This window comes from Heteronotia binoei, chromosome 21, assembly GCF_032191835.1.
Source record: "Heteronotia binoei isolate CCM8104 ecotype False Entrance Well chromosome 21, APGP_CSIRO_Hbin_v1, whole genome shotgun sequence".
NCBI lineage: Eukaryota > Metazoa > Chordata > Lepidosauria > Squamata > Gekkonidae > Heteronotia > Heteronotia binoei.
In genome coordinates this window covers 139,142,577-139,286,755 of record NC_083243.1, presented here as the reverse complement: position 1 = coordinate 139,286,755, position 144,179 = coordinate 139,142,577, and the positions used below count along the sequence as shown (strand labels likewise).

The 144,179-nt window shown below is 43.4% G+C and overlaps 1 protein-coding gene across 8 annotated transcripts; it reads left to right on the top strand.

Moving 5' to 3' along the window:
• Positions 1-24,564: 24,564 nt before the first annotated feature.
• Positions 24,565-143,912, top strand: FAR1 (fatty acyl-CoA reductase 1). Of its 8 annotated transcripts, none has more exons than XM_060263142.1 (12): positions 24,565-24,714; positions 76,266-76,460; positions 80,760-80,935; positions 88,504-88,683; positions 90,309-90,486; positions 91,637-91,681; positions 91,777-91,904; positions 95,185-95,252; positions 100,444-100,615; positions 118,245-118,374; positions 133,530-133,657; positions 141,180-143,912. In XM_060263142.1, exons 2-12 carry the CDS (start codon positions 76,269-76,271, stop codon positions 141,340-141,342), a joined length of 1,560 nt encoding a protein of 519 aa, XP_060119125.1. In that variant the 5' UTR covers positions 24,565-24,714; positions 76,266-76,268; the 3' UTR covers positions 141,343-143,912. The 8 variants fall into 8 exon arrangements, with proteins under 8 accessions (XP_060119125.1, XP_060119128.1, XP_060119122.1 ...); XM_060263145.1 differs by lacking the exon at positions 100,444-100,615 and adding an exon at positions 100,905-101,076 and having other exon boundaries at positions 24,578-24,714; positions 91,777-91,895; XM_060263139.1 differs by lacking the exon at positions 100,444-100,615 and adding an exon at positions 100,905-101,076 and having other exon boundaries at positions 24,578-24,714.
• Positions 143,913-144,179: the final 267 nt, after the last annotated feature.

Below are 144,179 nucleotides of genomic sequence, written 5' to 3'. Positions count from 1 at the left end.
CCTACTCACTCAGTTTGTGGAGGTCCTCTTAGTGCTCTTCACAGTCATCCTTGGTTTTCACCATCCTGAATAACTTTGTGTAATCTGCAAACTTGGCCACTCCACTACTCATCCCTAGTTCTAGATTATATTTAAATATGAATAAATTAGATAGTACCTAAGTTGGAGGATGGCCTAGTACAGCTTTTCTTATTGGAAGAGGAAATTAGCTAAGATGTCCCCTTATTCTAAGAGGAAATCAATAGGAAGCAATGGATGAAAGTTCAGCATTGGTTTTTAGCAGCATTTCTACTCAAGTGCTTGAATTAAGGTAAAATTAAGCTATTGTAATCTCAAACCATAGGAAATGGGTGTATGAGGAAGTAAAGACTGAATAGAATAGCTGGAAGAGTAGAAACACAAACACAGAAAAACAGTCACAATAAGCACATATAATGATTTACTGAGGTGCTAAGAGAAGCAAAGAACTGTAAATGCACAAATCTGTAATAAAGTTCTGTGAGTCTGGAACAAACTGTTGTGTTTAAGAATAAGCTCAACATAACTGCTGTAACACAAAATTAGAAGGATGGGATATGTCCCTCATAATGAATAAAGAATTCATATGTATATATTGCCAATTTCCCCTTGGCCAACTGTGAGTGTAGGTGGGTGATCAAGACAGGATGTCCCTCTGTATGTATGGACTTCATGCGTCAGGTACAGTGTTTTTAACTTTTATGAACTAATACATAAGCGATGTGCAAACACCTATGACTATATAACACTATCGTTTACATGCAAATATGCTGAAATTTTGTGCTTGTGTCCATGCACACATATAATAGATTCTGCCCAGAAAGCATTAAGATTTATTTGTTGAATACTTTGACGGATTTGAAGAAGAAGATGATGATACTGGATTTATATCCCGCCCTCCACTCTGAATCTCAGAATGGCTCACAATCTCCTTTATCTTCCTCCCCCACAACAGACACCCTGTGAGGTGGGTGGGGCTGAGAGAGTTCTCACAGCAGCTGCCCTTTCAAGGACAACCTCTGACAGAGCTATGGCTGACCCCAGGCCATTCCAGCAGCTGCAAGTGGAGGAGTGGGGAATCAAACCTGTTTCTCCCAGATAAGAGTCCACACACTTAACCACTATACCAAACTGGCTCTCATTTGACTTAACTCTGGTTTATTTTCCATCATGCTATATTTTTTGGCAAAGGAATTTCTATTTGGCTAGCTCAAAGGCTCTATAATTTGATCCTCTGCCTACAAGAGACATACAGTGCTGAAATTTGGATGGCATCCTAGAGACACTGAAGAACAGGAATGAAATCTGCTGATTTTTTGTTGTCCAGTTAGGCAGTAATAGGGACATAGTCTGGGACAGAAATGCTTTCATACCTCTTCTGACACTGCTATGCAAGTAAAAAATCTAGGAAGTCTTTCTTACAGATTTTAAATTAAGATGAATAGTTGTACCAGCCAGCTAGAGGCATGCACTCTAAACTTACCATGCCTATTATTTCAAAGTAAAAGGCTAGCCTGATTTTGTCTGCTCTCAGAAGCTGAGCAGGGCCAGCCCTGGTCAGTACCTTGGGAGACCACCAAGGAATACCAGCGTTGCTAATCAGAGGCAGGCAAAGGCAAACCACCTGTTAGTCTCTTGCCTTGAGACCCCATTGCCTAAGTTGGATGCTATTTGACAGCAAAAAGAAAAAAGAAAAGAAAAGGTGTGGGGGGGTAAAACTTTATGATGAGAAAGCCCGATCTCTCTCTTTCTGTTTCTTCCCACTTTCCTCTCTGATCCTGAATGTGATACTCCACCTTCAACGGATTCTGTCCTCCATATTCCTACAGTCCCTTGTACCCTTCTAAATTTGCAAAGTTTGCAAAGTTGCTATTTAGGTCAGCAGCACTCCTGTCTAGAAATCCACTTGTCCTGAGCTTAACAAGGATTAAAGGGGCCCTTTTCTGGAATATGGCTGTTTTCTCACTACAGATTCAATCAGATAAGCAGATGAGACCTGCTAATGACAGTCTAACCACAATACTGCACCCAACACAGGTGATAAATATGACCAATACTATAGTACATCTCACAGTTTTTGTTTTTGTTTTTAAATTGAAGCGGCTCATTAAAGTTGTTGCACAGGAGGACTGCCATAACTAAATTTTTATCAACCTCCTCGTTTGTCATTATTCAGATGGCCTTCTAGCCTAGACAATAGACAAAATCAGTTATATGGTGCCCCCTTCTCAATAAGCATACTGTTGCCAAGACCAACATACTCCCATTTTCTTGGCAAGGTTGCCTTTACCAGATCCAATATGGTCTGCCAGAATTTACAGACCACTAGGTAACAAAAGAATTGTGATGGGACTAGCCACTCTGTATGGGACTAGCCACTCTGGATGACTGAATCTGATCTCTCCACATCCTACCCATGATAATGGCTAGTTAAACAATGAAGGAGCTAAAGTATGCAGAACCTTTACAAAAGTCCTGATTGAGTCAATCCATCTCATGCTGCATCTGCCTCCTGTCCTGCTGCCTTACACTTTTCCTAGCATTACTGTCTTTTCTGGTGACTCTTGTCTTCTCATCACCAAAGTATGATAGCATCAATTTAGCTTCTAGCCAGAGTTCAAATTTGATTTTAGCTAGAACTCACTTATTTGTCTTTTTGGTCATCAATGTTATCTGTAAAACTCTCCAACACCACATTTCAAATGAATCAACTTTCTCCCTGGCAGCTTTCCTCATTGAGCATCTTTTCTGCAAATACATAGTAACATGGGATACTATGGTATGAATTACCTTGAACTTAGAACGTACCTCCAGGGTCATCTAGTCCAACCCCCTGCACAATGAAGAAAAGTTATAAATACCTCCCCCCCACCCCCCTAGTGACACCTGCTCAACACCCAGAAGATGGCAAAACAAAACAAAACCCTCCAGAATCCCTGGCCAAACTGGCCTGGAGAAAAATTGCTGACTGACCCCGAAGTGGTGAACAGAATTTCCCTGGGCATGTAAGAAAGGGCCACAAGAACTAAGCACTGATGCAGTCATTCCTGCCCTCCTTCTCATGATCTGCCTAAGTTCACAGAATCAGCATTGTTGTCAGATGGCCATCTAGTCTTCAAAGAAGGAGAGCCCACCACCTCCTGAGAAAATGCTTTGTCAGGAAGTTCTTTTTAATATTTAGTTGAAAACTCTTCTAATTTAATTTCAACTCACTGGTTCTTGTCCAATCTTCTGGGGCAATAGAAAATAGCTCTGCACTATTCTTTATATGACAGCTCTTCAAGTACTTGAAGACTGTGATCATCACTTCACATGATCTGGACACTATACTTCTGTTGATTTAGCCCAAAATCACATTTGCCTTCTCAGCTACCACATCACACAGCTGACTCACATTCAGTGTACAGTCCACTAAGACCCCTAGATCTAGATTGCACATACTACTGCCAAGACAAGTCACCCCCTTCCTATAATCATGCATTTGATTTTTCCCAGGGGTTGTTTTGTAGGAAAATAGGCAGTGGAGCTCATCCAGGGATTGTTATGCAGCTGCACCTACTATCCAATGGACAAGGTGAGAAGAAGGGGGTGGAACTCTCAGAAAGGTTCAGGAGCTGTGCTCCTGTGAGGTCCTGCTGAATCTGAGGCCTGATTTTTCCTACCTTAATACAGAACTTTACATTTATCCCTGTTAAAATTCATTTTTAGCCCAATTTTAAAGTCTGTCAGCATCATCCTGTCTCCTTACTCTGCCTTCTGCTGTATTTGCTACCCCTCACAATATAGTATTATCTGCAAATTTAATGAACATTCCCTCTATTCCTTCATCCAAATCATTTATAGATATTAAACAAAACCGGTCCTAGGACAGATCCTTGAGGCACTTGATCACCAGTGACAGATCCTTACCCTTAAGAATCTTTTCTATTTCCTTCGTGGCTGCCCTTCCCAGTCTCAATCTCCTGATTTCATACGTTCAGTTTCCCTTTGGGTTGATGATGAAGCTGAGAAACAAAAATCTTTAACTATTTCTGTTTGTTAAAGATTTTGTTAATCATCGACCTTCAAGGTGATATGCTGCCTCACTTCCTCCCCCCACTTGATTCTTATCCCCCCCCCCATTCTTTGAAGTATGCATAGCTCCGGGGTGTGTGTTTTATATATATATATATATATATATATAATGTAATTTATAGTACTCCTTTTTCACTTGGACTCAAGGTGGATTACACAGAGTGAGTCAATACAGTCGACAAGATGAGTATTCAATAAACAATACAACAGAATTAGGGTTGTAGAACCAAGCAGGACTCTAAAAACAGAACTGAAGCAAAGCATACATCTTAATGGAACACATTAAATGACAAAAATTACATCGTAGAATGCTAGTTTCTATAAGCTAAACATAGTAGTGTAGACCACAATAATTCAGGGGTTTTTTTGAACCAGAACCCACAGGAACAGAGTTCCTGCTACCTTCCAGAGTGTTCTAGCTGGCTTGCAGAGTATTCCTGCAGGCTTGGAGAGAAGGCAGGCACTTAGGGGACTGTCTCTTGAAGTGCCTGCCCTTTCCAAGCCTTTCTCCAATCGTTTAGCTTGGAGAAAGCAGGCACTTAGCAAACAATTAGAAAGACTACTAAGTGCCTGCCTCCTAGGCTTGCCAGGACCCCAGGACCTAGTTTTGTAGGCTTCTCACCCCCCCCTCCACTAACCAGCTGGCAGGCAGAGGAAAGCCTGAGTTCCAACAGCCACCATGTGCAGTTTTTCCAAGGTGAGGCTAGAAGCAGCTTGGGAACTGCTTCCCTTTTGAGAGGTGTGTGTACACTTTTCAGTGAGGCAGTCTGAGTGGGGGAAGCTTAAAGAATAAAGGCTGCTCCCAGTGCTGTGAATAAGAAAGAAAAACTAGTCCAGTCCCTCAGTTTCCCCCCCACTTTGCATTCCTTTAGAAGTCATTTTCTCAGTTAAAACAGAGAAAAGAGTAAGCTGGAACTTTTTGTTTTCCTGTATTGATGTGGAGAACTTGGTTGAAACGTGATTACATTCAACAACTCTTCTGTGTATGTGCTGTGTTTATTTTGGCTGCTCTGTGTGTGTGTGTGTGTGTGTGTGTCTTAATTCCTTGAGCTATCCTCAGAAGTTTCTTCTGTATTATTTTTTAATATTATTGGTATTATTATTGGGTTCTTTCCACAGACCTTTGTGTCACTCTATTTTAAATGGTTCTTAATACTTGGGGTGATTTCTTTCTGAATTGAACATGGTTATTATTTCCAACTTTGTTATAGTCATTATTCTACATTTCTTCTTTTTGCTTTGGGGCACGGGAAGTTTAACAACTATTTGAATTATTTGTAGTCTGCTTGTGAACGCTCTCTCTCTTTAAATGTTATATTTACATATCTCCTTCAGGTACCCCTTTACTTACTGAGCTTCCTATTGGTATTCAGACTTTGAAAACAGTTTCATACTTTCAAATAGCTGTTTTAGAAATATTAATTTCTCCCCTCAGGTTTCATTTTTTAATATACACTTGTGTTTTCCACCAGCATTAGTAATTTATTATTTCCTTTCCTTTTGTACTCTGAGAAGCATGAGCAGCAAAAGACACTTATTTCATTTTTGTAATGCTAAAAGGACAGAGACAAATTTCACAATTGTTCTTAGGATCCTTATCACTGAGCCAAACAACCAGGTTTTCTGGAGTATTGGAGGGGGGCTTATGATTTTCAATGGAACATGTTTTTTCTTTTTATACTTTTTCTTTATAATTAATTTCCCAACTTTTGAAGGTATATGAAAAACCTTTCTATGGTTTTGTATCTGTCAGCTTCCTTTATTCCTCAGAGCATGTTCAGAAATTTAAACACACAGAGTCCTGAGTTTCCCAGTGTCCTGTTTACTCTGCTTAAAAATTTGGCAACATGGCAACCTCTGGTGATTGTGCTGGAAACTGCTTTAAAGCTAAGGTTCTTGTGGTGTTTATCTGCTGGAGTGACTATAGCAGGGGTGTCAAACTCATGGCCTGAGGGCCAAATCAGGCCCCTGGAGGGTTCCTATCAGGCCCCCAAGCAACTGGCTGTCATCTGCTTCCTTCTGCATCACAGCTTGCAAGGCTTGCTCAATTGCACAGGAGCTACAGAGCAAAACCTCTATTTTCTCCATTGGCTGAGGCTCCTCCCTTGGGGGGGAAGGCAGAGCTTGTTTTTTGAGGCTTTCTCAATCACACAGCAGAGCTACTGAGCCAAGCCTCTCTTCCTTCTATTGGCTGAGGCTCCGCCCCCAGTCTCCTGGGGAAAGAAGGAAAGAGCCAGAGCTTCCCTTGCTCAGTTCCCTGGATCCCATGGGAAAAATACAAAGAAAGCACGTTTAAGACCAATGAGTGCTAACATTTTAAGCATGTTTTAAGTTTTTTTTTTTAATTGTGCTTGTGTCCTTTATAAAGTTTATATCTCTTCTACCTAATTTTATATAGGTATACACATGGCCTGACCAGGGCCAGCGTGTGAGAGTAGGCAAGGTAGGCGACTGCCTAGGGCGCCACTCCACCTGGGAGCTCTATGAAGCACCCCCTTAAGCCCCTACATTCTTTGGAGGCTTCCTTGGAAGCCCCCAAAGAGCTCAGTGCCTTTGCTTTCGCTTCCATCTTCCTGGCTGTTTGTCTCAGCCATCCTTCAGCAGAAGGGCGCCCAGGGCCGCCTGCCCTCCTCTTCCTCTCTCTCTCCCCTGCCGGCTCACCTTCGGCTGCGCTCTCCCGCCTTGCAGTGTGGTCTCCCCCTCAGCATGGTGTAGTGGCGAGAGACAGAGGTCAGGGGCGGCAGAGGGGAAGCCAAGGGAGCTCTCACGTCAGGCGGCTCAGCAAAAGGGACTGCAGGAGGAGGAGGATGGCATCACTCTGAGGCACCCCAGCAGCACAAGGTGAAAAGTTGGTAGGGTCAAGCCTGGCGGCTGCGGCACCTTAGGGGTCCGCCAGGGCCTCTCACCATGCCCTCTTGGGGTGCCGCTGTGGAGGGACTACCCTCCTCCCCCTCCACTGGCCTCAAGGGACTTGACAGTCATTGGGGGGGGGGGTCAAGGAGGGACGTGTCAGCAGAGGCCTTGGGCTCCCCCGGTGGGAGAGAGAGACCCCAATCCCAGTGCTCGTGGCATCTCGAGCTCGCTTGACCACTGCTTCTAATTTGGCCTCTGCAAAACCGGGGCAGGAAGCTCGCTGACTTTGGTGAGCTGGAAGGGAGGTGGATCATCAATCAAAGTCTCTCTCTCTCAAAAAAAAAAGCTTTTGCACTTGGGCGCAAAAAATAAAAAAATTAAAATTGCACTGCGCAATTTTGCACTTGCAAGCCAGCAAAGCGTGCCTCTTTTCTGGGTCTTTCCTCCCCCCCCCCCGACCTTTTCTCCTCTTCCTAAGTTGTGCTCCAAGCATCTGAACATGGAGATCTTTTTCTTGTCTTCAGAGAGGGCCATGTTTTAGTGGCACCCGGCCACTTCCGAGTTGAAAGCGGCCTTGCAGCTCCTTTGCATGAAGGAGCTGCTCGTCAGCTTTCAATCCAAAAGCGGGGGGGGGGGGCACTGCTAAAACCCAGAGCCACAAAATGATGTCATTGTGCTGTGCTCTCAGAAGCGTGCACATAAAATTCACAAAAATGGGGGGGGGCACAGCTTAGGGGGCTGCCTGGAGTGACAGAACCCCACACATCAGGCCTGGGCCTGACCCGACATGGCCCGGCTCAACAAGGTCTCATTTATGAAGATCCTGTGAATTTAGGGGGAGGTGTTTGTGAGTTTCCTGCATTGTGCAGGGGTTGGACTAGATGACCCTGGAAGTCCCTTACAACTCTATGATACTATGTCAGATCTGACTCTCATAACAAATGAGTTTGACACCCCTGAACTATAGTGTCTTTACTCAAGAACTTTCAGCGTCCGTCACCAGAAACTATGAGATGGGTATGGCTGGTGATGTCAGGAGTTGTGGCTTAATATGCTAAAGAATTCCTGCTGGGCTTTGTCTACAAAAAAAAGCCCTGCAATAATTTATCTAAGTAACTTTGTGAATCATTTAGTACAGTGTGACTCTATTGCCTGCATAAAAATCCATTTTGAATAATTCAATTTTGCATGGTTTGCAGAAAGCCAGAAGAGTGGGAACTTTCCTGACCTCCTTGGGCAGGCCATTCCATGAAGTGGGGACCACAGTGGAGAAGGCAATTGTATTTTGTGCTGAAATGTATTGAAGTACTGCTTGTATTGTTTGCTTGTAACCCTGGTTCTTTTCAGAAACTATCTCTGGTTAGTTCTATTTATGATAGTGTTGTGTATGTGGATTAATGTTGCATATTATTAGTGTTCCTGCCTGGCTCATTGGAGCCTTTGGGACTGAGCTTGGGGACTCAGGAACAATGGGCAGTAGGATCCAAATCTCTGCTGCCCTTCTCCAGTCACGGCCCCCCCTGCTGGTTTGAACGATTCAATGGTGTCCTAGCAAGGGAACCTTGAACTGTATATAGTTGGCCCCGTTGGCTCAGTTGAGCAGTCTTCTAGTTCAGCTGTTACCATGCTGTAACTAATAAAGAGAGCTATGATCACTGCTACCGCATCTCCTCCCTGCATTGAACCCACTATATTATAGATAGCTTCTGTTTTACTTTGTAATTTGAATATAGCAGCAGGGAGTTCCAAAGATTCTTGCAACAAGAGGGAATTGAACACAAGACTACAATCCCTTATTCACCCCAACAGAATGGGAATGCTGAATGTTTAAACAGGACCATTGAAGGAATGGCATGTTCTATGTTGATGCAGTCTGGACTTTCAGAAAGTTTCTGGGCTGATGCAGTCAACACTGCTGTATATCTCCATAACAGAATCCTTTCCAAATATGGTTCAATAAAATGCCTGGACTAAAGCATATAAAGGCCTTTGGATCTAAAGCCTTTGCATATGTACCTAAGGAAAAAAGGGGCAAATTTGACCCAAGGGCAGAACTTGGTATCCTTGTGGGATACACTCTTAGAGGCAAAGGGTATAGAATCCTGAATCCTGAAACTTATGAAGTCAAAGAAACCAATGTGGTACATGTTGATGAAAGCAGCATGTTGTGAATTTCTGAACAAGTTGAGTCCACAGTGACATCTACTCAGGAAACTACTGCAATCTCTTTCTTCAATTTGAACACTTGGAACACTGCAGGGACTACCTGTGACCAGGCAAGTATATCTCCAAAAGAGAGTTCTCACTCAGAAGGGGAACCAGGAGAGCCTACACCAAGTGAGCCAGAATCTACCACTGTGAGACAATCAGCAAGAAGCAACAAAGGAATAATAATAATAATAATAAATTTTATTTCTATCCCGCCCTCCCCACCTTAGCGGGCTCAGGGCGGCTAACAGCATATTACAAAACATACAGTGATATTATAAAAACATTTAAATCCAACAATATAAAACATCAACAATGAAACTACTAACATTAAAAACCAGTTCAATGATATAATTATTCTGCGGTGTGAATCTTCCGACCGCATTGGCGGCTCCTTAATTCTTGATCTTCCTAACAGTCCGGATGTGCCAGTTTAAAAAGGACGGTCTTGCAGGCCCTGCGGAACTGCTCAAGGTTCCGCAGGGCCCGCACCTCCTCGGGGAGTCGGTTCCACAGAGTAGGAGCCGCACTCGAGAATGCCCGTACTCTGGTGCTCTGATGTTTAATCTCCTTCGGCCCGGGGATGGTCATCAGATTTTTCCCGACTGACCTCAGTGCTCTCTGGGGTTCGTATGGGGAAAGACGGTCCCTCAGGTAGGTGGGTCCTCGGCCATATAAGGCTTTAAAGGTAACGACCAACACTTTGTACTGGACTCGGTATATAATCGGCAGCCAGTGCAGTTCACGTAGCCCCGGCTGTATATGCTCCCGTTTTGGAAGTCCCAACAACAGCCTGGCCGCCGCGTTCTGCACTAGCTGCAGCTTCCGAGTCCGGCACAGAGGTAGCCCCAAGTAGAGGGCATTACAGTAGTCTAGTCTTGAGGTGACCGTTGCGTGGATCACCGTTGCGAGGTCCCGGCGCTCGAGGAAAGGGGCCAACTGCCTTGCCCGCTTCAGATGGAAGAATGCTGACTTGGCAGTGGCTGCTATCTGGGCCTCCATTGATAGTGAAGGCTCCAGTAAAACACCTAGGCTCTTTACCTGGCGCGCTGCTTTCAATAGCGCACCGTCGAAGGCCGGGAGAGCTATTTCCCTTCCCAGGGCGCCGCGGCCCACGCACAGGACCTCTGTCTTCGCTGGGTTCAGTTTCAGCCCGCTCAGCCTGAGCCATGTCGCGACAGCCTGTAAAGCCCGGTCGAGATTCCCTGGTGCGGAGTTGGGCCAGCCGTCCATTAGCAGATAGAGCTGGGTGTCGTCTGCATATTGATGGCAACCCAGCCCAAACCGCCGGGCAATCTGGGCGAGGGGGCGCATATAGATGTTGAACAACATCGGGGAGAGAACTGCTCCCTGAGGCACCCCACAATCCAGTGTGCGCCTCCGGGATCGTTCTCCCCCAATAGCCACCCTCTGTCCCCGACCTAGGAGAAAGGAGGAAAGCCATTGCAGGGCCGACCCCTCAACCCCAATGTCGGCGAGGCGGCACCACCGACAGCTAGACCACCAGCTAGACTTGGAAACTGTGCAAGTGTACAACCTGTGAACAGGGTCGGCTCGCCCACTAGGCAAACTAGGCAGGGTGCTGAATTCAGCCTCCCCCTCCACCCTAGGTAAACACCTAGTTTGCCCCCCCGTGCCTTCTCCTCCCTCCCTTCCCCATCCCAGGTCTATTTCAATGTCTGGAAGGGTGATTGAACACCTCCTGGGCTGTCTGAAGGCAGCTCCCCCCACCAATCAGCTGATCAGAGGTGGGGGGGAGCCGTCTTTAGACAGCCCAAGAGGCACTCAATCACCCTTCCGGGCATTGAAATAGACCTGGGGTGGGGAAGGGAGGGAGGAGGAGGCGCGGAGGTGTGGGGCTGAGGGGGAGGCGTGGGGCACACTGTGGGGGGGGGGAGCGGGAGGCCACAAGTCTGCCTAGGGCACCATATGCCCTTGGGCCAGTGCTGCCCATGAGGGAAATGCCAAAGGAACTTGTTATCAAATATACCACTCTCAGAACTCTACTAAATATTGCAGCATCAAAGGAGATACATGTTCAGCACCTTGATACTGGGACAACAGATCTCAATGAGAATTTATCTGAGAAACAAGTGAAAGCATTGAATGAAAAATTAACTGCATTACTGCAAAAGCAAGGGTTTCAACCAGGAAAAATAGAACCCAACCTGCTCAAGAAACTGAAAGATGAACAGTATCAGTATATACTAACATCAATGGATGGACTGCTGTTGTGTTGCCAAAATGAAACTGATGTACAAGAAATTGTTGATGAGCTTAACATAGAAGTGGAAGTGAAACAATTAGGACCTATAAAGTACTACCTTGGAATACAAATTGAAAGAACAAAAGATGGAAGTTTTCTTCTAAGTCAGAAACAAAAGGTCATGGACTTTATTGAACCTGTGGGAATGAAAGATTCAAAACCAGTTAGTATTCCGCTTGAACCAGAGTACCTAAAGAGAACAGATGGAGAAGTACTTCCAAATAATCATGACTACAAACCAGCTATTGGAAAGCTGTTATACCTAAGCAAGATTTGTGGACCTGATACAACTTCAGCATTTGGAATCTTATGCAGAAAGACCAACTCACCAAGTGTTTACGATTGAAGAGCTGTAAAGAGGCTGGCTAGATATCTGAAAGGAACTTTGGACTACAAACTTCTCAGCCTGTGATGAACCAAGACTGATTGGATGCATGGATGCCAGCTTGGATAGAAATGGAACTGATGGCAAATCTACAAGTGGATACCTGTTTTTCTTTGGAAACAGTTTGATTGAATGGACTAGTCAGAAACAGTCTGTCGTAATTCTTTCTGCAGCAGAGGCAGAATGTATATCAGCAGCAAGTGCATCTCAGGAACTAGAATGGATCATTCATCTACTAAAGGACTATGGGATAGATGAACCCAAACCCATAGTACTGTACGAGGACAATCAAGTTTGTATCACTGTCTGCAAAGGTGAGAGCACCAAGAACAGAACTAAGAACATCAGACTCATCATTATATGACACAAATGATAGAAGAAGGACTGACTGAAATTGAATTCTGTCCTACAGAGAAGATGATTGCGGACATACTCACAAAACCACTCACCAAGGAGAAGTTTGAAACTCTTTGTGAAAGACTGAATTTATGTTACTTCAGTGTTTTAACTTGAGAAGGGGTGTTGGGATTAGCAAGTCTGCAACACTTCAGTAATTATAGAGTTAATCTTGTTTTTGCTAATCAACAGGAAGTCACATGTGTTTACTGTAACCTATCTGTTAGCTAGAGAGAAAGCTTGCGGAAGTTTGTAGGTCTTAGGTAAATGACCTGCAATTGAGTGTTGTGACTGGAAATCAATGTATTGCCTATTCTGCATTTTATGGCATCTCTTCCTTCCTTTTTCTAAGTTTGGAGAAGAGAAGCCATTCCTAGTTTTGTTCTCTAGCTGTAAAGATGTAGGAAGTTAGTGTCTCTTATTTTCCTTCCCAGTTTACCCTTCCCTTGTAGTTTTAAGTAAAGCAAGCATATTCTTTTAAACACACACATGTTCTCTGCGTATTTTTGCTGCTCATTTCTAGCTCTGCTAAATAATATTTTTATCTAAGAGTATCCAACAGAAGCTCTGTCTATTTTCATTCCTATCTCAAAGCTCTGGGCATAAAGTATTCATTCCTGGACTTGAGTTCTGTTAACTTGGACAAGGAAGTTTCCATGTGTCACATCAGGTACATTTAGTAAGAATACCAAATGACTGGTTCTTTGCTAGAGATGTCCCTAAATTCCAAACTTCTGTAGCCTACATGACATTACCAAACTGAGCTAGCCCTTTTTTTTGCATTGCAATATGCCATCCTAGAAGAACATAAAAACAATTTGAGAAGGGTTCCTTTTCTTCTTCCTCACACACAGATTTCCATCAGTTCCACTACAGTTCAACTGTTGTTTGCATGTGTGTTTGTGTGTGTCAGAAACAAAGACAGAGGGAGGTCTGTGCAAAATGATGTAGGCGTTTACTTCCCTCAGTTAGTGCTCTCTCTGTTATAGTCTACTTGCATTTTGGTCTGACAGCAGAGTGAGGAAAAGAGAATGCCTTGCAGTCAAACATGGAGGAGATGCAGAAGAAGGGCTGGGTAGTCTGACTGGAAATTACGTACTGGGCAGGGGAGGATAAGACAGAGATTCTCTGTCTTGTATCCCTTATCCAAAGAGATGCCAATCACCATCCTGTGACTGGGAGCAGCTTTCCTGCATTTTACCTCTTCTATTTAATAGTATACCTTTAACACAACACCTTCCTATGAAAGAAGAAACATGCAGTTTAAAAAAAATCTTCCCTGTAACTCATTCAGGCAGGATGTGAAACTTCTCATATTTAAGACAAGATCACATATTCACAGGAATGTGGCTGTTTCATTCCTTATAATTCTAGAACCAACAATTCTGAACACGAACCAGTTCCATCTTTTTTCCAGGCTGTTGAGCAGTCAGAGATACAAAGGAAATAAATTTGTGATTGCAAGCCAAACCAGATTATAGCCTGAAGATAAATTCTAGAAATAGGGTTGCCAAGTCCAGCCCAGGAAATATTTGGGGACTTTGGTGCACAGCTGAGAGACTTTCCCATTCCAAATAAATAATAAAAATACAGTCTGAATACAGACTGAATACAGTCTTCATTTCTGAATAGTCTTCATTTCCTCCTCCTCTTTTTTGCCTTCAAAGGGTTCCCCAGCAGTTGCATATCCACTAAATGAAAGTGAACATACACTCACAAAGCACCCAAAATAAACAGTTTGCAAGACCACACTTTTGTGATCTTGGGAGTTGCTGGGTGTAGCAATCTGCTGTATTTCAACCAACTTATTCAGACTAACACAGGAAAACAAAAGTACTGGGCAAAGCAGTCTGCGGGGCGGGCGGGGGGAGTTTTCCTCCATCCCATAATCAGGCTCAAGTTAACTCTTTACTATCTTTTTTACTATGCAAACAACTTCTGAAGCAATGCAAAACAAACAGAGGAACCGGGCTCGCTCTCTTCCTCTCTCATACACTCACTGGAAAGAAGAAGAAGAAAACTGAGGATTTATACCCCGCCCTTCTCTCTGAATCACAGACTCAGAGTGGCTTACAACCTCCTATATCTTCTCCCCCTACAACAGAAACCCTGTGAGGTAGGTGGGGCTGAGAGGGCTCTCACAGCAGCTGCCCTTTCAAGGGCAACTTCTGTGATAGCTATGGCTAACCCAAGGCCACATGGCTCTGCCTGCTCGCCTCTCCAATGCTTTAGTCTAGCTGAGATTTAAAGGCACACACACACCTTCCAAAACCCAAGCAGTATGCAAGTTGCTAAACCTGCCAACATGGAAAGGCACATCATGGCTGTTGGGGTGGGGCTTCCACCACCAGCCAGCTGGTTGGCAGCCATGGCTTGCATGTCCATTAGGCAGCCTTAGGTGGCTGCCTGGAGCATGGCCTGGGGGGGAGGGTACTGGTTTTGCCCCTCCCTCCCACCCTCACCCTCAGCGAGGGAAATTTACAAGCTTGGCAGCGCAGTTTGCACAGCGTGCCCCACCACCAACTGCTGTAGCTCCGCCTCCTGCTTGTCTGTGCTTGAAACTTGAAGCACAGTTCAGCACGGGAGGCAAAGCCACAGCAGTCGGCAGCAGGGCATGCTGTGCAAACTGCACTGCCGCTGGTCAACCTTGCCCTCACTGGAGGCAAGGGTGGGGGGAGGAGTGCGCCAGGCAGGGGCAGGGCACCACGCATGGGGTGCTGGCACTCTAGTGCTGGTGCTACTGGCAGCTGGGAGAAGCCTGCAAAACTAGGGGATCCCCTGCTGAGACCTGGGGCCTGGCAAGCCTAGAGTATTTTGAGTTTTCCTTTGTCACAAAGAGAGCATTTGGCAACCTTTTGGAATTTCAGCTCATGTCTGAGCTCTCTGAGGTAATCCAGTTAGGTACCACAATCTCTGGAAAGCCCATACTCACTGCTGACAGTTCCATAGATGGAACTCCTAGCACACTCCTTTAAATCACAGGTTATGTGGCTCTGATTTGGATCAGGACTGTGGCATGAGTGAGTGTCAGAGTCATGATTCAAAGCAAGTCTGTGCATCCCTGCATTTTAAAGAACAAAATCCTCTGGAAGCTCCCTGCATAGAACCCTGCCCAATTTGGCCCTTATCAGCAGCATTCCAAGAAAAATGTTAAGACTTCATCAGCAGCTAAGCCTTCTTCCTTCATACATTCCACAAGCAACAGTTTTACTCATCTAGGCAAGAGAAAAGACTGTTTCTTCTTCCTGAAAAATGGAAATTATTCAGTTTTGCAAGAGAATGCAACATTGCTTGTTTTCTCATGGTCCCATGTCAGCAACTGTCAAGAGCTCTAAGAGGAAGGGCAGCGATATAGTGGTATAGACAGTTCCAGGTTCTGTCTTATGTCTGATGAAAAGTGTCCCTGGCCAAGCTAATATGACACTAATCCCATTAGGTTGGATTCTACAAAGCATAAGTTACTCATGGAAACATATCTTTCCTCCATGATGCCAGAAGCTGGGGGACCCGTCCAAATAGATAGGCATAAAAAAGGAGTGGTGGGTTGCATCAAGTAAGGCATAGTCACCCTTAGTTGCATAACCAATGGAATCTCTTGTGCTAATGGTCTTGGTTTGACTGGGGATGCATGATCTTGGTGGGCAATTTCAACAGGCTGGGACAAGTATATGATTGATAGCTATATAACGGAAACACAGATTCAGGAAGTAGGCCTGTATCAAAACCCAGACACTAACTTTGCTCCTGAATTTGCTGAGGCAAAACTATTACTGAATATAACAGTTCCAGAGGTGTAGCTATGTTAGTCTCTTGCAGCAACATTAAACAGAAGTCCAGTGGTACCATAAAATGTAACTAAATGTATTGTGCCATAAGTGTTTGTAAATCAAAGCTCATTTTATTGGATACATGACACATACATTCATGGCAGACACGGCTTTTTTGGTAGGAAAAAACCCTAGCAGGAACTCATTTGCATATTAGGCCACACCCCCTGTAACCAAGCCAGCCAGAACTGCATTACTTCGCGTTCCTGCTCAAAAAACACCTTGATGACAGATATCTTTATACTTTTAGTTCTAAGCAACAGAAAGGTGAGAGTAGGAAAGTGACACACAGAGAGGCCAATTTGAAGCAATAACCAATTAAGAGGAATCAATCCATTCAAAGTGAGTGAGGACCACTCCCAGCTATTTTTGAGCAGAGTAGGATTAACATAACTAAAGAAAAGTGCAGTGTGAAATATGCTATCCAGATCCAGTTAGGGCAGTAAGAGGTTTTATAAAGTTTTAGCTGAACTAATAAACATCTTTAAAGGTCATGCTGAGCTATTGGCACATAGTGGGAAATTCAAATCCTTGTCCAAACCTGACGGAGAGATAGCACTAATGTTCCTGATGACTGTAATAGCAGCAGTCATACCACCAGGGGCTAATTCATCGGCTCAGCCTTCACCTGCCAACATAGAACAAGAGATCTATCTATACAAGAGAATACAAGAGAATTCTCTCTACAAGAGAATAAATGAACACAAATCTAACATATTTGCTGATAACGTATCAAGAATACACTCTGATCTATATGCTGATTGCAACATAGGTCCACTGGAAGAACTGCCTAATATATCACCTGTTTTCTTTTTGGACTACTTTTGCCCACTCTCCATGATGGATGTTGACAAATTTCTGGGATTAGTGAAAGCTGCTACCTGTGCCATGGGCCTTTGCCCATCTTGGCTTCTAAAATCATGTAAACACCATGTCAACAAATTCTTAGTATCTATTATAAACAATCACTAACTCAGGGCACAATCACTGAAAGAGGCAGTTATCTCTCTGCTACTGAAAAAGCCATCCCTACAGAAAAAATATGTAGCTAGTTATTGCCCTGTTTTTAATCTGCCCTTCCTTGGCAAAGCGATTGAGAGAGCAGTAGCAGATCACCTCCAGGTCTTCTTAGACAACTCATCTGCCCTAGACCCTGTTCAGTCCAGGCAATGGGATGGAGACAGCTATGGTGACTTTAGTTGACAACTTCTGTTTAAATGTAGACAAAGGTCTGGCCACCTTGTTGCTCATACTGGATTTATCTGCTGCCTTTGACACAGCAGACCATACCATCTTGTTTGAGATGCCTAAAGGCAGAAGTAGGCATCAGTGGTTGTGCACTGGATTGGTTCAAATGACTCCTCATGGACTGAATCAAAAGAATTGTCATTGGAGACTAATGGGATCTATCCTGGGGGGTCCTATTCCCCATGTTCCTAAATTTCTATGTAAAGCCCTTAGGCCAAATTGTTTTTAGTTTTTTGAGCTGGCTGTTATCCATATGCAGATAATACACAGCTATATATAGCATTATTCTAATCTCCTGGTGATGCAGCAGAGGTCCTAAATTGCTGCTTGGCTGTTGTGGCTAAGAGTAAACAAACTGAAACTAAATCCTGGAAAGCCAGAAGTAATGCTGCTTGGGATGGTGGAAGCCTTTGAAGGACATTAAGTTCCCCGCTTTTGATGGGGTTCATCTGACCATTGCCAACTTAAGCGCCTCAAGGTTATACTAGACCCAACATTATTGCTGAAGAAGCAAGTTAATGCAGTTGCAAAAATGCCTTTCTTCCAGCTCAGCCCAGCTTGAAAACTTGCCTCTTACTTATCTGGCCATCTAGATCCATGCCATGGTGATATCAAGACTAGACTACTGTAATGCACTGTACATTGGTCTCCCCACAAAATCAATTTGGATACTACAAGTGACACAGAATGTCATGGGTCCACTTTATCAGGAGGTAGGTGGAGCTTTACAGTTTTAGAAAGTAAAGTGAAAGGTGCACTGACAGCAACTGGGAAAAAACAAACCACCAGGAGTAGATGGAATATCAAAAGAGCTATTTCAACCCACAGAAATGGAGTTAATCAAAATTTTAACAAGAATATGCCAACAAATATAGAAAATAAAACAATGGTCCACAGACAGGAAACATTAAGTTCAAATTCCCATTCAAAAACAAATGTCCAAGACTACAGCAGCTGTGTTTGCTAAGTGTGTCAGAAGAACCTCAGTCCACAGATCAATGGCAAGCAAGTGAGCAGGCATATGTGTAAAATGGTATATGTGTGCTAGCAGTATGAAGGAAAAAAGCAATGGTCCACAGATTGGAAATGCTCAATTTACATTCCATTTTTTTAAAAAAGGCGACATCCCAAGACTGCATCAACTATCAGACCATCACACTAATTTCTCATGCAAGTAAAGTGATGCTCAAAATCATACAACAAGGACTGTTACCATATATGAAAACAGAAATGCTAGATGTTCAAGCTTGAGTCAGAAAAGGAAGAGACATTAGAGAGCATATTGCAAAATCACACTGGAGAATTTCAGAAGAAAATTAACTTGTGTTTCCTATACTACACAAAGCTTTTGACTGTGTGGATCATGAAACACCATGGTTAGTTTTAAAATAAATGGGTGTGCCACAACATCTTATTGTTTTGATGCACAGCCTGTACTCTTGACAAGAGGCAACTGTTAGATGGACTATGGGAGGGAGGGAGGGATGGTGGCTCAGTGGTAGAGCATCTGCTTGGTAAACAAAAGGTCCCAGGTTCAATCCCCAGCATCTCCAACTAAAAAGGGTCCAAACAAATAGGCATGAAAACCTCAGCTTGAGATCCTGGAGAGCCGCTGCCAGTCTGAGCAGACAATACTGACTTTGATGGACCAAGGGTCTGATTCAGTATAAGGCAGCTTCATATGTTCATATTGGAGGAACAGAATAGTTTCCAATTGGCACAGGTGTCAGACAGGGAAGTATTTTATCTCTCTGCCTGTTCAATCCGCATACAGAATATATCACTGTGGCAGGATTTCTGTTGGGTTGGCTCTTTTTATGAAATTGGCCATAAGAGCTCTTTATGAAATTGGCCACAGGCTCTCCAGCGCCAAGCTATTTAGCACTATTAAGCATTCATATTGCTAACAGCCAACAGCTTGGGCTGAGAATCTAGGTCAGTAAATGTGTGTGAAAGGTAAAGGCTGTCTCAGGACAGGAAAAGCCTTTCTAAATGGGACTTGGGACTTAGATTCTAACCAGGAAAATGTAGACTAATAGGGTGAAGTCCCTGTTAGGACTAAGATTTTTCATTATGCTCTCTGCTTTACCGTAGAACTATGCTTTATGCTTGACTAAATTCTAACTGTGTAACTGTATTCTGAAATGTACTAATGGTATCTAAACTGTTTTGCTTTTCTATCCCTATATTTTAAGCCTTCTGTACGGAGTGGCCAATTGCATAAAGAGGGCCAACTCAACAGAAATCCTGCCACAATCATAAGGAAAGATGGAATAGATTTAGATGAAGGTGGAGTGCAAACTGGCGGAAGGAACATTAACAATTTGAGATATGCAGATGACACATTACTGGCAGTCAATAGTGAACACTTGAAATGACTACTGATGAAGGTTAAAGAAGAAAGTGCCAAAGCAGGATTATGGCATGAACATCAAGAAGACAGAAGTACTGAGACTACTGGGGAACAGCACAACTTTAAGGTTGATGATTAACAAAATCTTTAACAAATGGAAATTGCTAAAGATTTTTTGTTTCTCAGCTTCATCATCAACCCAAAGGGACATTGAACCTAAGAAATCAGAAGGAGATTGAGACTGAGTGGAACAGCTATGAAGGACTAGAAAAGATTCTTAAGGGTAAGGATGTGTCGTTGGTGACCAAGATCAAGTTAATTCATGTCACAGTATTCCTTATTTCTATGTATGGGTGTAAAAGCTTGACAATTAAGAAAACTGCAAGGAAGAAAGTTGATTCATTTGAAATATGGTGTTGGAGGAGAGTTTTTTAGATACCATGAATGACCAAAAAGACAAGTAAGTGGGTTTTAGGTCAAATCAAGTCTGAACTCTGGCTAGAAGCTAAAATGACTAAACTGATGCTGTCACAAGCAGAGGACCAGGGAGAGCCTTCTACTGGCTGCCACTACTCTGGTAAAGGTCCGTCTAGGAGGACCTAGAGCACCCACCTGACCCATCTTCCTTCTCAGTAAGTACCTTTTATCTGTTATTGAAGAGGTCTGCGGACCCAGGCATCATAACAACAATAAGCTATCATTTTTGGTAGTAACATAGCTATCATTTTTGGGTAGTGGACAAACAATTAACATAGGCTTCAGATGGCAGGCTTAAGACCTTAGAGAACTAATGTCAGTCAAACTAGTATTGAGTGTAGATGGACCAGTGTGCATCAGACCAGTGGTTTATCCGGGTCAGTACTGTCTACTCTGGCAGCACCTCTCTGCAGCCTCAGGTGAATGTCATTCACATCACCTACTACCTGATCCTTTTAGCTGGACATGCCATGGATGCAACCTGGGACCTTCTCTATGCAAAGCAGATATTCCACCTAGCCACAGCCACATGGAGCTCCAATAGTCTTCCAATTCAGTCCAAATATGCTTAACTTTAACGCCACCTAAATGTTCTGCCACCTCAGTATCCTCAGATCTACATTATTCTTTATATGTAACAGTGTTAAATTGTCTTTGAGGTTTAGAGGAAAAATTATTCTCTTCATCTGAAAATATTTAGGAAAAAAGAAAACTGGAATATTACAAATGTCAGTAGTCAAAGAACACCATTTTCCTAAGGTCAAGACATGTGGAAACTTAAGAGATGTTAGTGGAAAATGGCAGGACTTTACACTACTAACAGTGGAATCCTAAAGGCTGCCCATACAACCATGACTGGCACTGATGGAACCATGGTGTTGATTGTCTGTTTACTGGAAGGTTTCATTAGTGACTGGGTGGCAAGAAAAAGACTGTGAAGCTGGGTTTCTGAGGCCATAACTGCATCAGCATCTGCAGCAACAGTGCTGTACTGTCTTATACAGCGACTGGCAGGAGCCTAGGCCTATGCATGACATAGCTGAGGACCAGGAAGGGGTGTGGCCAGGGACCAAGGTGCCATATCTATAGCATTCCCCACTTAAAGCCCTGCCAACAGTCACTGGCATCACCATGAAAAGCGCATAGGGAGATGCAAGAGTTAGCGCAGTCACTGGTGTCAGCCACTCGTGGGTGTGCATTCCAGCAGTCTGGTCATGCTGCTGAGGACACCCCTGCTGAGGGTGGAGCTGAGGGGGGGCTGCAGAGGTTGGTCATAATGGGAGGCCTGTAGGTCCCCTAACAGATTCTCACTGTGCACCTGTCCATCCCCAATGTTACTTGCGACAATCACACCACTGAATACCACCTAAGTGGCAAAAGGTGGTCCCCCCTATTTTTCACCAAATATAGGGGGGGAGGAGTGGGCAACCAGGCCATTCCTCCCACATAGAGGGATGGGACCTTCCTCCTTAACCAGTGGGAGTTACCAAGGAGGTGATTCTGTAATCATATATGATGATTCAACCTGCCAGAAAGAACTCCATTTAACCTCCACATGGAAATTCAGTGCAATAAAAGTTCTGACAAGAATGCCTGGCTGGGCAAATTTGCCCTTCTTGGTGGTCACTGGAACCTGAAGGGTCACAGTGGCACCATGCAGAAGGGAGGTTGAAAACTCATGTTTACACATGTTTACATTCATTTTTTGTGACCTGCAGTATCCTTTGTCTGCTTTAATGGCACATTGTTCCATTCCTATTGATCATTAGCATAACAGAACCTTGAAGAATGTATGGAAATAGTCCCAGAGACCCTGGTTCTTGGGAGGGCTTTTAAGAAACTCCTCCATCAATCATTCATCAGCTAGGCAGCTACTCAGCCCGGCTGCAGACACCAAACTAGGAGACCAGCAAATTTGAAACAAAAATAAGCAACTGTTTGCAACTGCAGAACCATGTGTCAGCCTTTGCTTCATGGGACATAGAATGCTCAGGGAGAGGAAACAAGACTGGCCACTCCAGGGAGCCTTAAAGTGTTGGATCCCAAAGCTGCCTGATAAACCCAGATATTTCTGTTTTTCTCTGGGGGCCACATTAGAGCCCTCCAAAGAACTGCCAGATATATTCAATTATGAAGCAATTATCTGGAAATCAACTATCAGATGTTTCCTGATACAGTTCTGGAGTATGATAACCAAACACACATCCTTCACCCAGACAGAGAAGGAGCTGTGGCACAAAACAAAACTTTATTGAACAGCAAATGGGTGAAAGACAGAAGACTCTAGAGTCCACCTTCAAGGGACAGGAAGGTTGGAGCCACAGATGGAACAGCAGGCTGAGAACAACACTCCATTCTAAGAGGTGGGCTGGGACAGCAACTTGAGCAGAGTGTCTGGGGGAAAGTACTGGCCAGTCCCTGAAGAATAGCAAAACACTTAACTGTGCTGTAACTGCAGGCAGTCACAAGTGCATTGCTGGGTACAGCCATAGCCTTTGCACTCCACCAGGGACTTTACTCCCAATGGGGTAGAACTCTGCCACAACCACCTCTCAAAGCACAGGCTAGTGCCATACAAACAGTGCTCACCTGTCCTGTGTTGAACTGCTCAGTCAGTACCTGCTCGTGATCCATCCACTGTAGCAGCTGCTGCATGGGGCTCTGTTTGTGTAAGAGAATGAATTCAAGGACTGTGTGGTAACCTACAATTTAGAATGGAGGCGCTTCAGCACACCCCCAACAATGCACCGGGGGGGGGGTGTTGGGGTGAAGGAATAACCTTACAACCCAGTGCAGAGCTGTAAACTTTGACCTCCCTCTTCCCCAGCAGCTCTCCCCCAATCCTTACCACGCACTGGTCCCCCTTATGTGTACAGGGCCATGGTGACAGGAGGCTGGGACTCATGTTGCTCCTGTACGACCATAATGCTGCTGGGCCTGGGTGTAGGAGTCAGCTTTCCCAGAACACCTCCCAGCCACAAGCAAGGGGAATGGGAGAGCAAGTTTGACAACCAGGGCCCCCAGCCAACCCCTTGGGTCAAGGAGGGGGAGTCCATTAGTGTTCTGAAATGAGAGGTATGCCACAGAGTATTGACTTTGCTCTCCCCTTTGGGTGTTGGTCAAAAGATCTCTCTATGCTTTTCCCACTACCAAAGTACTTCACTGCTCACTCTATGGCCCTATGGCAAGGAGCTTTTAGACAGAGTCCCATGCCATATGACCAACCTAATGAGTTGTAGGGTGTCTTGAGCCTGGCTGGGATTTTTGTAGTGTTGGGGAAAGGACAGCAATTGTGTGCCGGCAAGGGGACCTGGTTGCAGCAGGGGAGGGATTTGATTGGTTGCACTGTAGTTGGCATCCTGAGCTCCTCTGGGTCATATGGGTATGGCTGTGCCAATAGAGGGGGCTTTGGTTTTTTACTTCCATAGATGCTTATGGGCTACATCATGTTTTTGGTGGCGTAATTTTCCATCACTGACAGGTGAATGTTTCTGGGATGAAACATCTTTGGATGCTAACTAACTGCAGATGGATTTAATGGTGTGACCGCCCCCATAGGGTCCAACACCTCTGTTCCACCAATTGGTGGCTGCTACAGTGCTACAATGGTGCCCTAGAGGAGTGAAGTAGCACTTGGGGCCTGCACTGGAGTAATGGAGCCTTACACCAGCATAGCACCAAGGTGCACCAGTTTAACATTTAGTTGGCTTCCCTTTGTGCTTTTGCTCCATCTCCTTTACAACTGCAATGTTAGACAAGAATCCTATGTACAATTGTTTGAGAGCTAAGTGCCACAGAATACAGTGGGATTTACTTCTGTATAAACTCGGGTTACCATATTTTGAAAAACAAAAAAGAGGACTTATCTCCCAACTGACTACATCAAACAAGTGATGATGACTATGACAAATCTCATTTTAAAGACCCCTCCTATTTGAGCTGTGATCATCGCTACTAACTAGGAATGTTCCTAACCTTCCCCCCAAAATGGAACATTTTAATCAGTTTTTTAAAAAGAGAGTCCAAAAGACGATGGACACCAAAAAAAGAGGACATCTGATAATCAAAGTATAAGCACTCATAGGTTTGCACTGTTGGTGTCATGCAGTGATTCCTTACCTTTTGGTATGGTGAACCACAGGCCCAATTTACTTGCTATGGTAATCTAATTTAAAACAGCATGCACAAATCAGTACAACTGCAAATGCCTGGGATCCACCCGTACACCCACTTTTGCATCAGACCTCACAGATTTAGAAACGCTGGCGTAGTGGATAGTAACTGGAGGGTTTTTGAGTACCAGCGACTTGGCGCCGGCTCCAAGGTAATGGCAAGGCCAGAGAGACGCAGCGGAACCAACCGCTTTGGTAGATTTTCCTCCCTCTATTGGTCAACCTCGCGCTGCAGCTGAGAGACAAGCAAGTCCCGCCCCCACGAATGGAACTGCTGTTCAGTGCCTCCGCAGCCTCTAGCCAATCAACAGCGGATAATATGAGGGAGAGTGGCGTCTTTAGGAGCCTATGGCGGCATTGCAGTCATATACCGGGGAGCCGCCAATAGCGCGCTCCTTTCTCATTACCGCTGTTAGCGGCTGTAGCAGGAGACGCTAGTAAGCTGCGAGCGAGCGGTTTTTTCTCGGGTAGCGGCAGCAGAAGAGTAGAGGGAGGATTCTGAGCGGGTGGGGCCAGCCGGCGAAAGTGGTGGTGGTGGTGGTGAGGAAAGTCGGCAGGAGTCGCCCCAGCGGCTACGCAGGGCGCGGGAGGCTCCATCCGTTGCGCGGGCCGGCTGGCCTGAGGTGGGGGCGAAGGCGGTCCGGTGCTGAGGGGCTCTCGGCATTCGCAGAAATACGGTAGACAAAGACATGGGTGGCTGACCGTTGGAAGGAGGATGGGAGGGAGCTTCCTGCTGGGCACGCGAGGTGTTCCATTATAGGATGGGCGGCGGGGGGAAGGGAGATGGAGTTCGAGCGGAGGGAGGCCCCGGAGGAGAAGGGACGGGAGGCCGCTGGTTGGGGGTGAGGGAGGGTTCTGGGGTGGAAGCGACACCTGGACGAAACAAAAAGGGGTTCTTGGCAGGTGAGGCGGGGGATTTTCTCAGTGCGTTGCGTGACCCTTTGTCAGGCGTCTAATGTTATTAATTAGAGACAGCCAGGGACTCAAAGAGCGCTCCTATGGCCCTGAATGATGGGTTCGGCTTGTTCAGTGCTGCTGTTAAATGTCTTCCTTTGATTAGAATAGCGCTCGGTTGGAGACAGAGAGAGAAAATGAGGGCTGAGCTCGCCCGCTGAATTGGGTGCTTGGATTTCGAGAGCAGTGAGGCATGGGGAACGGAACTTGCGGCGTGTGGGAAGGTCGGGCCGTGGGGCCAGAATCTGAGGTGGAGCGTGTGTTTCGGGAAGAGGGCAGAGGCAGTGCATGTGGTTTCTAGCAATGTCATAACTTTGACTTTGCTATGACAATACTGAGGATTTCCCCTCCTTCTTGGGAACAGTAAATAAGGTTCTTCATACATGCTCTCTCAGAAGGGGCCTGGGAGTTTTGCCTCTTGATGCTTCTTTGCCTGTGAATTGTAGGTTAATGACCGTCTAATATAACAGCTGTGGGGGTGTGTGTGTAAAGGGACAGGTTGAGGCTCTTAACTGTTTAGTACTATCTTTTACACAAATCATGAAGTTTCTAGTCAAAACATTTCAGAGGATTTTTAAAAGTGGCTCTCTAATTAGTAGTCATTTCCAGAAGATGAATATGTGCCCTAGTGTGGCTTGCTTGTCTTGTCATGACTTATTAATAGTGACTCCTACGAGAAGCAAACATCTGGTATTCCTGAAAGGTGGCTTTGTGGCACCTGAAAGACTGACGGATTTATTGTGGCATAGGCTTTCTAGGCTAGAGTTCATTAAATCAAGTACAAGAAAGTTCCTTGCCTTAATATTTGTTTGTATCCTGCACATCTTCCATAAAGAGCTTGAATAGGAGATAAGAAAAGTTCCCAGTCCTAGTGCTGATCAGCTGTATATCTGCTTTGCTGCATCATGTGTTTTACAACCATACCCTGGGACTTAGGTGGTACATGTGAAGGTGCACAAAAATTAAACACCATTATGTTCAACAGGAACTTATGCAGAGCCCAGATGTATGCAAACAAGAACAAAGTGACCCGTTCACAGCAATTTTGTTGCAGCCCTCTGTCTTTGCTATGCCTATTCCCCTGTAGTGGGGAGATTCCAGAGTTTGTTTTCCATGGCAGGTGTTGAGCTGATGTGTCTTATCTTGGGGGGGGGGGGGCAGTGTTGTTGCCACACTGTTGTTGTGAATATTCTGTACACTTGGATATGTATCCAGTATTGCATATTGTGCTTCTTGTATGTTCTGTTCATTTAGCACTACTGTTTTTTTCTACGCTCGTATGCATATGGAAGCTCTAACCTGTGAAGTGAAAATAACTCTTTGTGTGTCTGAAAAGAAAGGCTCTTACTCACAGAAATGTATTCCATAATCTGTTAATGTTCAAAATGCGCTGAGATAAGACTTTTTGTGGGTGAGTTTGTTGGAAAGAACTAATGTAGCTAGTCCTCTGAATCTTGTCAGGAAGGGGGCAATACTCTTTCAATATTCATTGCATTTAACAGACATCTAGAAACTTAAAACATGTGAGAAGTGAGGCATATGTTGTAATTCATTATCAATTTATAGTGATTTGGTCATTTTTCAGTAATTTAGCTAGTTTTCAGTTCTAGAAGTTTGTAATTTGTGCCTGCAGACAGGTGCAGCCTGGAAAAACAATTAATACAAAAAGCAATGAAGCTTGAAAATTTGGTTGGATGTTTGCAGTTGGTCAAAATCAAATTCATTAATTATTTAGGCTGTCACTTTTATCTTAGAAGTAGTGATTATAAAGCATTTTGTATGTTGAAAAGACTAATATAGTATTGGTGCATTTCAGTATTCATGAAATCCCACTACAATATTATGTGATTGGATATTATCATTTAAGAAAGGGCAAATTGGAATAAATTCAGCGAACAGTTGTAAGGGAGATACAAAGTGTGAAGGAAAGACTAAAATAGTTGTGTGTATGATTCAAAAGAAAAGGTCTAAAACTTTTATCTTTAGAATTTTCATTATTTAAAAGTATGTTCAAAAGGAAGAACTGTTTCTTGTCCTGTGGTAGTATAGGGAAATGGCAATTTTAATGAAATAGAAAGATGCTGGGAAACAGTGTGAGCAACATGCTGAAAACCCATTGAGCAATGAAGAAATCTACTTAGGGGAAGCTTTGGAAAGAGTATGCTAGACTTGTCTTTTCAGTCTCCTGGTCATTCTTTTGTTAGCTGTTTCATTTTCCTTATAGTTTCAATTGCCATCCCATTACCCTGTTTTCCCAGTTACATTACCTGTGTAGTAATTTCAGAAACTATCTTGTTATACTTTCTGTACAAAAAGGTTCATATGGTTGCAAACAAAGAAATGATAAGTTATTAGAAGTATGGCTTCATGAGTATGTATTGGGCAAAACTATATAAGACTGGGCACTATTTTTATTACCCCCATGGGCAGTATCACTTCAAGCTTTTAATTTACTTTTTATGGAACTTCATATACTGTGGCTATCTAATATATATAACCCCCCAATGTATTGGCACTTTTGGGCTCTCCCATTGACCCGTACCACATCAGCCATTGGTGCATCAACCACCATCAATCACTCAAGAGAACTTGCATGCCATTGGCTGGGTCCACTCCTCTCTCCTGCCCACTGTCAGCCCCAGGACAGACGAGGACTGGGCCACTGAAGAAGCTGCTAGGCAGTAGTTGTTGCTAGGCAGCCAATCTTTGTTCTGTAAGTAAAAGGCAACCAAGCTTGATTCTGTCAGTAAAATGTGTGTATGTGGGCTTTCCTGGCCTCTTTTGGCCTTTGAGGGGAAACTCATTGGGGCCAGTCTTGACTAGGGCTACCAGTTCCAGGTTAGTGGGAAATTCCTGGAGATTTTGTGGTGGAGTCTACAGAAGCCAGAGTTTGAAGAGGGGGGAAGCCTTAGCTGAATATAATGACGCAGAGTCCACACTCCAAAGCAGTCATATTCTCTAGGGGGAGAGAGAGGTCTGTTGTCTGGATTTCAGTTGTGATGCCAGGAGATCTTCAGGCTCCACATGGTGGTTGGCTAACCTAGGCCTAACTGCTTGCTGCTGCTCGGAAGGAGATAGGGTTGCCAACTACAGGTTGGGAAATTCCTGGAAATTTGAGGAGTGAAACCTGGAGAGGGTAAGGTTTGAGGAGGGGTGGGACATCAGACAGGTACAATGCCATAGACTCCACCTTCCAAACCAGCCATTTCCTCCTGGTGAACCCTTGTTGCCAGTCTCTAAGTGAGGGTTGGAGAGCACTCAGAATTACAGTTGCTCCCCAGATGACAGAGATCAGCTCCCCTGGAGAAAATGGCTGCTTTGCAGGGTGGACTCTGTCATTATACCTACTGAGGTTGTTTCCCTCCTGCTTTGGTCCACACTGTGGTTTCAGACCAGTCACAGACTTTCAGCCAAACCTACCTCACAGGATTGTGCAGATCAAAAGGAGAAGAGGAGAATGATGTAAGCTGCTTTGGACTCCACTGTGGAGAAAGACTGTACTTTTCCTAAGTAAAGGCTGCAGGGAGGGGGGAGGAGATGGAAACCTGAAGTTAGAACAGTTGTCTTACAGAAAATGGCCTCCTTGGGTGAGTGGGAAGACACCAGGGTTGAGGGGAGTGAATGCCTTCACTTGGGTGAGTGTGTGGGAAGACAGCAAGGGTTGGGGAGACTCGCTCAGAGCCTTTTTTATTTGTATTTCCCCCCACAATAGGCCTTATTCCTAGTATTTATATAGTTTTAAACTTGGCCTTAAAGTGCAGATCAAAAAATCCTTGTAATGAGACACTCTTGGGACAAGGAGAATGTTTCAGAAAAATCTGTTTTCTGATTCTTGGGGGAGTTGAAAACCCTGGAAAAGTAAAACACAATGCCTTTGCTTGCATAGGTAGTGCTTGTTAGGGCAAAAATATGACTGAGTGGCATTTTGGTCTACCAGAGATAGAGGGGAGAGGAAATAAGGGCTGGAAGAGAGGGGGAAGATTAGAGGCCATTCAGCTCCAAGCTAGCCCCATTTAGTGAAGTCCCTTGGAATTAGCTGGTTGGTGAGAGTTTTAGAACTGGTCTGGGAGCAGAAAGGACATTTGGTGTATTCTTTCACCTCCAAGTCCACTGGAGTGGTGGTGAAGGGGGTCATAGGGAGTGGTTTAAGGCTGGGCAGTATGGAATAAAATCCCCAACAAGAGGGTTGAGGATAGAGCCAAGGGGCAAAAATGAGGGCCAGTGATGTTTTCTTTCTTTCCTACAAGTCCATATGAGTCTTGTACTTTCTTTCTGTATCTGTATAGAATGAAATTAAGTTTTCATAGTTTTCCACAATGTAAGGATAGCGCATGAAGTATTAGGCTTGCCAGTAGTTCTTAGAGAACAACATTGTTGCTGTGTTTGGAAATTATTATTAACATTTTGTCTTGCTGCTGCTCCTCTTTGTATCCCATTTTACCTGTCTATAAACTTCTGGCAAGTAGCATTTGACTTCATTTTTTGTGAACAGAATTGGAAACAATGCAAATATTTAAGATTTGCCTCTAAAAATTGCTTGTAGCTTGTTAATTTGTTGCAAACTGGTGATAATGGTGTTTAACATTCCACCACTATGTCTCTTTTGTGTTGCTTTTCTCTTTGAAGTATATGTATTGTATGCACTGAACGAATGTTGTTAATGCTGGAAGTAGCAGTCCTATCCAAAGTCTGTGGCCATTTTTGCACAGGTTATTTGTCCCAAGTTCACTGCTTTTGGTAAGTTAATTAGATTCTTATTGCTCTCCCACAGCATCATAGTGCATTCATGTACCAGTGGTGGTTTCCTAGCTTTTCTCTGATCTTTTTCAAATCTGCTTTGTTCTGAAGTTTTGAGAAAGGTCACAGTAAAACCTGACTGCTGCGTGGGTGTGGAAATTCAGGTTTTTTGGCCCACATGGCAGCCATTTTCTTGGATCCTGTCTCTGTGGCAGCCATTTCCTCTTCTAGTTATTGGTTTAAAAATATTTTTAAACAATCAGCACTAGAATATTATTGTGCTGGCTTCCAGGCTCCCTAGTATCAGGTGCCAACTTCCCCTTCCAACCATATGGCCCCTCCATTGGAGGGCCCCCAATCCGTCCCCTTTGCTCACTACCACTCTGAACAAGTAGTAGCATTGCTGCTGATCTTTTCACTTTTTCTCTCCCCTTCCCTCATATACCTTGCAGAGCAAAGGGGGTGGGGGGAAAGTCAAGAGGGCTCTGTCTCTCTGAGAGAGGGGCACATAAAAAGGGGGTGGGGGGAGCAGAGCTGCTGTGACTGCCCAGGCAAAGGGAGGTTAGCTTGTGCAACTCAAGCCAGGTTACAGTGCCAAGAGCCTTGGGCTGCCAAACCGGATGGCCCCCAGCCCCTCCAAACAACAAATCCTTCTGTGGGCCCCACCAAACATGAAATCCTGGCTACAGCCCTGGTGGGCTGGGAAGCCCGACTGAGGTTCACCTGCTTAACCAGAGCTAGAGTGTGTTGGTGGCTCTGCACCAGCTGTTGACTGTGAATCCTAACAAGTCTGCAGCTCATTATCCTGCTGGTCAGATTCTGTTGACTCGAGGTTGGTTGCATGGGTCTTTTCTTCTCTTGAAGAGTCTTTGCTATTGCTGAGCCCTAGCTGATTCATGACAGTTATGCTGATACATTGTTGGGGTAACAGTTGTAGCACATTGTCTGAATTCTTAGCTTTAATTAAAAAATACAAAAATCCCTAGTGGCCCAGGGCAAATGGGAGTGACTACTTCTGGAGAATTGGGGCAGGAGAACTCCCAAGAAATCTGCCATGTGAAAGCTCTATTGCTGCTGTTCTTTATTTGCAGCTGCACCAGCAGGGGGAAATGACAAAATCCCATCCCTGTGTAAAAGCCACCATTGGCAGTATATCAAGTACAGTTCCCTGTACAGCTATATAGAATAGTCTTATTCATGTGGTAGAATATTTTAAAGTATACTTTTATGGCAGCTGGAACATCATATTGATAATATGAATGATAAACTTGTTCAGTGCAGGGTTTTCCCCTGTTAGATAATATAATACTTGACCTTTGGAACTTTACATATGATGTATGGAAAGGTAAATAGAATTTCTGCCAATGTGTAATGCTACTATAATTGACTGGTAGCAGTGCCCATACTTGAATATTCTGTATTTCTAACTATTTTCAGGCTTATGGCTTCCTTTTTCCTGCAAGAATGTTGGACCCATTAAGATGGTCCACCCCAGGTACCTGATGAATTCTTATAGATTCTTATTATTGCTTGGGGATCATCCTACCTCAGTTGCTGGCAATTCTGTCAAGGCTGTGACCAGTGTCTGGAATTGGGAGATGGCACAATTGTCCCTAAGCATCTTCTCTCTAGAAAGACTCAAGCAATTTCCTTATTTTACTGGGACTCTGATAGCGATGAAATGGGTGGATCAATGATCAGAGCACGTATGGCAAAGAACTCTGAGACTGATCGAACAGGGTATTGAGCCAATATTGGAGCCTATTTTGTGGTAGTGATGACAGTGAAAAGGCAGTATTTCTCCACCACCATTGTTTGTATTTAATTATCAACTAAGCTGTTTTGTGTGGTTTGGGGATTCTTACATCATAGCCCCAAGAATTTGAACTCTAACAGCATGATGGCCAGCTATGGCCAGCTTACCTTTACTTTGATGACAAAATCACTTAGATCTGCCCAGCGTGAGATTCCAGTATGGATGAATGTCCAGATGATGTATCTTTGGCATCTTTCTGTCTGATTTATATGGATACTTTTCAGCTTGGGGATTCCAAGAATGGGGACAAGATCCTTGGACAGGAGAGAGCTACCATCTGTGAGAGTGGGAATTGTGCCATCTGTGCTCAAGGAGGCAGTGATTAGCCCTGGGTTTTTTTAATACCTCCTTAAGCCCTTGTGTGACAGAAAATTTCTCTGCTTATACTACATACATGGCCATACAATAATTATTCCAGCCAGTCTCCAATAATCTATTCTTGGCCAAGGTGCTAGAACAAGTTGTGGCCTCTCAGCTCTAGGAGTTCTTGAAAGAAACTGATTTTCTGGACCAATTTCAATCTGGTTTCAGGCTAGGGTTTGGATCAGAAACTGCTTTGGTTTGCATTGTTTGATGACCTTTGTGGAGAACTAGACCAGGAGGATTATGACCTTGCTAATTCTTCTGGATTTCTCAATGGTCTTCGATACTCATGACCATATTATCCTCCTAAGCAGCCTCTCAGCTCAGGGATGATTAGAGGGTGTTGTATTACAGTGGTTTGAGCTCTGTCTGGGGGATTGATCTCAGAATATTGGGGGATTCTTGCTCTGCCCCATGACCTGTGGGGTGCCACAGAATTCCATCCATATTATTCCCCCCTGCTATTAAATATCTACATTAAGCCACTGAGAGAGGTCATCAGGAGGTATGGGCTACGATGTCAACAATATGTGAATGATATCCAACTCTACTGTTCTTTTCTATCTAATTCCATGAATTCTCTTAATGTTCTGAACTGGTACTTGGAGTCAGTAATGGGCTGGATGAGGGTGAACTAAAAAGGTAAAGGTAGTTCCCTGTGCAAGCACCAGTTGTTTCCAACTCTGGGTTGACATTGCATCACAATGTTTTCATGGCAGACTTTTTACGGGGTGGTTTGCCATTGCCTTCCCTAGTCATCTACACTTTCCCCCCAGCAAGCTGAGTGCTCATTTTACCGACCTTGGAAGGACGGAAGGCTGAGTCAACCTTGAGCCAGCTACCTGAAACCCAGCTCCCACCGAGATCGAACTCAGGTTGTGAGCAAAGAGTTTGGACTGCAGTACTGCAGCTTTACCACTCTGTGTGATGGGGCTGAGGGTGATCTAGCTGAAACTTAATTGTGACAACGCAGATGTTCTCTGGGTAAGTAGCAAAGCAGACTAGGGACTTCAGATCTCTCTGGTTGTGGGGAGGAGGTAGGGTGGCCATAATATCTGCAGGCCAGCCAGGGACACCTTGAGGGGGGAATGAATGTGTGTGTGTGCGCGCGCGCCGCCGCAAACAGGAAGTGACGTCACTTCCGGTGATGTCATGCCACCGCCAGAAACAGGAAGTGACACTTCCCTCCCCTCTGCCCCGCTTTCTGATGACCCTGAAGGAGGGGGATCCCCCGCCCCCGCCTGGGGATTGGCAACCCTAGGTCTGCTGCAGGATTTGCCTTCCTGTCAGTATTGGCATGAAGTGCCAGTCTGTGGCCCACCCTCTACCCCAAAATATCCCCCCCCCCAATTGTAATTGTCAAGCATTCAACCCCCCCCCCCCCCACAACTTTGTAGACTTCTGTTTGTGTGGGAAGGCCACTTGGCCAGAAAGCAAACCTTGCCCTCCCCATACTCAAGTGTCTGCCTCCTTCTGTCGTCCTCCCTGCCCACAGAAACACCCCACACCCCCCAGAACCCTCTCTTGAGTCAAGGCCCAGTGGTCTGAAGGGGGCTGGATGTGACTCAAAAACAGAGGGGGGCTTTTTGAGGGATTAACTCCAAGCCCCTCCTTCCATCAGCATTACTGCAGCCTGTGATTCCCAATGCCTATGGCACAGAAAAGATTATGAGTGGGGAAATTAGGTATATTCCTTAGTGTGATAGATTAAGATCTGGGAGAGCCAGGTTCAAATCCTCATTCCACCATGGAAACTTGCTGGTTGACCTCACGTCAGTCACTCTCTCAGGCTACCAGACCTCACGGGGCTGTTGTTGTCATGATGATGATATGCAGGAGGGGAGAGTGATAGTACGGGTCACTTCGGGGCCCGAGAAAAGCAGCGTACAAATACACAAACAAACACTGAGTGCCAGGGTGCAGGCCTTAATAGTAATCCTGAGGACTTGCACAGCACTGACAGTGTTTGCAATGTTGTCTCCTTAAAATGCTGACACAGCCCTGTAAAGCTGGCAGGTTTTTATCCTTCCTGTCAGGTTTTTTTTTTTTTGAGCACGAATGCACAGAAACCCGGTTCTGGCGCCAGGTGTGGCCTAATATGGGTGGCCTAATATGCGAATGAGTTCCTTCTGGCCTTTTCCTACAAAGAAGCCCCAATTTCACATGCAGGCGGGAGGGGTGCTTGAGACGGAGAGATACTTGCTGTGGGGTCTCCGGGAGAGCAGCAGCAGGTTCTCCAGCCCCACAAGACCTCCCCCCCCCTCACAGCCCGACTGCTGGGAGGAGGGGGATGACATCACTAGGGCTGGGAGCCAATCCTCATGGGTCTCAGGAGGAGGGGCCTTCTGGCCTTTCGGCTGCCCACCGGCAGGGAGGGGGCGGGGCCAGAGGGGCCTTGGGGGAGAAGGGGGGCCGCCACGCAGAAAAGCCCCGCCTCCTCCCCCCCAGCACCAGCGGAGGCCGCCGGGCCCAGGAGGGAGGCGATGGGCGCTCCAGGCACGGAAGGCGGCGGCGCCGCTGCTGTTGCTGCCGCTCCGGGACAGGTGGGCACCACGGCCTGCCCTCCCTCCCTCAGGGCGGGCCGGTGGCTCGAAGGGCGCTGGAGCGGCAGGGCAGGGAGGTGGCGCCCTGCCATGGCACAGACACCGCCGCCGGGCAGGCTGCAGGCCAAGCGAGCCGGGCTCCAAGCCGCCGTGGTGCTCCTGGGCTTGCTGCACAAGTGCCAGAAGAAGCAAACTCCCGCGAAGAGGAAAAGGCCGGCAGAGGCTGGGGAATGGCACGGGGGGGCTCGCAGGAGGGCTGTGGGGAAAAGGCGGGCTGGGCTGGATGTCGCCGCCCTTTCCCTTCACAGCCACCGGGTGCGCCGGGTTGAAGTGGGACCGAAATGTCTCGGACTTTGTTGCAGAGGAAAAGTCCCCTAGGCCGGTGCCTCCTGGTTCCCCCTGCTTGCAGAGGGCGAGGGCGCCGTGCCACCTGGGCAGCCTCGTCGGGGCAAAGTCCCAGCCTTGCTGCTGCGGGGAGCCTTACCCGCCAAGCAGCCGGCCGCCAGCGCCAGGCCCAGGGCCGCCGTGCCCACCGTCGCATCCCTGGACACCCCGAAGAGGCGCATGGAGTCCTCTGCCCCTCACCCGCAGCCTCCCGCGCTCCAGCCGCCAGCCGCGCCCTCGGAAGCCTCCCTCCGGCAGGTCGTGTGATCGCTGCCCCCTGGCGACGGGCGGGGGGCTGGCAGGGGCGGGGAGGAGCTCCACGGCGGGCGGGGGCGCCTTCCAGGCTAGCCCAGTTTCCCCCTCAGGGCCGCGGGGAGCCGCTTGCGCACCGCTAGCCGGTGGCCGGAGTTGCGCGCTCCTGGAGTTGCGCGGGATTTTGGCGAACCCGGGATTTGCTCCCATGAGGCGGGAATTTGGGGGCAGGGGCGGGACTTTCTCGGGTGGCCGGGACGATCTGGCCACCCTAGGAGGAGGTGTTATGTTCTCCTTGAAAATTCAGGTCTGCAGCTTGGGAGTGCTATTCAACATAGCAGTCACTTTTGAAAACCAGGTGGCTGTAGTGATTCAGAGTGCTTTTGCCTAGCTTTGGCATGTATGTCAACTGTGTCCATTCCTGGGTCACTCACATCTAGCCACAGTGATCCATGCCTTAGTTGCACTGTAATAGTCCAGTCTAGATGTATCTTCCTTGGGGCTCCCCTTGAAGAGTATTCGGAAGCTGCAGCTAGTGCAGAATTCTTCAGCTGGACTGCAGGTCAGAGCCAGCTATCAGGAGCATGTCCTCAATACTACAGAAATTAAAGTGCCTAATTCAGCTTGCTGGTTTTGTTCCACCAATTAAGATGAACGTTTAGTGGGTACACAAGAGAGGACCTTTTCTATGGCAGCCTCACAATTACGGAACAACCTCACTGGGCCTGGTCTCGGCATTGTCAGTCTCTAGGAAGCAATCAAATACAGTTTTATAGGACTGCAGTTTGATTTTGATTTAGCTTTTTATCATTTGCAATCCTCATTGGAGTATTTAAAACTGTAGCTTTTATGGGGTTTAGAATAGCTGTCTTTATTGTGTTTTTACTGTTTTGTTAATATTGTAAGCTGTCTTGAGTTCTGCGACTGAGAAAGATGGCTAATAAAAGTTTTAAATAAAAACTAGTTAATGCAAACTTAGGGCTTCTTTGGGAAACAAATCATAAACCCCTCAAAGTCATATTTTTCTGATGATTACTAATTGCTTCCATATTATGTTTTTAATGCTTGTCTTGAAACGTTAAACAATTCTGAAATTTTTTCCCTCACAATTTTTATTTTCCTGATTTTTTTTCATTGTTTTCACTATGTCTTGCACTCTTTGTTGTCCTGGAAGTAGAAGCTACTACTTATGTTTAATGCCATCAGAGATTGTTCTCTTGAATGTTTTGTCAGTGATGCTATCTAAATTAGAAATCAGTGTTGGAAACTTTACCTGCCTTAGCCTTACAGCTAAGATATGTTGTAGTTTGGAAGTTCAGCTGATTGATCATAATAGCATCTTCTGCTGGGAAGGAATTTATTTGTATTAGTTTCCAGCAATGTAGTGATAATTAACAAGACAGACTGAAGTATCCATGCAGACCTCAGCTACCTGTGAGCAGTGGTACTGCTATTCCTAACGCCAATCCTATATTTGAGAAGGCAGTATTAAGTTTACTATTTCAACAAAGAAAGAGAAGCAGTTTCCCACATTTGCTGTGAAAATACCTCTCAATAAATATTCATTTGTTTCCCAACTTGGTATTCTGTTTCTAGGAATTGAAAATAGGAAGGAGTCAAAATCTTATCTTTACCTCCCAATTTGTTGTTAAACATGGGTAGCATAGTACATATTATCTCTGGGCTGGGTGGTGTTTTCCAATTAATTACACATCACTTTGCAGGTCCTAGTGTGTCTAAGGTAGGGCTTGACAGTTCTTTGCTGTGATTACACACACTAAATAACATACTTTCAATGCACTTTCCAACTTGATTTTGCCAGTTCACACATTAAAATCCAGTTGGAAAGTGCATTGAAACTGGATTGAAAGTGCATTGTTTAGTGTATGTGACTGTAGCCCTGGTGACCATGGTGCATTGAAAATGTGTTATAGTATTTGGGTTTCTGGTGCAGTGGTAGAAGCCACTGTCCTTCCCCACTGACTTTGCAGTGTAAATCCAGGTGTACCAGAAATGACAGGTAGCTGGTGATTCAAAAGGCAAAAGAACTGACTCCTGTGCAAAAAATACCAAAACAAAACAATCAAAAGAAGCTGGCTTGAGAGAGCTTCCAGAGAGATCCCATTGTTTCTGGGCACATTGTAGACTTCTAAGACAGCAGTTAACATGGGCACGTATGATGGCAGGCAGCAAGATTATTATGTGGCTGGGATGAAGAGGAGAAATGGTGGACATATAACACTTGGAAGGCTTGGGAGAGGAAGGAGTTGAAATGAGAGAATATAAAAAGAGGGAGGAAAAGGCACATGAGGAAATGAAAGGATCCTAGCAACATAGAGGCTCTGTGGAAAATTCAGATCCTTCTAATTTATGCATTCTTGGAGATGATCTGGCAGACATTTTCTTTTCATCAGTGAGGAAGAGAGCAGCCACTTTCCTGTCTTGACAGGTGAGGGAAGAGGAGTATCCAACATGATCTGACCTTTTCTGGCAGGCAAGTCTTTAGAGTTAAGCTGGATGATACCTTGATTGAAACAAATACTGTTTATCTTCTTGTCAAGTAAAGGGGAGATACTAGCCTATGGGTCTCAGAACTTTCATACCATGAAGATGAATGCCAGATTTCCTTAAATGGCTTATGTGCTGGGAGGGAACTTGAACCCAGAAGGAATCAGTTCAGAACATTGGCTTTCTGGAGTTCAGAGCCTGAACATAGTTAGACAATGCTACAGTGAAAGAGAAACACTTTTTTTCATTGAGGCAGAACATCAGTGGATCACTGAAACTGAAAGTAGGCAGGCTTGGTCAGAGCAGATTGGACAAAGGGATTATTTGTTGAGCCCAGAGATGTCCCAGGATCTCACATGTCCAACCCCAAGAGGACCTTTTTAAATCTCAGGACAACACAAAGGTGACAGGGTGTTTTTTTCCCTTGCTCTGTCTGTCTCCATGTGGAACAAATGGATACTTCTGTGGTTACATGGCCAACAAGTTTGGTTTACTCCTGCCTTCTGATTTCTTTATTACTTATGGTAATAAATTCAGTCCAGTGAAAGCAGAACTGATAGACATTGCTTTATAGTGGCCCAGAATGGCCTGGTTCCCCAGCCCCATTACTTTTATCGGTTCATTCCCCTCCTATGGGAAATGACAGTAGCGTCCAGTATGCTAACACAAGAACTAATTTCACTTATAGACCTGACATGGTTAATGTTGACCAGGAACTCATTTGCATATTAGGCCACACGCCCTGACAAAATGCCCTAAAAAAAAGCCCCACTGTTAACCACATAGAACAGGGGTGTTGAACTCATTTGTTATGAGGGCCGGATCAGACATAAATGAGATGCTGGGCGATCTTGTGTACCTATTTAAGATTGGGTAGTTGAGATATAAGCTTTATAAAGGACATAGACAAACACAAAGATTTTTTTTAAAAAAAAACTTAAAACATGCTTAAAACATTAGCACTCGTTGGTCTTAAAGGTGCTTTCTTTGTATTTCTCCCATGGGATCCAGGAAACTGGGCAAAGGAAGCTCTGGCTCTTTCCTTCCTTCCCAGGGATTCAGGAGGGGGAAGAGCCTCAGCCAGTAGAAGAAAGAGAGGGTTGGCTCAGTAGCTCTGTTGTGCAATTGAAAGAGCTTGGCAAAGCAAGCTCTCCCTCCCCCCTTCCTTCCCAAGGGAGGAGTCTCAGCCAATGGACAAATAGAGGCTTTGCTCTGTAGCTCCTGTGCAATTGAGCAAGCCTTGCAAAGCAATCTGTGATGTAGAGGGAAGCAAGAGAGAGGGAGAAGAAAGCAGATGACATCCAGTTGCTTGGGGGCCTGATAGGAGCCCTTTGGGGGCCTGATTTGGCCCCTGGGTTGCGTGTTTGATGGAGAAATTGAAGAGCAAGGGGTGCTAGATAAAGTTTTCAGAATAAGTTACCAAAATCATGTTGTTAACCTGCAGGTTGTTCTAGTCCGCTGTTTCCCAATAGCAGGGTCGCGACCCAGCACCAGGCCACGCTGGCCTCATTGCCAGGTTGCGGGGCCTTCTATTGATATTCCCCTGGCCAGCGGAGGTCAGGAGATGCAACCATGGCTGTGCGAGGGCCTCCCAACCTCCCCCAGGCCAGCGGAGGTCAAGGGATGCAGCTGCACCTGTGCCAGGACCTCACGACCTCCACCAGGCTGGCGAAGGTTGAGACACAGCCACGCCTGCGCGGGGACCTCCCAACCTCCCCAAGGCTGGTGGAGGTAAGGGGATGCAGCCACCCCTGTTTGGGGGCCTCTCAATCTCCCCCAGTGGTGGCATTCTGCAACACCCGGGCCAGGCGTGTAGAGCCCTCCTGGCGATGCAGCTGCTGAGCTAGGGCACCCTGAGTCAGGCAGCTGCCTCCCAGAGTGCTTGGCTGCTCAGTGCGGGCTCCATCCCACACCTCTGGAGAAAGTGCTGCTTTCTGGGGAAGCACCCTGCTTACAGGGCGCACACATTCCACTGCACAGCTGTCCTGCCCCCCTCTGATTCTGAAGGGCTTCCTTAGCTGTCTGCCATACTCACTTCGTAACTAGAGAGAAATTAAACTAAAAGTGGTCCGGTGGCTCGTCTTCGGAGCCACACCCCATCCAGACTGCTGCAGGGCTTCCTCCTGGAGCTGCCAAGCCCAGCTGTCGTGGGGGAAGGGGAGCCTGAAAGAAAAGCAAAGTCCCTCCTTCCTGAGTTTTCTTTTCATTGGGACCAAAGCCAGACATTCTGGCTGAGCCATTTCCCTCCCTCTCCATCAGTTGGCAGCATTGACCGGCAGAGGTCAGGGGACACATCCGCATTTGCATGGGGGACTCCCTACTTCCCACTGGTGGTGGGGCTCAGCGGATCAAACGCGGGGAGAGTCAGCAGTTTTAAAGGTAAGTTGCTCCCATCCCTTTTCTTTTATTTTCCTTTCTTTTCTCTTTCTTCCTTTTGTCCTTTCTTTCACTCCTTCCCTCACTTTTCCTTCCTATTTCTTTTCTCTTTCTTTTTTGTCTATTTGTTTCCAACTCTCTTTCCCTCCCTCCCTCTCTTTCTCTCTCTCTTTCTCTCTCTCTTTCTCTCTCTCTCTCTTTCTCTCTCTCTTTCTCTCTCTCTTTCTCTCTTTCTCTCTCTCTCTCTCTCTCTCTCTTTCGTCTCCCTCCCTCCCTCCCTCCCTCCCATTGCTAATCTGAGTAGACCTGGTGGGCGCTGGAGAGAAGCTTGAAATGCTTTCCCAGGCTTAGAGTATTTTATATTTTTAGTTTTCTGCTGTGTGATACTTGTGCTTTTTCTTGATGTTCTAGTTTTAAAATTGCACTGCAAAATCCAACTATTCTCCTACCTATCCTAAACAAAACATTGCAAGTGTTTTAAGCATGTTTGTACATTATTTCCAGTCTCCCGGCTCCGCCCCCAAATTTTAGTGGGCCACAAAGGAGAAGTGTAAAAATAACTGGGCCACAGGGAAAAAAAATTGGGAAACCATGTAGTCCCTTTTGAACCTATGGATACTTTTGGCATTCTGACACAGGGTGGTGGACACAACCACAGAATGGCTGCTGCAGGAGCCAGAGCCAACAAATTCTGCCTTTTTGTCGGATTTTGTCTAATTAGAACTTTCATTCCCCTACTCTCTTCAGGGATTTCCATATGTAAATCAGACAGACTGAACCCACCAGAAAGTTGGATATTCTCTTCATTGCTTATTACCCTGTGGTGGGGGAGTGTATGTCAAAGGCTACATTCAGCAACTGACTTAAGGAGGAGTACATTCTGTTAGCATAAGTTTTTCATAGTCCTAGTCCTTCAGAGGCAATTACAACCCACTCAACCAGTAGCTCTTCTGCTTTTGTGACTTTTTATACCATCTTGTGGGTTTGTGGATATCTGTGTGGCAGTGGCCTGAGCCTCTGCATCTGCATTAATTAAATGCTACAAAATGGGCTATCTGTAGTTGATTGAGGTGGTCTAATTGGAATTTTTGTTGTTGTTAACAACTGGTGTTCCTTCCTGATTGGATCTACAGCTTTGTAAAATCCCAACTTTAGCAGGATGTTTTCTTCTCAAGTGAGAATAGAATTCCTTCTATTTGAGAATAAAGAGAACATCCTCGACCCATCTGAGATCTGAGAAGTAGATTTCTCTGGCATTCAATTAAAACAAGGGAGTTATCTGTCAGCCTGTTAAAGAAGCACAGTGTTCTGTTATATAAGTTTTGTTCTTTGTTCCTGGTGTCTTGATTGTTATAATCAAGTCATTCAGACTCAGTATACTGTAGTTTGAATATGGTTTCATGGCACAAATCAAATGCTGGACAGCTATGGAAATCTTTGAAGCAAAGATGGTGGGCATTTTCTCCCCACTAGTGATTGAAAGAGCAACCTGTTTCTTTCCTCAGGAGATGATGGATGCCTTCTGACTATGTTTGTGACAGGATGTCCTCTTCATCTTGAAGCAGGGGGAACCCTTACAGCAACTCCAGTATTGCTTTTAAGATAAAATGGGATGGGGGGAATGCCTCTTTCTGCCTGTAGTTTTTGCCTGTAGTGATTTTGTGTAGTGGTCCACTAAACCACTAGTCAGAGATTCTTGGCCTATATGCTTACTGTATGGTCAAGAGGCCTGTCATTTCAAGTTTGTAAATTGGGCCTCTTGTCTGAAGTCTAAGTCAGGGGTGTCGAACATGCAGTTCAGGGACCGAATCAGGCCCCCGAGCAACTGGCTGTCATCTGCTTTCTTCTTCCTCTCTTGCTTCCTTCTGCATAACAGTTTGTTTTGCAAGGCTTGCTCAATTACACAGGAGCTACAGAGCAAAACCTCTATTTTCTCCATTGGCTGAGGCTTCTCCCTTGGGGAGGAAAGGGAGAGAATCGCTTGCTTTGCAAGGCTCTCTCAATGGCACAGCAGAGCTAATGAGCCAAGCATCTCTTTCTCTGTTGGCTGAGGCTCCTTCCCCCCAGTCCCCTGGGGAAGGAAGGAAAGAGCCAGAGCTTCCTTTGCCCAGTTCCCTGGATCCCATGGGAGAAATACAAAGAAAGCATCCTTAAGACCAATGAGTGCTAATTTTTAAGCATGCTATCTATCTATGTGTGTGTGTTTGTGTTCTTTATAAAATTTATATCTCTGCTACCTAATCTTAAATAGGTACACACATGGCCTGGCCTGGCCTGCATGACTCGGCCCAACCTGACATGGCCCGACCCAGCAAGGTCTCATTTATGTCAGATCTGGCCCTCATAACAAACGAGTTCGACACTCCTGGTCTGAGTGTTGCAGAGGTAAGGGTTTGGTGTTTGGCCTGCCACAAACAGATTCAGGTGGGAGTTAGCACTAGATAAGAGCTATCTTTCAATTAAGAACATTCCACCCAGCTGTGCGGTAAGGATCATGGCCATCTAAAATCAAACCCTGTGCTAGCAATTAACGCTGGGGGTGACATCATCATGCTTGTTCCCAGTTGGTTGTCTTGGGCCGAGCAACCAGTCTGGTCCACGCATAAAGTTTTGGCTACCTAAAGCCATGATACAACTCAGACTTTCTTGCGGGGTTATGCTGCAAGTCTGATTCCACTCAGGCTTCTTTGTGGGCTGTTATGCTGCTAGTCTGAATCTTTGGACTGCTTGCTTTGTTTTCATGTTATCCTGCTGTGCCTGGCTAAGAGCCAAGAATCTTTTGTGCAATGTTCTTATGCCTTCTGATTATGTTTGGGTAAATATGACCACTGTGTAGTTATGCTGGTTAAACTTAGGTTCTTTTATTTTCCTTCCTTGCCACAAGCATGTTTCTATGTTAAATGCACTCAATAAAATAACTTTTATGGTTAAGCTTCGTGTACACTGTGCTCTAGAGTCTCAAAGCCTAGTCTAATGCCTAGGCTGCTCACTTTGTCTTAAAATAATAACCTCTGTTTTCTTGCAAGCCACCCTTGCAGGCCTCTTGTAATCTCCTGGTAAGGACTGGAGATTTCACCCAACCTGCCTAGGGCTTTGTTCTCAGGTGTGGTGGCAGTCTACTACTTGGGACTGGGGTTCTAGCGCTTAGAAGGTGTTTTGGGAGCCCAGAAGCCTAGTCCAAAAGTATAAAAACTTGGAAGTACAGTTTGTGCTCGAAGACACTGCCTCCAGATCTTATAAGGTTTTTTGGACTTGGGAAAAGGAGTAGGAGTTGGAAATGTTGTCTTCTGAATAAGTGCTTGGCCACTTTGGAAGCAGGATACTGGACTACAAGAACTTCTGTTTTGATCCTTCAGGGCTGTCTTCTGCCATGTATTCAGGAAACTGTTTCCAGGGCTCAGAACACAAAGCTAGCTATTTGTTCTGCCTTTGACAGAACCTAATGCAACATCCCTTTTGCCTAATTTCTTTGCGGTTCAGAGAACTTGAGGGAAAAGGTGTTTTCTCTCCATTCCCACTGAATTGCAGGAAGATCTGAGAAGATGGAGCTCCCCCACTATTTCTCTGCACATATATGTGGTAGGGGAAGGATTAACTGTTAGCTAGCATTGTGGATTTGTTTTAACAAGACTGTGTGGCAGCTGGTGATGTCACAGGGCATGTGAAAAATCTGGCCTGCATATTTGGGGTGGCTCCTAAATCCCGTTGTGCAGAGTGTTAAAACTGCAGTACTGCAGTCCTAAGATCTGCTCACGACCTGAGTTCGATCCCCGGTGGAAGCTGGGTTTTCAGGTAGCCGGCTCAAGGTTGACTCAGCCTTGCACACTTCAGAGGTCGATAAAATAAGTACCCAGCTTGCTGGGGGGAAAGTGTAGATGACTGGGGAAAGCAACGGCAAACCAGTACGTAAAAAGTCTGCGGTGAAAACGTTGTGAAAGCAATGTCACCCGAGTCAGAAACAACTGGTGCTTGCACAGGGGACCTTTCCCTTTCCTTTCCTAAATCATAAAGGAAAAAAGCTGCCCAGCATTACTTCATGTAGCCCAGTCCACATATAGTTTTTCACATGTTCTTTGAGGTGGGAAAGACAAGAATAGTTTGAAGTAGGGTTGCTACTCCGGGTTGCAAAATTCTTAGCAATTTGGGGTGGAGCCTTGGAAGTGGAGGCTTCTGGGGAAGAGAAGGACCTCAGTTGGAGTATAATGCCATAGAGTCCACCTACCAAAACTCATCTCCATAGTGTGAAGATGATCTGCCATCTAGGAAATCTCCAGACACTACCTGGAGGTTAGTAAACCTAATTTTAAGGGAAGAATGTGGTCTGCTATGGCTTCCTCTGAGTCGTGCCAAATCCTATTGGTTACTTAGGAACGGAGGAAGCATTATGTTTGAGAAATCCAATGAACTTTAAAGGGAAACATTGTAGCCTGTCATACAGTTCCTGAACCCAGGCTTCCTTGAACCGCTTTACCATTTAACAAGGGATGGTATTGATGGCCATTATGTGTAAGTACTTTCTTCCAAAGTAGGAAGGGGACTGTGTGTTAAATTTCCTCCCTTCATCACCAAGGGTTTTCTCCTACTGTGATGTCTTCTGTGTTCCCGCTTCTATTCCCTAGCTATTTGGCATTGAATTTTTTAGTTTTATTGAAATCTAATTAACTCGTTTTAAAATAATTACATAGGTGTTGAAGTCAGTGTAGATTTCCTGGATTAATCATGTAATTACATCAACATTAGCCATAAGGCATAGTTTAAATCTTTAGCTTTAAGATGCTAAAATATCCTAAATTCTGATGAGACCAGGTTCATCTGACCGTGCAATTTTCAGAAGAAAAAAATGGACTTTGATATATTGAATTACAAAATGCCACTGCCTAAAGCACTCTGTAGACAGTGCCCAGCCCCTTAGTGTATATGTTAGTTAGCTATGCCAAACTTGGATTTTCCCTTTTAACAGCTGCTAGTGCTGAAGGTCAATTAAGTAATCCCATTTTCTCATAGGTGCTGTCATTAGAATCCTGTGGGCCCTGATCCATTTCTTTACCCTTGAGCTACTTCAGTGTGAACTGCTTAGTTGTGTGTATTCATCCTTCTAGTTCAGGGGTGGCCAATGGTAGTTCTCCAGATGTTTTTTTGCCTACAACTCCCATCAACCCCAGCCAGCATGGCCAATGGCTGGGGCTGATGGGAGTTGTAGGCAAAAAATATCTGGAGTGCTACCGTTGGCCACCCCTGTTCTAGTTCATTGGGGGAAGTGATGAATTTCATGTTTTGTGGAAACTTCTGAAATGGCTCAATTTTGGCTGAAAATCCTACTAGATTGGCACATTTGTCAGCTAATCAGATGGTTGATCTCTTGTTTGATAGCAGTTAAATGTTTAATAAATCAAAGAATGCCAGAGAGTAGATAACAGCTTACTCTTATCTCATTGATTAGCAAGGGTACTATGGACAATTGCTTATCCCCTAGCCTCATAGCTGTCAGTGGCAAACATAGCACCATGCCAAAGATTCTGCTACTGGCTTCCTGCTGTAATAGTAGGCAGATGGACTTCCTTTTTAATAGTTGCTGTTATTGACTGTAGACTGTACCAGAACTTTAGGACAACCCAGAAGTGTTCAATGAATTATTTATATTTGTAGCAATTGTTCCCAAAATTTAAAATGTTAGGGTAATTCCCTTTTAAGCTTGTTTTTATAGTTACTGTAAGTATCAGATGCAGTGGTGATTAAAGATAATGCTTACAAAATACTTGTCCATTATTTGACAATATTGGAGCATTCAAATGACCGTCCAAATAACCAATCCCCTTATTTATTTATTCATTCATTTATTTACTTTACAAATGGGACCCCACAAGGATTTGCAGAAGGCATTTCATTTTCCTCTGCATCACAATTTCCTTTCCTGAAAGCCCCATAGTCTCCCCCCATTTCCTGATTCCTTCTTTCCTTCTAGGGTTGCCAACCTCCAGGTCTCCTGGAATTACAAAAATATCCCGCTTGAAGTGATCAGTTCCTTTTGGGTTGCCAGCTCCAAGTTCAGAAATTCTTGGAGATGTAGGATTGGTGACCCGAGAGGGCAAGGTTTGGGAAGGGAAATGACCTCAGCAGGATATAATTTCATCCAGTCCTGCCTCCCCCCGAAACAGTCATTTTATCCAGAGAAACTGATATCTGTCCTCTGGACATCAGTTGTACTTCCAGGTGATTTCTAGCCCCAACCTGGAGGTTGGCAACCCTAGTTCCCTTGAAGGCAGCTTTGTAAGATGGAGCTTATGGCATTATATGCCTCTGAGGTCCCTCCTCTCCTCAAACCTCACCCTTCCCAGAGTCCACCTCCCAGATCTCCAGAAATTTATCCCCCCCCCCTTTGACGCTGTTGTTGTGTAATGCCAGGTGCATCAACAATAAAACCTCCATGTGCTGCAAGACTATATCGCGTGCATGAAGTGGACCTAGTGTGAGTGACTGAGAGAAGGTGAAACAGTTGCCTTAAAAGAGCTGTCTTCTCCAGGTTTCTTGGCCCTCCATTAGTCTTTAACAGTGTGGGTATATGTATGTGTGGTGATGCTCATCTGAGAATTTTCCCTTAAGGGTGTTCCCTGTCCCAGAGATCACCAGCATTGATTGTGTTGGCCTGGCTTGGGACTCTGAGGTCAGTTTGACTGTCTTTTTGGTGTACCATCCACCTAGCACCCTGACAGCCTTCTGAGCCTGCTTGAGGCTGGGCCTTGGAGTTCCCAAGGCTTATAATCCTTAAGGAGTTCAATGTTCATGCTGATGTCTCCCCTTTGCAGCAGGCTGTCAACTTCGTGTCATCCATGGCAGCACTAGGGCTCACCCAGATAGTATCAGGGCCCACGTATCAAGCAGACCACATGCTGGATTTGCTTTTATAGTATTGGGGTTGATATGGATTTGATGGCCAAGATGTTGGTGCCATGGTCAGATCACTGCACCCTGAAGGGCTTGCTGAGGTTCCTGCCTCCACCCCAATCTAGGCAGTGAGCAGATTTATGCTCACTCATGGAGACTAGTGGATGCAATTAGATTCCAGAATGCTCTGCAGGAACTGATGTCCTCAGGCAGTTCCCTAGAAGATCTGATAGAGGACCGGAACTTTCAGCTCTCTGAAGCCATTGATGAAATTGCCCTCCCAGCATCCTCTCTGCCCTGGCAGAAAACAGGTACAGTGTTGAACTCTGGGGATTGGAATGAGAACTCAGACAAGTGGACCAGATTAGGCAGCCAGTTTGCAACAGAGCTACAAGAGCATCTTATAAGACTCTTAAGAAATCCTATGAAATGGTGGTGAAGGCCACTAAAAAGATTTTTATGCAGCATCCATTACATCTGCTAGCTCTCAATTGCTCATTTATTTAGGGTAATCAGGTATCTTAGGTCCCTCTCTGAGAGGACCCAAAATAACAGTAATTCAGCTTTAAGCTGTGAGGCATTTGCGAGTTTTTTTGCAGATAGTCTTGTTGCTCCACCTCCTAACCAACATTAATACAGTACATGATCTGGAAACCCCTTGGCTGTCTTTGGATTCAGTCTTTTGACACCTTCAGCTGGATCTCCCAAGCTGATGTTGATAGTATTCTGGGTGCTGTCAGGCCAACTACCTGCCTCCTTGATCTGTGCCCCTCATGGCTGGTGAAAGCCAGTGGTGAGGGGCTGCAAGGCAGGACCGGATCTACAAATTTTTTGAGGGGGGCAAAATTAAAAAATGATGTCCCCTTATGGGCCCATTCTATCTTATGTGCCCATAGAATAAAATGGACTCCATACCCAATTTGGCTCCCTCCCTCTGTCAGCGCCCGGGGCAAGCACCCCCATCTGCCTCCCCTAGATCCGGCCCTGCTGCAAGGTCCCCTGAAAGTTATCGTTAACCTGTCCCTTGGTTCAGGGATTTTCCCAGAGAGGCTGAAGGAGGTGGTGGTTGTCCTGCTTTTGGAAAGATTGAACTTAACTCCCATGGAATTGGCCAATTACTGCCCAGTTTCTAATCTTCCATTTCTGGGCAAGGTAACTGAGAGAGCAGTGGCATAACAGCTCCAGAAATTCTTGGATTACACATTGGTGTTGGACCCATTTCCAATCCAGCTTCCAACACAGTCATGGGATAGAGAGGGCATTGGTCAGGGTCATGGATGATCTCCACAGGCAGCTGGATTGAGGTGGGTCAGTGCTGCTGATGTTGCTTGATTTTACAGCAGCTTTTGAGACAGTCTATTGACTATAAAGGTAAAAAAAGGTAAAGGTAGTCGTCCCCTGTGCAAGCACCAGTTGTTTCCAACTCTGGGGTGATGTTACTTTCATGTTTTCACAGCAGACTTTTTATGGGATGGTTTGCCATTGCCTTCCCCAGTCATTTACACTTTACCCCCAGCAAGCTGGGTACTCATTTTACCAACCTTGGAAGAATGGAAGGCTGAGTCAACCTTTAGCCAGCTACCTGAACCCAGCTTCCACTGGGATCAAACTGAGGTTGTGAGCAGAGCTTGGACTGCAGTTCTGCAGCTTTTCCACTCTGTGCCACAGTGCTCTTATCTATTGACTATAGACATCATCCATTGAGTCACTGCCTCAGTAATGCTGGAATTTGTGAAGTAGCCCTACAGTGGTTCACCTAATTCTTCCATGGTTGGGGACAGAGGGTGGCATTGGGAGGAATGGCATCTCCAAGGTATCCACTGGAATGTGGGATCCTGCAAGGGGCACTTCTCTCCCTGATGTTATTCAACATCTACCTGAGCCCTCTTGCCCAGCTAGCGTGGAATTTCAGGCTAGAGTATCATCAATATGCTGATGACACCCAGCTTTTTCTGTTGATGGGTGGCTGTCCAGAAGCCACTCCTGGGAACTTAACTGAGGGTTTGGAGGTTGTGGTTGGGTGGTTGAAGTGGAGTCAACTGAAACCTGAATTGGGGTACGATAGAGGTTCTGTGGCGGAGGGGAGGGGGAGCCCTGGTTGGGTTGTGAACTTCTGGCTCTTGATTATGTGCCTCTGTCACTGGCTCTGACTGTCAAAAGTCTGGGCATGACTCTGGATGCCACCTTATCTATGGAGGCTAGGTTGCGAAGCTGGCATTTCTCCAGCTGCACCAGGTTAGGCAACTGGCCCCCTACCTGTCTTGCCCCAGTCTAGCCTTGGTAATCCATGCAACAGTCATCTCCAGGATAGACTAATGCAATTTGCTCTTTTGGTGTAGTTTTGGTGTAGCGGTTAAGTGTGTGGACTCTTACCTGGGAGAACCGGGTTTGATTCCCTACTCTTCCACATACACCTGCTGGAATGACCTTGGGTTAGCCATAGCTATCTCAGGAGTTGTCCTTGAAAAGGCAACTTCTGGGAGAGCTCTCTCAGCCCCTCCAACCTCACAGGGTGTCTGTTGTGGGTGAAGAAGATATAGGAGATTGTAAGCCACTCCGAGTCTGATTCAGAGAGAAGGGCGGGGTATAAATCTGCAGTCTTCTTCTATGTGGGCCTACTCTTGCACTGGATGTGAACACTCCAACTGATCCAGAATGCGGCTATATGAGTCCTAACGGGAGCGCCAGATTTGGTTCAAGATGCTGGTTTTACTCCTCAAGGCTCTTATTTGCCACGGACCCACATATCTTTCGAACTGCCTCTCTCAGCATGCTCCTGGAAGAGTGTTGGACTCTGGGAATAAACCACCTGCTGGTCCCTGACCCAAGAGAGATCTGACTTTCGTTGGCCTTCTCATCTCCGGCCCCCACCCGGGGGAACTCTGTGCCTGAGAATATCCACACCCTGCGGGCTTTACTACCTTTCTACAGGGCATGCAAAGCAGAGATGTTCTGCCACGCATTTGGTTGATGACAGTGATGGTATGGCACTCTCATACCCCACCCCCTCATTCTTCCACATCCCCTCCACCCTGGGAGGGCTTGTGGGAAGTGGTAAATTTTATTTGCTATCTTGGGAACAGTATGGATTCACAGCTGTTGCTTTAAGGACTTTTAATGTTATCTTCATTTGTATTGTTCATTGTATTTGTGTTTCTGCTGTAAGCTGCCCTGAGCCCTGCTTCAAAGAAAGGGCAGTCTAAAAATCAAATCTAATAAGTAAATATCCTAACATATAGCTGTTGCCCTATCTCCTTTCCACCCCATAGTCAACCTGGATTTATCTGCTCCTTTATTATAAACTTTCCTTATCCTTCATCCCCAGCAGAATATGGCCTGTTTTGGGGGAAAATACAGCAGGCATTAGAAAGTGCCCCCCACCACTGTCTTCCCCCCAAAAAAACTACCCCCTACTCCACAGCAAACTCCTCCTCTCAACTACCCCCACACCCTTGGCACTCCATTACTCCCCCACCCATGACATGCGCTCACACACACCCCCCCGCCCTTGGTCTTTACTCACCCCACCCTTGCTGGTTTCCCACCCACCCCCAACCCTTGGCATTCACTCAACCCCCTTGCTGTCTTCTCACCCATCCTGCAGCTGAAACAGATTCTGCCCCCCGCCCCCCCCTCACATGTATGTGTGTCTGTGTGACTTAAAACACTGAAACAGGCCCAGAGTGGAGATAAGAAAGAATAATTATGGGGAGTGCAGGCATGATGGTGGTCACAGAAACACTTCGATGGCCAGAGCAGCTTACATCATTCTTCTCTCCCCCTTTTGATCTGCCCAACAACCCTGTGAGTAGGTTAGGCTGAAAGTCTGTGAGTGGTCCAAAATCACCAAGTCAGCTTTCACAGCAAGAACCTGAGTCTGATAGACCCTGATATGATGCACTAACTACTAAGTCACACTGGCTGTCATGAAAGGGGCTGACCTCGGCAGGGTATGTCATAAAGTCCACCATTTTCTCCGGGGGAGTTGATCTCTGCCATCTGGAAAGCAGTTGAAATTCTGAGTGATCTCCATCCCTCACCTGGAGTTTGGCAACAGTGGTTCCCCAGGAGGAAATGGCTTGTTTGGAGGGTGGAGTCTATGGCACTGTATCTGTCTGATATTCCACCCTGCCTTAAGCTCCAGGCTCCATGCCTCAAATCTCCAGGAATTTCCCAACCTGGAGTCGGCGGCCCTATCTCCTTCCCAGCCAACCATCAGCCTGCCTTTATCTGCCCCTCTGACTTAGCTTTCCATCTCCTCCCTCCCTCCCTGCAGCCTCTACCTATGAAAAGGACAGTGTTTCTTTACAGTGGGAACCAAAGCAGCTTATATCATTCTTCTCTCCCCCATTTGATCTTCACAGCAACCCTATGAAGTAGGCTAGGCTGAAAGTCTGAGTAGTCCAAAATCACCCAGTAAGCTTCCACAACAAGAACCTGGTTCTAACAGACCCTGCTCTGAAGCGCTAGCTTAGGGGTCCCCAAAATTTTTGAGCCTGTGGGCATCTTTGGAATTCTGGCTCAGGGCATTGGGCGCAAAATGGATGCCATGGGAGCTGGAGCCAACCAGCAAATATCATGGAGTGAGGTTATATATAATCCTGGGAAAGTGGCAGGAAGAATGGGGGTATCAATGAGTATCCTCATTCATGCCAAAAAGGGAAATTACTTCTAGTTAAGAGAAGTAATCAAAGAGCAAATGGTAACAAAATTAAGAGATGAAAGTTTAATAATTAGTAATGAAACAATTCATATATTTTCACATATCTCCGCTGTTATGCTCCAGAAAAGATGTAGTCTGCGGTTCTTGACTGATGAAGAAATAATGAAATTCCACACAGGTGAGGATTTCTCTTTAGACACAGTTTTCAGATAAAAGGGTAACTCAGAATATTAGGTGCATCAAGGAAGCACAGAGGATATAGTTAAACACTTTAACTTGATGATAGTGAATGTTAATTTATATAAGTAAGGACAGTGTATGCTTTATTCAAAACTGATAAGGGTATTCTGCAAACAATTAAATTCTAAAGGAAGAGGTTATACCTTTTACTCTTAAGTACATAATTTTTTAATTATGGAAATTCTTAACTGAATGAGTCTTGTATGCTGATCACTCTCGTAGAATCTAAAGCTATCGTTTATTTTAAAAAAGGGAAACTGGTATTTTGATAATGAATTATTAAAATGATATGAATTATTAAATTTAATAATGAATTTTTGAAGGATTATTTAATAAGTAAAGCACAAGAGGAAGTGAGAATTTTAAAGTTTAAATAGCAACCCAAATATTTTTTCAGTGGCTGTTTTAGAAGCTTAATCATAAGTGGAGCAGCATATTTTTAAAAGGAAATAGAGACATATTTAGACAAACTAAAGAAACTTGAAGAAAAAAATGATCACTGCACACATACTTAAAGAGATAAGAGGATCAAAAATAGCAAAGGAATTTAAATTTTTAAAAGTGAATAAGAATTGAATCTTTGCATAATCTTTTTGAACTAGCAAACAAAGCTAATATGAACAATTTATAGGTGAACAAAGCCTATAAGTTCAACAGATGAGGTGGAAATAGTCGCTGCTATGAGAAATAAAGGCTATATTGTAAGGAGAACTGAAGAAATCTTAGCACAGTTTAATGAGTTTTATGCAAATTTATATTAATCAAAGAATCCTGGTTTTATTCTTTTGATATTTACTCCACTGTCACTCAGCAGTGGGGGGTTGGGATGATTAACAACATAAATAAAAACACAAATATTCTATTAAAAAGAAATTTAATACAGTGGCACTCTGGCATGGAAGTTGGAGCAGCTGACACTAGACCAAGTAACATTGTCCCAATAAGATACCTGGGGCAATTACTCCATCTTCCAGGCTCTGCAGAACATAGACAGGTCCTGCAGGGCACAAGTTTCTTCAGACAGAACATTCCACCAGGTTCCGGCCATGAGTTATTTTGAAACCTGACAAAGATTAAACTTCAGCTAGTTCTTATCGACCTAGTAGCTTGCTAAACTATGATTATAAAGCAGGGGTTGCCAAACTGCAGCTTGGGAGCCACATGTGGTTCTTTCGCGCACATTGTGTGGCTCTCGAAGTCCCCACGGCCACAGCACTGTTGGCTGGCTTGGAGAAGGCATTTGTCTCTTTAAATCATAGAGTTGGAAGGGATCTAGTCCAGCCACTGCACAATGCAGGAAACTCACAAATACCTCCCCCTAAATTCACAGGATCTTCATTGCTGTCAGATGGCCATCTAGCCTTTGTTTAAAAACCTCCAAGGAAGCCCACCACCTCCCAAGGACGCCTGTTCCACTGAGTAATCGCTCTAACGGTCAGGAAGTTCTTCCTGTTGAGCTGGAAACTCTTTTGATTTAATTTCAACCCGTTGGTTCTGGTCCTACCATCTGAGGCCACAGAAAACAATTCCACACCCTCCTCTGTATGACAGCCCTTCAAGTACTTAAAGATGGTGATCATATCACCCCTCAGCTGCCTCCTCTCCAGACTAAACATCCCCAGCTCCTTCAAATTTTCCTCATAGGACTTGGTCTCCAGACCCCTCACCATCTTTGTCGCCCTCCTCTGGTCCCGTTCCAGCTTGTCTATATCCTTCTTAAAATGCGGTGCCCAAAACTGAACACAATATTCCAGGTGAGGTCTTACCAAAGCAGAGTAAAGCCAGTACCATCACATCATGTGATCTGGACACTATACTTCTGTTGATATCCCTCATCACTGAGACACAAATAATATAAAGTTAATTAACTTAATCTATCCTTTAAAAATATCCTTGAAAACAGCTTTCTTATTTTTGGACACAGAAAAGGCATTTGACTCAGTTGAACATAAGTTTCTTTTAAAATGCTTAGAAGTGTTCAGGTAGGGGGAGCAATTTAGGGGATAAGCAAAAATCATTTGTCACATATTTTGCATTTCTGTCCATTCATAATGAAATATTGAGCTTATTTTCAATCAGTTGTGGAGTAAAGCAGGGATGCTCATTATCGGCACTATTATTTAATGTAGCAGTTGAATTGCTAGCAATAACAAAACAGGAATCTGATTTAGCAACTGTTTTGAAAATAGGTAATACACATTATAAACTGAAACTGTATGCAGATGTTGTGTTTTTTCTTGACTGATATCGAAGTCTAATGTATACTCAGGTTTAATTCCTAGCTCTTTTTCCAGAAGTATTAGGATATAGATTAAGTATAGAAAAAGCAGTGCTATTACCTTTTAATTGAGCTCTGTTGAATCTGGATCCATTAAATCCATCAAACTGGTTTAAAAGAATGAAAATTGAAGGAAGAGTTTACTTATCTGGGTATTAAGGTTAGCCAAGATACTACCAGGTTTATAGGAGATTATTTAAAACCATTTATCTCTGACATTAAACAAAAATTATCTTTGTGGATAAATTTTATATATTCTACAACATATAAATACTATCAAAATAATGATAATCTGTAAATTTACGTACATTTTGATGAATATTCCCATAGTAATTAATGACAAAAAGTTGAAGCGAGGCAGAGTTCGCTTAATGAATTTATTTGGAATTCTAGGAGACCCAAGATAAAATGGTCTGCTGCTCAATCTAAATGGCTCTCAAGAGGGTTAGATATCCCTAATACTAAAGCATATCATGATGTGGCTAAGTTAATGTGATTTTCAGCTTGGATTAATGAGGTGAATTCCTCATTGGAATTGGTAATTGAGCAAAGCAAGATTACAATGCCACTTCAAATTTTATTGTGGTGTGTCCCAACTCTTAGGAAAAGAATATATAAGAAGGAAAATTTAATCACTTTCTGTATTTTATGTAAATTAGTTTGTTTTTATCTATGCTGGCCATGGGCCCTAATAATAAACTGACTGGCAAAAAAAACCCCCATAGGTTTGGGTTGAAAATAGGAAGATGTTTTCTCCTGGAACTTTACCACTAGCTTCAGCCGAAAATAGTTTCCATTACCAGAGAACTGTATGTATTCCAAAAATTTAAGTTACCTACTTAAATTAAAAGGGAAATGCTTCAATAGTCTCTTTTTCTATTATCCCATATGAAGAAAGTAATGGTCAGATACTGTGGTTTTTGAATATCTTCAAATAAAGTGTTTTCTTACAAACCTAATCTGTAATGGATTTTTGGTTAGATAATAATAGTAATAAATGTGACTGAACACTCAAAATGTTTGTTTTCTAAGCTTTGAGTTTATTATCTCATAAAAACAACAATACCAAATTCTCATTTATAAACCAAACTTTAGAATATGAGCTCACCAGACAAATCTGGGAATTTGCATGTTCTGTGGAATCATGTGTGTTTGAACATTAGGGAAAATTTATACAAAATGATTCACCGGTTGTATCTGATCCCAAAGGTGAGTACTAAGATTTACAATTCGTATTTTGATGGGTATTGGTATTGCCATGCTGATTTCATCCACATGTAGTGACTCTGCCCAAGAGCAGTGTTGTATTAAAGAAAAATTGCTATTCTGCTTAGCCATGGTCTAGGTGGAGAGGTAGAAATTAAGCTAAACATCATGCTTCTATACTGTTTTGATAATTCCAAAGAAATTGCAAATTATAACTTTAAACATTGTGTAATGACTGCATGCTTTATGCTTGCACAACATTGGGGATTGAAAGATATTCCTGATGTAAATGAATGGCTAGAAAAGATAAAGGAAGTCTGTTTGATGATCAAACATCGTTGCAAAGGAATGATTTTTTTGTTTGAGTGGTCAAGGATCATTAATATTATTCAGATTAAAATTGTTGAATTACAGGATGTAGTTTGATTTTGATCATCATGTATATATCCTTGAAATTTATGCTTGCAAGTTAATGAATAATGAATAACATCTGTAAAAAATAAAAGAAGAAAGTGAATAAATTTATACTTTTAAATTTCATAAATATGTCAAGTGGTAACATTTTATATGGGCTATAATTGATGCCGTTTATGTTGTTAAATCAGAAGTTAGGGTTCAATAGGAAAGTAAGTATTGGAGATATTTCAGTTTTTCCCAAAATTTCCTTTTCTCCCAATGGTTTAATTTTGGGGGGGGGGGGGGGGGGCGGATTTTACATTTCTATGTCCCCAGAGAAGGGGGAATAAAAAGAAGGAAAGCCTTTAAGTGAGAATGGAACCACACACTGACTATGCAAAGCCCAGGTACTTACCAGTCCCGATCTTCTAGTGTAAGGTTTCCCAACACCTTTTCAGGTGCCCACCAAATTTTATTAGAAAGAGGGCCGGTCTTGGGGAGCTTTTGCCCAGCAAGGCTTCTCATTGGCCTCTGGAAACTTGCTTGACTGTGTGTATTTCTTGAAATGTTTCTTTTTTCAGCAGCAGCCACCACAGCACATGGATCTTCCCTATGTGACTGAAGATAAGCTATGGCAGTTATTATATGGCTGACTCTACCCTTGTGCAGTCATTTTGCACCAGCCATATTGTGACCAGTGTTCCTCTAAACTGAGTTAGCATGAACTAGCTCACAGATTTTTAGCCTCCAACTCACACATTTTTGTCTTAGCTCAGGAAAAATGGCCTCAGAGCACAATAATTTATGCAGCAGCTCAGAACTTTAGTGCCAGTAGCTCACAACTTTAATAACAGTAGCTCACAAAGTAGAATTTTTGCTCACTAGTCTCTGCAGCTTAGAGGGAACATTGATTGTGACTGTGCCTACCATGCTACATCAGAATTCCAAACATGCCTACAGGCTCAAAAAGGTTAGAAATCACAGTTCTAGAGGCTGGTGTTGCTATTGCAGCAATGGAAAATCCTTTCATTTGAATGAGGGCCGTCAGTAACAATCTCTGTCTTACTGTGGCAACACCCACATTCTGAAAGTGGGGGACAGGGAAAGTACTGGCAGGCACCATGATAACATGGGTGCCATACTGGGGAGCCTTGCACTGTTGCCTGTATTGTAATGGGTCAGTTTTGTTTTACTCATCCTCTTGTCTGCCCTTGTTTTCATGCACTTTTGATTTTACTGCAGAGCCTCTGGTTTGCAGGCATAGTGGCAAGAGGGAACGTGAAAGTCATCACATTGATAGCTTGTCTTGTAATCCTGTTTTATCCAGAAGTAAGACACTGTTCAGTTTGCTTTATTCATGTAATTCCAGTGAATATTTTCCAGCTCCAAAGTAGAGTGCCCCTGCCATGCCAAGTTTAAACAATAGGCAGCTCTTGAAGTTGCACTGTTTGAAAGACATCTACACAAATAGCAAAAGTCAATGAAAATACAAAATGTCTTCCTTTGGGCATCCAGAACTTCTACTAAAGATTGCAAAGATAAAATAAATGTTTTGATTTCAAGTAATGGATGGTGGTCTTCATTTAAATGTTTGAATTGTAGTGTTAAACTATATATCTGAAGTTTGGGTAATTGAAGATGAGGCAGTAATACTGCTGTTCAGTAGTAGAGCTGCTAGCCTGAGATGGAAAATACCAGCTCTTCTCCCTCTGAGGTGGAGAACATCTTGATTGGGTAACTCCCACCATCCATTAAGGGAGGCAGGAACTATTTTTTCCAGCTTTCTGTCTCCAGCCATGTGGGAGTCTCTCTCTGTAGCCTTTTCCTGCCTCAGAAGGGAGAGCAGCTTCAGAGACAAATGCCTTATTTTTTTTTTTCAATTTAGATTTTATAGTTAGATTTTATAGTTAAATAAGCCTCTATAGATTTAAGGGAAACATAATAATACATGCCTGGTACATAACTTAAAAGATAACTTTTAATATAGTTGGTTTCCTTTGCTGTAGCTCAAAGCCACTCCTTTCTGTGTTCTTTAACTAGAAAAGTTCAGTTCAGGTAGATACAAATATTTTTCTGGACTAGATATTAGGATGGGTGCAGATGAGAAAAATGGAGGTTTGTATAGGTTCATGGGTTTCACAGGCCTTTTTAACAGAGTGGTTCATGGTTCATGCAGTTTGCAACCTTCAGATGTGGTAGAATCCCCCCCCCCCATGTGCTTGAGACACAGATTTGCAATGAGTTTCCAGCTGACTCTCCTTAACCTGCCCTCCAAGTTTGGTGAAGATTGGATTTAGGGGGCCCAGGTTACACCCACCCAAAGCAGGTGCCGCCAGGAAAGTGCTCTCTGAGGTAATCACAGCCACAGGTTCAAGAGTTTGGGTGTCCAACTCATTTGTTATGAGGGCTGGATCTTCACCGTGTTGAGATGGGCCATGTGTGTCATAAAATGTAATGCCAGGTAGGCAAGATATAAACTTTATAAAGAACATGCACACTCAGCTTAATCCACCTCACTGGCTTGTTGAGCCTCAGCCAACAGAAGGAAGAGAGGCTTGACTCAGTAGCTCTGCTGTGCAGTTGAGAGAGCCTGGCAAAGCTAGCTCTCCTTCCCCCACTTCTTCCCCAAGGGAGGAGCTTTGCTCTGTAGCTTCTGTGCAGTTGAACAAGCCTGGCAAGATCCCTAGGGTCCAATGTGCAAGGGGGGGAGGAGTGTGTTAAATGCCCTCCCTGCATGCTAGAAGCAGCAAATTTGCAGCAGATCTCCCTGGGGTGCCCCTCTATCTTCTCTCCAAGTTATGTACAAGTTGGCTTTGGATTACAGCTCGTCTCCAGATGCCATCTGTTCTCAAAGAGCAGAATGTGAGCTCTTATTGGCAGACAGAGCTGCCTGTTAAGTTTTAGAAGGCCAGTATTGGTGCTTCCAGGGCTGCAGAAGGTCTGTAGAAGAACATCCTCCCCAGTCACCTGGACAGTTAATGCCTTAGTGCCAGGTTGTTCAGATCACAGACTGCTCCCAAAGACCAAACAGACAGCTTTAAAAAAATTGTGGACCATGGGCAGTCCATTGAAAACAAAAGTTCCTCCCCAGATTACTATTCTTATTCCAAACTATTCTAATTTACCTAAAACAGATGATATTCCAAGATTTTAATAAAAGAATGAGTAAATTCATTTGGTAGGGGAAAAAACCTAGAATAAATTTAAAAATATTACAAGATTCGAAGCTGAGAGGTAGTTTTGTATTGCTCGATTGGGAATTATGTTATAGATTCTCTATAATTGTTTGGATAAAAGATTGGATAGACTTAGAGAACAAGAGATTGATGATAGAAGGACATGAATTGAAAGCAGAGAACAATAAATATTTTAAGAACCACCTTCTTAGGAAATCCCTTCTAATAACCTGGGAGAAGATTAAGATGCGGATGTATAGGAAAATACCTTTGTGAGTGTCACCTGTGGAAGCTTTTTTTACAACTGAACTTGCTGGACTGGCAAAATATTTTGAGATACAAGGAGCTACTTAATGAAGATGCCTCCCTGAAAACTAATGATGAGCTAAGAAGTCAAAATGTAAATTTAGACTGGTGGACAAGAGCACAAATACAATTGAGATATGGGAAAGACAAAACCCAAGGCTTTGAGAAAGATCTAATGTCATTTGATAAAATTATTTAAGTCCAGATAAGAAATTGATCCAAAAGATCTATGCCGGGGCAGCCAACGGTAGCTCTCCAGATGTTTTTTGCCCACAACTCTCATCAGCCCCAGCCATTGGCCATGCTGGCTGGGGCTGATGGGAGTTGTAGGCAAAAAACATCTGGAGAGCTACCGTTGGTCACCCCTGATCTATGCCATTCTGTTGCAGCAAAAGATGGAGGAGGTAGTAATTAAGGAAAGTATGATTCAATGGGCGCAGAACCATAATATACAGTTAAACCAGTGAGAACAAATCTGGTGAACAAACTTGAAAATAACTAAATAACATTTAAGGAAAATATAAAATGTGGCATAGATGGTACCTAACACCTGGCAAGTAGCTAAGATGTACCTGGATATGACAAACATCTGTTGGAAATGTTGCAGTAAGGAGGGATCTTTTTATCATATGAGGTGGTCATGCAAGAAAGGAAAAAAAAATTGGACTGATACACAAGATGCTCCAAAATGTATGTAATATGGTAATACCATATAAAGCAGAATGTTTTCTACTGAATGTAATACCAGAAGTTACTAAGACAAAAATTAGATACCTATGTATTCATATGCTAACAGCGGCAAGGATCCAATACGCAAATTATTGGAAGAAGGCAGACCTACCGATCAAATAAGTGATCACAAAGATTTTTGATACGGCTGAAATGGACATACTAACAGACCTCTTGAGAGAAGAGAGCAAACGTAATTTAAAAATAACATGGCAACCTTTTTACACATGGGTGGAGAAAATTCAACTTGGAATTATGATTGAGTATGATAATAGTGTTATTGAGTCTGTAAACTTTATATTTTAGCAGATAGAGATTATTAATCTGACCAAGAGTTTAAGAATGTGTAAGGAAATTATTTACTGCTGGAGAAACATTGAGCAACTGAAACATATTCTTTTAAACTATTTTTCTTTACTCCCTTCCCCTTCCCTTCACCCTCCAGCTTTCCTTCTTATATGAAACTCAATAAAAATGTTAAACTGAAAGCACGTGCATGAATTGGGCATATGGTCCAGGAACTGTCCTCCAGACCATGATGAAATTAGGTCTGTGGTCTGGTCCATGCCCATCCCTACTAGATACTGTTTCTATGTATCTGATGTTTCTGTCCGTTATAAACTTGTACTTTTAAAAAGTGATCTAGTAAAGCTTGTTATTCAACAAAACAGAAGTAGTGGTATATGGGGCTGAACAGAAAAGCTATTGTATGCTACATAATAGTATGTACACAGCTTTAGACACTAGAATCCTTTATTGAGAGAAAAGATTGCCCACGACGCTAGAACTGTTAGTCTCTATTCAAACATTTTTTTAGAAAAAAACATGCCTCCCTTCAGACTGTTGATCAAACATTTCTTTCAAAAGGACATTGCCTCTGAATTTGTCAGTATCTGAACTAAAAGTGCTTAGGAATGCTACATAATTGCAAATTATTGCTTCTAAGAGTTGGCATATTTTCTTTAATTCTGCCACAAATTGTGTTATAAGACCATATAACTGTAGCCACTTTTCCTTTATCTTTTGCTCCTCATAAAACTTCTTGATTTAATACCAGATCATTCAAAAATTTACTGTACAACATTGCTAGTCTTCCTGATTTCTACCTTTGATTTAGAAGTTTTGACTTGGTAATCAGTGGCTATTTTATAACTGCCTGAAGACATTGTATATGGCAGAAATATCTAGTTCTGGATAAGGGGGGCATTCATGCCTGCCACCTAGTAATGTGACAATAAGTCTTTTTTGGCTTCCTCACCGGAGTCTATTTAGTTAAAACTAGGAATTTAGGAAGGCTAATTACGGACATTGTTATGTCTTTAAGCCATTCTTATTTACTGTCCAAGTGCAATGTATATTAGGTGGACAGAATTTTGACAAATTTTAGAAACCTGAGTAAGGATGAATGTGGTCCTACTTCTATCCTCTGAGCAAGGAATAGGGAAGGGTATTTTGAAGAGATATCTTCTCCTGTTTCCTGTGTTAATCTCATTCTTTCTTTCTGTTCTCTGCTGCTGACTTCCACTAGAAAGGTGATCGAGGTCATGGGGACTTCCATAATAAGGAACAGTTAGAGAATAAATCATGATTTAAATCACTAGCCAGTAAGACTTGGTTTAAATAATAGTTTTCTACATAAAGACTCATTTTTGCTGGTATAACCTTAATATTTACAATTAGATGAAGATTTCATTTTTAGAATAACAACTGTTCATATTAGTTTTACAGTTATATAAAAACACTGATTTTTAATACTGTTAGAAACACATTATAGATAGGTAATTATGAAATTATTGTGAGGTGAATTATCTCCAGTTTAATAGATTAATCATTCATATTTGGACAACTTTTCTGCTGTACTTTATTGGAAGGAGAAAAATAATCATTACCTTAATAATTTAAATCGTTTTGTTCAACTAAAACAATAACATTATAGCATATGTTTGCTTAAACATCCATGTTTGTAAACTGATGTGGTTAAACAAAATATCCAATGTGCAAGCACCAGTCGTTTCCGACTGGGGTGACGTTGCTTTCACAGCGTTTTCATGGCAAACTTTTTACAGGGTGGTTTGCCATTGGCTTCCCCAGTCATCTACACTTTCCCCCCATCAAGCTGGGTACTCATTTTACTGACCTTGGAAGGATGGAAGGCTGAGTCAACCTTGAGCTGGCTACCTGAAAACCCAGCTTCTACGGGGAATCAAACTCAGGTCGTGAGCAGAGCTTAGGACTGCAGCTTTAACACTCTGTGCCACGGGGCTCTTTTAAAACTATATATATTAAAAAACTTAAACTGTTTTCCCAGCCTACACATGAAAAACTTAGATATTGTCCTCTTTAGCTCACTCGTCATCATCATCATCTTTGTTCATATTCTGGAAAAGAAAAACAAGCTTTCCTGCTTTTGTCGGGTCCCAAACGATTTCTCAATTTAGAATGAGCGAGTCCAAAGGAAGAGAATATTCTTTCTACACCTGTAGAAAAAGCTACTGCTGTTAAAAGTGAAATCATTATTTGAATAGTCTCTAAACCCAAGTGCTTAAATGACTTCCACCAGTTTACTGGTGTGACTTTCTTTAAAACATCTTCAGCAAACATATTTCTTGAATGGTTCCCCCTTAGCTCTGAAGTTTATTAAAGATGGATGATTGCTGGATACCCATATCATAGCTAACTCCTCTTCCTCAGCACTTAATTTTTGACCCTGGTACCAGATATTGACAATATTTGCCAGAAAATGAGCTGGAGACAGTGCTTGTCCCATTCGGTTTTTTAATGCTTGTGATTTAATTCTGTCAATGTGTAGTTCTGTTTTTAAGTGCTCACTCAGTTCCTTCCGAATTTCAACAGCATCAGCAATAAAACAGCTATTTTTCTGTATTTTGTTTAAAGCTTCAGAAATGGGTTTCAGGATGTTCAGCATATGTTCAATATTTTTCTTAAGCCCAATGTTGAGGATTTTGGCCATGACAGTGCCATCTATTTTATCTCAATTTTGTTCACTAATTGTCTTCAGAATAGGCCATTCTTGATATACTGCTCAAAACAGTCCACCAAAGTTCCATCTAACATCTTGTGGGAGCGTTAGCTTGGTTCCACCCATTCTTTTCAGAGCTGCTGTAGCAAAATGATTGTTATGGAAGTACTTAGCAATATCAACAACATTAGTCTTTATTTCTGGAACACTGAGATCTTTGGCTAGAAGGTGCAGCAAATGAGCACTGCAACCATATGTTATTATCTTTGTATTCTCTTCCTGCTCTTCTAAATTTCTTCTCATCTTGGATACATTTGCAGCATTGTTTGTGACCAAACAGTACTAGACATTTGAATTTTTGTTCATGTGTTATAGCTTTTACTGCCACTTCTTGTAAGTATTCTGTGTGTGCATTTCCTGACATATCAATTGTTTGTGCAAGGAAGACTTTCCCTTTTTCTGTTGTTATACAAGCATATACAAACTGGATCATTGTGGACATTACTCCACACATCAAGACTTAGGTTAACAATTTTACGCTCCAGAGCTGTTGCACATTGCTCCATTTCTCTATCATGCACTTTATCCAGCGGTTTCCCTGCAACATCTGCTTTGCTGGGTGGACTGTATCTTGGTCTCAGTGATTGAACCATATTAATAAAATGTGGGTTCTCAGTCAGACGGAAAGAAGAGTTTGTTGCATAAACTAATGGGGCAATTTTTTTGTCGATTAACTTTTTCTAATCTGGTTTTGATCAAAAACCTATCTATGGTGGTTCCAGGAGGGAAAGGTTTTTTCTTTCTTTTAGGTATATACTGCGGGTGTCTGATGATGATGTATACGGTGCAACTGAAACACTATCCTGGATAGATAACTCTGAAACTGTAAAACAGGAGGATGGTGATCTTGAAGGTGGATAGTTTCCAGAATCCTTAGTGTTGATGATGAATTCCCCTAAACAAAAAAAAGAATGCTGTTATTATTTATACAATTTCTGCTTATTGTATTCATTGCCATGCAGTACTGCCCAAAAAGGAATATTTGCTTTTCTTCATAACTGTATCAAAATGACAGTAACATGCAGTAATAATAAGAAATATAATTTTGCTCAAACATGACATTTCAAGGCACTCTTTAAGAAATATGATTAAAAATGTTTACCGACCTGAAGATCCTGCCTGTTCAAACATGCTTCTGTTGTCATCTTCATCATAGCACTTCTCATGATGTTGCCTCATGTGGGCCACCAGGTCTTGCATTTCTTTGTTGCAGTGTTAGCATTTTGCACGCATGCCTGCCTTACCAATAGGTAGAGGAACTTCATTAAAATATTCCCAGGCCTGCTTCCATTATAGGTTTTCTCCTCCAGGGAAAGAATAATGTGATAAACCTTGGATTATACACCCAAAATATCCAAAGTCTTGTGGAGTATTCTGCTCAAAAAGTTTCACTTTCATTTTTACTGCTTGCCCCTCCCTCCTCACACTTAAGTTTCTTCTTGTGCAGATCTATTCCACTCCAAGCAATCTTTTTCTATTCATTGAACTTTTTGAAATTTAGCATTTAAGGGGTTGATTCTGTGTACATGGGTTTGTAGAACCATGAGATTAAGGTCTTTTTCTCAACTCTGTTCATTTTATAACATTTTTGCTGTGTAGAAGAGGCATGTGATCTCTGCGGACACAAGTTACGGTTTTGAGAACTACAAAACTAAGCATCTGTGTTCTGTGATAATATATTGTAGACAGAGAAACTGCCCAGTAATCTTACAGAAACCTCTGGAAAAGCATGACATTGTGAATGGATTAATAGAATTTATTACCAAAAAATTTAAACATTGCATGAATATACAGCCTTATGTTTCAGAATTAAAAACTGATCCTTATTTCATGATGGAATAACCTTTGGATGATATATTTTCCTCAAAAAGCATTTTATTTAAAAAATCTGATTTAAATAAAAAAAAATCGTTGAATTTTATCCACTCTGAAACTAAGTAGGGAGTCAGAGGCAGGTATGGTGGGCAGAATACTGTCCAGGTTAATAGAAATATTACCTGAAGTAAACACCTTGTGAAGGGACTGAAGGAGTAGGTAGATGAAAGTGAATTCTGATCTGTTGAAGAGTTCAGCTCTCTTCCATGGACTTCCTAGCTGCTCAGTTAATTTCAGAACTGTAGATTACATATTAGAAGTAATTAGGTAAATTGAAGAAGAGAATATATGGAGCTGGTATATGGAACAGAACATGTCCCTGAAGACAGTTTCGTTTATCACTTTATCAACATTCTTCCAAGTTGGGTTTTAGTTCAGGTATTTTTAATCAGAACCAAATATGAAAAGAAACCATTGTAACCACATGGACACAGCCTGCTGGAACTTTACCATGCATTTTTCTCCAATAGGATAGTGTGGTCAGCACCTCTCCTATCTAATTGTATTCTTGCTGCCCCCTGCAGGGTCTTCTTTGTACACCAGACATTGCCTATTCCAAAACCCCTTCTGAAAGTCTGGTGTAGAGGCCACTGTTACAAGCTGACTGTCTTATTAATCACCTCCAAATGACCGAACTTATGTTGTCTCAGCTTTTCCCTCATAAATATCAGTTTCTCTTTTTTTGTTTTGGGTAGCCCTTATGTAGCATGTTTCTTAATTGTATAAATTACCTTTTATTTCTTTGTCCCACTGAGTTACTGATAGATACTTTGTAGGGTTTTACCCAGGTGAGTTTGGATGAGAGTATTTTTAAATGTTTTCCATCAAAAATGGCACTTTAGCGCGTTTAAATATTTAAACAGATTTCAGATTTATTTGAACAAACTGGCATGGAAGGGGAATGATATTTACATAGTGGTTAAGTTTTTGGAATGGGTGGACAAAAGTTCAATATCTTTACAGAGCTTCAGGTCTTACTGAATATATAAGATACGTTTTTAGACTTTAAGCTGTTTTGCTTTCACTTAAGGTGTTACAGATGTTACCATACTTTTGTGTTGATAGTACATGTTCTAGAGCAGGGATGGCCAAACTTGCTTAATGTAAGAGCTACATAGAATAAAATGTCAGATGCTTGAGAGTCACAGGAAGGAAGGAAATAAATGGGCAGGAAGGAGAGAGGTGGAAAGAAAGCAACTTTAACTTTACATGCATTCTCCAGACCACCAGCCAATGAGGCAGTGGGGGCTTTGAGAGTCTCACAATATGCATGAAAAAGCGACATGTTGCTCCCAAGCCACAATTTGGCCACCCCTGTTCTAGAGTGTCTTATCTTTCCTTTTAAACTTAAAACTTGTGAGTTTGAGAAAGTACTCAGGTTTATCACTTTGTTTTTATAGATTGGGGTTTTCCTACTAAACCTTTATCTGGCAAGATTGTTATTCTCTCCTCTTTAAGAGCAATAACCAGTTTTTTTGCATTTTAGGGCCTTCCAGTGCCACTTCAAACCATTTGCCAAATTCTTATCTTCCAGATTTTCAGTCTCTTCAAACTGGATTTGAAGAGACAAGTTTATAAAATGGAGAACCAAGTCTTTTCTCAGGTTGTGTTTCTTTGTTTTATGCATGGAGACTGATTAAACTATTTGAACAGTCTCTTCCAGAGTCTCTCCTTTTCCCAAAGCCACATGGGCTCTGAAACAGACTCAGCTTTTCAGATTCCTCTCGCTAGAGAGTTTTCCAGGCCGCCACTCTTTTTTTCAGCAACCTCTCCAATTACCTAATCATCATACTTCCTTACAGTTAGCTACAGTCTTTCAAACAGAGCAAGTTCCATGAGCTGTCAGTCAGTTCAGCTTGCTCACTCTCTCCCAAGCAGCACTGCCTATAAGCATGCATCTGCTTGTTGTCCATCACAGCCACAAAGTTAATCTTTTTATGTATCCTTTATCTCAAAAGCAACTTGATGAGTGTGTCTCCAGTCATTTCATCCATTGGACAGTATTGCAACTCAACAAGCTGTTGCGTGTTTCTTACTAGGTGATGCTTCACATCCATATGTAAGTTCTTGAGTTGGTCTTCTCTGTCTCTGCAAGTTTTATGAATCCTTGGTTGTCTTCAAGGAGTTGTACAGGTTTGGGTTCCTGTATTCCAAAGTCTTGCATTAGCTGCAGTATCAATTTCAGTTGTCTGCATGCTTCTGCAGTGGATACATACGCAGCTTTAGTTGAGTTCTAGCTTCATGATGCTTCAGCTGACTGCTACCATAGAAGTATATGTGTTCACTGGTTGACCTTCTGTCTGTAGTATCTCCAGCCCAGTCTGCAGCCATATAACCCGCTAGTCTGGGATTGTTGTTTGTTGATAACTGGTTTCAGATGTGCAGTGCCATACAGGTGGTTTGCAAGTGTTTTGAATGCATTTCAATCCCTTTTGCTCAGTGATTCAGTCTTTTTCATAACACGCCCATAGCTGCTATAATGTCAGCAATGTGTCAATGTGCTTATGGACAGGAGTTTTTCAAAAGTTTCTGTGTAATGCTTGTGGTGCAGATAATCACTACTTCCTTGCTTTTTCAGGTAGTTTGTTTCCATAGGAGTGCTTGCTGGTTTAACTCCTTTCATGTTCATGTAATCTAGAAATTCTAGGATTATCTGCTTCTGGTTGAAAATAGGGCTTGCATCTTCCACCGTTCTATTTGTATTCCAAGATTGTTGTTGTTGTTTCCTAATTGTCGCACTTCTGCTTTTTGATTCAGATCAACTATTTCATCATAGGGTTTTTTCCTTTGTAATTCTGCCCATGCAGACTTGGCAGTTGGCATCTTAATGAGCCTTAATAGTCACCTCATGCCTGATTATCTAGTGAGTCCCATGAAGCCTGTTCTGAACCTTCAGCTGGAATGTCAGTCTGGTTAACAGTCCACAAGTCTTTTTCAATTACATGGGTCCTCATTCTTTTTCTCCAAATTTGGTAGGCTTACAGAGCAACTGTATGTTAGGTGACCATACTGTACGCTACAGGAGGTCACCATCTTTGTTCCTTTGTTCTCAGCTGCTCATGCTTCTCTGGCACCTAAGAGCCTCTGGTGATCTTTTTAGCGTTAATCAGATATATGCTTAATCTGGGCAATCATAACCTCTGCTGGCAGAGTAACACAGCAAAGGTGCACAACTTGATCAATAAGGCTTTATTTAGGAACTAACATTGATAGTGAAGAGAAGAGACAGCAGATATTCTGTCTCTCTCACCTCCTCCCTCTCTCCTCCCATGATGTAATTAGGACACTATGCATAGAACATCTGAGAAGCAAATGTTGCCTTAAGAGTAGCCATCTGAACAGACAAGGAATGATACTTAAAGAGAAGGTGCTGACCTTGCTATCCTCTCAAATTGTCATCTTGGTGTCTCCTGCAGGGGCCTTCTCTTCTTTGTACCCCAGACGTTGCTTGTTCCAATAGCATCAAGCTGAGGGACCAGGGGCACTGGAGCAGGGGGCGTCATGGCTTCCCTGGTTAAGCTTTGGCATGGGCATTGGATACTAGATCTGCACCATTCTTGCAAGTTAAATCCTTCACACATAGACTTTTCATGTACATCTGTTTATCCCTGATTGAGAATAAATCCCTGGATAGCATCTTTCTGTCTACAAACTAGCTATTTGGCTAAGAAGGATAAGAAGGCAAATTTAAGCCAAAGGGCTTCATTGGTGAGGTTACAGCTGTACTTTGCTTGATGAATGGGTTGGGTTCCCACTTGTTGCACAAAACTCCTCTATAGTTGCTCTTGCAGAGGAAACTACTGCAGAATTTAGCATAACGTTAAAGGATTTAGTGTGTTATAAAATAATTGGGTATGTAGTAGAAGAGATCTATCCTCCTCACCCACACAAACAACCATGCATTAATAGATGGTAAGTAGGCTCTCAGGCCCAATTTCAAAAATAGAGTTGACTGGATTTTTAGACCTTTTCCTATTTGTACTTTGAGATGATATGGTGAAGTCTGTCACCTTTTTCGCACACAGCTTACCTTGCGGTCACAATCCTGTTCCCTCCGCAGCGTCTGTCGGATTCCCACCATCTGTGCCGGAGTTACAGGAGGTGCCGTGGCTTTTGCGTAGCAAACGTAAACTGGGTTTTAGTGGTTTACGTTTGCTACGCAAAAGCTGCGGCACTTCCTGTAACTTCAGCGCAGATGGTGGGAAATCCGACCAGACGCTGCGGAGGGAACAGGATTGTGACTGCGAGGTGAGCTGTGTGCGAAAACGGTCTGTAACAGTCTGGTCATGTTCTGGAGACCACTTCAGAGGTCTCCATGAAGCCTCAATACATGTAAAGATGTAAAGGTTGCCAGCTGACCACTTCATGGTGCCAGCTTTGGGAACTCTTCCTATGTAGTATGTGTTAACAATACTAGCCTGCTTTAATGAGAAGAAATAGATCCAGGTAGAGAAGAAATAGTTTCACATATAGCTGTGTAGTTCTTTGGCACAGTGACACAGTAAAGCTTTTTTTTCCATTCTGAATTAGTATGTTTTTAATTGAAAAACCAATAGAAACAGCAGCTAGGAAGTTGAGGTTGTTATGAATGGTTATGTATAATTTTCTCTATTGCATGTTCACTTTCAGGATTGTTGCATAAACCCATTCTAGGATGCAACTCTTCATCCTATTTTGATTTATATCAGATTCTTATAGTTCAGTCTTGGATACAAGTGGATGTTGGCTTGGATCCTATCATGCCATTCTTTCAGTACAATGCTATTTCTCCAAAAGAACACCATTTTTGTTTGTAGGGGAGGAGAGAATGACTTTTGCTGATGTCCTCCTGCCCCAGATTGTTGCTCTCCCCATCCTATGGTGTTCCTAGGGTCCACTGCCCTGGTAGGAGCGCAATAATTGAGTGAAGACTGCAGAAAGCTGCAGTGGAAAGAGTGCACATAGGGAACTGGTTCCCTCAAGTGTAGACTACACTAACTGCTTAAGATCCAAGCTACATGTTTACTTCCCAGAACAAAGACTGAAGGCCAAACTAGATCACCAAACTAGATAGGAGAACAAGAGCAACAGTGTGCCTTCAAGTTGCAACTGACTTATGGAGACCACTATCTTGGGGCATTTAAAGCAAGAGATAAGCAATGATGGTTTGCCAGGAGCTTCATTTGCACTACTAGTTTTGTAATTGTGTCATAATTAAGATAGAAACTGACATGTGTAGACACTGAGTTGACACTGATAAAGCTGTAAGCATAATTGCAGTCTAGGTCAACAACATTCTGAAGCGCCAGCAAACAGAAGGGTTAATGTTAAACTAAACCATAGGACTGATTTTCAGAACTTTTTCTCCAAAACTTTTTCAGAATTTTTTCTTCATAGAATAATAGCATGAAGCAATAGCTGTTAAAATTGCTTTAGGGAAATGAACTCTGCAGATGAATGTTTTCAGTGATCTGCTTTGGAAAAATGCTATTCAAAGTCATTCTTTTTTGTTCAACTGAAAATATGTAAATGGTAGCACATATGTAAAGAGTCTACTTCATTTTTGAACAACAGGAAAAATGTGTTCCTTGTCTTTTCCTGAAATGTCCTGTATACTGAACATTATTGACAAGATTGCAAATGCTTTGTATGCTTAAAAAGATTATTTCCATTGTAATTATTTGAATTTTAGCGAGTTTCTGGTGCTTGGTTCATAGACAACCATGTTTCAGTGTAATTAAAAATGTTACAGTTCTGGGCAATCTAAAATTTCTAAAATATATTCTTTTCCAGTGGCAATGCTGAATATTTGGATGGACTATAAAGATTATTTGTTCTCAGAAAATATGCCTCTCCCAAATAATACATTTATGCCCTTTTATAATTGTAGGTAATTCATGATTATGCAAGTATCATATACTTTATCATTTGCAATAGAGAAATGCAATTTCTTTCACTTGGTCAAATCCATTATGGTGAATGGATTTCTTTAATAGTTCAGAATGCATCAATTCTTCTGATTTTTGTCTGGGAGTGAGATAAAAATTCAAAACCTACTGTGATGCCAATAACTGAACATAAGAACACTAACAATTTGTGAGGAGTGGCACATATGCTAGGAAACATTAACTTGCACTCAGCCCCATAGCCAGGATTTAGAAGGTCAGGGGGCCTTTGATTTTTTTTGGGGGGGGCACTCAATGGCCCCAACCCATAGCCGCTCTCATGGCCATCTGACCTACCATCACACTGGCTGGTGCCCCACACAGCCAGGATTAAACTTTGTTGGCCTTAAAGGAGCCACCAGACTCAAATTTTGTTCTATTACTTCAGACCAACGCTGCTACCCACCCAAATCCGTTTCTGTTCCCAGAACCCTCAAACTCCCTACTGCCCCCCACACACACATTGATAACCAATTTTCAAAAACTTGAAATTGCTCTGGCAACTATTTAGATGGGAGACCTCCTTGGAATAACAAAGTTGGGAGGGCGGGTGTGTGTGTGAAAATTAAAGTAAACTACAGGATGGTCACCTGAAGCAATGGAAAACAGAACTATCTTTAGTCCTCTTATTCAGTGGATTTACTCCCAAGATATTGGGCTACCAACCTCCTGGTGGGGCCTGTAGATCACCCAGAATTACAACTGTTCTCTGGGCTACAGAGATAAATTCCTCTGTACAGAATAGCTTTTTTTTGGGGGGGGGGGATGTGGACTTTACATGCCACTGAGCTCCCTGCCCTCCTCAGGATCCATCAAAAATATCCGGGAATTTACCAGCCAGAGTTGTTAACTCTATGAATTAAAGCCCATATATCACAGTTCTGCTACCCAAATACAGGATAACCGTATTGAAAACATATTGCCAGCCTTCTCCCCCCACACACACACACATGCACACACACAAGTTCTGTTCACACGTTACAGTGAACCCACATACAGGGTGTCTTGTTATTTAAATATATGAGTCATTCTTTTGGTAGGAACCAGCCTTCTGGAGCTGGAGCTAAATAAATGGTTTGCTAGAGAGACCGAGGAAGGAAGGGGAGGAGGGCTTAACAGAGGAAATGCTCTTTCGCTGTGTGTGTGGGGGAGAGAGCGAGTTTTTCCTTGTGAATTACAAAGAACATGAAGAGCTTCAGCTATGCAGCAGAAGGGAAGTTTTGCAGTCAGATGGGAACATTTACTTACCAGGATGTGTGTGTGCGGGTGGCGGGGAAGCTTTTAGATGTTGAAATGCTGCTAAAATTTATAGAGGCTCCCAGCCGCCTCAAGAGAGTCACAGCCGGCTGACAACAGGCAGCTGGCAGGGTCTGCTCCACAGGGTCCTAATACAGGAGGAAGGGGCTATGACTCAGTAGGCATTCCTGAAACTTGGTGAGATGACACAACTGGAATATTCGAATTGAGGGGTGCAGTTTATTTAAAAGGGTAGACTAATAAGGAAGCGGAGGAGGAATAATATATGTAAAGGAGGTATATGCTTGTAGAGGAAGACATGAATCTGAGCATGGAAGTTCAGTTGTGAGTGTCCACGTAAAAATAAAAGGAGTAGGCAGAAGACTTGGATGAGACATTCCTAGAACAAATTACAAACTTCTCAAAAAGATGGGATACAGTGATCATGGGAGATTTCAATTTCCCAGATATCTGTTGGAAGTCCAACTCAGCTAAAAATGAAATCTCAGATGAATTCTTGACTTATTTTGCTGACAACTTCTTTTTCCAGAAAGTGGAGAGGGAAACAAGAGGATCTGCTATTCTGGACTTGATTTCCACTGTCAGAAATACTTAAGGAGAATGGAGTTTCTTAAAAGGGAAATATTGAAGGCACAATCACAAACTATTCTTATGAGAAGGAAAAATGGAAGGAGCCTAAAGAAGCCAAGGTGGCTCCATAAACAGCTTTTGAAAGCTTTGAGAAATAAGACTCATTTAGGAAATGGAAGGAGGGCCTTATAATTAAGGGTTGAATACCAACAAATAACCAGTGCTTTGTAAGGAGAGTGTTAGAAAAGTTAAAGCTCAATATGAGCTTAGGTTGCGAGAGACACGAAAAACAACAACAAAAAAGGTTCTTTTTTTCAAGGCAAGAAGAAGAGCGAAGACATGGTAGGCCCATTGTGGGGACAGGAAAGTGAAATTGCAATGGGTGGGCAGAACTGCTCAATTTCTATTTTTCTTCAGTCTTCTATTGTGAGGGAAAAGATGCTCAACATGGCAAAAGCAGAGTGTGTGATGAAGGAAAGGAGTTGCAGCCTAGGATCAGCATAGGAGTAGTACATAAACACCTAGTTTCTTTAAATGAAACAAAATCCTTGAGACCAAATGAACTGTATCCAAGGGTACCAATTAAAGAACTTGTGGGCATAATTTCTAAGCCTCTGGCCATTATTTTTGAGAAATCTTAGAGAACAGATGAGGTGCCAGAAGATTGGAGGTGGGCAAATGTCCTCATCTTCAAGAAAGGGAAAAAGGAGGATCCGGGTAACTATCAACCTGTCAGCTTGAAGTCTATTCCTGGAAAAGTTTTAGAATAAATAAATAGTCAGTCCTTGAGCATTTAAGAAAGGATGGCTGTGATTACTAAGAGCCAGCATGAGTTTCTCAGTATGTATTCTCTATGTAGGGAGTTTATTTTGCAGCTTTTTATTTTGATCATATTGTCTTGTATCTAACTCTTGAACGTCACCTGTCTGAATCTTATCCTAGGATAATGGTATAATGTGTTATAGATTTTTGTCTGGGGGAAGGGGGATTTAAAGGTTTAAGATTTTGTGACTATTTGACTGTACTTGTATATTGTTTTTAAAAGTTTAATTAAAAAGAAAGTCATGTCAGACTAACCAATTCCACACTAGCCTTTGTCATGGTCTCGTTCTTGGCTCTTGAGTTTGTTCAGGGCACAGAGCAAGCAGGGAACATGCAACCCCACTCCAGAGATGTCAATGTAAGATCCAGGGGAAAAAGCCACTGTGAGGAGCCCTGCACAGAAGGGAGGAAAGTACTGAATGCGGGATTGCACTCTCTCTCCTCCCCTCCCTCCCCCCCATTGGTAAAATATGGTTTGGATCCTATTACTGTTAGGTAGATTTATAACTGGTTGACAAATTGCACCCAAAGAGGCTCTTGGAGAGGAGTAACAAGTGGAGTGACTCAAGGATCTGTCCTGGGACCTTGTTTTGTTAAACGATTTGAATGAAGAAATAGAGGGAATGCTTATTAAATTTGTAGATGATACTAAATTGCGAAGGGTAGCAAATGCAGAGTAAGGAGTGTCAAACCCATTTGACCAGGGGTGTCAAATTCATTTGTTATGAGGGCCAGATGTGAAATAAATGAGACCTTGTTGGGCCGGGCCATGTGTGTCATAAAATGTAATGCTAGGTAGTGGATATGTACACTTTATAAAGAACACAGACAAACACAATTAAATATTGTTTTTTTAAAAGAAACTTTAAAACATGCTTAAAAGATTAGCTGTCTTGCAGTATTAACAGTTTCTGATAACTGACACCTCGTGCTCTGAATTATTGCATCAAAATCTGGAGACAATGTGTGCTGTAGCAATCTTGAGTAGGCTGTTTAGGTCTTGTTCAGATGTGTATCTGTAAGTTGCAAATCTGCTTTCTCATGGTCAGTGCTTTGAGCCTAAGACACAAAGGAAAACATGAAATGGCTGGGCATTGTGAGTTTTTGTACATAAGTTGCTACATGTGCTGGTCAGCCAATGGAGGTTTTGCTCTGTAGCTCCTGTGCAACTGAGCAAGCCTGTTAAAGCAAACTGCCATGCAGAAGGAAGCAAGAGAGAGAGAAGGAAGCAGATGACAGTGAGTTGCTTATGGGCCTCATAGGAGCCATCTGGGGACCTGATCTGGCCCTTGGGCCACACGTTTGACACTTCTGATCTTGACAGACTGGAAAACTGGACTAAAACAAATAAAATGAATTTTAACAGGGATAAATATAAAGTTCTGCATTTAGGTAGGGAAAATCCAGTGCATTATTATAGGATGGGGGAGACTTGTCTTGGCAGTAGTATGTGCGAAAAGGATCTAGGGGTCTTTCTGGACCATACACTGAACATGAGTCAGCAGTGTGATGCAATAGCTAAGAAGGCAAATGCAATTTTGGGCTATATCAACAGAAGTATAGTGTCCAGATCACATGATGCAATGGTATCGCTTTACTCTGCTCTGGTAAGACCTCACCTAGAGTATTGTTTTCAGTTTAGGGCACCACAATTTAAGAAAGGTATAGACAAGCTGAAATATGTACAGAGGGGAGGGCAACAAAGGTGGTGAGGTATGTAGCGACCAACCCTATGAGAAAAGATTGAAGGAGCTGGATATGTTTAGCCTGGAGAGGAGACGAGAGGTGATATGATCACCATCTTCAACTACTTGAGGGTCTTTCATATAGAAGATAGTATGGAGTTGTTTTTTGTTGTTCCAGAAGGTTGGACCAGAAATTAAATATAGAGTTTTTGGATAAACATTAGGAAGAACTTTTTGGCAGTTAGAGCAGTTCCTCAGTGGAACAGGCTTCCTCGGGAGGTGGTATGCTCTCTTTCTTCGGAGGTTTTCAAACAGAGGCTAGATGACCATCTGACAGCAATGCTGATTTTGTGAACTTTGGCAGATCATGAGAAGGAAGAGGCTTGCATCAGTGCTTAGTTTTCGTGGTCCTTTCTTACATGGCCAGGGAAATAATGTTTGCCACTTTCAGGTCAGGCAGCATTTTTCTCCAGGCCAGCTTGGCCAGGAATCCTGAAGGTGGTGGTTGCTGTTTTGGCCATCTTCCGGGCATAGAGCAGGAGTAACTTGGAGGTATGGGAGGAGGTATTTGTGTGTTTCCTCCATTGTGCAGCAGGTTGTACTAGATGACCCTGGAGGTCCCTTCCAACTCTATGATTCTGTGAACTTCAGTATTTTATACTAAGGCACTTTGTCCAGGCATTAAATCCATTTCTGGGTCCTTATTAGCTTCGTGATTAATACAAATTCTCTGTTCAGTTCTGCTCTACATGCTTGTTCATACAGCTTGTTAATACAGTCTTTATCTTATGTATGTGTGGTTGTATATTTGAATGCCCCCCCCAGGAAGGAATAGTAAACAACAAGATTATTTCTCTTAGAGAGCAATCCAGTGATTTTATGTGAATAGTATATAACAATCAAAAGAAGGTACTTGGTCACAGTCATGTAAAAATTTTGAGGAGATAAAATGTTACATGGAATACATGTGGGTATAAACCCTAATCTGCTTTTAAATTCTTTTAAGGTCATGATGGTATCAATTCCAGAATACTATGAAGGCAAGAATGTCCTTCTCACAGGAGCTACTGGTTTCATGGGAAAGGTTCTTCTTGAAAAGCTGTTAAGGTCTTGTCCAAAAGTAAAAGCAGTTTATGTGTTGGTGAGACACAAAGCAGGAAAAATGTCCCAAGAAAGAGTGGAAGAAATGATCAGCTGCAAGGTATGATTTCATAAATGATCATATTCTGTATGATAAACAAGTTTTACAAACATTTTTCTGAATCAGCTTCTTCTCAAACAAGCACTTGTAATGGTGCTGGTTAAAAGTAGCAGCTAAATTAATCTGATCAGAGGTAAGTGTGAGATCATATGATTCCTGTAATTAGAGTGCTTGTTTCTGGCCAATAGTTGCTTTGCTTTCTGATTATAAATATCTGACATTCTCCAGATACTGTGAATTGTTTCTCAGCTGCTTACCTGATGGTATTTGGCTCTAAATGTTCATGTGTGTTCCCCAACGCCTTACAGTGAAGCAAACAATACTTCTATTTGATTGCTTTCAGAAAAGTCATATTCTTTTATTTCACAGCTGATTTATGTGATTATGTTGATGTGAAGTACTTTCTTGTATGAATTTGCATGGACTGTGCTGCCACCTATGTAAAGTATCTATGCATGCTAAGCACACAACATAATATCAGATTTCTAGCTCACTTTGGATAGATTACAGCACAGTTTTACTGAGACACTAATACACAGGCATTTTGCCTCTGCAATGTTATACACCAGTATGGTGTTTAAATTGGGCTTAAGCCTGTTCGAAGAAAACTTGAAGCAATAATGAAATGGAATGAAACTGGCGATGACCACTAGGATAGGATTAGCTTTGCAAAACAAAACTGATTTACATCTCATTTTAAGTAGTCATCTTGCTTTAATGCCCTTCCTTAAATTGGTCCTTATGCCAGAACAGCCCACTCCCACTTAGGGAGTGCCTGTATCTGACTGCCTCCTGAGTCATAGCCTGCCACTTGATAATCACTGGGTGGAATGATTTACATAGGTGTAGAATATGTTTGAATAATCTCCTATGTAAAATACTCATTGCAAACAAAAGGGTGGTATAACAGGGAGAGAGATATTAGCTGAGCCTTTTGGCCATTGTAGTAAGGGAGCAATAGAATACAATACAATTTAAAAATGTGATTCTGTAACTGCATCTGTTGTACAGTAGAACAGCAGCAGCTCCCTTTCCCCTTCCCATTCTACCTGCTGCACTGTTATCGCCCCCCACCATCTCCCACATGCAGCCATTACACATGTCAGCAGGCCAGTGAAGGTGTGTGGTCTGCACAAATGCAGATAATGCTCTTTAGGGGGCATTTCACCCTATTCATGCAGTGTTTAATTTTTCAGGTGTTTCTTCATACCTGGGCACCCCCAAATTCATAGCAATATCTGTTTTCTCTGTATGGCCCCGACCTGCAGATTTTAAGTATCAACAGATGGAGCCATATAGAGAATTAGAATGGTTGCTGACACCTGCAGGATACTATAAGCGTTGTTTCTGTGGAAGAGGTATCATTGTATTATCTCTGAAATTTCTGGTTTTGCCCTGCTCCTTGTTCTATGAACCTGATTGCGCTAAGATAACTACATATACTGTGAATAGTGGTGATATTGTATGACACATATAATAGTACACATTGATATCAGATAATGAGTTCTGAAATAAAGTTAATGTCTGTCCAATTCTTTTCTTGAGACATGTAACACCTTTTATTATACCTGGGAAACTGGGAGGAGTCTATATCCCTATGTATGGTATTTGTTTATGATCGGGTTTTTTGTAGCAGGAACTTCTTTGCATATTAGGCCACATCCTCTTACATAACCAATCCTCCAAGAGCTTACAGGACTGTTAGGTCAGGGCCTACTGTAAGCTTTTGGAGGATTGGTTACGTCAGGGGTGTGTGGCCTAATATGCATAGGAGTTCCTACTACAAAAAAGCCCTGTTTATGATGAAAGGTAAAAGTCTTTCAAGGTATGTAGGAAGTATAAGAATCACTAAGTACATAGCGTAGAGGAATGTTGATCAGCCCTTTTGGGCATTTTATGCCATTTATGACTATGTAGTCTTAACTGCATACCCAATTTGTCTGGGTATGTCTTGCAGTTTGTTTGCCACAGACTACAAAGCTTCCCATCCATTGATTAGTGTTTGCTGATGTTGAGTAATGAGATTTGCTTTCCAGGTATCTGGTGCTTGATGGGTTATTCCGGCCCGTTAACAAAATAATTTTTCTTAGATAGGATGACTCAAGGGAGCCTTTCAATTTAATATTCTATTCTTTATTTCAAATTAATGCTTCCTGCACTTTGCATCTTTAAAGACTGAACAGGAAAGCCACAAGTATTGAGATCACTTCTGAACTCAATCTTAAGAGTTCATAGCCAGATTATATAGTCTGTATCAAAACAAACTAATTCTTTTCTATTTATGCTTTGGACAACAATTTGGTAAGCTTTGTAGCTGCTTTGGTTTTTAAAATATTGGGGAAGCGGCAGAAGAGGTATCAAAATCCTGCATCATTAATTCATAGTTTTCTGTTAAACGAATGCCTATGCAGACTCCCAGTCTGCATATGTTTTGCAGGATTGGGCGCAATAATCCTAGGCACTGGGTTATCACATTACTTAGAAATTTCATTGTGATACCTTGTATTTTCAAAATGCCATTGTAGCATCTCTGAGAAATCCTTGGAAGCTCAAAACCCATAATCATTTTGAGAAGGAATATGTTCTATTGTGTGACATAAAGAAATGTTCAGTGATAGAAAATGAATTCATTTTTTTAGCCAGTTGTTTGTGTACTGGCCCCAATACTCAGTTACATGATGCTTTTTAATTTTTATTTTAGCTATCAAGTCAAGCTGACTTCTGGTGACCCCTAGTGAGGCTTGAAAACAAAGGATGTTCAAAGGTGGCTTGCAATTGGCTGCATCTGTGTTACAGCCCTGGTATTCCTTGGAGAACATAAAAACATAATAAAAACCATGTTGGATTAGACCAATGGTCCATCCAGTCCAACACTCTGGCTATAAAAACAAGGTGCCATCAGGTCCATCCAGTCCAACACTCTGGCCAGGACACTAGAAGCCCTCCCACTGTTGCCCCCCAAGCACCAGAAATACAGAGCATCACTGCCCCAGACAGAGTTCCATCAAATAGCTGTGGCTAATAGCCACTGATGGACCACTGCTCTATATGTTTATCCAATCCCCTCTTGAAGTTGGCTATGCTTGTAGCTGCCATCACCTCCATTGGCAGTGAAATCAATGTGTTAATCACCCTTTGGGTGAAGAAGTATTTCCTTTTATCCGTTCTAATCCACATGCTCAGCAATTTCATTGAGTGCCCACGAGTTCTTATATTGTGAGAAAGGGAGAAAAGTACTTATTTTTCTACCTTCTCTGTCCTTGCGTAATCTTGTAAACCTCTATCATGTCACCCCTCAGTCATCATTTCTCCAAGCTAAAGAACCCCAAGAGCTTTAACTTTTCTTCAAAGGGGAAGTCTCCAACCCTTTAATCATTCTAGTTGTTGTTTTTTGCACTTTTGCAATGCCTATAATATGGGCCAGTTTGTGAGGCCACTCACTATTCTTTGAAACTACTGAATTTGCTTCCTAGAATCATAGAGTTGGAAGGGACCTCTAGAGTCATCTAGTCCAACCCCCTGCACAATGCAGGAAACTCACATTCCCCTAAATTCACAGGATCTTCATTGCTGTCAGACGGCCGTCTAGCCTATGTTTAAAAACCTCCAAGGAAGGAGAGCCCACCACCTCCCAAGGAAGCCTGTTCCACTGAGGAATCGCTCTAATGGTCAGGAAGTTCTTCCTAATGTTGAGTCAGAAACTCTTTTGATTTAATTTCAACCCATTGGTTCTGGTCCTACCTTCCGGGGCCACAGAAAACAATTCCACACCTTCCTCTATATGACAGCCCTTCAAGTACTTGAAGATGGTGATCATATCACCTCTCAGCCACCTCCTCCTGTTTCTCTCTCTGCTTCTACTCCTTATGGCTTATACTGGGGGTGGCCAATGGTAGCTCTCCTGATGTTTTTTGCGTGCAACTCCCATCAGCCCCAGCCAGCATGGCCAATGGCTGGGGCTGATGGGAGTTGTAGGCAAAAAACATCTGGAGAGCTACCGTTGGCCACCCCGGCTTATACCAAAAATGGGTTGAGAGTAAGATCATATTAAATTCAGGGTTATCTTTTATTTATTTAGCTTTCTCTTTTATTGTGGGGAAGTTGTCTTACATTTGTGTCATCTTTTCCAGTTTTTCCTCTTTTATGGTTTTCATAGTAGAAGTGAAAGTAAGAAATACAGTGTAATGTTTTAGGGAGAAAACAAATCAAGATTATTTTGAAAAAAACCCAACAACCCTGAAACACGTTGTGCCATGGCTTTGAGACTCTTAAATATTTACTCCTGTTTTCTTTTGGCAGCTCTTTGACCGACTGAGAGATGAACAGCCACAGTTTAAAGAAAAAATTATAGCAATTGCTAGTGACCTTACAGAATTAGAAATGGCCCTTAGTGAAGAAGACAAAGAGACTCTCATAGATTGCACTAATATTATATTTCACTGTGCTGCTACTGTAAGATTCAATGAAATTCTAAGGTGAGTGGTTTAAGTTAAACATATCACAACATGAACAACTTCTGTGTTGTAAAGGAAGAGTACATCTTATCCTACATTGACTTTATATTTCTGGATCATGACATGAGCAGATGCACTCATCCAGTGTGCTGTGACTTACCCTTTTTTCCTGCAACTTTAAAATTATTAGCATAATTTTTAAAATTATTTAGTGAAATGGGGTTTGTCAGTTCTGAAATACAAATTAAGTGGTGTGCCTCCAAAAGATTCTTGGATTATTTCATTCTAAAGGAATACTTGGCTTTTTCTTCATAATTGGAGAAGATTTTGTTTTATATCGAAACTAGATTTTGTTTTATTTCTAAATTAGGTCCTGTTTATGGAAGTAAAACTTGGAAGGTGTGGAAAAAGAATTTCCTAGAAAAAACAGATACTTTGGGGAGGAAATTAAAATATATGCAGTGCTTTTTCTATTAAAATGAAACTTTGCTCCTTTTCAATAAAATGTATAATTTAACATGTAAAATTATAGTAACTTTATAGAATTTAAGAATCTTGGTTTTTCATAAACAACATTGCAAGTATAGCCAGTACTTGAGAGAGCACTGCAAACTGCTGCACCTTAAGCTACCTCATCATATGCATCTTAATTTTTGCCCTCTGAGAGGTAGAAAAAAATAAAAGGTGGAATGAGAAAAGACAAAATTAGAAACCAAAATTCATAGCAAATAAAAGAGTATATTTGAATAGAAATTCTAATATAGTCAGAATAAGCAGGGCAGTATATTTTAGTGTCAAGTTAAACTCCATGATTCAAAATACTCAACTCTGGAATTGAACACATTATAGTAGATTAATTGTATACAGTAAATATCCTCAAAAAACATGTCGCTGGCATACATAGGAATGCTATAGTTTATCTTCCATATACTGGTGCTTTTAAGTGAATAAAACCTGGCTTTACATAATTTCATACATGCCAAAAGAGAAAATATTTTATAAGGGTTTTTTCTAGTGTTCCCCCCAAATGCCCATATTTTTATTGGAAAAACTGGGAAAAGTCATTGGGAAAGGCTCTCTCTCTCTCTCTCTCTCTCTCTCTCTCTTCCTTCACATCTGGAATTTAGTTTAGTCAAATTAGGGGGACTTAGGAATCAACTGTTGAGGACGTGTAGAGTGAATAGAATAGAAATAGATTAGTGCTGGGTATATGTTAGCTGGACCATCTTGGCCCGATAACATTGTGTGGGAGGACTATGGCTGGGTCAGGGATTCCGGTCGTATGGCAGCGGGGGAGATATGGTGGTGGACCCAGGTCTTCATGCTTTGGAAAGAGGCCAGAGATATAGAAATGCTTGGACCTCTTCTCAGCTGCGTCCCATCCCAAGGCATGTCAGTTGTGGGGTTAGGACAAATTACTTGGCTCTGACATTGGTGTTGTTCAACACCAGGTCTATCGATAACATGATCTATACTCTACAGCAGGGGTGTCGAACTCATTTGTTACAAGGGCCAGATCTGACATAAATGAGACCTTGTTGGGCCGGGCCATGTGTGTACCTATTTAAGATTAGATAGCATACAAATTTTATAAAGAACACAAACACAAATATATATATATATATATATATATACACACACACACTTAAAACATGCTTAAAACGTTAGCACTCATTGGTCTTAAAGATGCTTTCTTTGCATTTCTCCCATGGGATCCTGGGCAAAGGAAGCTCTGGCTCTTTCCTTCCTTCCCCAGGGGACTGGCGGGGGGGGGGGGCAAGCTTCAGTCAATAGAAGAAAGAGAGGCTTGGCTCAGTAGCACCACTGTGCAATTGAGAGAGCCTGGCAAAGCAAGCTATTCCCCCCCCTTCCTCCCCAAGGAAGGAGCCTCAGCTAATGGAGAAAATAGAGGTTTAAGCAGAAGGAAGCTGTTAAGCAGAAGCAAGCAAGATATAGGGCGAAGGAAGCAGATGACAGCCAGTTGCTCAGGACCCTGATAGGAGCCCTTCAGGGGCCTGATTCAGCCCCCGAACTGTTTGACACCCCTGCTCTACGGGATTACTTTGTAGAGCAACAGATCGATCTGGCATGTGTTACCAGGGCCTGGGTGCATGACAGTGGAATTGTAGCTTTGAGCCAACTTGCTCCACCCGGTTCGCAGTCCTCCACCAATCCCAAACAACCGGGCGGGGGAGAGAGGGGTTGCAATGATCATTCGTGACTCTTTTTATTTCAGGACACTCCCTGCCCCAAACATAACTGGCATTGAATGTGTCAGTCTGGTGCGGGAGGCTGAGGAGAGTTTGACTATCTGGGTGGTGTACCGGGCGCCTAATGCACCCCCAGAGAGCCTGCCTGCCCTGCTGGATGCAATATCAGCCTGGGTGTTGGACTTCCCCAGGTTATTGGTCCTGGGAGATTTCAACAGCTTCAAGAAACTCTGCGGGATCCAATTCCCTCTGGTAGGTCATTAGATGAGCTAGTAGGGGACTGGTATTCCTGGTTCTCTGCAGCCATCGATGGCATTGCCCTCCAGTGCCCTCTTTGTCTCCATACCAAATCAGCTCCATGGTACTCTCTCTCTCTCTCGGCTTGACTTCGCGAACGAAGATTTAAGAAGGGTGCAGTAGTACACCCTGGCGCTGAAGAGGATGAAACGGCAACTTAGACGGCTAGATTGAGTGTGGCGGAGATCTTATGATGAAGAGTCTAGAACTTCTTATAGAGCATTTATGAAGGCCTATGAGAAGGCAGTGAAGTCCGCTAAGAAGGAATTCTATGCAGCCTCCATTGCGTCAGCGAAGTTGTGCCGGGCCCCGTTATTTAGGACAATTTGATCATTGACTGTAGTGCCAACAGGAGCAGGTAAGAACTGGATACTGGCTGTGAGGTTTTGACTCTCTGCCAAAACCTCCTGGCCACAGTTGACACAATATGGAAAATGGAAGCCCATTGTCCATCTTTGGGTCCCATATTGGACCACTTTCCTTCTTACTTGGGAAGATGTGGACAGGATCTTGGCTGCAGTGAAGCCGACCACTTGCCCACTGGACCCATGTTCATCCTGGCTTATTAAGGCAGGCGGCGAGGGTATCCAGGGCTGTTTAGCCAATATTATTAACCTATCCTTGGAAACAAGGACTTTTCCAACTAAATTTAAAGAGACAGTGGTCCGCCTGCTTTTGAAAAAAGCCATCCTTGGACTCGATGGTCCTGGCCAATTACTGCCCAGTCTCAAATTTACCGTTCCTGGGTAAGGTAATTGAGAAAGTGATGGCAGAGCAGTTCCAAGCTTTCCTGGAGGATACTTCTACACTTGATCCCTTCCAGTCCGGATTCCGTCCTGGCCATGGGACAGAGACTGCTCTGGTCGCCCTCACAGATGACCTTAGAAGGCATCTGGATCAAGACGGGTCAGTGCTGCTGTTGTTAGACCTTTCAGCAGCGTTTGACACGGTCTTTTACGATCTAATGACCCACCGCCTTGCCGATATCGCAGTTCAAAGGGTAGCCTTACAGTGGCTTTCTTCCTTTCTCCGTGGTCGGGGACAAAGTGTGGCAATTGGTGAGCAGACTTCTCTGCGGCACCCACTTGAATGCGGTGGGAGCTATTCTCTCACCAGTGATGTTTAGCATCTATATGCGCATCTATATGCGCCCCCTTGCCCAGATTGCCTGAGGTTTTGGCCTGGGTTGTCACCAATATTCAGATGACACTCAGCTCTATCTGTTGATGGAAGGCCATTCGGATGCCGCCCTAGACCATCTGACCAGGGCATTAGAAGCTGTGGTGGGATGGTTGCAGTTAAGCCGACTGAAGCTTAATCCAACTAAGACGGAGGGCCTATACTTCGGTCAAGGGGGGGTTAGGATTGGGCATCCGACTTCCCACCCTATATGGTGCCCCTTTGGTGCCAACTCAGAAGATGAGGAGCTTGGGGGTGATGCTGGATGCCTCCCTTTCCATGGAGGCCCAGGTCACAGCAGTTGCGCAATCTGCCTTCTACCATCTTCGGCAGGCCAAACAGCTGGTGCCCTATCTGACGTCCCAGAACCTAGCTACAGTGATCCATGCAACGGTCACTTCCTGGTTGGACTTCTGTAACTCGCTTGCCCTTGAGACTGATCCGGAAACTCCAACTGGTGCAAAATGCGGCAACGTGGCTCCTAACTGGATTGCCTGGACGGGCAAGCAGTCGGCCGATGTTGTGCACATTACACTGGTTGCCATTTGAGTACCAGATCCGCTTCAGGGTTTTAGTATTGACATTCAATGCCTTACATGGCCTGGGACTGACATATCTGCGGGACCGCCTCTCCCCATATGAGCCCCAAAGGTTGCTACGATCTGCCAACCAACATCTGGTCATCCCTGGCCCAAAGGACATCCATCTTGCCTCGATCAGAGCCTTTTCGGCCCTGGCCCCATACTGGTGGAATCAGCTCCCTGTGGAGATACAGGCCCTACTGAATTTGTTACCTTTCCCTAGGGCTTGTAAAATGGAGCTGTTCCACCAGGCATTTGGTTGAGGCAAGTGGGCGTCCTTTTCCTTATTGCCTATACCTTTGGCTATCCTCCCCCACAGTGATCTGTCATCTGAACTATTATATCTGGGCCACTGATTATCCTCCAACCTGCACCGTGATCCCGTCCGTCTTTGTTATACAGTACTGTGTTGTGTTGCTGTTTTAATTGTATTTTATTGGTTTTATTGTATTTGACTGGTTTTATCTGAATGTAATCCGCCCTGAGCCCATCTGGGAAAGGGCGGAATATAAATTTACCAAATTAAAATAAAATAATAGTATTGTCGTGGCTGTTGAATATAAAAAGAGTGCTCTAGGGTCAAGCATAACAGTAACCAAAAATAAAGAGAATCTGCTATCTAACCAGACTACTTATATATATGTTGTTAATTGATTTGGATAATTAGTGGTTTAATAATAATAAATACTAAAAATAGAAATATAGCTTAATCTTACAAGTTTGTGCTGCTTGTTCAGGCTTACAAGAGTGACATTTGTTAACATTTGAAAAAATTTCACGTCTGAAGTCCATAGTCACAAAGATAATGCTCCATAACTTCTCTCAGCAGAATGTAATTGGGTCAGATTTGTAATGTTGAAGGTTGTGGGGCCTCACACAATCTCTGTTGCTTCCTGATACCAAGATTTAAATGACTTCTATTCTCTTGGTGCATCTATTTTCCTTGTCACTACTTTGTGAAGACAGCCTTCCCAGAAATAATTTACTGATTTTGGCAGCATGGAGTTATCACTAGTTTGCTTATCCACTGTAGTTACACAAATCTGGTTAGTCTGCTAGGCATATATTGACAGATCACCATTCACAAATGCTGGTTACTCTGCTTCTTTCCTCGTTTTGTGCCTTCAGGCACATTTCCTGGATCTTATACTGAGGTTCCTTAAATTGCCAGGTTGCTTGCTATTGGTTGGCTGGTGGCTGGGCAAACTAAGCTGCTACCACTTCCTGACTCTTGTTTAAGGATCCTTTGTCTCCCTTCCCCTGCCTATCTGATTTGCTGAATTTTTGTACTGAAATAAAAGATCTTTCTTTCACCTCCATGTTGGTTTTACTGCCTTTTAATTTTCCTCAGTAAAGAGGCTGAAGTCTCTGAAGCACATTGCTGCTTGGTGAGTCATCAGTTGCAAGGAAGGACTATGTGCATAGAAAGCAGAGGGAAGGAGAGAGGGAATCTGAGAAAGTACCCTCAGTACTGAAATGCATTTGGATTGGAAAATTTTCCAGGCTTTCCATGTATGTTGGGGATGGTGGCACTGAATAAACTGGGATTTCTATATTCAGATAGCACATGAACCATGGTTAAGCCAGGTACAAGCTATAGTTTAGAATGCTAGTACAGTACACACAATAAGTCACAGTGTTCTGGGCAGTCTGCATTCAGGCACTGCAATAAACAGTTTTAGTACAATACAGTAATGGTTTATAAACTGAGGTTAATCATTTGAATCTAGCTCAGGGATGGCCAAACCTGCTTAATTTAAGAGCCTCATAGAATAAATGTCATACGTTTGAGAGCCACAAGACATGAACATCAGATGCTTAAGAGCCGCAAGGAAGGAAGGCTGATAGGCAGGCAGGCAGGCAAATAGATGGGGGGATGGAGTAAGCAGTGGAAAGAAAGCAACTTTAATTTTAAATATATTCTGGCTGGCTGGCTTGGCTTGGAGAAGTGATTTGAAGAGAGGAATGCCTTCTCCATGCCTGCTGATGGGATGGGGGGGGGGGGCTTTGAGAGCCAGGCAATATGTGTGAAACAGCCACATGTGGCTCCTAATCCACAGTTTGGCCACCCCTGAGCTAGCTTCATCTGCACGTGAGCTCTGCTGTCTCACTTTTGAGGATTCCTGCAAATTCATCATGTACATAACATTCTAAAACACTGCATTTTGCTTGCTCTATATCTTCATTCCCCTGGGTCTTGTCCTTAGAGTCCCTTGGAGAGCCAGTTTGGTGTAGTGGTTAAGTGTGCGGACTTGGTGTAGTGGTTAAGTGCGCGGATCTGGGAGAACCGGGTTGTTGGTTTTTTAACATAATTTTATTAACTTTTCCAACTGTAATGCAGAATTCTAGAGTATGACAACATTAATTCCATACACAGTGTTGTGATCAAAAGAAGTTAGTGCTGATTCACATATAAGGTAAACTCAGAAAGCAAAGTGTGCGGACTCTTATCTGGAAGAACTGGGTTTATTTCCCCACTCCTCCACTTGCACCTGCTGGAATGGCCTAGGGTCAGCCATAGCTCTCAGATAGGTTGTCCTTGAAAGGGCAGCTGCTGTGAGAGCCCTCTCAGCCCCACCCACCTCACAGGGTGTCTGTTGTGGGGGAGGAAGATAAAGGAGATTGTGAGCCACTCTGAGATTCGGAGTGGAGGGCAGGATATAATTCCAATATCTTATTATTATTGGCATCTAATTTGAACTTTATTTACACTAGCTGCTGTCTTCATATGACTGAAATAAAACTTTGTTTTTATTTTAAAATAATTATTTTCATTGTATAAGGAACACACAGCACATGAGGCCAGGCTGGTACCTGTTTATTTCAATATCCTCTTATTCTTACAGCAAATATGTCTTAATTAATTCAGATATTTTTATGCAAAGTACACAGTATAGTTCCTTTGTGTCTAACTTTTAGCAAGTGTTCAGTTCATATGTAAATTTGCCTGTTTTAGTGTAGGAGCCTAAAGAAGAAAAAGCACAATGGTAATAGGTATCCTCCTTTCCCTGAGAGTTCTATTTCTCCCCACTCGAGGCCTTCTCTAGTAAGATGATATGGGCTGGAGTGTAAATGAATGCAGAGAGCGTTAGAGATGAGCCACACACCAAAACCAATCATATCCTTTTACTTTCAACAAATACAGTGGTAGTAGTACCTCGCTTGGACTGACACAGGTGTTCAGGGAACAACTAAGAAACCAACAAATCCCAAAGGAATGTAAACTTGTTTAGTTATATGTACACACAGGATCTTGGGTCTGGTTATCTGAAGTCCTCTAGGACAGACTTATTTAATGTTTGTTTGTTTTTTCTTTCAACAGAGATGCTGTTCAGCTCAATGTAATTGCGACACAACAGCTTCTTTTCTTAGCCCAGAAAATGAAGAATCTGGACGTGTTTATCCATGTTTCAACAGCATTTGCCTATTGCAATCGAAAGCACATTGAGGAAGTTGTCTATCCACCTCCTGTTGATCCCAAGAAATTAATAGATTCCTTAGAGTATGTGTTTAGTGCTCTTACCTTGTATGTACATTTTTAATAGCAAAAAATGTTGGGAAGTTTTTATTTTAAACAGACCTGAAGAGATTAGTTTGACATTCTTGGTCCTTCAGATTTTGATCATGTCATTAAAAAATTGAAGATGTGATTAGGGGGGAATATGAAATATCCCTAGGTATTGTATGAATAGAGCTAGTGTGGTATAATGGCTAGTGTGTTGCACTGGTTTCCCCACTCTGTCACAGAAGCTTGTTGGGGGGGAGGGGGATCTTGGGCCACTCACACATTCTTAGCCTAACCTATCTCAGAGGATAAAGTGGAAGAGGAGAATGCTGTAAGTCACTTTTGGTCTCTAATGAAGAAAAGGGCAGAGTACAAATGAAATAAATAAAATACAGGATAATTGTTAAATTTACATTTAAGGCAAGAAGCTAATATGTTGACAGTTGAAAAGCATGGCAAACAGTATGCTATGCTATTTTTAAAAATCAGGACCATTCTAGTCAGGGGTCCATTTGAAAAGCTGCTATACTTCCAAAGGTGCTGTAGACATCAGTATTACTTTCAAGCAGAGTACATAAAAATGCATAAACTTGTCATCACTCTGGTATTTGTAGATTTCTCATAATTGTATAACATTATCAAGAATCTGAATGTTGGGCCACAACTGATAGACATTCTAGATGCAAGCAGTGGTCCAGTGTATACAGATGACAATTTAACAGTTGACATAGGTTTATAAACTGATTTCCAGTTTACTTTCTTGGCTCAAGGTGACAAACAATGCAATACATGGTATCAAGGACACAAAATCTTACAGTCCAATTGGCAATTATGACCAACTACCTTGTTTCCCTGAAAATAAGACCTACCCAAAAAATAAGCCCTAGCAGGATTTCTATGCATTTGTTAAATATAAGCCCTACCCCGATAATAAGACCTAGTGATGGGCATCGCAAAAAATTCAGGATGGAATTCCGGGTCTGGAGAGTTATGACAATGTTCCAGAAGATGACTTAACTGTATTTGAATAAATGTAGATTGTTGTATCATATTTAATAAAAAATAAGACATCCCCTGAAAATAATAAATAAATTTTCAGGCAAAGGTTCTCTGAAAGGGAATTCTGTAGTCTCTGTGCTACCACTGAAAAGACCGTGGCTGTTATCCATTTAACCTCTTGACAATGTAAATGTGCAGAACAGGTCATGTGATTATTGCTGGTAGTGCTACTTATATGAGAGAAGATGATCATTCACATAACTTGGTCCCAGACTACATTACCTTTTATGTTATAGTTCAGTTGGGTGATTCTTGGATTCTGCTCATGGAAGGCTACATTTTGAATCTAGCTTAATGACTTTGGTTTGGATCAGTGTGTTGACAGGCACGTAATACACAAACTCTTGAAATTTCTGCCTTCAGTATTTCAGTAACATATGACAAGAAAGCTCCATAAATAGCTATCAGTTGTACAAACAAGACAACCATTTAAGAATGTCTTTTTGTTTTCTGATTTAAAGCGGATGCATGAATGTAAATATGTATAGTACAAAAGTCCTGCCTTGGAATGCTGGAGTAGAATGGCACAATATAAATATTTTAAACATATTTTTTTTCTGTAGGTGGATGGATGACAGCCTAGTGAATGATATTACTCCAAAACTGATAGGAGACAGGCCTAATACTTATACATATACAAAAGCCTTAGCAGAATATATTGTACAACAGGAAGGTGCAAAATTAAATGTAGCCATTATAAGGCCATCAATTGTAGGTGCCAGCTGGAAAGAACCTTTCCCAGTAAGTTAATTTTTAATATCAATTTCTTGTTTAAATACCAAATACCACTATTACTAGTTAACAAAAACTATTGAATGTTAGAGCTATGTAAAAGAGTGTTGTTTGATTGTCAATCAACCTATGTGTTGTTTTTCTCAGTTTGTGTGTGAATGGGAGCCCAAATTATAAGTAGATCTAGGCCTATTTGTTCTGAGGCATACTACATTTGGTAAATAATTCAGGTGTGCTTGGCTCTGAGGAAATCTTGCTTCTAACAGATGTTCTTGTGATGAGGGTTGATACCGGCAATAAAAGCAGTAATATACAATCACTGATAACAATTCTGTATGTTCAGGAAGATATGTGATCCCTACCAAGGTAGCCCTCAAAGTATTTTTCTCCTAAATGGTTTACTTTGACTTGAGAAAACTTTCTGCATTAGAAATTGCTCCAGTTGTACCATTGGAAGAAATAATACTTGTTCAGTGGTAATTCTGATACAAATATGCCTATAGGGATTCCTCATTAACACTTGTGGTTTGGACTTATATGCAGAGAGAGAAACTCTTTCCATATTAACACTATCAGAGCAGCAACTTGCCAGGAACATTGTTGTGAACAAAAGTAGTAGTAATTTGTGCCCTCTGACTCCATGGCAGGTTTTTGCTAATAGGCAAAGGAAAAGTCTCACTGCTGGGCATCTCCTCAAGACAGAAAGCAGGCTGGCACATTTACTCAAAAGTTTTGTTAATGGCTAGTATAGCCTCCAGATTGCTTTCTCATTCAGTGTTGTGCAGTTCTTTTCAAAAGGAGAGAGAAGTAGCCTTTCTACATACTGTGTACTACTTCAGTGATTTATTTAAAAATGTTTGCATTCATAGCTATTGGGTGAAGAAAGTACTCTGCTTGATGAGGGTACTACATCATGTTTTCTAAAGAATATATTCATGAGAGGCTTTGAAACCATTTCTGTTTGGACTAAAATAGATGAAGAATTATTTTTTCTAACATACATGTTTTAAAAACACTTTGGGTTAGGTAAATTACTGTTTGCTCATATATTAGACAAAATAAAAATGTAATTCTTGTGATAATTTATTGCTGCAAAATGATTACTGTCTTTCATAGTAGTTGAACCAATAAGCTTTTCAATTTTTTTGTTTCCCAACAGGGATGGATTGACAACTTTAATGGACCTAGTGGCCTCTTTATTGCTGTAAGCAACATTTGAAAATGTAGATATATGTTCTGTCTTTGAAAGTTAAGGGTGACTTGAGATAGTTTGCTTACTGTGTTGTCTTCTGTTTTAAGGCAGGAAAAGGAATTCTTCGAACAATGCGAGCCTCCAACAATGCAGTTGCAGATCTTATTCCAGTAGATGTAGTCATCAATGCAACAATAGCTGCTGCTTGGTATTCAGGAGTTAATAGGTATAGCAGGTGACATGCAGTTTTCAAATAATCTGATAAATTGTTGTCATGTGATATTTTAGTACTGTTAGTTTCAGATTTTAAATATGTATATTCAAACTTGTAAGTAGGGCTGTCAACCAAAAAAAAATTCAGTAATATCCGGATCCGGAAATATTGAGTAATAAATTTTTTACTATTCCGGATATTTCCGAAAAGTAGTTCTCGGATATATCTGAATATACAGAGATATTCAGATATATCCAGATATTCTGCTCCATTATACTCTATGGGCCATTGAAGTCAATGGCAACATAGGGAATATTGGAAGCCGCCTGGAGGGGAGAGGGTTTGGGGGAGAGCCCCCAAAACTGCAGGGTAGCTTCAGGGGACTCTCCCCCAAGGAACTTTCAAAGTCCCAAAAAGATTGGACCAGGGGGTCCCTTTCCAGGGGCACCCAAAGAGGGTGTCCCCATCTCACCATTATATCCTACGGGCCATTGAACTCAATGGCAACATAGGGTATAATCAAAGGCTGCTTGGGGACAGGGGGGTTGAGGGAGAGCCCCCAAAACTGCAGGGCAGCTGCAGGGGACTCTCCCCCAAGGAATCCACCAAGGCCTAAAAAGATTGGACCAGGGGGTCCCTATTTATTGGCACCCCAAAAGGAACACTGTTCCCAATGGTGAGTAAAAACTAATTAGTCACTTCTCCCACTGTAATTATAGTGAGAAAAGTGGCTCTGAGGAACAGGGGGTTTTGGGGAGAGCCCCCAAAACTGCGCAGCTTCAGGGGACTGTCCCACACAAAACCCACAAGGCCAAAAAAAATTGAACCAGGTGTCCAATTTCAGGGGCACCCAAAGCCAAACCTAACCACATCAGAGAATCTTTATATGACCCAAATGCACCACATCCATCTATATTCTATGACTTCTGCTGGCTTGGCACCAGTAAACCCAGTTGCCACCTTCACTGCCATACAAAACACAATCTGATCATGGTCTGCTCTGCAGACGTGGCCATAGCAAACCCAGATGCCAACTCTCCAGCCCTGCCACAAAGACCACAAGGAGAGTTGGCCAAGCATACCAACCATGTCGGTTCTGGGTTTCTCACCCAGATGCCAGCTTTTCTGCCACAACACACAATCTGATGATGCCAACTCTCCAGCCCCACCACAAAGAGCACAAAGAGAGTTGGCCAAGCACACCAACCATGGCGGTTCTGGGTTTCGCAGAGCAGCAGAGCAGAGCAGCAGATGCTCACATACACTCACAGTCTCTCTATGGCAACAGCAGCAGCAATAGAGTCAAGGGGGCAAGAGATGGTTAATAAATACCCTCTCTCTGCCCATGGAAAGAACAGAGCAGTTTGAAAATTAATTGTTCTGTTCTCTGATTGGATTGAGGGGGGAAACATGAAATTCCCTTGGAGAATTGCAGTTTCTCCCTTCCCCCTACCTTGCATAACAAAAACAGCCCTGCAGGGTCCTACAAAACCATGCATTTTGCAATCTGCAAAATGCATGGCTCTGATTGGTCAGGGGCCTCCCCCACTCCCCCTCACCCCAGCCAGAGGCAGGAAAAGCCAAGGGAAAGGCGGGAAAGCAATCACAGACTGCCTTTTGCCTTTCCCCATTGCTTTCTATGGACAAGAGGGCTTTACCGAATATTTCTGAATACCACTGATACTATCCAGAATTCCAGAAGTAGGCTCAGATGCCTATCCGGAATTCCCTAATTCTGAATTTTACCAAAAAGGCTGGTATTCAGTAAATATTTGGTAAACCCTTTATCAAATTGACAGCCCTACTTGTAAGTTATGTATGGTGATTGTCAAGTCGGCAGATTCAATAACGAGTCGTTGTTGATACAAAGAAGCTACTTTATTGATACTGATACTTGAGGCTAAGCCAGCATTGAAAAGACTAAAGAATAAACTGTAGATACACTGCATATAAGGGATACTTCAAAGGGATTCCTAAGGGGGGAGGATTATGCAGGGAACATTCACACATTGATGTTACCAATTCGTTCTCAGGCTTGCATGGCCTTGATCATAGTGGGCTCCTGACTCCCTTCCGAGAGCCAGGCCTGAGAAGGCACAGATAAGACTTTCACATCTTTCCATTTCAAAGCAAGGCTACTCACTACAGGAAGGGAGGGGTAGGAAGGGTACAAGCTAGCAGCATTTGATTATACTTTGGTTCTACCCAGAATGCTCTTTGACTGAGCCAGAGTTATAGAGAGACTTGACATACTGCCCCCCCTAAGCTGCCTTCACAGCCCCATTGGAACATTTTTGATGGAACCTTTTGATCAGATCTGGTGCCGAGATATTTTCCTCAGCCACCCATTCATTTTCACTGGCTGGAAAGTGTTTCCATTTCACTAAGTAATACTGGACCCCTCTTTTGACTTTAGAGTCCAGGATTTCTTGGACCTCGTGATGACTTTGGTTTCCAATTAACACAGGCTGAGGGGCTGGTGCTCGAGGATGCCAGGCTGAAGCCCCGGGGTCCCAACAAAGAAGGCTGCAATGAAATACAAAGTATATTTTACTAAGTGCCTTTGGCAGCTCTAGTTCCACCGTCACCTGGTTTATGACTCTTTTGATCTTAAAGGGCCCCAGAAACCTATAGGCTAGTTTCCTAGAAGGTTGGCTGAGTGGTAGTAGAACAAAGTTTGAGTCCAGTGGCACCTTTAAGATCAACAGTTTTATTCAATATATGAGTTTTGAGATACAATCTGAGGAAACGTGTGTGCACATGGAAGCTCATACCTTGCATAAAACTTTGTTGGTCTTAATGGTGCCACTGGACTCAAATTTGGTTATATTGAAGATTTGTTACTAGGAAAAGAAGACTGCATTTACTTTTCCTTCCCATTTTTTGCTTAGTAGATATTTGCTCACTCCATAGGATTTTCCTCTCAATGGCTTTGATTCAAGTGAAGTTTATTTTTTCGTTTTATTGAACAGATATTTCAAAGTCGATGTTTTTGCCCCAGACACAAAGCCTAATTTGATTCATTTTAACCAGAGAATACAGAATATATCTGGAAAATGCCTGGAGTTCTTTTTTAAAGAAGAGTTTTAAAATAAATAGTTTAGTTTTCAGGGTCCAGAGATATATCTTCTAGTGGCAAAGGATTCTTATTTAGTGTTAAGGTTGACTGAAAAAGGTTGGGAGGGATACCAGTCAGTAGGCTCTACTAAAATCCAGTCATGTTTGACTATGTTTGCTTTTATGTTGAGCACTTCTAGGAAAATGTTTAACTTAAAGGTTTCTATATCTTTATGTTTTTCAGACCAAGAAATATAATGGTATACAACTGTACAACGGGTGGTACGAATCCTTTCCATTGGGGTGAAGTTGGTATGTCATGTTTTTTATCCATGTTTTAATAGCATTAGCATTTTAATAATATTTTAAGACAGTGTTTAGGTACATTGAAAAATTAAAAATGGTTTTAAAATAGACATTTCAATAAGCTAAGGTAAAGCTTTGGTTCTAATCAACATTGACACATGTCCCTTCAGTTTTATCCATAGACATCTGTCCATATCCCAGACACCTTCTTTAATAAAATTATAGCACTAATGTTCTCATAATTTATTTTTTTTAACATTTGAGAGGGAAGATGCATTTAGGACCCTTGTAAAGTGGCTTAAAGAATGAGCTGTAATTCAAGACAATGCTGGTTTAAATCTTGTCTAAAACTTCAACAAGTTGCTCTTGGTCTGTTTTGCAGAGCAGTTGAATTAGTGTGATATATACAAGAAGTGCTGTGGATACTGAAGGTGTTATACAAGCATGTTAAGTTCTTTGTGGTCTCTGTTCAGGCTTATGGATAAGTTCTAAGTAGAAATCCCAGAAAGCACTCAAACTTTGGTACTCAAATCATCTCTTGTGGAGAGGAGTGAAGACTGCTGTCCTTTTAGTAGCTCCATATTGGTTCCCTGATGAATACCTCAGATTTTTTTCTCTCTATCTTTGGTCCTTAAAAAGATAGTGTAATTTAGACACCTTTGTCATATCCTTTTTCTCTTCCACATTTATCTTCTCCCCCCCCCCCTTTTTTTAAGCTGCTAAAACTGGTAAATTGTAAAAGTTAAAATGCTGAAGACCCTAGTAAATTGGGGGTTTGAAGAAGTAACTATGAAACTGTGGAGGGTTTTTTGTCTGCTTTTCTTCTAGTACTGGCTATTCCTGTGCATCTTCTGATACCAGAACCAGCTTTTGAACTAAGATCTGACCTTGTCATTTTGCCACTTGTGGTTGAGACCAAGCTCAAATTGTTCCAGTGGTCATACCGCATTACTTAGGGTCACACTGCATGTGCCTGCTTTTTCTGATGGTGAAATTGAGTCCCATCTCCCTTTTTGGTACTTTCACTCTGTTCCCCATATATACCTTCTGTTTTTCATTTCTGGAGACACCTTGCAGTTCCCAAGGTATTCTGTACTGCATTGGGACAGAGTGGTTCTCTCAATGATGAAGTCTGCAGCAAAAGTTGACAGTATGACCATGGAGAGTAGCTTTTTCCCTGCAATACTGAGGGATGGCAAAACAGGTCTTATCATGCTGTTCATGTTCATCAAGAGGCTGCTATGGTCATGAAGTGTTACAGTGGCTATATTTGTGGTCAAACTGTACACAACCACTGTAGTGTCCATCTCCCTCAACAATCCTTTGCTTCAATACCTTGTTTTTATTACACCTGACCTGCCTACTCTTAGTCAGCTTCAATCCTTACATTATGGCCACATCTAATTTTTTCACATTACATCCACTAGCGCTTAATGCCATGTTTCTGCACTGCCTCCAACATTATTTCAGTTTCCACTTTAACACCAATGTCTTTGCTATTCTTTGATACTTCGGTAATTTGAAACCTGTGGCATCTGTTGTATTTTCCCTTTTGGTACTAACTTTTATACTGACCCTTTATTGATTAGTGGACCAAGTTACATCCCCTGTTTCCCATGTCTACTCAAAAGACAAATGCCTTTCATCTCTTTAACTTAATCTGGTCCCAGATTATTATTGAGTTGTTTCTGGATTGTATTGTTGGTTAACAGTGTTCTTCTTCCTCTTTAGAAGACCATAGGTATTATGCAGACTTTGTCAAACATTTTGTTGCAGTTCTGAAAATGCAAGTACACTAATCTGATTAAAGTCACAGATATAGTGTATATTAGCTTAATTTGAGGCTGCATCACTGTGCTCTTAGCAATGCTAAAGGTGTTTAGCCAAACTCATTGGTAACTACATATTGCAGTTAGATAGTATATATTAATTTCATGAAGAGGATCATATGTTGCTCCTTTACACACCTAGCTCCCAACTCAATGATGTTTCATTCATCTCCCAACAAACCCATAGCTCAGCTCTGGCCTGTAAGGAGAGGGTCAGAAGTTGTATAGACTGTATTCACTGCCATGTTTGTACAGGTCTTGATACTGTAACAGACATGGTGGATGGTTTAATACTCCTTGTGGGGCTAAGTTACCCATTTCTGCAGTACCTGCCTGATCAGTACAATATGCTTAAGACTATCTGGGTGGAAGGTTTGTGACACTTTTGTCAACATGCATGGTCATGCCCCTCAACGTATCTGCCCTTTAATGAAGGGCTTTTCCATGTGTCTACAGCTGAGGTGATAGAGAAGACAAGAAGCCTGTGTGAAACTTCAACATTTATCTTTTTTCTCTTGACAGTACTGTTGGTCATTATCCATACTGTGTGAATGACGCCCCCCCCCCCCGGTTTATCTGTAGACTCCACCAGGGAGAACAGTAATCATTAAACAGGGACCAGTACTGCCTAGGATACAAACTGGGAAGCTCCAGACTCCATCAAAGACCAAGCAAAATTTTGACTCAGTTTCCATATTTATTCATTTTCCACACTGGAAATAATCAGTTCTTACTAACATTGAATCTATTACTTCAGACTCTTGAGTCCTCACCAATATTTGGGTGAAATATGTCATAAAATCTGTTGTTGTTAGAACTAAGTGGTCAAAGAATGTTCCAAACAAGGCTTATGAAAGCTTTCTTTGCTCACATCTTTCTGCTTTTCAATAATAGTACATAGCACAATAATACGTTACTACATATAGTAGATCTTCAGGATCTTTTGTTTATATATTAGCATTAGGCCACAATAGAGAACATACCTCTCTTTCATCTTGGCAACTGCTCCATGTTGCTTCACCAAATGTTATGGCAGTATGGTTATGGACATTCTCCACACTATTTTACCTTGAGCAGGTAATCTTGCTAATCTTATATATGTGGTACTGCATGGAGACCACAAAGAAGAAACACAGATTACCTGTAATTGGAGTATTTCATGTGGTCATTTGCATAGTCCCACAACTCTTCTTCCCCACTGGTAGTGTCTCAGTCCTCACATTACTGGAGAGCTGCAGGCAATATTAGGCAAACTGTCTGTGGGGAGAAGATATTTGAATACCAGTTTGTGTGGCCCCAAAATTGGTATTCAAATACCTTCTCCAAAGGGACAGTTTGTCTAACGTACTCTGTAAACTTTTAAAGATTTGTTTCCATAGTGTAGAACCCATATATATTGCTATACAAATGACCTCTTGAACACCAGTTACAGGAAAATAACTGGCAATATACCTTTTAAAATACACATGTGCTTTTGGTCTAGTACAGCATACTTGAAAGTTTAAAAAGTCAAATATTGATATAGCAACTTCTGTTCAATTATTTTTTTCTTCAAATAGTTACATGAGTGTTAATATATTGATTCAAAATGAAATCCTTTAGATTTTGCTGACATTTTCCCTTTATAAAATGTTAGGTATGGTATTTTGAATGCTAAATCCTTTACACTAGATACATAACAAATGCCAAAAATAAATGAATGAATGACTCTAGCCCTTAGTCAGGATTGTATGTATGCTGTGATTCCATTGAAGTGAAGGAAATTGCAAAATGTGTGCTCAGAAAAGTTCTACTTCCATTTCAGTAAGTTTCTAATCCATACGGCATATGAAGTGACCTTATACCATGTCAGGTCATTTGTTCTCCCTAGCTCAGTATTGTCTAGTCTGACTGGTAGTGGCTCTCCAAAATTTCAGACAGGTCATTCCCAGTACCCAGTGCCTGTGATCCTTTAACTGGAAGTGCCTGAGACTGAACCTGGGACTATTATGGTGCTCTGGTGCAATGCCTGTTGAAATCTCAGAAGCCAGAATGATGATGAAAAGATTTCCACATTAATAGTGTAGCGTTTCCATGCCCTGCATAACTTTTTCATCTTTTTTTTAAGCCTGGGAGAGTCAGAATAACTTAAGCAGAATAATGAAAATTGCAGAAGAAATATAAAATAATGCAAGTTCTGTAAATTTGGTGATCCGCTGTATACAAAACATAATCCTTTTTTCCTGACAGAATTTGGATTGCTTTGGTATAGAATTTTACAGATTTTTAGATACAGAGGACACACTCCTGACATTTATTAGAAAAGGAACTATAATTGATGGCAGGATGTCAGACTAGGTAGTGGTAAGATGCAGAACAATGATTCTGCTCAGGGTAGGAGAGCTCAGAGTCTCACCTCTGAGCCAGCTTAAGATCTCTAAGTCTTACGTAAGGGAGTGGGGTGCAGAAACTGGAGAAAGAATGACTTAGTGTAGACTTTCATAGTGGTGCCATTAGCTTATATGTATTGGGAAAAAATACAAGCAGTTTGGATCAAGTTTATAAAACTAAAATTCTTCATTTCTATAAGACTATATGAAGTATTAATTATATAGTCACATTTCAAAGTCTGCTTCTTCCATAACTTTAATTTAACTAACATTTGAATTTTTTACTTTTAGCATCTAGTTCCCAGGAAGTTTACAATAGTTGCCATGGAACTTTGTTTTTGTCTCCTCTGCTTAAAACATGTAATGCAGTCTGCTGAAAGATATTGCTAAAATTTCTTGACTAAAATATTTATGTGCAAATTAATGTATGAATTATAGACTAGTTGTTTCTTTATCTGAAATAGAGTCCTATATTTTTTGAGATCTGGTATATATAATAAAACAGGGACTATTTTATTTTGTATTGCCTGTCTGTTGGGAACAAAGGTTAAGTATTAGACTTAAAATCCAAGATATTAGTGAAAGAATTTAAGATTAATTAGTTGTTAAAATGAAACTTGAATATATATGATATCATCTAATTTAAAATGTTGGATTAAAACCTTGTAGTGCAGAATAGTCACTGTTTAATGCACAGCTTATAAGTAATATCAGCCTCTACAGCCATATTTTAAATTATTTACTAACATGGGTTAATAATTAAGTAGGAACAAAGAGCACAAAACAGAAAGAGAAGCTGCAGTGAGTAGGGAGAACAAAGCTCTAGCACTATATGTGAGATGCACTGCTTAAAATAAACTATTTAAATTAACATAGTTAATAATGTGTAATAGCAATATGTTTTATTCAGGGTGCAGTATTGTATGTTGTGATATCCATAGAAGTCCATTACATCTACATGGTTATTATCAAAGCTGTTACACAACTTTTCTTTCTTAGAATACCATGTAATATCTACTTTCAAGAGGAATCCTCTCGAACAGGCCTTCAGACGGCCCAATGTAAATCTAACCTCCAATCACCTTTTATATCACTACTGGATTGCTGTAAGCCATAAGGCCCCAGCATTCCTGTATGATATCTACCTCAGGATTACAGGAAGAAGCCCAAGGTAATGGTGACTAGCTCTGTCTTGTGTTTCTCTGGCTTTGTGCAAACCCATATTTATACAGTAATGCATATTAACTTAAGTTTTCTTTCTTTTTGAAAATGGTTGAATGGTCTTTTAAGTCAAAAGAGCATGAATGCAAGTCTTCCATTTCTGGCAACAGTAAAAATGGTGTGTTCTGCATATTGCAATAGGTACCTAAATCAAGACGTTCAAGGCAGTTTGAATTCTCTGTAGGCACATGCTTTGAACAAGAGCTACTCAAACCGTTTGACCCTTATTTTTCCTACAGAGTGTTACTTAAATTTGGTGTTCAAGAGGAATCCCTTAGAACAAGCAATAAGGCGTCCTAATGTTAAACTCCAGTCTAACCCCTTTATACATCAATATTGGACAACAGTCGGTCACATACTTCCTGCGTTGTTACACGATGTTGTTCTCAGGTTGACAGGTCAGAAACCGTGGTAAGAAGGAAAGGGCTAACTTTTTTGCTAGCAGGATGGTGGAGGCTTTTTGGCGGTGGAAGATCAATGGCATGAGCTTTTTCCTTAGATTTACTAATAGAATAATCGACAATAACAGTAAAAGAGTTGGGTGTTTGTGGGATTTAGTGGTTGCTTATAGTTTGCTGTTATAGCAAATTTATCAATCCTGGCAAATTGCTAAACCCCTGGAATTATCCCACTCTAGCACTGGTATTGAAATTATAAGCTGAAGTGCACTGGGAGGGGAAGGGATTAGAGACACAAAAAGGGTGTGCACCCTTGTGGGATTTTATAGTTGATGCACTCCATTTTCACTGCATTTTATATCAACGTCATTCGGCTTATAATTATTCTGGCTATATTTTTTTAAGTAAGCTGTTTGCTCATTTAGCCAGTTAAGAACTGCATAATTGAAATTTTACAGTTCCTACCTTAATTTTGCTTTAATGGCACAAATTTCAGGCTTTCTTTTGCAGAATCAGTGTTCAGATTGTGACACTACCACTGATCTCGTGTGGGACAGAAGAAATGACAGCTTCTGGTTTTTTCCACCACAGTATGGGGTAGTAGGTAGAAAAGGAGGCTTTTTTAAGAGTACAAAAAAAAAGGCACTAGGCATATTAGTATGACTCCCATTGATTTTTCAGAATTATATAATTAAACCTGCTGAAAAATTTACATGGTATTAACATGTCTGACCCTTCAGCATGCAAAGGAATTTCTTTGTACCTTGTTTGGTATAGGCAATTGCCTCTACTTTTATCACAGTGCCAACTGGAAGGTGATGGTTTCCATATTTCCAGGAGTTGGGTAACTTTGACTGTTTATACGTGTATCCAGATTCTTAAACTTGTTCTGCTCAGAGCAGACTTAGTACATTCAGAGGCATGCAGTGTCAGCTGTACTGCTCTCCCAAGGTCCAACAGGTTCCCATGACTTCTTTTCAAAGAGGTTCTGTTTAAGTATATTTTTTAAAATACTTTGTCATTGATATAAATGTCACTTCTTGTTCAAGTTTGTGAACTTGAGAAACATCCATATCTAAGTACAAAGCTAAAATAGTATTTCGTATTTTTTACACATCTTAATGTGTAATTGGAAGTGTGTAACATAGTACAATAGGTTCCTTCGAGATGTCAGGAAAAGGTCATATAAAGTACATGAGAGACCCAGTTTGAAATAAAATAGTAGTATTTAATACACTGCACATATGGATACAAAACTATACATAAATGTCACACTTCTATCACTATGTCATTTACCACTCACATGCCGAGTTCTGATACTGTAGTTACCTATTGTTACTGTAACTTGATTTAATTGCACTAGACAGGGAGCACCTGTCTATAATATCATTGTTTGCTGAAACCAAAAGGATGTGATTGGCCAGCAGGTGGATCAGGTGAGTGTCTCCAGGAGGCTGCTGGTGGTGTAAGGAATGAAGCAGTTAAGCAAAGGATTTCAGTGGTTCCTGGTAATAGTATCCAAGCATCTTTCCGCTGTATTTTCTTATGTTTTTGGAGGCCAAAAAGTATCTGTGCACTTCCTCAAAACTGGAGTTTCTATGTCAGAGGACTGGGGAGATGGAGGGAGGGAATATAATGCTGTTTGGAATGAATTATTGTCCTTTTCCTTAGAGGACAGTTAAAACTCATCCACATGTTCAGTATCCTGAAATTTGATATGGATTTCTGTATGTTATTTTAGGGAAGGTAATCTCAGTTGGACCTTCAGGGAATTCAGCTAGCTTTCATGGCATTAGCCCATTTGACCTTTTTAAAAAAGAGTGCACCCTAACAACTTCAGACCATTCTTTAGTTAGTGACTCCAGATTCTCTCCCAGCAATGAAAAGTATAGTGAGATAGTATCCCTAAATTCTGTATCTAAATAAGATTACAAAGTAAAAGGAATGATAGATGATGATTTTATCTTGTGACATTACTATTTAGCAATGTGCTGCTGGAACTGTTTTGCATCTTCTAAATTAAGCTTGATATTTGCAAATCCAAGGGTTGAATGACAGTCACTGCAGGTACTATGCATGTACCTATTATGAATAGTAAAAATAAATAAATAAATATTTTTTTTATTTATACCCTGCCCTCCCCGCCGAGGCAGGCTCAGGGCAGCTGAGTAAATAATAAATACTTAGACATATTGGTATGAGTCAAAGTCTGTGTATTTCCATTTTTCTGTCAAGTAGAGCAATGCAGGAAGTTGGATTGTCCTGTGGGGAAAAAAACTAAACAGGGTATTACCTAGTAGCCTAATAATAGCCTAACTTTGCAACTACTTGTTGCTGTATTGGTTATTGTTGGATTATGACTAAGGAGACCTGTGGTTCAAATCCTAACTATGCTATGAAGATTACTGGGTTATGTCATTCTCTCATCCTAACCTGCCTCATGATATTGTGAAGATTAATGGGGTTGGAATCATGTGTGCAGCCCTATGGCTAGAAGAATGTATGTCATAAAAATCTTATACAGACTCCTCTAGCTTAAGATTCCTCTGGTTAGTAGAAATTACACCCAGTAATATTTTAACTATTGTTAGTAAATTGTAAACTGCTGATGAAGTATATGAGTCTGTCTGTAGAAGAGAGGGAAGCATGGCTGTTAAATCCTTTTTCCAATACCTATAAAGATCTACATTTCATGAATTGTGATCTAGGAAAGTCTTGGGTGGTTTTATATTAGACTAGGAATAAGGCCTGTTTTGGGGGGGAAATACAATGGGCTATAGAAAGAGTCTCTGGGCTAGTGTCCTCTCCCTTGCTGTCTTCCCACTCACACAAGGCAGTCATTTTCTGTTGGGGAGCTGATCTGACTTGATCTCCTTCCCCCTCCCTGCAGCCTCTGTCTAGGAAAAGTACAGCCTTTGTCTGCAGTAAGGACATCATTCTCTCTCCCTTTTGATCTGCACAACAACTCTGTGAGGTAGGTTAGGCTGAAAGTCAGTGAGTGGTTTGAAATCACAGTGTGGACCAAAGCATAAGGGAAGCAACCTCAGTGGGGTATGACACAGAGTCCACCCTGCAAAACAGCCATTTTCTCCAGGGGAAGTTACCTCTGCCATTTGGAGAGCAGTTGTAATTCTGAGTTATTTTCAGCCCTCACCGGGAGATTGGCAAAAATGGCTCCCCAGGAGGAAATGGCTGGTTTGAAGGGTGGAGTCTATAGCATTGTACCTGTTTGAGGTCATATCCCTCCTCAAACCTCACCCTCTCCAGGTCCACCCCTCAAATATCCAGGAATTTCCCACCCTGGAGTTGGCAATCCTATCTCCTTCCCTATATCTGCCCCTCTGACTTTAGCTTTCCATTGCCTCACTCCTCCCTGCAGCCTCTACCTAGGAAAAGGATAGTCTTTCTCCACAGTGGGGGGGACCAGAACAGATTACACCATTCTCTTGTCACTCTTTTGATCTACACAACAACCCTGTGAGGTAAGTTTGGCTGAAAGTGTGACTGGTCTGAAATCACCCCATCAGCTTCCATAGCGAGAACCTGGGTCTGGCAGACCCTGCTCTGAAGCCCTACCCCCTATGCAAGTAGCAAGCAGCCAAGCCTAAGGTAGAACCTGAAGACATCCTGGAATCGCAACTGAACTCCAGACAACAGATCTCTCTCCCTCTGGAGAAAATAACTTCTTTGGAAGGTGGACTCTGTGACATTATATTCAGCTGAGGGCTCTCCCCTGCTCAAACCCTGCCATCCTCAAACTTCACCTCAAAATCTCCAAGAATTTCCTACCAACCTGGAACTGGCAGCCCTAGTCAGGACTGGGTCCAGTGAGTTCTCTCTCAAAGGCCTTGCATTTCAAACCAACATTCTCTGTCTGATATCACTGTTAGTCTTAAACACAGGAGTTCATTCTTTCTCTCTGTCTCTCTCTGGCTTTCCCTCCCCTCTCTATTTGCTCTGCTGCCACAGGACACCATTTCCCTCTACCTCTGCCTGTTTCCCTTCCAGAGGAGGAGAGGGAGGAGTCCTCAGCCAATCAAGGGAAGGCTTTCTCTGGCTCTTTCCCTTCTCCCTCCCCCAGCCAGTTGTCAGGATCAGTCAGGTATCAGTCAAACAACCTTCTCTGATGAAACCATAGATAAAGTTTATTAGCACTGAAATGCCAGTGCTAATCTATACATGCCCAGCATTGCCAGGAATGAATGTTAGTGGTTACAGTGGGGTAGATATAGGGTAGCTGTGCAGGTAAATTGTGGAGCCCATTCCTCCCACCTCAAACATATTCCCATCGCTCTCATCAGTTCAGTCCAAGGTCGCTATAGTTAGGAAGGTATCTTTGGAAGGGCCAGATGCCGGTTGCCTTAGTAACAAGATAGCTTAGCAGGTGTGGGATACACCAAAGTTAACAGCCAATGTGAAAGTACAGAAGTTCCCAGTTCCACCCACCCCTCTCCCCAGTTCCATTCTTCTTCCAACAGACATTGATTTAACAAACAATATTAAGTAAACAGCCTGGATTATGGCAGGCACACCTGACACGAATTGAGGGAAGGTTTTCTTTCTCTCCTCTGCAAAGCAGCAACAGGCAGCTCAGCCAATGGAAGAATATCTGATTTGTGATCAGTCTGCTAAGGGAATTATTATATTGGAGAGATTATCAGGGCTTAGAACATTGACAAATTCTGTAACAGTAGGAAAGCTTAACTAAAAGACTTCATTTGCTCAGTAGTGCTGGTCTTTCTCACCCCCATGAAAACAAAGACAAATATTGTGTGTTCTAGAGCAGGGGTCCCTAACCACTGGGCTGTGGACCAGTACTGGAGCAAGGCAGAGGCGCCACACTGCCCCCACCCACCCAAGACCTAGGCAGACAAAAGAGGTAGCGGGGTCTTTAAATGGGAGGGGAGGCATATTGGCCTTCTGCCTGGCCACCTAGCAGGGAGGCGTCAGAAATAGCCCCAGTCTCCCCCCATTTAAAGACCCCCATGGGGGGCAATGGGGCATGGGTGGAGGGGCAGCCTGGGGCAGCAAAAGCCCCAGTGCCACCCCCCCACTGGTCCATGGAAAAATTGTCTTCCATGAAACCGGTCCCTGGTGCCAAAAAGTTTGGGAGCTGCTGTTCTAGAGCACTTTATTTGTTTATGCAGCATTACATTGATTTCATTTAGCTAGCACTCTCTGTTAACTGTCAGTGCACCCTAGAATACTCCCAAGCAAAGGTTCCTCAGCCAACAAATTGATAGAAAAAGAATCTATGTGAGGAAACTGTTTACGTTACACAGGCTTTGTTTCCTGGACGTCATGGGAAGCCTATAAAGAGGCTCTTTGTAGGAAGACATTTCTTTAAGATATGCTCTTACTTGTGTAAGAAATGCTTGATAGTAAAATATATCAAGCATTTTTTTATGTGGGAGAATATTTTAATATAAAAATGTCTTATTGACTTTAAGAATCTTTGATTAGCTTGTCAGTTTGCAGCTGAAGATCTCTGATATTATGAAACAAATGGCTATGCATTATTCATCTATTCTAACATTTAAAAGTTTACTGGGCAGTTCTGTTAAAGAGAAAAAACAGGTTGCTGCTGAAGTAGCTTTCCAAGAATAAGCTTGAGAATAGGACAGCAACAAGGAAGGGGAAGGAACAAGACTAAGCAAATATTATCATGTTCAAAACTTGAAAGCAGTATTGAATAAAGTCAGACTTTCCAAATGAAGTACACAGTTGATGTCAACAAAAGATAGTGGTGAGTGTGACTGCTATACTTTCTGCTTTCAGTGCTCTTTATTACAGAGGCAGTGCACTGTGAAGTGTGTAGTCCCCTGGCATAAGGCACTCCACATATGCAAGACTGGTGACTTTCAAAAGACTAAAAAGTGCCTAACATGAGAGGCATGTGTCCTACTGCAGAGAATTGCTTCCCTAGCAGAAAAGATTCATTCAAGTACAAGGAAGATACAGAATTCAAGCCAGCAAATAGAACACATGGAAGAAATCCTGTTTCTCATCAATATCTGAACCATTCCTGCACCTACAGCAGACATGTGCAGCAATAAGGCTAGCACTAACTTCTGTTGCTACACTTGCACAACATTATGATAGTTTTAAACTTTTCAGATTCTGGATCTCAGACATTAAACACCTGTCTGGAACATGCAGGTTGTCACTGATAACCCTGGGAAAAGTCACTGGAAATTATCTGGGAGATTATAAACCAGTTTGTGTAACATCTATTCTGGATAAACCTTGAGTTCTTCAAGGTTTACCCAGCAAGTGGATGAGGGTAAAAACCAGTAGGTATTATATACATTGATTTCCAAGACTTTTCCACAGTCAGTCATCAAAAGCTCCTGAGTAAACTTAATCATGGGGTAGCTGGGCAGAGGATAACTTGTGGGATCTTCTTCGTGGTCTCTGTGCTTCACACTCATGGGATAGAGCGCCTGCGCCGATCCCCAAATCAGTACCTAAAAAGCCCGGGATTTTTTTGCACTCAGCACCAATGAGCATGCGCAGGCGTCCCAGTGCACATGCTCGCCGGCGCCAGCGCAAGGATCCCGCCAGTTCCTTTCTGACCGCTGCACTGAGAGGATCTCCTTTCGTGTCCCCGGTCGGTAAAGTAATCTTGGATTGCTTTTTTTGCCTGTTGTATATAGCCCGTTTGTTATTTTCTTAGTGTAGTTAGTTAGTTGTTAGATAGTTAGTGTTGTTTTTTTTTAAAAAAAAAGTTGGTTAGACTTGCCCTTTGGGGCTCGTGTTTTCCCCCTCAGAGACTTTCCTGGGTGGGGTTTTTTCCTGGGCGTCTATGGAAAGACGGGGTTTTTTTAAGAGGTGCCACTCCTGTGGGAAGAAGATTGCCGCCCCCCCCCCCCCCCGACAGCCATTCCCTCTGTCTCCTTTGTCTGGGCGAGGGACATCGCGTTGATTCTTGCGCACACTGTCTGAGTTTCTCGAAACAAACTCGTAGGAATCGAGCAGCGAGGCTTTTGGCGGCTTTGGTCGAGTCGGCACTTGGTCCTCAAAAGATGGCATCGGGCCCATCGGTACCGATGGATGAGGCCGCGGCCCCGATGGTCACATCAGTTGAGATTTCGCTGATCAGGATTGAGATGCCGGTCGAGCGCGGGTGTTCCACGAAACGGCCTTTTGAAGGGTCAGTGGACACCCCGGCTAAGAGGCATCAGGATGACTCGGGGACCCCATCATCCACACCGAAGGTGAAATCGAAGGAGAAGCGGAAGAAGAGACCACCCCGCACCCCTTCGCCTTCGCATGACGCTTCGACATCCACCGCTCCACTGAGGAAGATCTTGGTGTCCCCGCGTCGTAGCCCTTCGGTGTCGAGAGGCAGTGCTTCGCAGCTGCACCTATCGGCATCGGAGCACGAGATTGACCTGTCTCAGCGCTCCCACTCTTCAGGGTCCAGGCATCGCAGTGACAGCGACTCGGTCTCGGAGGTGGAGGTGGAGGCGCCGATGGAGCCTTTGGCACCGATGGATCAGGTGAGAGGCCGGAGAGAGCTGGCACCGACTACAGTAGCTCGTTGCTTCCCACCGCTTCCACCATGGGAGCAGCGCCAATGGGCTCCTTACACTTATCCCTACCCACAGTACCAATGGTACCCTCCTCACGAGTTTGCAGACTGGGACCAGCAGTCCGAGGCATCCCACACGTCCAGGCTGTCTCAACATTCTAGATGGCGTCCTTTGGCATCGATCTCTGTCCCGCCTGACAGACATGGCGTGGTGGTGGAGGAAATCCAACCTCGGTCGTCGGTGTCAATCCGGTCGCCCATCAGAGAGTCTACTCTGGTGCTCTCAGAACGTTCTCTACACAGAGAGTCTTCATCGTCGGACTCCGAGGTCGGACCAATGATCCAGACCGAGCTTTGGAACCTTCCCCAGTGTCTCATATGGCTGAGGATCTTCCCATCTCACCATCAGAGGATCTGAAGTCGTACGGGGACCTGGTGAAGAGGATGACACTCTCCCTCTCGCTTCCAGTGACACAGCCATAACCAGTTGTAGATGATAACGTGTTCGACATTATGTAACAGGATACGTCTACAGCGGTTGCCCTGCCGGTGACAAAGGTCATCCTACAGGCGGTGAAGGAGCACTGGGCGAAGCCTGCTTCTTGTATCATCGAGAAGGTTGGACTATATGTACCGTGTCCAAGAGTCCGGGGCTGAGTTCCTCTTTAAGCACCCAAAGCCAAATTCGGTGGTCGTTTCCTCCTCATCGAAGGCCCGCAAGACGCACTCCTCTCCACCAGACAAGGAGGGAAAGAAGCTGGATAACGTCGGGAGGAAGTTCTACTCTGCTGGGGCGCTGGGAGTAAAGGTATCTAACTATGCCGCATGCATGGCTAGATACCAATACTCAGTGTGGGAACAACTAACTCCCCTCCTGTCCTCCCTGAGTAAGGAGAAGAGGTCAGCTGCAAAGAAGTTGCAGAAGGAAGGCTTTGCTGTAGCCAAACAACAACTGGCTGCAGCAAAGCACATGGTCGACGTCTCAGCAAGGACCATCACTTCTGCCGTCTGCCTCCGCCGCCACTCCTGGCTCAGATCTATGGCTCTCCAGCAGGACACCAGGGCCTTCGTTGAAGATCTGCCCTTCAAGGGCGAAGGCCTGTTCAGCTCTACCACCGACAATGCGCTCCAGGAAATGGATAAAAGTATAAAAACTTCCAGGAACCTGGTTGTACCAGCATCTTCCAGAGCTGCGAGACAGAAACAGTGGCACAAGCCTTGGGCAAAAAAGCCATACCAAAAGTTCTCCCCGGAACAGCAGTGGAGACCTCGCTCTGCTCAACCTGAGAGTAGGTCCCCATACAGGAGGAACAACAGAAACCGTTATGCTTCACAGACCACCGGCAAGTCCAAGGACACTCGCCCTCAAAAGCAGGGCCTTTGACTTTCTGGCAGCACGCGTCACCGTCCCCTCTTCCACTTTGTCTATCCGCCTCCGCCCATTCCTGTCGGCCTGGGAGTCCGTCTCTACGGACAGGTGGGCGCTTTCCATCATAGCGAAAGGCTACAAAATAGATTTTGCTCAGATTCCGAACCAATCTGTGGTAATTACCACGCCCCCTTCCCCACCTCTGCTGGCGGAGGTGAGCAGCCTCTTACAGAAACAAGCCATAGAGAGGATCCCTATGGAGGCCAGGACGGGAGGCTTCTACTCTCGTTACTTCCTGGTTCCCAAGCGGGACGGGGGTCTAAGACCAATCGTAGATCTTCGGAATCTGAACAAATTTATTTTGTACCAGAAGTTCAGAATGTCCACTCTGCAAACAATTCTGGCACTCATCAACCAAGGGGATTGGATGGCAACGCTGGACCTCAAGGATGCATACTTCCACGTCAGCATCCATCCTGCGTTCAGACGTTTCCTTCAGTTTGCAGTAGGCTCTCAGCACTTCCAGTTCAAGGCTCTTCCATTCGGTCTGTCCATCGCAGCTCGGGTGTTCACGAAGATGATGAGCGTTTTGGCTGCCCATCTCTGGCTTCAAGGGATAGTCATCTTTCCATACATTGATGACTGGCTCCTTGTGGCAGAGTCGAAAGAGAGTTTGTCATCCCACATTGCCATCACTCTTTGTCTTCTCGACACCTTGGGTCTGCAGGTCAATTTGGAGAAATCACACCTTACTCCATCAAGGACAGTTCAGTTCATAGGGGCTTTGCTGGATACAAACCTTCATCGTGCGTTTCTGCCTCAGCAGAGAGAGATGGACATTATCAACCTTGTTGAACTTCTGCAGAGTTGAAAGTAGGGCATGGCGCAGCTGATGGCGGCGACTACAAGCATGCTGCTCTTTGCGAAGCTGAGGGTGAGAGTCCTACAGCTTTGGTTTCTTCGTCAGTTTCACCCATTATGGGACTCACCTCGAAAGAAGTTTGTAATTCCACCTGTGACACTTCAAACACTGCAATGGTGGAAGTCAAAGGACAACATTTGTCAGGGAGCTCCCTTCCATCTACCTGCACCAACTGTGACTATCACAACAGATGCGTCTTTATGGGGTTGGGGGGCCCACATGGACGATCTGTGTGTGTGGGGTCCTTGGCCTTTGAAATTGACTCACTGCCACATAAATTACTTGGAACTGCTGGCAGTTCACTTTGCTCTTCGGTCTTTCCGCCCCATGGTGGCAGGGAAGATTGTTGCTCTGCTAACAGACAATACCACTGCCCAATGTTACATCAACAGGCAGGGAGGGACAGTCTCTCAACGGCTTTGTGCGCTGGTGCTGTCTCTGTGGTCTGAGTGCCTGGGCCACGACATCTTTGTGAAGGCAGCGCATCTCCCAGGGGTCCTCAACTTGCAAGCAGATTCCCTCAGCAGGGGTGCGGCTTCCCCGCAGGAGTGGAAGTTACAGTGACGCTTCCTTCAACCCGTGTTTCAGCTCTGAGGGTATCCTCAGGTGGATGTCTTTGCCACAGCCGAAAACCGGAAGTGTCCTCTGTTTTGCTCCAGAGGGGGCTCAGATCCAGAGTCGTTGGGAGACAGTCCGCTGTTCCCGTGGGAAGGTCGGTTCCTTTATCTGTTCCCACCTCTGCCACTACTGACAAGGGTGGTCAACAAGATTGCAAGAGAGAGACCATGTTGTATCCTGGTGACTCCCTGGTGGCCTCGCCAGAACTGGTTCCTGATCCTGCTCCAACTGGCGAGGGGGGTCTTCTACCAATTTCCGGCGGAACCGGACCTTCTGTCAGCTCAGGACGGTCATGTACTCCAATACAACGTGCCCCACCTGAAACTGACAGCGTGGTTCATCGACCCTGTGGGTTCTCTAGCAGAGTCCAACATGTTTTCTTGAACAGCAGGAAACTTTCTACCCGCGCTGCCTATGATAAGAAGTGGCAGAGGTTTCTGCAGTTTTAGTTGATCCCTCAGTTTCCTCCCAAAGGGTGAGATTGTCAGTAATTTTTGAGTTTTTGTTATCTCTGGTGGATGCTGGCCTTGTTTTTTCTTCCATCAAGGTTTATTTGGCAGCAATTTCTGCGTTCCATGAAACAGTTGAGGGGCACTCTGTTTTTGCACACCCTCATTCTAAGAGGTTTTTGAAGGGTTTGCTTAGGCTTCATCCTCCATTGAGATCACCCCCACAGTTGTGGGATTTAACTTTAGTGTTGGACAGGCTGACTCGACATCCTTTTGAGCCGATGGCCACATGTTCGTTACAGCTTCTATCTTGGAAGACTGCTTTTTTGGTAGCCATCACATCAGCATGCCGTGCAAGGGAGCTCACAGCTATGCGTTGTGACTACCCATATCTAGTTCTTCAGGAGGCTGAAGTGTCGTTAGCTCCTGATATTTCTTTGCTCCCCAAGGTGGTTTCTCAGTACCACCTCAACTTGGAAGTTTGGTTGCCCACTTTTCATCCTACACCTTCCTCGGATGAGGAACGTAGGTTGCATGCTCTAGATGTGAAGCGTGCTTTATTGTTTTATTTAAGTCGCTCCAAGAGTTTTCGTAAGGACCAGCAGCTTTTTGTTTCTTATGCTGCTCCTAAGTTAGGTTCCAGGATCTCGTCTCAGCGGCTTTCGAAATGGCTCACTGAGACTATTAAACTGTGTTATTTGTTGGCTAAGAAGCCATTACCTGGGCCTATTCGCAGACACTCTAAAGAGCGATGGTGACGTCGGTGGCGTTCCTGAAAGGCGTTTCCCTGACGGATGTTTACAAGGCTGCCACCTGGTCCTCTCCGCATGCCTTTATGAAGCACTATGCACTTGACGTGCATGCTCAGCAGAGGACTCGTCTGGGAGCTGTGGTGCTGCAAACTGTTTCTTCTGGTTGACCGTCTTCCCGCCTCCAGGTATGTCTTGCTTGCTAATCTCCCATGAGTGTGAAGCACAGAGATCACGAAGAAGATAGACAGGTTGCTTACCTGTAACTGTAGATTTTCGAGTGGTCATCTGTGCATACACACTACCTGCCCTCCTTCCCCACTGCTGATGGTCTCCCTCCAGTAGGGGCTTTCAGCGGGCAGGAAGGAACTAGTGGTATCCTCGTTCTGACGCCGGCGAGCATGCGCACTGGGACGCCTGCACATGCCCGTTGGTGCCGAGTGTGAAAAAATCCCGGACTTTTTAGGTACTGATTCGGGGATCGGTGCAGGCGCTCTATCCCATGAGTGTGAATGCACAGATGACCACTCAAAGATCTACAGTTACAGGTAAGCAACCTGTCTTTATTAATAAACAGGAAGTGGAAGAGTAAATGGACACTTCTGTCATTGGAGGGCAGTGTGGCCCTATTGACAGAGGACTAGTGCTATTTATTTACTTCATTTGTTCCCTGCATTTCTGCCCGATGGGAATCTAAAACAGATTACATTGTTCTCCTGTTCTCTGCTTTATCCTCACAACAGCCCTGTGAGGTAGATTAGGCTGAGTATGACTGGTCCAAGGTCACCCAGCGAGCTTCCATGGCAGATAGTGAATTTGAGTCTCCCAGATCCTAGTCCAATACTAACTAATATATCATACTGCTCTCCTTTTGTTAATACATGATCTAGCATCATGGGTAAGCAGTGTAGCCATGTTTGTGGATAGTACCAAATTACTCATAATAGGGAAAACCACTGCAGATTGTGAAGAACTCAGTGAGGATTTTTTAATCTCCTGCATTTCTCACTGAGGCTCAAGGCAGATTACAAAATATAAAAATAAGTCAGGTGGTAAAAAAAAAAAAGTAGTAGGACTAGGATTACAAAATTAGAAAAATGGAAACCAACAGCATAAGATAAAACATGCCATAAACATGTAAAGTAGGGATTACAAAAATAGAAGACGATATATGAGCCCTATAATATATACAATAAGCATTGGAATAGATTACCGTTTTAGTCCCTTTATAGAACTGCCCTCCTGAACTGTTCCATTATACTACAACCCTATTTCCTGAATAAAAATGTCCTCCTGGACACTTCTGCTTTGCAAATTCTGCAGAATGGCAGATGTATGGGAACCTCAGCAAAGAATGCTGGTGTATGGGTAGCTGTTGTTCTTACCCATTTGCTGGGTGGCGCTTTCAAAAGGTTTTGCTCAGATGAATGAAGCTGATGTGGGAGAGCATAACAAGGAATGCAGTCCAGGAAATATGTAGGTCCAAGCCATGAAGGGCTTTGTAGGCAGTAAGTCCCAATTGATAGAGTGTGTAATAGCATGTTAAATGAGGTTTAATGTAAGTGTTAAAAAGTGGGGTGAGGCAGATCTAACCTATATATACTAACAGGTCTGAAGTGGGTGTTGTTGATTGGGTGAAAGGGTTTGGGGTCTTTGCGGTAGTTCAGAGAAAATACCCACTAAGTATGTGCTAGAAATTGAAAATAAAATTGCCTGTATTCAAGGCTGCTTCTGGAATACTCTAAATGTCGAAAAATATGGAAAATCCTGGAAAGGTGCAATGGAGAGTAACTATATGAAGAAACTGAAGAACCTTCCCTACAAGGAAATGCTAAAGAATTTGGGATTTTCAAGTTCCTATGACTGGGAAAGGTCATAATAGAAGTTTATAACATTAGGTGTGATATTGAGAAAGGGAATAGATCTTTTTTCCTCATCTCCTAAAACACTTAAATTTGAGGGTGCCCATTTAAGTTGATGAGCAACAGATTCAGGACAGACAAAACTACTCTGCATGATATGGAATGTACTTACAAGACTCGCTGCAGCAAGGTATGTTGATAGGCAGTGTTCCCTCTGAGATCCACAGTGTTGTGAGCAGAAATTCTATCTCGTGAGCGAAAAAGCTGATAGCATTAAAGTTCTGAGTGAGTCTACATTTGACTATCATGTAAATTAGTTTTTTAGAGGATTACTTCCATAAACTTGTAAAATCTCAGAATAAATTATTTCAAAGTATATTTAAAGTATATTTTCAGAATAATTTAAACATAAGAGAAAACAGAAGTAAAATTTCAACCACTCCTTGCCACTATATTGGTAGACCAGGCCCCCAAAGAACAGGTCTACCCATCCCTTTCTACTATATTGGTAGACTTGGCCTCCAAAGAACATGTTAACCCACCTCTTTGCTTTATTGATACACGATCTCTGGAAACCAGACCACTGTATTAGTAGCTCTGGCCTCAGACTTTCAACCTGTCCTGAGCCTTAGAAAACATACCAGTACTTGCAGGGGAGAAGGATTGTTGCAGTCTACTTTGGGTGTGTGTTTTTAAAAAGTGAAATATGACAACCAGCATTACAGGGCAAGTATAACAGAGGAGGAACAATTACTGTCAGAACCATGTGTAACAAACAGGAAGTTGCTTAAATGTTATCAACCTGCCCAAACTACTTATTCATTCAGATATTTATATCTCACTTTCCCCATGACTCAGGGCTGCTTACAAATTATACTGAAAAACATAAAGTGTGCAAAAAAAAAATCTCCCCCCCCCCAAGCTCCATTGTAGTCTATGGGGACCATTATAGTCAATGAGCCCTATAGGCTGAAATGGAAAATCAATCTGTGGGCAGCTGTTTTTTTGAGGCAGAGGCACCAAATGTGCAGCATAGCTGCTGGTGCCTCTCCTCAAAAATTTCTCCAGGTTTCAAAAAGATTGGTCCAGGGGGTCCAATTCCATGGGCTCCAGAAGGAGGTGTCCCCATCCTCCATTGTTCCCAATGTTTTCTTGTGGGCAGAAGCAGAAATTTCTGAGATGTCTGTTCAGATTTTATGAGCCAGCACCCCTAGCGCAGCTTAGAGGGAACTGTAATGATGGACAATAGGTTATAGGTTTAAAGAGGGATAGACTAATTCATGCAGGATTGATCCATCATTGTCAGTCGTAATGGCTGAATGTTACTTTTATATTGGGAAGCAGTATGACACTGAATGTCAGTTGCTGGGGAGCAACAGCAAGGGGGAGGTTTGCTGCAGACGTTTCAGCCATTGTGGGGAAACAAGATCCTGGACCATCTGGCAGGACTGTTGTGTTTTCTTGGTTGACATGCTGTGCCCCTTCTATAACACAGCTAACATAGAACAAAGTAAGCTGAAGAAGTGTGTATACACACAAAAGCTTATATCTAGTACTGAACTTTGTTGGTCTTAAAGGTGTCATTGGACTCATACTTTGTTCTGTTGCTTCAGACCAGTATGGCTACCCACCTGAAACTGTTTTCATGGCTGGCTAATCTAATGGGACTGTGAATATTGGCTTACTGAATTCAGTAGCCTTTACCTCACAGCAGAAACATTTTAAACTTCAGTGCCAGTTCTGGCTCTTTAAATTGTTTTGACGGTATATCCATGGAACAAACCAAGAAATTTGTAATTGAAGAAGAATTGCAGATTTATACCCCATCCTTCTCTCTGAATCAGAGACTCAGAGCGGCTTACAATCTCCTTTATCTTCTCCCCCCACAACAGACACACTATGAGGTGGGTGGGGCTGAGAGGGCTCTCACAGCAGCTGCCCTTTCAAGGACAACCTCTGCGATAGCTATGGCTAACCCAAGGCCGTTCCAGCAGGTGCAAGTGGAGGAGTGGGGTATCAAACCCGGTTCTCCCAGATAAGAGTCCACGGACTTAACCACTACACCAAACTGGCTCTTGTTATATCCGGTCAATCAAGTTGAAAGAAAAACGTTGAGCTGTTGCCTCTTACAAGATGAAAAAATTGTGGGGTTCAAAAACAGGTTGAAGTTGGTACTCTTAGCATATTTTCTATAACTTCAAATGTATTGTTTGTTTTTTCCCTGTATTACTTGAAATCATTGATTATATACAGTATTTTGTTTTTCTGTTCTCAATTTTTTGCTTGTGAATTTTAAGGAAGGAATTGCTCTGGCTGAGCTCTTTATAATATGGGTGAGAGTCATGCACTTTTCCTCATTGTAGCTCACAAGTAATAAGATAAAATGATTAAAATAATGATTAAAATAAATATCCTCTTCGGCAAAACAGTTGTGTTAGTTTTATTACCTTGTATTTTTTTATGGTGGCTAGTTATTTGTATGTGGTACGCCTTCCTTCTAATACCTCTCTGCCAAATGTGGTATTTAAAATTTCCAGCACTCATACACAGTAGAATCTGGCCATCCTACTCACTGTAGGCAAATGGCCACAGTCTGTACAGAGTAAATGTAACTTTCCAAAGGCTGTTGCATATTCAGTGCTGATTTTATTTTTTGCTGCCCCCCCCCCCCCTTTTATCCTTTCTGCTGTTTATTATCAGTGTGTTCCATTATGAGGATCAGGCCGGAAATTAACTCTTAGTAATTGTCATACACAAAATGGTCATTTTCTTTGAGCTACACTTAGTATGTACTGGTGGCATTAGGTGTTATATCCGGTCAATCAAGTTGAAAGAAAACATTGAGCTATTGCCTCTTACAAGATAAAAAAATTGTGGGGTTCAAACTTGTAAATTCACAATGTTTGGGTACAAATTCCTTTTTAGTAATACTTAAAAACCTGCTTTCCAAGTTGATCCTGATAACTGAATGCACTGTATTCAGATAAGGTACTGGTAGTTGCCCAGCAAGGCAGTAAATATTGATAGAATATTTCTGCATATTAAGTAGTATATATTGGCACACTGCATTGCACCAGTTGGAGTAATCAGCAGTAATACTGGAGGGAATGTCTTCTTGTGTTTGAGGCTGTTCTGTCACTTTTTTTTCTGTGTTGACAGAATGATGGAGAAAAGAATGCTATTTTGTGTATATAATTTTAATGAAGTGGGTTTTTTAAAAAAAGGATGTTCCCCAAAGAAGACTCTAGCATCCAATAGGTGTGTGAATCTATAGTATAGGTGGTCTGTTTGGTAGATGAGTGCGTGCGAGCGAGAGATTTATTACCTCAAGGCTTCCAGTTTTTCTACATCTTACCGTTTAAAATCCTACAATACATTTTTATGAAATACAGGATTTTTATAATTTAATGAAAATTACTGGGTGTAGTTCTTCCTGATTTTCTGGGTCTAAATATGTAAAATCTTTTGTTCATGATGCTGACTAAAAATGCAGCTGCTGACTTAATATCTTTTTAAACTATGCAGAAATATTCTATATTAAATGTACTGAATGCTTTCATGGGATGGCCAAATTGAAGGCTCTTTTATTGCATCATACGTGTTGAAGTTAGGATGGTGGTGGTGTATATTTTTGCATAGTGTCTTTTCTTTTATTAACACACTTTCCCTGGACTGTAGGATGATGAAAACAATAACACGTCTTCATAAGGCTATGATGTTACTAGAATACTTTACCAGTAATTCTTGGGACTGGAACACAGACAATGTAAATATGCTTATGAGCCAGCTGGGTCCTGAAGACAAAAAGGCAAGTAACTTTCTAATGTTTTTTGTTGTCAGTTGGATGCTAAGTTGTTGTTTAAAGAAGAGATTTTGTATTATGAATTATTAAAGATGTTCATTTAGAGAACATTAGAAAAGTAGATATGCAGTTGATTTAAGATTGGATTCTGAAGTATGTTAACTGTAATGTACTGAGTGACGAGGCATGTTGAAGGCAACATACTTTATTAGCAAGTACATCACAAGAGGGAGAATGGCGGGCCGGGTCCCAATTATATACATGCCCCAGAACAACCCTACGTCAGGCCAGGTCCAATCCTGGTCAGTTAAACTTCCCGCCACAGATCTTGATTGGCGGTGCGTATTAGCGAGCTACATCCAGGGACCAGTGGGGTTCCACTGGTCGCCTCTGTAGCGTGCGCTGTGCTGTACATAGAGATTTGAATGCAGGACATAACACTCCTCCCCCCCTAGTTCAGGACACAAAGTCTTTCAAGTAGGCCGGTGCCCGGCGTTCCCTGGTCGACCTCTTCGGGGTTGATTGGGGAGTTGGTGCGGCTGTTGATTGGGGAGTTGGTGCGGCTGCCAGGGCGACACCTCGAGGGAACACTTTTCCCGCTTGACTTTGAGTCCCGCCACCTGGAAACGGCGGAGCACCTCACGCAGACAGCTGCTGAACTCCTCAGTGTCCGGGGTGGTGATCAGAACATCGTCAAAAAACGGTTGCACTCCGGGGATCCCTTTAAGGAGAGAATCCATTATGCTCTGAAAAATCCCCGGAGCCACGCTTATTCCGAATTGTAACCGCCGCACCTGAAAAGCTCCCCTGTGAGTGACAATGGTTTGGGCTTCTGCCATCTCGGCGTCTACCGGAAGTTGCTGGTATGCCTGAGCCAAGTCCAGCTTCCCAAAAATCTTAGAGCCCACTAGGGCTGCCAGCACGTGGCTGACCACAGGAACGTGGTATGGGTTGTCTTGCAGTGCCTTGTTTATGGTGCACTTGTAATCGGCGCATATACGCACATCCCCATTCGGCTTCACTGGGGTGACTATTGGTGTTTCCCAGGCGGCGTAGGACACCGGTTCAAGCACCCCTTGTGCCGTGAGGCGGTCCAGCTATGCTTCGATTTTAGGTTTAAGAGTGAAGGAGACCCGCCTGGCCTTGAGCCTTATTGGTCTCACGTGGGGATCGAGGGGTAAGGTGATGGGAGGTCCCTTGTAGGGACCCATCAAACACTTCCGGGAATTCCCGGCACACATGCTCAAAATCCTGCGTTCGCATTTGTTGCACCCCCACTATGTGAATGCCCAACGGACGAAACCAGGCCAGCCCAGCAAGTTGGTGAGCTAGCGTTTGACTACTAGGTTTTCCAGCTTGCCCTTGAAGCTCTTATACGCCACCTTTACCGTGGCCCAACCCAAAACCTGTACGGGTTTTTTTTTTAAGTCCCTCAGTATGAAATCGGCTGGCCGCAGCTAGGGATGTGCAAAAAAAAAAAAAATCGGAATTACACGGATTCGGAAGTATACGGGGAAAAAAAAATCGGATTCCCTGTATACTACTGAATACCGTATTCGGAATAGCCGCATATACGGTAATGCGCGGCTATTTCTGAATATACGGCCCTATTATACCCTATGGGCCATTGAAATCAATGGCAAATAGGGTATATTTGAAGCCGCCTGGAGGGGGGGGTTTGAGGGAGAGCCCCCAAATTTGCAGGGGACCTGCAGGGGACTCTCCCCTCCAACCTCCCCAAGTCCCAAAAAGATTGGGCTAGGGGATCCCATTCCAGGGGCACCCAAAGAGGGTGCCCCTATTCCATCATTATACCCTATGGGCCATTGAAATCAATGGCAAATAGGGTATAATTGAAGCCGTCTGGAGGGAAGGGGGTTTGAGGGAGAGCCCCCAAATCTGCAGGGGACTCTCCCCTCCAACCCCCCCAAGTCCCCAAAAGATTGGGCCAGGGGATCCCATTCCAGGGGCACCCAAAGAGGGTGCCCCTATTCCATCATTATACCCTATGGGCCATTGAAATCAATGGCAAATAGGGTATAATTGAAGCCGTCTGGAGGGAAGGGGGTTTGAGGGAGAGCCCCCAAATCTGCAGGGGACTCTCCCCTCCAACCCCCCCAAGTCCCCAAAAGATTGGGCCAGGGGATCCCATTCCAGGGGCACCCAAAGAGGGTGCCCCTATTCCATCATTATACCCTATGGGCCATTGAAATCAATTGCAACATAGGGTATATTTGAAGCCCCCTGGAGGGGCGGGGGTTTGAGGGAGAGCCCCCAAATTTGCAGGGGACCTGCAGGGGACTCCCCAGCATGCAACCCCCCTGGCCCCAAAAGACGGCACCCATCTGTGGGCACCCCAAAAGGAACACTGCTCCCAATGGTGAGAAAAAACCAATTAGAGCCACTTCCTCACTGCAATTGCCGTGGGAAAAGTGGCTCTGGGGAGCAGGAGGTTTTGAGGAGAGCCCCCCAAACTGCTGTGCAGCTTCAGGGCACTGTCCCACACAAAACCCACAAGGCCAAAAAAAAATTGGACCAGGGGGTCCAATTCCTGGGGCACTCAAAGCCAAACCTAACTTCACACCAGAGAATCTCTATAGGACCCAAATGCACTACATCCCTCTATCTACTCTATGAACCCCGCAGGCCTGGAACCAATGTAAACCCAGTTGCCAACGTCACTGCCACACAAAACACAATCTGCTCAAGGTCTGCTCTGCAGACCTGGCTGCAGCATACCCAGATGCCAGCTCTCCAGCCCTGCCCCAAACAGCACGGGGAGAGCTGGCCAACCACAAAAAGCCTGCTGGTTCCGAGTCTCTCACCCAAGTGCCAGCTTCCCTGCCACAGAACACACAATCTACAGATGCCAGCTCTCCAGCCCTGCCCCAAACAACACGGGGAGAGCTGGCCAACAACAAAAAGCCTGCTGTTTCTGGGTCTCTCACCCAGGTGCCAGCTTCCCTGCCACAGAACACACAATCTACAGATGCCAGCTCTCCAGCCCTGCCCCAAACAACACAGGGAGAGCTGGCCAGCAACAAAAAGCCTGCTGTTTCTGGGTCTCTCACCCAGGTGCCAGCTTCCCTGCCACAGAACACACAATCTACAGATGCCAGCTCTCCAGCCCTGCCCCAAACAACATGGGGAGAGCTGGCCAACCACAACAAGCATGCTGCCTCTGGGTCTCTCACCCAGGTGCCAGCTTCCCTGCCCCAAACAACACAACTCTAGTCTCAAATAAGAGAAGTGGTGGACCACCACACCTAGCTCTACATCATTCTGTAACACAAAGCAAGAAGCATTTTGACTTACCTTGAGTGATGGATGGTTGGCTGGTCCCGGCTCTTTCGCGTTACCCAGGGTGCACCACGAGGAGGCGAGCCAGAATTGCACCCCAAATGAGGAAGATCACTGGGAGGGCCTCAGATTATGTGAGAGGAAGGCAACCATTCCTTCTCTCTCAGCTCAGCAGTAACACACCAGCATCACTGTCCCATTAGAGGGACCTCAGCATTGGTATGGCTGCTGGCTGCCTGTCATCATCACTGGCACCTCCCTCTTTCTTCCTCCTGCCCCTGAAAAAAAACTGGGTGGGTTATCCTGGCTGGGCCTGTGTGTGCTGTCGGTTACAGTTGGGGGGCTGCAATGGCCCTTTCGGTATTATTAGGCATGTGTGGATGGAGGACTGGAGAAATTTGGATCGCTTTGCAGTTTTTAAACCAGCATTCACTTTTGGTTTGGGGAGGGATGAGGGGGGTGGGGGATGCACTGCCAATCAATTTGTGAGTGAGTTTTTGGGCTGTCTTTGGACTCTAGTCAGTTTTTATTGGAGGAGCATTTTACAACCATCTTCCAAGCGCGGGCCAAGAGAGGATGCAGGCACAAGTAGGTGCTCACTTCATTCAATCTCAAAGTCCATGCTCGGGGAGCCGAACATTGGCAAGTTGACCTTCAGGAAGATCAACTGCTGAACTGTCCAGGGTTGCAGGCGATTGCGATGTGGGCAGACAATGTCGGCCATATGTGAAAAGACGCGCTCGCTCTGCACGCTCGTCGGTGGGCAGGAGAGGAACGCCTTGGCCACGGAGGAGAGGGCCGGCCAGACCCCCTCCTTCGTGACCCAGTAGTCCAAAGGAGACGCTTCCTGCGGCTCGAGGGGCTCAAAAAGATAGTCCCTCACCATCGCAGCACCCGTCTCCGCTCTCGGTGCCCTACCGCTCCTAGAGAGGCCAACGACCCGCCTGATGAATGTCACCTCAGCACTCCTCGTGGCGTGAGTCTGGTGGGAAACACTGCCTAGCTGGGGAGGCTGGGGATGAACAACAGCAGCGGAAGTCGCAGATGAGCTGCTTCCACCCCCCTCCTCCTCAACTATCGGCACTGGGCCCCCCCTGACTCTGGAACGCTCGACCTTATGGGAGAGCTCATCTCGCCAGCAATCGAGCTCATTGGCCCGCTCGGCGACTGTGCCCTTAAGGCGCGGGTCTAACATGGTTGCCATCATGTAGACCTTATCCTGGGTGAAAGTCTGAAAGCGGGCCTCTAGCCCAACCTGCAGCCTAACAACCAGGGCGCGCACCACTGGAAGAACGTCTGCACGGCCTTGAGCTGGCACTAGAAACGAGGCCAGGTCCTCACGGGCCATCTGGACCATGGGGACGACCAGTGCGATGCTCGCCATGTCAGACGAGAGCATTTCTGTGTAGGTCTTGAAGAGCCCAAGAACCTCCACAGTCTGAGAAATGACCACCCAATCCTCTTGGGTGAGACGGTTCTCATCCCGAAAGACCCTCGTCTCAGAGACAAAGGCATCCAGGGCTGCTCTCTGCTCCACCATGCACTCCAGCATGGCGCAGGTGGAGTTCCAGCGTGTGCTGACGTCACCGAGCAGGCGGTGCCATGGCACGCCTGTCAGTGTCTGTTTCTCACGCAGCCAATACGAGTCCGTATTGCTGCATGAGAAGTGACCCGTGATGTACCGACATTTCTGGAGCAGAAGTCGGTACTCACGGGTCGCGGCTTGATACAGACGATCCTAGTTTTTCGTCTGTCCCAATGCGTCCTTGACCACGAGGAGGAGAAGGTGGGCCACGCAAGGAAGGCGTTTTAGGCCCTCACGCTGGACAGCCGCCTTGATGTTTGAGCCACCATCAGTGACCACGAAGCCCTTGGTGACGTCCCCGCTGCCCACCCAGCCCTCTAACTGCTGTGAGAGGATGGCTCTGAGAGTGTCCGCCGTGTGCGGCGCGTCGACTGCTTCGGCGTGCAGCAAGGCACAGCGATAGCCGGCCCGGCGGCCCTGACCCTGCCTGTCACTACTGCCACCCCCACCCCGCACCTCACTGGGTTGCCACCAATGCGCAGTCAGGGAGAGATACCCCTCAAACGCATGTTTGGAGGTCCAGATATCTGAGGTGAAATGAACAGTCCCCCCGGCAGCACGGGACAAATGCTCCTTCACCACAGATCTGGTCGCCCTGAAAAGAGCTGGCACAATGGTCCTGCTAAGGGTGGTTCTAGCAGGAATTTTGTACCAGGGCGCCAGGTACTCCAGCAACCCCCGCACCCCAGGATTCTCGACAACTGAAAACGGAAGCCCATGGGCAACCGACCAGGCAAGGTGCCAGGCGATCACCCTCCTGCCGTGCCTGATTCCCCCTCTTGGCACAGAGGTGCCCCTACCAAACATCTCAGGCAGAGATGCCTGGCGTCCCTGTTCTCCCACAGAACGCTCCTGGAGAGCGGGGGTAGTCACGATGGGACGGACCCCCTGGCTGGGTGGTGTTGTTGTCCGCTTGGACAACACAGCACCAGCCTGCTTCTCCCCCTTAAGAAGCACCCCTGGGTGGTGCTTCCGCAGGTGATTCCGCATCCCCCCCGGAGTCAGGTGGGCAGGGTCCCGCCCACGACTGATCTGGGCCCTGCACAGCTTGCACTGCGCATAACGTGGATCCTCCATAAATTGGAAATGCTTCCATACTTCAGAGGTGAACGGATGCCCAAACTGACTGGCAGGTTGGGTGTCCGGAGCCACCTCCTTTGAGGTGCTCGGGGGAGACACATCGTGCCTCGGGGTGGCAGGAGGGGCTGGCCGCCGGGGGGAAGTGGGTGGAGATGGAGGCACCTCGTGTGTCTCCATCTCTTCCCCTTCCACCCCATGCGGCCTCCCCTCCTGGCCATCCCCTGAAGGTCTGCTGGTGCCCGAAGGAACCGAAGAAGGGGGCTGGTCCTCCTCAACCAGCTTCTCCTCCAGCTCCTGCACGACACTCTCCACCCTCCTTGGGGTGATCGTTTTGGACAGAAAACTGTCCCCAAAGCTCATCTCCAAGGAGGGCTGCTCTTGCTGCCCCTCCTCCGGCTGCTGAGGCCGAGCGACATCAGCTGGAGGAGTGACTGCCCGAGCAGCAGACCCCTGCGCAGTGCCAGCACCTAATGGCACCTTTGCTGGGGCGCCCCAGCAGCAGCCTCGATGAAGGGCCCAAGGCGGGCCTTCTTCTTCATCACACTCCGGCCAGAGGTCGGAGTGCTAGAAAGTGGCTGTGGAGTGGCCCCACGCACAGGTGGGGGGGAGACCTGGGTCCTCCCCCTCCCCTCCACCCCTCTAGTCTTCTCCTTGGCCTTGCCCCCAGGGCCCCTCTTCTGCAGCCTGTCACTCATGTCACCCTTGGCCAGTCTCACAGAACCTGAACTGAGAGTGGGTTTTTTTACAAACCTAACTCACTGCACTGTACCCTGAACCAACAGGTGCCCTGACTTCTTTTTAAAAAACCCTCCCACCAAAGCTTGTTTATTTGTTTTTTTTTTGGTCCCTAACCTGTCCTTCTTTGGGTTGGGGTAGTAGTACTCTGGTAAAGTTTAGGAGACTAGGTGATCCTGCCTCTACCTGGCTGCAGTTTTTAAAAGGCTACCTTGAGATGAAGGCAATCCTTGTTATATCCTTCTAGTTAAACTTCTCCTAACTAGATCCTGGGACAAACCTGATTTCCTTGCAAACTAGAAATCAGGTGTCCCCTATAACTAGAGAGAAGCTGTGGTTTACCCTATGGAAATCTAAGGATGCACCGGCTTTCAGTGGCTGAAAGCAAGATGCACTGCAACCCTAGTCTCTTTAAAAGGGAGCCTGATGTGGCCTATTAGTCACGCTGCCTTTTATGAGAAACCTAAAGACTTTTTAAAGCACCCCTATCTGGCCTACTTAAATTGTGAAAGGAGATAAAGCCCTAAACTGGATTAATTTTGTTTTAAATTTCAAAAAAACACGATCCCTAAAAACACCCTTATTAGTGGGGCAGCCTATTTAGTGGCCCTAGCCAAACCGAGAGCACACTCAGATTCCCAAAATCACTCTATAACAACAAGAAAGTGACCCAGCCCACACACACCCTCGCCAACCCCCACACCAACCAGAGGTAATTTTAAAAAACCAAAACAAAACCAGCAGAATCACAAAAGGCCAAGCAAACCAACTCAAGTGTTTAAAAAGTGGCCTTTCACCAATAAGAAAAATTAAGCCAAATCAGTCAACAACACCCCCCCCACACCCCCAAACCAGGAAAAGTGACAACAGGAAAAAAAGGCCAAGAAAAGCAACTCAAGATTTTAAAAAGTGGCCTTTCACCAATAAGAAAAATTAAGCCAAATCAGTCAACAACACCCCCCCAGCCCCCACCCCCAAACCAAGAAAAGTGACAACAGGAAAAAAAGGCCAAGCAAAGCAACTCAAGATTTTAAAAAGTGGCCTTTCACCAATAAGAAAACTCAGGCCAAATCAGTCAATAACAACACCCCCACCCCTAAAACCAGAACCAGAAAAGGGGGGCAAAAGTGGCCTTTTAAACAATGAAAATTAGGCCAAACAGCACCCCCCAAATAACCTGAAGATAAAAGTAACACAGCAGCAACACAACACAGCAGCAACAAACAATGAAACAGTAAAAAACTCAACGTTTAATAATACAGGAACTCCCCCCCCCCCAAAAAAAAACCCCTTCACCCTAACCCCAAGAAATACAAGCCACCCAAATCAGGAGAAGTAAAAGGACACTGCACTTTAAAAAGTCCTCTCACTAAATTAAGATATGGGCAAATTAGCAAAACCCCCACACCCCAGGCCCCAACCCCCAGCAGAACCTAACCCCAACCCCAAATAGGCTACCCTACCCACCCAGTACTCACCCACCCAAATCTGGACAAGTAAAGGGACTCTAGTCCTTTTACCAACAAAAACTAAAACAAGAACCCCAAAACTGTCTTACCTTTTTTTCTCTGAGTCCAGGGAAGTAAGGCTGAGTGAGAGAGCAGCAGGCAGCAGCAACTGAAGCCAAGGGCCAGCCACCAGCAGCAGCACAATCTCTCTCACACACACCAAGCCACACACCAACACAGCAATGGAGGAGTCCAGCAGGAAGACTCCTTAAAAAGGTTCTCTGGCCCTACAGAGAGCAATTTCAAAAAATAGCACTGCTCTCTGATTGGCCAGACAACAGTGCTTACTTGGATACCCAAGTAAGCAAAAGATCAAAAATAACAACAATGTAGCTGATGGCTGGGCCATCAGCTACACAACAGCCCTGCAAAGCATGCATTTGCAATGCATTTTGCAAATGCATGCTTTGGATTGGCTGCTGGGGCTCCTCTTCCCCCTCCCCCCTCCCTGATCCCAGGGAGGCTATAGGAGAGGCGGGAAGAGGCCACTAAAGGCGGGAAAGCAGCTCCTTTGAGGCTGCAGAAGCCATTCCCGCCTTTTGCTTTGACACAGCTTTGACAGCCGTATACTTCCGAATAGCTATTCGGAAGCATACGGCGAGCCGTATTCGGCTGCCGCATAATAGGCAGCAATGGGAATCGGCTACAGCCGATTCCGAATACAGCCGAATCAGTGTTGATTCGGGCAAAGTTTTCTAAGCGACTCCTCCAAGATTATGGAGATGGAGGAGCCCGAGTCCAGCTCCATTAGGCATGGAGCGCCCTCGATAGAGACCGACACTCTGATCTTGTCGGGGGTGGTGAGGGGCAAGTTCATTACCTGCAGGCTCGTTGATGCGGTCGAGTATGCCTCCGTCGAGTCGTGGTTGGTGGACTGGCGCCTGCGGGTCACTTTCGGCTCGGCAAGCTCACACTATGTGGCCCACTCTCCCACAGTTCCTGCAGTCCATGTTCCAATAGGGGCAGTCCTGTCTCTCGTGTGGATCCCCACAGCTGGCGCACTTGGTGTTGGCTGGTCTCTCCGTTGCTCGTGGTCTCGCGGCCGCCCTTGGGCGACAGAGCTGGTTTGCCTCCTCCTCCTCTGGGTTGGTCGGTGCCATTTCTTCCTGGTGGACGGCTTCTGCTCGCGGGTTGTTGTAGCCTTTGGTGGCTCTCTCAAACGAGATGGCTTTGTTGAAGGCGCTCTGTAGGGTGAGCTTCTCTTTCGCAAAAAGCTTTTGCTGTAGCCTTTCGTCTCGAAGGCCCCAAACAAATTGATCCCTCAAGGCTTCGTCCAGCTTGTCGAAGTTGCAGTTTCCCGCGATTTGGTGGAGGGCGGCTAGGTAGACTGCGACTGTCTCTCCCGGCCCTTGATCTCTCCTGTGGAAGAGACATCAGTGGGCAATGAGGGATGGCTGGGGCAAGAAGTGCCCGGTCAGGAGTCTGACTATCTCCTCGTACATTTTCTCCGTGAGCTTCGCGGGAGCCGAGAGACCCTTGGCGATCTCGAAGGTGGCCTCTCCGCAGACACTCAGAAGCACGTCTCTCTTACGGCTGTCGTCCGTGATCAGGTTCGCTCTTAGGTAGCAGTCGACCCGCTCCATGTAGGTCTCCCACTTATTGGGGTTGGCCGGGTTGAACTCTGCAAGATGGCCCGTCGTCACGCTCGGGTTCACCATGGTGGCGGCAGCGGGCTCTTCAGTCTCCCTGGACTGAGTGCCTTCCTCGTCTCCAGCCAGGTCAGCAAAGTTCACTGCGTAAGTTACCTGGCTAGAATCCCATCCTCGTCGCCACTGTAATGTACTGAGTGATGAGACGTGTTGAAGGCAACATACTTTATTAGCAAGTACATCACAAGAGGGAGAATGGCGGGCCGGGTCGCAATTATATACATGCCCTGGAACAACCCTCCGTTAGACCAGGTCCAATCCTTGTCAGTTAAACTTCCCGCCACAGATCTTGATTGGCGGTGCGTATTAGCGAGCTACATCCGGGGACCAGTGGGGTTCCACTGGTCGCCTCTGTAGCGTGCGCTGTGCTGTACATAGAGATTTGAATGCAGGACATAACAGTAACTATTGAAGTGATCAGGTCTCTGTTGTGAATTTATTCTTTTTACTGTTATCAGTGATAAGGGCACACTGTTATGGTCCTGTATGATGACAGTCCAGAGTTTTTGCTATTGTATACAGTTGCAGTCCTATGCTCCCCAGCAGCAAAGCAAAAAGGACAATAGCAGCTGTAGAAAGGAGAGTTGGGACAGTATGAACACCCACTCCAAGCAGTTCCATGGCAGCTCATTCACCCATTGTGATGCTTGCTTACTATACATGGAAAATGTTAATTGGTAGACACACAAGGCCAAAATGTAGCTATCAAATGCATCTGCAACTCCTTCTGTAGACAATGCACGTTTCCTGCAAAGAGGAGCTCAAAGAAATTTGCTCTATATAGGCAAGTAGTTATTTGGGTAGCAGCCAAAACTCACAGCTACAGAGCGTAGGACTTTCCTCATACAGGACTTTGTGTCTTCTGAGAATTCAAACATAGCTAGCAGTGGGCAAATGAGTGAGGCTTACATCTCTGAGAGTGCCATCTCCTTATTTGTACTGTGGTATAATTATGAATACCTCTAAGATTATTGTAATTAGTGTTGTTCTGAGGATTACAGTTCTGTAATCTAAATAATGTTGAATAAAATACTAATGAGAGCCATGAAGACATCATTTTCTTCAGTTTGTCTTTGCTGCATGTAATATTAGAGCAGGACTAAAAATAGATGAATATCGAGTACTTACTGAACTCTTTTAAGCCTCCCAAGGAATTAGGGTATTTTTGACCCCAGAGACAGGAAACAACCTCCTGTTATGCCTTCTCCTCAGTGACCTGTGGTACCCTGAAGTCACTCTCTCTCCTCCCCACTACCTTTCTTTTTTTTTAATTTTGAGTTTCATCAGAAGGGAAAATGAGGTCAATCTGGCCCTGATAGACTTGGCTTGAAAATGAAAGCATTGTGCATGATCGTAATTTGGGGTTCTGTAGACCCCCCAAAAATTGAAAAAATGCTTTTAGCACTGTTCCCATGCTTAAATAGATGGACCAACACCTGTTATCTCCATTTTATACAAAGGTGGAGCAAACAGTGAAAATCTTTTTCTCATAATTTATAGATTTTTTTTTTTGCTTTGAGGATTTAGAACACTTTTGGAATTGGGGGTTGCAGTGACCCCAAGGGAAAGCAGTCTTTGCCACCTGAATTGTTGAGTTTATAGTAAGAGCAGGTAGAATCCCTGTGTTTGTGCTCTGTAAAAGCTTCCTTCATGCCCATTGCCTCATAGAAAAGCTCAAATTGAACTGCATTGCACTTTTGGAAATGGATTCATTCTAGACCCTATTGCAAGACCAAGCCAGGACATGTCTAGAAGCATCCTCTGAACCTCACATTTTCCATACTTGAAGGAGCCATGAAGCCTGGAACTTAAGATGATCCCTGGCCATCTGCTTACTGAGCTAATTGGTTTCCTTTGTCCTTCAGATTTTGCACACCTCGGGGTGTGATCTCCTCACCTTTACATATCTGGGGATCGAGGAAGTATTCTAGATTACCCCAGCCACCTGTCCACTGAACTTTTCACCTTCAGTTTCCCCAATTCTCTGAGTCACCTTTTCAACTTTAGATGGGGGGGGGGGGGTGTGAAAGATTGAAATGACAATCTAAGGAGGTGTGACATTCTTGCACAGCCACTTGCACTTCTACCTTGGCACACCAATACTGCATTTCATTGAGGTTTTGCCTAGGCTTGAAATTCAGAACTGTATTGAGCAATGAAAGAATTGGCAGCCCCAGGTACTTCTCAGTCCTTTGAAGCAGAAATTTATGGTTTCCCAACTGTGTCTTCTGCTTTAAAAATGGTGGGGTCAATTTGGCCCCATTTACATGTCTGTGGTTTTTGGATGCATTCAATGAGGGGTATTTCTGACCCCAATTCCAAATTTGTCCTTTGTCCTGCATTTCTGAGGGAAGTTATTCTTGAGGCCTGATTTTTTTCTTAGTAGCTAATGCCATGACTGAGAGAGCTATCAGGTTTCCATGGCTTTTCACTGACCCCTATGCTAAAGTAATAAAGTAATACCGATTTTTGCACCTTGGGAGGATTAAGAAGTTCACATAACTGCTGTGAAAAATATTCTGCAATTATCTTGATATTAGGGGTTTTGTTGTTTTTGGTAAGGCTTCTTAAAAATTCTCCTTTTGACAAAAATTGCTGTATAAGTATAGATACTTCACTGTCTTGTTTCCTGTTTAGGAGGAAGATAAACCAGGAGATTACTTTAAGAAATGTGTAAGAATGGAAGGGGCTAATAAACCAGGGCTATTTCCACATCATACTTCTGTCTGGGCATTAATTCCTTTTTAAACGAGTGTTCCTTCAACCTCACGCACTTTTCCCTGCAGTCAGATGACAGCTTTAGGGACTGTGGCCTTTTCCGTCTACACAGCTTTCTCAAGCTGAAACAGTTGTCTCTGGGGGTATTATTTGTTCAGCTGGAGGGCAGCAGCCCTGCAATGGCTTTTATCACCTTTGGCTGATCAGGCGGGGAGTTCCCTAACTTTTCCTCCTGCAACTTGGCGACAGTAATCTATGCAGTGGTCATCTCCAGACTGGATTACTGTAATTCACTTTATGCAGGGGTGCCCTTGAATTTGGCCCAGAAACTTCAGTTGGTGCAAAATGTAGCAGCCTGCTTCCTGTCTGGGATGTCTTTGTAGGCACCCATACAGCCAGGGCTTCACCAGCTGCATTGGTTGCCAGTTGAGTACCACATTAGGTTCAAAGTTATGGTATTAACCTTTAAGGCCCTATGTAGTCAGGGACCAATATATCTGCAGAACTGTCTCTCCCAATATGCTCCCTGGAGAGTCTTATGATCTGCAAACACTTACTGATAATCCCCGGCCCAAAAGACACGTGCCTAACCTTGAAAAGAACATTTTTGGTGCTGGCTCCAGCCTGGTGAAACAAGCTCCCAATTCAGCTCGGCCCTGCAGGACTTACTGCAATTCCACAGGGCCTGTAAAATGGAGCTGTGCCTCTAGGCCTTTGGTTGAAGCAGCAGGATTCTCATTATATCTGACCTCCCTTGTTCTAAGCAGCCCCACCCCCAAGCAGCAGTCAACGCTATTTGCTGTACTCATTTGTATCTAGGGTTGCCAAGTCCAATTCAAGAAATATCTGGGGACTTTGGGGGTGGAGCCAGGAGACATTGGGGTGGAGCCAGGAACAAGGGTGTGACAAGCATAATTGAACTCCAAAGGAGTTCTGGCCATCACATTTAAAGGGCCAGCACACCTTTTTAAATGTCTTCCTTCCATAGGAAATAATGAAGGATAGAGGCACCTTCTTTGGGGGCTCATAGAATTGGACCCCTTGGTCTAATCATTTTGAATTCGGGGGGTACTTTGGGGAGAGGCACTAGATACTATACTGAAAATTTGGTGCCTCTACCTCAAAAAACAGCCCCCCCCCGAGCCCCCGAAACCTCCAGATCAATTTCCCATTATACCCTATGAGAATCGATCTCCACATAGGGAATAATGAAGTGCTCAGCAGAAGTTTCCCTCCCCCACGCTGTTTCTGGCAACTCTGAAGCAAGGGATTGACCTCTCTACTCACGAGTTGCTGCCAACTTCTTCAAAGTAACACAGACACACCAACCCAAGAGGAAGCCTTTCAATCAGAGACTGAAGCCTCCGGAGGTGGAAAGGCATGGTCCTCTGGGGGCGGGGCTTCCCCCTGCCAGCCAGCTGACTGGGGGCGGGAAGGAGCCTGGGAAAGTGGAAGAACCCCTGCTGGGACCTGGGGATTGTCAAGCCTATTTGTATCATAGGATGGGGGCTGGGCCTAGTTTGGTGTAGTGGTTAAGTGTGCGGACTCTTATCTGGGAGAACCAGGTTTGATTCCCCACTCCTCCACTTGCACCTGCTAGCATGGCCTTGGGTCAGCCATAGCTCTGGCAGAGGTTGTCCTTGAAAGGGCAGCTGCTGTGAGAGCCCTCTCCAGCCCCACCCACCTCACAGGGTGTTTGTTGTGGGGGAGGAAGGTAAAGGAGATTGTGAGCCGCTCTGAGACTCTTCGGAGTAGAGGGCGGGATATAAATCCAATATCTTCTTCTTCTTATTTCAGTGGCCCTCCTGATTTACATTCAGCTATATCCCTGAGGTTTAGGCACTACCATCTTGCCATCATGTAGGTTTAGTGTTTTTTAGATTCTAACTTAAATTATGTTAACTGTTTTTATGTGTTTGTTGGTGCATTGTACCCCACCCAGAGCCTTTTACAGAGAAGGGCAAGATAAAAATCTCATCAATAAATAGAAAGCACACACACCCATGGACTATTTCGGCTCATGAAAACAGTATAGGGGAAGATAGAAGGTCCCCTTTTCCCCTGCACCATGATCTCAATCTGAATCTGGGTGCTTGGGAAAATAAGTTCCCTACAGTTGCTGTCTGACTGCAAGGAAAGAGGGTCCCTCTGACTCAGATTATTTAAGTAACTTATTGTTTAGATTGGTCCTCAGACTTGGCCTCAAAAAATCCAAATGGTCTTATCCAAAGTATCTGTATGTTTGCCTAGGTAAGCAAATAATGGTTCCCTGGGGACATTTCTAGTCATGAAAATGATGTAGGTGAAGCTAATACTTAAGACCACAATCCTGCTATCAGTTTGATTCTTGTGTATCTAGTTCTGAGAGGCACATTGAGAGCTTTGCTTGTGGAACTCCCAATGTCATTTCCATTTGAACTTTTAGTTTGGTCCAAGAGCTTCCTAATACACAGTTCTTGGAACTCAGTAACACTGCACTTGCTTTAATAGCATGTAGCAATTTAATTTATGCTATTCTTAATACTTAAGCCTTGAATATTTGTATGCAATCTTTATTGTAATACTAATAATTTTATTATATGGCAGGTATTTAATTTTGATGTTCGCCAGTTACATTGGGCAGAGTATATGGAAAACTACTGCATGGGAACAAAGAAATATGTTTTGAATGAGGAAATGTCTGGTCTCCCAGCAGCTAGGAAACACTTGAATAAGTATGTCTTTATATTTTTTTTACTTTATTCTGTAATTTTGTATTTTTCCTGCTTTGCTTTGACTACTGTGGGCAAAGTTTAAAGTAAACAGCTACATTCTGGAAGCAAATCAGTTTAGATCACCTGTTCAACAGATTCTCTCTCTCCCTTCCTCCCCCCCCCCTAAAATAAGCATAATGTCAGAGTTTTCTATTTAAACCTTGTAGTAATCCAAGAGCCTCAGATTATTTAATTCAAGTGAGTTCTACTGAGACATTGCTATCTGAATAGGCTGATGAAATGCAAATAAGAGTTCTTTGTTTTATCATTGCTTAGTCTTTGTTTGGTTTCACCTCATTGCTGTGAAAAGGGAAGAGATTGATCCTACTAAGTACTAAGCTATGTTTTTCATCATGCAAAGACAAAATGGGGCCTTTGAGAACATATTAAGGTCAGAGTTACTTTAAAAAGTGATGTTAGTTTTCCTTTGTTCATCTGAAGCCCTACATTTTTCTCATAGTAGGAGACTGGCATTCTTCTTATAACTGTCTCTCTCTCGGCTTGACTTCGCGAACGAAGATTTAAGAAGGGTGCAGTAGTCCACGTCTGCTGCAGGCTCGCTGGTGGCTGACAAGACCAATGCGGGACAGGCAGATCCAGCCACAGTGGCTGCAGGGAAAAGTCTGATTTGGGGTTGGTGCTGTAGCAGTGCGATTCTTCCTCAGTCTCCTTTTGTCCTCAAGACCAGCTATGCGTGCGTTCTCAAAGGAAGAGACAGCCTGGTGGATGGTGTGCCTCCATGCTTTGCGATCTGAGGCTAGGTCAGACCACTGGTGATGGTTGATGCAACAGGTGCCAAGGGATTTCTTCAAGGAGTCCTTGTACCTCTTCTTTGGTGCCCCTCTATTTCGATGGCCGGTGGAAAGTTCGCCATACAGAGCAATCTTGGGAAGGCGGTGGTTTTCCATCCTAGAAATATGCCCTGCCCAGCGCAGCTGCGTCTTCAACAGCAGTGCCTCGATGCTTGTAACCTCTGCCCTCTTGAGGACTTCAGTGTTGGTCACAAAGTCACTCCAGTAGATGTTGAGGATGGTGCTAAGGCAGCGCTGATGAAAGCGCTCAAGGAGTCGCAGGTGATGACGGTACAAAACCCACGATTCGGAGCCGTAGATGAGGGTTATCATCACAACCGCTTTGTAAACATTGATCTTTGTGCCTTTTTTCAGATGCTTGTTGCTCCACACTCTTTTGTGCAGTCGGCCAAATGCACGGTTTGCCTTTTTCCAGCCTGTTGTCAATCTCCTTGTCGATCTTGGCATCTGAGGAGATGATGCACCCCAGGTAGCTGAACTGCTGGACTGTCTTCAGAACTGATTCACCCACAGTGATGCAGGGAGGGTGATAATCTTCCTGGGGTGCAGGCTGGTGGAGAACTTCTGTCTTCTTCAGACTAACTTCCAGGCCGAATAGCTTGGCAGCCTCTGCAAAGCAGGACATCATATGCTGCAGAGCTGATACTGAGTGGGAGACGAGTGCAGCATCATCAGCAAACAGTAGCTCGCGGATAAGTTTTTCCATTGTCTTGGAGTGAGCCTGTAGTCGCCTCAGGTTGAACAGGCTGCCATCGGAACTGTAACCTCACCTTAAAAACTGTAGACTCCTTTTGCTAATGTTTTGGAAATAAATTTAAAATCTTCAAATTCTGATACATTAAATAGACTGGCAGTGATGTGGGAGGTTGGGTCACATAATGCCTCAAAGAGTCTAGTAACTCATACCCTACTGTATGTGAACAAGCCTGAACCGCCTTGTCAGCAGTAGCCTTCAAATATCCCCCCCATGTGAATGGACCCTACTAAATGTGATTTCCCCTCCTCCATTTTTTCTTGGTAGGATGCATGTAGGCATTTACGTTAAAAACTCATTGAGGTTTTTACATATAGTATGTAAGGTGCACTAGCATGAATGTTCTTCCAGTTCTCCATTGATTAACATACTAGGCCATATATGAACCAGTCTTCAATTTTGAGTTCTCTATGCTGTTCATAGAAATGCCAGCCTTCAGGTGGGAATTCTCTGGAATTACAGCTCCTGTCCAAACTTTCAGAGATCAGTTCCCTCTGAAGAGAACATTGTATACCATTGAGATCCCTGTCTTCATCAGGCCCATCCTCAAATCTGCAAGAGTTTGCCAACCTGGTTCTGGTAACTCAAATTTCCCAAGCAAAACCAAGTAAGAACCACAGTTTGAAATTGTTGGTAAACAATGGGAAACTGTGTAGCACAATAATACTATGTCAATAAGGAACAATTATGACAACAATTTCTGTATCCAACCTCTAGTATATTGTAATCAAGAAAATAAATGTAGCTGACAAATAGGCACTGTCCATAAGATTAAACAAATAATAGTGCACACAATATCAGTACACAGTCCAAGTACTATTTTCAAAATTATCCTGAAGTGGATCATTGAAGAATAAAGGAATGGATGCTGCAGGCAAATCAAGAAGCTCAGGAGCAGTTTTGGTAAAGACACCTTCTTCAACTTTTAGGCTCCACCTGCAGCCATTACAATCATGAATATCTGTTGGCTGTGGAAGCTCCAGTCTATAGTCATTCAAGTAGCTTCTTCCCCAGCTACACTTATTTTCTTGATTACAATATACTAGAGGTTGAATCCAAATTTCCCCCAATCCTCCACCACCCTCCACCTGAACCTGGCAACCCTGCAGTTTAGTAAGTTTCTATGAATAATATTAAACTTCTAGTAGATTAGACTTTACCTTCTGCCCCCTCTGAGGGAGGGCTAATTATAGGTAACTTCAAATTGCATAATGCAAACAGACTTTGAACCTGTTGAGACTTTTTAAAAAGCTATTTTATGCTCCTGGCCTAGTTCTTTTCTTTTTTTAAGCTGGAGTTTTAATTGCTGAATTTTATGATTGCGGTCTTTATATAGTTTTACTCCAACCAAGTGTATTGAGCAGGTTCTCTGGATATGAGGGGTAGAAATTTTCAATGGCCCATCCAGTCCAACACTCTGTATTACACAGTGGCCAAAAAATGTGTGTATGTGTGTGTGTGTGTGTATATACACACACACACACACACTGTGGCTAATAGCCACTGATGGACCTCTGCTCCATATTTTTATCTAACCCCCTCCTGAAGCTGGCTATGCTTGTAGCCGCCACCACCTGCTGTGGAAGTGAATTCCACATGTTAATCACTCTTTGGGTGAAGAAGTACCTTCTTTTATCCGTTCTAACCCGACTGCTCAGCAATTTCATTGAATGCCCACGAGTTCTTGTATTGTGAGAAAGGGAGAAAAGTACTTCTTTCTCTACCTTCTCCATCCCATGCATAATCTTGTAAACCTCTATCATGTCACCCTGCAGTCGACGTTTCTCCAAGCTAAAGAGCCTCAAGCGTTTTAACCTTTCTTCATAAGAAAAGTGTTCCAAACCTTTAATCATTCTAGTTGCCCTTTTCTGCACTTTTTCCAGTGCTATAATATCCTTTTTGAGGTGCGGTGACCAGAATTGCACACAGTATTCCATTGATTTATGCAGGGGTATTATGATACTGGCTGATTTGTTTTCAATTCCCTTCCTAATAATTCCCAGCATGGCGTTGGCCTTTTTTATCATACTCTCCTTAGCTCCTTGTAATAACTGTGCCACAAAATTGTGTATCAGCTGGAGTCTTCCAGTTGACTTCAAGGGGACACCTGTCATGAGCCCTGACAAAGAGGAGCTGGAAGGATTTAACAGACCTGGAAGAGTTGCCAGCCAGTTCCTCAGCTGAACAAACAGCAGCTGGCCCATCAATCACTCCCCAGGCACCAGTGTCACCTGTTGACGATCAATCTCCTCCAAGCTCTCCTCCTCCCATGTCAAGAGTTTGAAGCAGGCTCCAGAAAGAACTTTCAGAGTGAAGACATGAGGCACGCCGATGCTTCAGATCTCTCAGTTCTAGCAGAGTCACTGCCACCCAGGGAGCAGGCTGATTGAGACTCCTCTATAGCTCCCCCCCAGGACTTGATAGCCTTGTGGAAGCAACAAGTCTATTCTCTGGCTTGCATCCATGCTCCTTCCTGATTCCTGATCCTGACCTGCTTGATTTCCTTGACACCCTGACCTTTTGGCTTTTGGACATTGACTTCTGATTCCGGTTTGTGATTCTGCATTGGTGACCTGGCTCCTGCTTGACTTCCTGGACTTTGACCTTGGACTGGCTTTGAACTCCTGCCTGCCTGCACCCTGAGAATGTGACAAGACCTGAGAAGAAACAGTACCATGTAATGGTTATAGTGTTGGACTAGGATCTGAGAGACCCAGGTTCAAATCCCCACTTTTGAACCAGTCATTCACACTCAATCTATCTTACCTCATAGGGTTGTTGTGAGAATAAAATGGAGGCGAAGAAACTGATGTAAATTGTTTTGAATCCTCAGTGGGGAGAAAGACGGGGTATAAATGAAACTTAAGTATAGCTCAGTCCAGTAGTTTAGTCTTACTGTTACCATGACATGGATCCAGGTGTCCAGATCAGCTAAGTCAAGGCTATCTTCCAGGCTAAACTAAGTTGGAAGAAAACATTTTTTGTGGCTGCATTAGATTGCTTCTCCAGCCATAATACTTGGCCAACTTTTTAACTCCTGGACTCTTGACCAAGGCAGCAAGGGTCAGCAGGACCCCATTGAAAATGGAAAATATGTTGTCCTTCAAGACTTTGAACTTCCCAGATAACATTACCTCCATTTTGTCTGAGTTCAGTTTCAATTAGTTCACTTTCAGCCATTTAACCATCACAGTCAGGCAGCAACTGAAGACTTCTATCGCGTCACCAGGAATTTTCAATACATACGAGCTGGGTGTTGGCATATTAATGGCAATTCTGAAACTATGAATGATAAGATCACACCCTGTGGAACCCCATAGTATAAGACCCACTCTGATCAGTAGTTTCTTGTGACAACCCTTTGGGTCTGGTCTGTAAGGAATGATTAAACCAATCCAAAACACATTTCTGATACTTACTAATGCTTCCATATTTCAACAAGAATGGCATGTTCTACTGTATCAATGACAGCAGATGAATTCAGTAGGAGCAGCCTTGAGGCATAGTTTGGTGTAGTGGTTAAGTGTGCGGACTCTTATTTGGAAGAACCAGGTTTGATTACCCACTCCTCCACTTGCAGCTGCTGGAATGGCCTTGGGTCAGCCATAGCTCTCGTAAGAGTTGTCCTTGAAAGGGCAGCTTTTGGGAGAGAGCTCTCAGCCCCACCCACCTCACAGGGTGTCTGTTGTGGGGAAAGAAGATAAAGGAGACTGTAAGCCGCTCTGAGACTCTGATTCAGAGAGAAGAGCAGGGTATAAATCTGCAGTCTTCTTCTTCTTTGTCTATATTCAGACAGAGATCATCAGCTGAGGTCTCCAGTACCATCTCTGTTCCATAGCCCAGACTGAAAAAGTGCAGACCATGAGTTATCCAAGAAGGCCTTGAATTGATCCACATCACTCTCTCATTCACCTTTCCCAGGGCAGTAATTGGTCATGTTACTTTTCTGCAGGGACAGTTTTTAAAGTAGTGGTCAGATTAACTGCCTCTTTGGGTTGTTGAGGGAATAGACTATCTGAACCATGTTCCAACTGGTATCCAATTCAGAATGTGTTTTGAGATATTTTTATCTACAGAACATCGTGGAATCCAGTAGGATTCATGAGTCATGGGTGTGAACCATTTTAACTGGGGACCCTCTCCTGCAAGGTGTCACTTTCACCTTTGTCTTAATTGGATAGTGGTTCAGGATGAATTTCCAACCCTGACGCTAGACCTTCCTTCAGAGGAATCAGTGCAGAAAATTTAAGTTCAGGATATGACCTCATTCATGTGTTAGGCCTAGGGTTGCTGAGAGCTACCATGGGCCCATCATATGACCCTGATACAGACCAAGAGTCTAATTTTGTAATTTTATATTTGTACATATATTCCTATGTGCACCAGTATAGGATGCACTTCTTATATGCGATGGAGTGGGCTGTAATTCACAAAAATTTCATATCACAATAAATCAATTTAAAAAATTATTTGCATACTTTCATATCATTAGCTAGCACAAAAGCAGAGGCACATTTATTATGTAGTAGTGCTGGATGAGAAGTACTGAGATCATTGGGATTAATTTTGCTGATTTATCTTCTAAAAAGACGGTGACACTTGTCATTTAAAATGAAGCTTAGTGTCTACAGTAGTGAAGTAGCATTTACAGAGGGATATTAGGTGTCCCATCAGTACAACAACCCACTAACTGAACAGTGTTTAAAATATAATTAAATCCAATTAAGCAGGGGAATTTTAACATCTGTTCCACATGTGTAACCACTAAATCAGATTAGCATTCAGTTATCATGCTTGTAAGGGAGCATCTTTTATACTTTCATAGATTGTGGGGAAATATTAACACACACACCCTTTCTCTTCATAATACTAACAAGGGTTTGCTACTATACTGCTATTAAAACGTTAAGTTGCCAACCAGGATAGGGATGAGGAACTGAGTAAGATTGAGAAATAAGGGGGGAGAGAAAAATTGAGATATATCATGAAAGGAAGAGAGTAAAGTGTGGAAAAGATGAAGAGAAATTAAGAAATGAGCAAAGGTTGTTTTTATTTTCTACTACACACTAACAGGGCTACCCTTTTGCAAGCTCTGGCTAAGCAGACAAAATTATGGTACTTGGTGGAAGAAAAGAATGAGTGGGAAATGGAAACAACCACCTTGGTAGGAGCCAGCCGCCTGGCAATGACTGTAGCAGCCATGAGCTCTGCTGGCTGATCTTGTCCTGCTACAGTGCCAGCTTGGTTGATGAGATTAGCAAGATATGCAGGTGTTTTATTTCTTTTTTAGATTTATACCCCATCCTTCTCCTGGGTCAAAGGGCTCAAGGCTGCTCACAGCATCAGTAAAAAACATACTTACAAAATAATTAAGTTATAATCTATAAAATAGAATTCTAGCATAGGCATCAAAATAAAATATAACCATTTTGCACCCAGCAACCGGTACCCCAGAAGTTGTCTAAAAATCATGATTTGAGAGAGACCCAGAGCTGGCCCTAGGCTGTCTGGCACTCTAGGCAAGGCTAGCTTCTGACACACACCCACCCCTCCGATAACATCACCAAATCATGTGAAGGGCACCCAATTTGGTACCCCAAAAGGCCACACCCTAGGCAATCGCCTAGTTTGCCTAGTGGCAGGGGTGGCCCTGGAGAAGCCCAGGGCAGCTAAACTATAAAATTCTGGGCTCACCATGTCAAGATACTTTTGCCATCAGTGTCGAAGTTTCCCAGTACAGTTGTCTACAGCACCATAGGAATTTTCTAAATACATCCACCTTGATTATTAGGCCTCTTACCTGTGGAGAAATTTAAACTCTGTGTTAAAACTGTTGTATGCCTATGTTTTATTCGCCATTCAGCATCATGTATCCTTTTCCATATTTTTCTTAATTTGCATTTTATTTATTTTCTAGGTTAAGGAACATCCGTTATGGCTTCAATACCGTGCTTGTTATTCTCATCTGGCGTATCTTCATTGCAAGATCACAAATGGCAAGAAACATCTGGTATTTTGTTGTGAGCCTGTGTTACAAGTTCCTCTCTTATTTCAGAGCCTCTAGTACTATGAGATACTGAAAAGGACAATTATAGCATTAGGACATCTATGCATATGGTGGTCTAATGGCACAAAGCCGTATAATGTACCTACTCATCTTGTCTTTTGTAAAACCATGAAATATTAGATCTGGATTGTGAAATACAGTACATGTGATGCTTAATTGTGTATTTCTGTGAAGATTATATGGCTGGTTCCGGAGCAATCTGTCATTAGGCAAATACGTAGGTTAAATATCCAACAAAACAGATTTAATATCTCTGTGTGAGGAAAACCTTTAGACCACTGACCAGTGTAACTGTGCAATTTTGGAATGCATTGAATTAAAATCTGCCTTAAAATAGTAAACTCAATTTTTATGGCAAATAAGCTTATTTAGTTAAGGTGAACCAATTATTGACATAGGTGATAGACTTATTTATTTGAGACTTTTAAATTGCAATGTCTTTGTAAATGATCGTGAATTTGGCTTTCTGTTTGTCCTTTATTGCTCTTGCCTCCTTCCTGGTGACTGTAAAGTTTACTTACTGAAATGAGACCTACCTAATTGAACCCTGCTTTTGAAAGTTTTCCTACTGATCCAGACTAACCTACAGGAGATTACTGTTGAAATAATTGGCCATGATCTAAAGGGCATATGTCCACGTTGCTACATAAACTCCCCCCAGTTGAGAAAGCAAGTCAAGCGGTGGCTTTCCTTACATTCTCTGGAATCGTAATTTATAAGAACTGACTGTATGGCCAAGAGAAGAAGTAAGCTTATTCCTAAGAATAAATACAAATGAAGGAAACACATTTTTACTAGAATTTTTCCAACGTCGTACAAGAAATCAGGAATGTCTTAATTTTTGTTCTGAGATCCAGAACATAAATTTGTTTAGGGAACACCACATCCACTCTACATACCCACAACATTTTGAAACTGAATTCTTAATTACTTTCTTCTAAGCTGTAAAGACAACATAAATAAAACTTGGCATTATTTTAAAAATGGAGGAAGATGTTAAATATTAAGTAAACATCAGTCTATTTTCTGCATGTTTAATTTGCATTCACAAGAAACATATAGGAGTCCTCAATAAAAGATGAAATATAATTCAGTAAAATTTTGTGGTACAACTTATTTGTATAAAAGTCTATAGAAACACTAACATTCCTCCTTATTTGATACAGCCAACATCCCTCTGTGGTGTGGTGGTAAACTGATCAACTTTTACTGTAGCGATTTCTTTTTATAATCACTGTCTAGGTAAATTGAGAATGATTTCTGAATAAACAATGTAAGCGTTACACAAAGCACATTTTCTATACTCAGCTGCTGTGGAAATTAAACTTCCTTGAACATGTATCTAAATTTGGAGAAAAAGCTTCCTAGTAAAAGATAATTTTTTCTCACGTAGAGCTTAAATATAATTTTAAAAGTTTTATGTGTACTCTTCCCAGAGATAGAACTGTTGTATGGTCAAGGACCACACATTAAGAAGTGTGAGAGACTGTTGTGACAGTGATGGAACGTACAATAAATTGTGGATTTTGTGAATGAAGGTGTTACAGTGGACAATATTCCTATTATGTTACAGCTGCTTCCTAACTATCCTTCTCTGTTGGACTTGAAATCATTTACTTAGAATTTGAGCATGCCTGTCGACTTTTCTTCTTTTTTTTGCACAAGGTGCCTGGAATTCTCCAACCCACCATAAACTGTGTGGGTATAGTTTAACTTGGTGAAAGAAGCATTTGTAAGATGCTTGGATGTTATTTTCACTTTCCTCAGTGTATCTTGTTCTTATTGAACTCCTCAAAAGTAATACAACTGATAAAATGCCAATGTTCATAATGCTGCTGAAGGGAATCAGTGATTAAACTAGTTATGCAATTTTCCTTGAAAGATTCTAATACCTAATGGCTGCCATCTTGGAGTCCCTGGGTTTGATTTGAATGTTTAGTTTTCCTCATACAAAGAAATAACACCATGCTGTTCTGTAGTGTTTTGGCATTCCACAAAAATTGTTGCAGTTCATATTATCATATCTTTCAAATCTGGATCTTATAGTGTTGCAGTTCATATTATCAGAATTGTTAACTAAAACAAAGGGGATCTATAATTTTGTGTGTTCTAAGAAATCTACTCATGGACTTTAAAAATAGTGAAATCTGAAGTCACAGAAGACCATTTTAAGCAGGTGATCATTCAGTAGGTCTGCCAGAGCTCAAAATTTGGGACCATAGGAAGAACATTACCCTGCGCTGGGGTTTTCTGATGTGGAAACAGATTCTGCAAAGAAAATTTTAAATGATAAACTTTTTATAAAACAGAAATATTGGGTGCCTTTGTTTGTAAACCAAAAATAAAAAGATTCCTGAATATGTTGTTTGTTGAATGTATCAAGTTGTGTAAACTGTGTAGAAGCACTAATAGAAATCATTTTGATTAAACAGGACCAGTAAAATCAGCATCCAGACATCTTGAAATGGTCTGATTTCCAGAAATGGGAAAGATACAAAATTGGTGGATCACTCCAACTATTCTTGTTACCATTAAAAGATTTTTTCCTGTCTTGAAATATTAAAACAAGTGCAAATACAGAAATACAAATTGTGAGCAAATTATTCCTTAATCAAAGAGTTAATGTTTACTGTGTATTTGAAGAGAGGTAGAGCAGCTGCTTTGCATGCAGAAGGTGTTTCAGTCTAGTTCCCAGGTTCACAGCATCTTCAGTTAACAGCTACAGAGGATATAAGTCCTGTACCTAGGACCCCAGAGAGGTGTAATTTTTTTCTCTTTTCCACTGTCTGGTTTTACTCACATCTTGATCCTGAACCTTTTTGAGAGTTCCCCCTCCTCCTCCCCCCCTAC

Coding starts and splice junctions, on each gene's coding strand:
- FAR1 (XM_060263142.1), top strand. CDS start 76,269: ATGATGGTATCAATTCCAGAATACTATGAAGGCAAGAATGTCCTTCTC. Junction 91,682..91,776: donor CTAGTGGCCTCTTTATTGCT/GTAAGCAACATT, acceptor TTCTGTTTTAAG/GCAGGAAAAGGAATTCTTCG. Junction 100,616..118,244: donor ATTACAGGAAGAAGCCCAAG/GTAATGGTGACT, acceptor CCTGGACTGTAG/GATGATGAAAACAATAACAC.